Source organism: Lissotriton vulgaris, chromosome 10, assembly GCF_964263255.1.
Source record: "Lissotriton vulgaris chromosome 10, aLisVul1.2, whole genome shotgun sequence".
Classification (NCBI taxonomy): Eukaryota; Metazoa; Chordata; class Amphibia; order Caudata; family Salamandridae; genus Lissotriton; species Lissotriton vulgaris.
Window position 1 is genome coordinate 1,144,727,454 of NC_141698.1, and position 144,179 is coordinate 1,144,871,632.

The 144,179-nt window shown below is 46.2% G+C and overlaps 1 protein-coding gene across 1 annotated transcript; it reads left to right on the plus strand.

Moving 5' to 3' along the window:
- Window positions 1-41,894: 41,894 nt before the first annotated feature.
- Window positions 41,895-96,532, plus strand: LOC147689487 (uncharacterized). The gene is made up of 3 exons (XM_086939930.1): window positions 41,895-42,164; window positions 42,219-42,777; window positions 96,330-96,532. Exons 1-3 carry the CDS (start codon window positions 41,895-41,897, stop codon window positions 96,530-96,532), a joined length of 1,032 nt encoding a protein of 343 aa, XP_086796056.1.
- The last annotated feature ends 47,647 nt before the right edge of the window (window positions 96,533-144,179 follow it).

Below are 144,179 nucleotides of genomic sequence, written 5' to 3' on the forward strand. Positions count from 1 at the left end.
CACGCACTCACAGCCAGTATAGAATAGCCTCTTGTCCGAGAGACCTTTTCCTTCCAGATAATACAGTTCCTTAAACATGAGATATTAGATACGATTTGGGATTAGGTTGATCTGACATCCAGACATCTGTCTCCACTTGAGGGCTAAATGTCAAGTCCCCCTTCACCCCTCAAGTTACACGTACATTACACGTCATACTGCTGCGCGCGCATCTCTGCCATGTATTTTTGCTGACACTGTCGGATTCACTCATGGATCCGCCTACTTGTGACATCATGTTTAATGACGTTCTTGTTCACGCCTTCATGCACGCCTATTGTAACGCCTTTTTGTATTACGTACATGCACTCTTATCTCTCTTCTCAGCTGTTACGCCTCCTGCATATGCCTTTACTGTAATGCATTGACTATATATATGAATGCCTGTCAATAATGTATTGTCGCATACTTGCATACTCGCATATTACCATTGACTCTGTCAGTCTGTCCCTTCCCAAACCTGCGTGGTGACGGAACGGTATGCCACCTTGGCTCGAGCTAATATGCTAATCACCCAATTCCTTTTATAGGAATAAAACCCTTTTTGAGAAACCTCAAATATCACGGATTTTGCCTCTTATTTATTATGAGTTATTCTTATTGACTTTACCGCATAGAAATTCAGTACCAGGTAATTAATTTTACCACATAATTGGCGCCCGAACAGGGACCCCTCCCCCCTCTCACCCGCCGGAGGTGCTTTGCAGGCTTAGTCCCCTGCCACAGCCGGACGGAAACTACGCGTACCCGCAGGATTTCCTGTATCTCCCTCAGGCCAACGGAGGTGACTGAGGCCGCGATCGACACCCAGACGAGGCGGTGAGAAGTGCGGAGGATCCCGACCAGGGCCTAGCTGAGAGAGCAAGATCCGAGGTATACGGAGGCCCACCAGGTTCCGAAGTTCCGAAGTATCTGCGTCACGAGTCGAGTCCGAATCCAGTCCGAATCCAGTCGAGTCCAGTCCAGGGTTTCCGAGGCCTTCTGTTTCCGTGCTTCCCGGTGAGTACCGTTGCTGGGGACGCATCTAGACGTGCGCATTCGTTTGTGCCGGTCAAGACAGGTTTGGGTACACAGACCTGGTCTGCACTGTTTTAGACAGTGTATCTGTACTGTTTAGCAGTATATCCAGTCTGCACTGTTGAGCAGTGTATCTAGTATTATGCAGTTAACTAGTTACATTCTAATTGTTATCATTCATGTCAAAATGTTTTAATGTGTCTCAAAATGTCGTGGTATGAGTGATTGTTCGATCGTCATTTTTGTGATTATTGTGTTCATTGTGTTCATATCCGAGTAAGCACTAAGTAGCCAGATTTTTTTTAAGATGCCGTTGTTCTCCAAATTAAGACAGATAAAGACTAGAAAAGGGGTACTCGAGGAAGCTGTTCCCATCCCACCTAGGGACACTCCAGGGTACTTTATGTACCACAAGCACGGCCTAGATGCCGTTTTATTTCTCGATTTATGGGTGGACTACACTAAAGATCTAGCAGAGAATCAGAGATGGCCCACTGCAGGGACATGGGATTCAGAGTGCATCATAAGAGTAGAAGAAGCATTACGAAAAAAGAAAGCTAGACAGTCACAGAAGGATGCCATCGAATTATGGCGTAAAGAATCGCATAGGCGTACAGAAAAAGCACTTAGAAAAGAAGAGAAAAGGAAAGAGGATCCAGACAAGGCCCAAGAAAATGTATTAGTTGAGGAAGGTATCCGAGTAAAAATAGAACAAGTAGACAGACAACTAAACACCCTTAGGAATGGTATGTACCCTCTCCTGGCCGAAGGTTTACCTAAGGCCACTCCGGAAGTACAAAAAGATCTACCACCTCCCATGCTCCCGACTAAAATGCATCCCAAAACCGCGAAGGACATTTTCCTTTCTTCCTATCTAGATGATGTAGTGCCCGCATATGCTAATACCGCACCGCCGCGTACACCTCCTCCTGGCGGCGCTCGACCCCGAGACAATCAGCTCCTCCACCCGCGACAAGCTACTCCTCCACCTCTTCCTCCCGTTCCGAATGTCCCTCCTGGTCTTCCTCCCGTTCTTCCAGCTCTTCCCGCACCCATTCCTCCCACTTTACACCCGAACAACCCCTTCGGAGGCAGTGCCTCAGGAGGCGCGTCCGGAGGAGCGATAGGTTTCCAGACACTTCCACAAGTACATAGATTGACTTACAGGGATCTAGCACAACAACGTACACCTCGATCAGCCGATTTCGATATAATAAAAGACCGTCTCGGGGATTGTAGATATGATCCAGTACCCGGTAGAAATGATGAAAGATTAATACTAGCATCAGTACGACTAAGACGAGTCACCAACTTTTTGTTGACCCTACCCGGAATGGTGGAACATCTAGACAGAATATATCGTTTTGTTCAAACAGGGCAGGGACCTGAAAGTATTAAGGAAGCCATGGCTCACCAGAAAGTTGACATTCAAGCCAAGATATTACGGTTTTTTATAAACTGCTTAATAAGAGAACAAGATAGGCCGGGGATGGACCCGGAGGAAATGAAAGCACTTCATAGATGGGGTCAGAATATAGCAGACGGGAACCATGATAAACAGAATTGTATAAAAAACATGTATCAAAGAATCAGAAGCGCAGTAATAAAAATACATGAAACAAGACCAATAGAACCAGAGAATGAATCAGACAAGTTTGAGTCCTCAGAAGAGGAGCCATCAGAAGAAGCTACAGGACAAACACAATTACCAGTTAGAGAAACGATAGCTTATGTAGGTAAAGGAAGACCTTTCAATAATTCAATGCGCCCAGTGCGTCCAGAAAGTAAAAGAATTTTTCAAGAAGCCATGTGTAATCCAAGAACTCCTGAACACTTATTTCAAGCTACTGATAACAGACTTCGAGAACGAATGGGGTACCATGTACTAGATTCTATGGATGAATAAGAATTAGCGAGGTCAGCAGTACAATGGGCTGACAGTCCCGAGAAATATAGTGATGATGCGTTAGCACACACATTTTTGAATATGACACCAAGTGAGCAGCGTTTAGCTGGTACATACATGATACAACACCTACTTCTATTGTATAGGAGCCAACATTCCGACCCAGGCCCCCTGCCTGATATATAATCAGAACTACTCATGAATAAATGGAGAGGTCTAGGTACCGATCTAATTAAAGTAATTCTAGAACAGAGGCACAGATATAGTGCCTTCCTATGTCCACAATCTGATTCAGCACACTCCATGGAAAGAAACATGTATTACCTGGATAGACAGAATCCGTTGCGAGAAGTGCACCCAGTTCAGAATGCCGACAATACACTTAGACGTGTGTTTGTGTTCACACCCATAACCAAAATAAAATTATTGGAAATGAAAAAACTAGTACCTAGCTATGATAAAGATCCCGCAGGTTTCCACCGTGAATTAAAAGACATGTTACTCATGGGTGACTATACTTATCCCGACATTATGAAGATATTGAAAGTACTACTGCCTCCTGGTATTTATGAGAAACTTAAAGAAAAAGAATGGGAAGTGGGAAATGCAAAGATTGATTGGACTGCATTAGAAAACGAAGAAAATACTAGAATTCCAGGCCAAGGGCTCGGGGATAAGGTTAAAGCATTACCAGGATTGTTAGTACAAGTGTTGCCACGTTTATTAAGTACGAAAAAGGAAGATTGGGGTGCAATCTCAGCCTGTAAACAGAAAACCGATGAAGACACTAGCGATTTTTATACTCGATTTGAGAAATGTTTTGGTATTAATAGCGGCCTGAAACCAAGTAGCGAGTCCTATCCACACCTTTTTGTAACAAAATTAGTTGAGAATTCACTGCCCCAGGTTAAGAACAGAGTACTGAAAGTCGAAAGCACCTGGCAAGCTAACACCCCTTCACAAATGTTACAAATGTTACAGTATCACCAGAATAGAATTAGAGAAGAACAAGAACATGAACAAAGACGTATGAAAGACACGAAAATGAAAATGTTAGTTGCCCAGTCAGTTCCTGCTGATGGTCACAAAAAGGGTGCGACTCAGTCTAGTAATTCGACGGCTCCTGTTAAAGGAACATGTAACTATTGTAAACAGCCAGGTCATTATGTAAATGATTGTGCAGTTCTGAAACACAATATCTCCACGGGTAAGACCAAGGAGAGACCGCGCGTACCTAGACAAGATCAGGCCCAGCAACAAGTACCACAGAATATACAACATATTCCGCCTATGCCAGCTTCATCACAAACTGTAGCAGTGCCACAGCAACAGCCTATTACTGCAACACAGAACACAACACAACAGATGTACCAGTACGCACAGAATGACTACCCTGATTATCAGCGGTACACATGAAACAGCCTAGAGAGGGAGTTTGGCTTGCCCCTTATTGAAGTTCCTGTAGATCAAGAGGGTCCTTATGTACACAGTCAAGTGTTAGGAAAAGACAGAAAGTTTTTAATTGACACAGGGGCAAGCAGGACCACAATCAGTCACAATGTCTCAACCTAATAATTGCTGCATAACTCAGAGAGACAGCACATGCGCTGCCTCGGCTCAACCTATTAATAGCTGCATGTCTCTGAGATACAGCGCATGCGCTGCCCAGGCTCAACCTAATAATGTATGCATGTCTCTGAGAGACAGCGCATGCGCTGCCCAGGCTCAACCTAATAATTGCTGCATTTCTCTGAGAGACAGCGCATGTACTGCCCAGGCTCAACCTAATAATTACTGCATGTCACGGAGAGACAGCGCATGTGCTGCATCGGCTCAACCTAATAATTGCTGCATGTCTCGGAGAGACAGCGCATGTGCTGCCTAGGCTCAACCTAATAATTGCTGCATGTCTGAGAGACAGCGCATGCGCTGCCCAGGCTCATCCTAATAATTGCTGCATGTCTCAGAGAGACAGCGCATGTGCTGCCTGGGCTCAAACTAATAATTGCTCCATGTCTCGGAGAGACAGAGCATGTACTGCCCAGGCTCATCCTAATAATTGCTGCATGTCTCGGAGAGACAGCGCATGTGCTTCATCGGCTCAACCTAATAATTGCTGCATGTCTCGGAGAGACAGCGCATGTGCTGCCTAGGCTCAACCTAATAATTGCTGCATGTCTGAGAGACAGCACATGCGTGCCTAGGCTCATCTTAATAATTGCTGCATGTTTTGGAGAGACAGCGTATTCGTTCCCCAGGCCCAACCTAATAATTGCTGCATGTCTCTGAGAGACAGCGCATGTGCTGCCTTGGCTCAACCTAATAATTGCTGCGTGTCTCGGAGAGACAGTGCATGCGCTGCCTCGGCTCAACCTAATAATTGCTGCATGTCTCAGAGAGACAGCGCATGCGCTGCCTGGGCTCAAACTAATAATTGCTGCATGTCTCTGAGAGACAGTGCATGTGCTGCCTCGACTCATCCTAATAATTGCTGCATGTCACGGAGAGACAGCGCATGCGCTGCCCAGGCTCATCTTAATAATTGCTGCATGTCTCAGAGAGACAGGGCATGCGCTGCCTGGGCTCAAACTAATATTTGCTGCATGTCTCGGAAAAACTGCGCATGCGCTGCCCAGGCTCATCATAATAATTGCTGCATGTCTCAGAGAGACAGCGAATGCACTGCCTTGGCTCAACCTAATAATTGCTGCATTTCTCGGAGAGACAGCGCATGTGCTGCCCAGGCTCATCCTAATAATTGCTGCATGTCTCTGAGAGACAGCGCATGCGCTGCCTCGGCTCAACCTTATAATTGCTGCATGTCTCGGAGAGACAGCGCATGCACTGCCCAGGCTCACCCTAATAATTGCTGCATGTCTCTGAGAGACAGTGCATGTGCTGCCTCCGCTAGTCCTAATAATTGCTGCATGTCTCTGAGAGACAGCGCATGCTCTGCCTAGGCTCATCCTAATAATTGCTGCATGTCTCAGAGAGACAGCACATGGGCTGCCTCAGCTCAACTTAAAAATTGCTGCATGTTTCGGAGAGACAGCGCATGCGCTGCCAAGGCTCATCCTAATAATTGCTGCATGTCTCGGAGAGACAGCGCATGTGCTGCCCAGGGTCAACCTAATAATTACTGCATGGCATGGAGAGACAGTGCATGCGCTGCCTAGACTCAACCTAATAATTGCTGCATGTCTCTCAGAGACAGCACATGTGCTGCCTCGGCTCAACCTAATAATTGCTGCATGTCTTGGAGAGACAGCGCATGTACTGCCCAGGCTCATCCTAATAATTGCTGCATGTCTCGGAAAGACAGAGCATGCACTGCCCAGGCTCATCCTAATAATTGCTGCATGTCTCTGAGAGAAAGCGCATGTGCTGCCCAAGCTCATCCTAATAATTTCTGCATGTCTCGGAGAGACAGCGCATGCGCTGCCTAGGCTCGACCTAATAATTGCTGCATGTCTCTGAGGGACTGTATATGCGCTGCCCAGACTCAACCTAATAATTGCTGCATTTCTCTGAGAGACAGCGCATGAGCTGCCTTGGCTCATCCTAATAATTGCTGCATGTCTCTGAGAGACAGCGCATGTGCTGCTTAGGCTCAACCTAATAATTGCTGCATTTCTCAGAGAGACAGCGCATGTACTGCCCAGGCTCAACCTAATAATTACTGCATGTCACGGATAGACAGCGCATTTGCTGCCCAGGCTCAACCTTATAATTGCTGGATGTCTCTGAGAGACAGCACATGCACTGCCCAGGCTCAACCTAATAATTGCTGCATTTCTCGGAGAGACAGCGCATGTGCTGCCTTGGCTCATCCTAATAATTGCTGCATGTCATGGAGGGACAGCGCATGTACTGCCTAGGCTCAACCTAATAATTACTGCATGTCTAAGAGACAGCGCATGCGCTGCCTAGGCTCAACCTAATAATTGCTGCATGTCTCGGAGAGACAGCACATGCGCTGCCCAGGCTCAACCTAATAATTACTGCATGTCACGGAGAGACAGCGCATGCGCTGCCTTGACTCAACCTAATAATCGCTGCAGGTCTCTAAGAGACAGCACATGCACTGCCCAGTTTCATCCTAATAATTGCTGCATGTCTCAGAGAGACAACGCAAGCGCTGCCCAGGCTCAACCTAATATTTACTGCATGTCACGGAGAGACAGAGCATGCGCTGCCCAGGCTCAACCTAATAATTGCTGCATGTCTCGGAGAGACAGAGCATGTGCTGCCCAGGCTCAACCTAATAATTGCTGCATGTCTCTGAGAGACAGCGCATGCGCTGCCCAGGCTCAACCTAATAATTGCTGCATGTCTCGGAGAGACAGCGCATGCGCTGCCCAGGCTCAATTTAATGATTGCAGCATGTCTCGGAGAGACAGCGCATGCGCTGCCCAGGCTCATCCTAATAATTGCTGCATGTCACGGAGAGACAGCGCATGCGCTGCCCAGGCTCATCCTAATAATTGCTGCATGTCACGAAGAGACAGCGCATGTGCTGCCCAGGCTCATCCTAATAATTGCTGCATGTCTCGGAGAGACAGCGCATGCGCTGCCCAGGCTCATACTAATAATTGCTGCATGTCTCTGAGAGACAGCACATGCGCTGCCCAGGATCAACCTAATAATTGCTGCATTTCTCGGAGAGACAGCGCATGTGCTGCCTTGGCTCATCCTAATAATTGCTGCATGTATCAGAGAGACAGCGCATGTGCTGCCTAGGCTCAACCTAATAATTGCTGCATGTCTGAGAGACAGTGCAAGCGCTGCCCAGGCTCATCCTAATAATTGCTGCATGTCTCAGAGAGACAGTGCATGCGCTGCCTCTGCTCAACCTAATAATTGCTGCATGTCTCAGAGAGACAGCGCATGCGCTGCCTGGGCTCAAACTAATAATTGCTGCATGTCTCGGAGAGACAGCGCATGCGCTGCCCAGGCTCATCCTAATAATTGCTGCATGTCTCAGAGAGACAGCGCATGCGCTGCCCAGGCTCATCCTAATAATTGCTGCATGTCTCAGAGAGACATCGCATGCGATGCCCAGGCTCATCCTAATAATTGCTGCATGTCTCTGAGAGACAGCACATGCGCTGCCCAGGATCAACCTAATAATTGCTGCATTTCTCGGAGAGACAGCGCATGTGCTGCCTTGGCTCATCCTAATAATTGCTGCATGTATCAGAGAGACAGCGCATGTGCTGCCTAGGCTCAACCTAATAATTGCTGCATGTCTGAGAGACAGTGCATGTGCTGCCCAGGCTCATCCTAATAATTGTTGCATGTCTCTGAGAGACAGCACATGCGCTGCCCAGGATCAACCTAATAATTGCTGCATGTCTCTAAGATACAGCGCATGCGCAGCCCAGGCTCATCCTAATAATTGCTGCATGTCACGGAGAGACAGCGCATGCGCTGCCCAGGCTCATCCTAATAATTGCTGCATGTCTCGGAGAGACAGCGCATGTGCTGCCTGGGCTCAAACTAATAATTGCTCCATGTCTCGGAGAGACAGCGCATGTGCTGCCCAGGCTCAACCTAATATTTACTGCATGTCTTGGAGGGACAGGGCATGCGCTGCCCTGGCTCATCCTAATAATTGCTGCATGTCTCGGAGAGACAGCGCATGCGCTCCCCAGTCTCAACCTAATAATTGCTGCATAACTCAGAGAGACAGCACATGCGCTGCCTCGGCTCAACCTATTAATAGCTGCATGTCTCTGAGATACAGCGCATGCGCTGCCCAGGCTCAACCTAATAATGTATGCATGTCTCTGAGAGACAGCGCATGCGCTGCCCAGGCTCAACCTAATAATTGCTGCATTTCTCTGAGAGACAGCGCATGTAATGCCCAGGCTCAACCTAATAATTACTGCATGTCACGGAGAGACAGCGCATGTGCTGCATCGGCTCAACCTAATAATTGCTGCATGTCTCGGAGAGACAGCGCATGTGCTGCCTAGGCTCAACCTAATAATTGCTGCATGTCTGAGAGACAGCGCATGCGCTGCCCAGGCTCATCCTAATAATTGCTGCATGTCTCAGAGAGACAGCGCATGTGCTGCCTGGGCTCAAACTAATAATTGCTCCATGTCTCGGAGAGACAGAGCATGTACTGCCCAGGCTCATCCTAATAATTGCTGCATGTCTCGGAGAGACAGCGCATGTGCTTCATCGGCTCAACCTAATAATTGCTGCATGTCTCGGAGAGACAGCGCATGTGCTGCCTAGGCTCAACCTAATAATTGCTGCATGTCTGAGAGACAGCGCATGCGTGCCTAGGCTCATCTTATTAATTGCTGCATGTTTTGGAGAGACAGCGTATTCGTTCCCCAGGCCCAACCTAATAATTGCTGCATGTCTCTGAGAGACAGCGCATGTGCTGCCTTGGCTCAACCTAATAATTGCTGCGTGTCTCGGAGAGACAGTGCATGCGCTGCCTCGGCTCAACCTAATAATTGCTGCATGTCTCAGAGAGACAGCGCATGCGCTGCCTGGGCTCAAACTAATAATTGCTGCATGTCTCTGAGAGACAGTGCATGTGCTGCCTCGACTCATCCTAATAATTGCTGCATGTCACGGAGAGACAGCGCATGCGCTGCCCAGGCTCATCTTAATAATTGCTGCATGTCTCAGAGAGACAGGGCATGCGCTGCCTGGGCTCAAACTAATATTTGCTGCATGTCTCGGAAAAACTGTGCATGCGCTGCCCAGGCTCATCATAATAATTGCTGCATGTCTCAGAGAGACAGCGAATGCACTGCCTTGGCTCAACCTAATAATTGCTGCATTTCTCGGAGAGACAGCGCATGTGCTGCCCAGGCTCATCCTAATAATTGCTGCATGTCTCTGAGAGACAGCGCATGCGCTGCCTCGGCTCAACCTTATAATTGCTGCATGTCTCGGAGAGACAGCGCATGCACTGCCCAGGCTCACCCTAATAATTGCTGCATGTCTCTGAGAGACAGTGCATGTGCTGCCTCCGCTAGTCCTAATAATTGCTGCATGTCTCTGAGAGACAGCGCATGCTCTGCCTAGGCTCATCCTAATAATTGCTGCATGTCTCAGAGAGACAGCACATGGGCTGCCTCAGCTCAACTTAAAAATTGCTGCATGTTTCGGAGAGACAGCGCATGCGCTGCCAAGGCTCATCCTAATAATTGCTGCATGTCTCGGAGAGACAGCGCATGTGCTGCCCAGGGTCAACCTAATAATTACTGCATGGCATGGAGAGACAGTGCATGCGCTGCCTAGACTCAACCTAATAATTGCTGCATGTCTCTCAGAGACAGCACATGTGCTGCCTCGGCTCAACCTAATAATTGCTGCATGTCTTGGAGAGACAGCGCATGTACTGCCCAGGCTCATCCTAATAATTGCTGCATGTCTCGGAAAGACAGAGCATGCACTGCCCAGGCTCATCCTGATAATTGCTGCATGTCTCTGAGAGAAAGCGCATGTGCTGCCCAAGCTCATCCTAATAATTTCTGCATGTCTCGGAGAGACAGCGCATTTGCTGCATCGGCTCAACCTAATAATTGCTGCATGTCTCTGAGAGACAGCGCATGCACAGCCCAGGCTCAACCTAATAATTGCTGCATGTCTCGAAGAGACAGCGCATGCGCTGCCCAGGCTCATCCTAATAATTGCTGCATGTCACGGAGAGACAGCGCATGCGCTGCGCAGGCTCATCCTAATAATTGCTGCATGTCTCTGAGAGACAGCGCATGCGCTGCTCAGGCTCAACCTAATAATTTCTGCATTTCTCGGAGAGACAGCGCATGTACTGCCCAGGCTCAACCTAATAATTACTGCATGTCACGGAGAGACAGCGCATGTGCTGCCCAGGCTCAACCTAATAATTGCTGCATGTCTCGGAGAGACAGCGCATGCGCTGCCTAGGCTCGACCTAATAATTGCTGCATGTCTCTGAGGGACTGTATATGCGCTGCCCAGACTCAACCTAATAATTGCTGCATTTCTCTGAGAGACAGCGCATGAGCTGCCTTGGCTCATCCTAATAATTGCTGCATGTCACGGAGGGACAGCGCATGTGCTGCCCAAGCTCATCCTAATAATTGCTGCATGTCTCGGAGAGACAGCGCATGTGCTGCATCGGCTCAACCTAATAATTGCTGCATGTCTCTGAGAGACAGCGCATGCACAGCCCAGGCTCAACCTAATAATTGCTGCATGTCTCAAAGAGACAGCGCATGCGCTGCCCAGGCTCATCCTAATAATTGCTGCATGTCACGGTGAGACAGCGCATGCGCTGCGCATGCTCATCCTAATAATTGCTGCATGTCTCTGAGAGACAGCACATGTGCTGCCTCGGCTCAACCTAATAATTGCTGCATTTCTCGGAGAGACAGCGCATGTACTGCCCAGGCTCAACCTAATAATTACTGCATGTCACGGAGAGACAGCGCATGTGCTGCCGAGGCTCAACCTAATAATTGCTGCATGTCTCGGAGAGACAGCGCATGCGCTGCCTAGGCTCGACCTAATAATTGCTGCATGTCTCTGAGGGACCGTATATGCGCTGCCCAGGCTCAACCTAATAATTGCTGCATTTCTCTGAGAGACAGCGAATGAGCTGCCTTGGCTCATCCTAATAATTGCTGCATGTCACGGAGGGACAGCGCATGTGCTGCCTAGGCTCAACCTAATAATTGCTGCATGTCTGAGAGACCGCGCATGCGCTACCTAGGCTCATCCTAATAATTGCTGCATGTCTCAGAGAGACAGCGCATGCACAGCCCAGGCTCATCATAATAATTGCTGCATAACTCTGAGAGACAGCACATGCGCTGCCTAGGCTCATCCTAATAATTGCTGCATGTCTCAGAGAGACAGCGCATGTGCTGCCCAGGCTCATCATAATAATTGCTGCATAACTCTGAGAGGCCACATGCGCTGCCTCGGCTCAACCTAATAATTTCTGCATGTCTCTGAGAGACAGCTCATGTGCTGCCTAGGCTCATCCTAATAATTGCTGCATGTCTCTGAGAGACAGCGCATGCGCTGCCCAGGTTAAACCTAATATTTGCTGCATGTCTCGGAGAGACAGTGCAAGCGCTGCCCAGGCTCATCCTAATAATTTCTGCATTTCTCTGAGAGACAGCGCATGCGCTGCCTAGGCTCAACCTAATAATTGCTGCATGTCTCTGAGAGACAGCACATGCGCTGCCTCGGCTCAACTTAATAATTGCTGCATTTCTTGGAGAGACAGCGCATGCACTGCCTAGGCTCAACCTAATAATTGCTGCATGTCTCTGAGAGACAGCACATGTGCTGCCCAGGCTCAACCTAATAATTGCTGCATGTCTCGGAGAGACAGCGCATGTGCTGCATCGGCTCAACCTAATAATTGCTGCATGTCTCGGAGAGACAGCGCATGTGCTGCCTAGGCTCAACCTAATAATTGCTGCATGTCTGAGAGACAGCGCATGCGTGCCTAGGCTCATCTTAATAATTGCTGCATGTTTTGGAGAGACAGCGTATGCGTTCCCCAGGCCCAACCTAATAATTGCTGCATGTCTCTGAGAGACAGCGCATGTGCTGCCTTGGCTCAACCTAATAATTGCTGCTTGTCTCGGAGAGACAGTGCATGCGCTGCCTCGGCTCAACCTAATAATTGCTGCATGTCTCAGAGAGACAGCGCATGCGCTGCCTGGGCTCAAACTAATAATTGCTGCATGTCTCTGAGAGACATTGCATGTGCTGCCTCGACTCATCCTAATAATTGCTGCATGTCACGGAGAGACAGCGCATGCGCTGCCCAGGCTCATCTTAATAATTGCTGCATGTCTCAGAGAGACAGGGCATGCGCTGCCTGGGCTCAAACTAATATTCGCTGCATGTCTCGGAAAAACTGCGCATGTGCTGCCCAGGCTCATCATAATAATTGCTGCATGTCTCAGAGAGACAGCGCATGCACTGCCTTGGCTCAACCTAATAATTGCTGCATTTCTCGGAGAGACAGCGCATGTGCTGCCCAGGCTCATCCTAATAATTGCTGCATGTCTCTGAGAGACAGCGCATGTGCTGCCTCGGCTCAACCTTATAATTGCTGCATGTCTCGGAGAGACAGCGCATGCACTGCCCAGGCTCACCCTAATAATTGCTGCATGTCTCTGAGAGACAGTGCATGTGCTACCTCCGCTAGTCCTAATAATTGCTGCATGTCTCTGAGAGACAGCGCATGCTCTGCCTAGGCTCATCCTAATAATTGCTGCATGTCTCAGAGAGACAGCACATGCGCTGCCTCAGCTCAACATAATAATTGCTGCATGTCTCGGAGAGACAGCGCATGCGCTGCCAAGGCTCATCCTAATAATTGCTGCATGTCTCGGAGAGACAGCGCATGTGCTGCCCAGGCTCAACCTAATAATTACTGCATGGCATGGAGAGACAGTGCATGCGCTGCCTAGACTCAACCTAATAATTGCTGCATGTCTCTCAGAGACAGCACATGTGCTGCCTCAGCTCAACCTAATAATTGCTGCATGTCTTGGAGAGACAGCGCATGTACTGCCCAGGCTCATCCTAATAATTGCTGCATGTCTCGGAGAGACAGCGCATGCGCTGCCCAGGCTCATCCTAATAATTGCTGCATGTCTCTGAGAGAAAGCGCATGCGCTGCCCAAGCTCATCCTAATAATTGCTGCATGTCTTGGAGAGACAGCGCATGCGCTGCCCAGGCTCATCCTAATAATTGCTGCATGTCTCGGAGAGACAGTGCATATACTGCCCAGGCTCATCCTAATAATTGCTGCATGTCTCTGAGAGACAGCGCATGCGCTGCCTAGGCTCAATTTAATAATTACTGCATGTCACGGAGAGACAGCGCATGCGCTGCCCAGGCTCAACCTAATAATTGCTGCATGTCTCGCAGAGACATTGCATGTGCTGCCTAGGCTCAACCTAATAGTTGCTGCATGTCTCGGAGAGACAGCGCATGCACTGCCTTAACTCAAACTAATAATTGCTGCATGTCTCGGAGAGACAGCGCATGTGCTGCCCAGGCTCAACCTAAGAATTGCTGCAGGTCACGAAGAGACAGCGCATGTGCTGCCTCAGCTCAACCTAATAATTGCTGCATGTCTCTGAGAGACAGCACATGCGCTGCCCAGGCTCAACCTAATAATTGCTGCAGGTCATGGAGAGAAAGCGCATGTGCTGCCTCAGCTCAACCTAATAATTGCTGCATGTCTCGGAGAGACAGCGCATGCGCTGCCCAGGCTCAACCTAATAATTACTGATTGTCACGGAGAGACAGCGCATGCGCTGCCTAGACTCAACCTAATAATTGCTGCATGTCTCTGAGAGACAGCACATGTGCTGCCTTGGCTCAACCTAATAATTGCTGCATGTCTCGGAGAGACAGCGCATGTACTGCCCAGGCTCATCCTAATAATTGCTGCATGTCTTGGAGAGACAGCGCATGCGCTGCCCAGGCTCATCCTAATAATTGCTGCATGTCTCGGAGAGACAGCGCATGTGCTGCCTCGGCTCAACCTAATAATTGCTGCATGTCTCTGAGAGACAGCGCATGCGCGGTGTTAGGAATTAGAAGCCTAGACATGTGGGATTGAATAAATACTGGTATTTAGCCCACAACCCTAACCATAATTTCATAGCATTTTATAGACGCTCCCTAACGCGAGTAAAGAGGCGCGGCAGAACGTAGCCGTTGCTTGGCTTACTGTTCCGGTACCACGCCCCCCTCTCCACTTTCTGGTTCCTGATCGCATCCTCCGTGGCGTGCTACAGATCTCTCCGGGCGTTCTTGTAGAAAATCCTGCCTGCTTTGAGCTGTCGCCTCTTCCTGCAGTATCCCGCTCTCCTTGTGCGCTGTGAGAAAGTTCGTGCCGGTCTTCGGCATTTCTCTCTCTTCGCTCGAGCAAGCTCTTGCGACTCCCCTACCTTTTCTCAAGCATTTTGCGGTCGTCCTGCTCACCTCATTTCTTTTCCCTCCAGCGTTGCGGCACTAAGCATCCTTTACTTTTTCCCTGTTGCATTTTTACCTTCTGAGAGAGAGCGCTCCGCCCTGGTCTTCCCTAGGGGCCGTGGGTCTCTCCTCCTGAGTGTGTAACTGCTCCGCTGTTTATTCCCCTACACAGCCGGTCGGTACACCTCACTTCTTTTACTGTTTGTTCTTTCAGTGTCTGGTGTGTGAGTCCTTCGTGAGTTCTGTACTTCCTGGCCTGTTTTTGGGTCTCCTGAATTCCCTCTTCACTGAACTCATCGATAAGGCGAGCCCGACCTTCAGTTGGGGTAAGAATACCTGGTACAACCACGCATGTCAATGTTTTCATTAGTTGCTGTACTATCTGATAGAGTGTACATTACATAGTGCAACTTGGTTTTGTTTCCTAGCCTGGACCACCACCTGAGACTCCTCCTGTTGCAAGCTGACCCCCTCGTATGAGGAGAGTGGTGGACACTCCTTGGGTTATTCCCTCATACTTTTAGGGGACAGTAGACAGGAGTGTGTTCTATATCGCATTCTTGCTTCTGTGTCCTGGAGGTGGAGGGATTCTTCTTCGTTCTCGCGGAACTTGGTCATTCTGCTAACACGCTGCCCAGGCTCATCCTAATAATTGCTGCATGTCTCGGAGAGACAGCGCATGTGCTGCCCAGGTTCATCCTAATAATTGCTGCATGTCTCGGAGAGACAGCGCATGTACTGCCCAGGCTCATCCTAATAATTGCTGCATGTCTCTGAGAGACAGCGCATGCGCTGCCTAGGCTCAACCTAATAATTACTGCATGTCATGGAGAGACATCGCATGTGCTGCCTAGGCTCAACCTAATAATTACTGCATGTCACGGAGAGACAGCGCATGCGCTGCCCTGGCTCAACCTAATTAAGCATGGGCGGATTATGCGAATTGGCAATCCACGAACTTGCGTATTTACAGATTCGCAATCCGAAAAATCTGAGAACTCTCGCGAATTTGCGGATTTTTTATTTTTTTTGTGTTCGCAAGGATTTCTGCCAGTTCGCGAGGGTTGTGTACCAGTTCGCAATTGCGAACTTACTTGTCGGCTCGCAACGGCCACGACTATGTTGTTTCTACGTCTGGTTCATCATCACAGGTTCACAGCACCCTCTGTTTCACCACTGCCACCCTATGGTACGCCCATGCCACCCTCTGGTACATCACTGCCACCCTCTGGTTGGTTTATCACTGTAGATTATGGAGGTGAAAAAAAGCAAGCACACCTCCCCTGCTTCAACTGACATGAATTAAGTTGGGGTTGATTAATGTGTCACTGAATTTAAACTTCCAGTCTGGCTGGCACCTGCTTCCTTATCTGTAATTTGCTTTCTGTTGCAGTGCAATTTTTTTTCACAGGACCTTTGTGGCCTACTTGTAGCTATTCTATGAGCCTGCTGTGAGGGTCAGAGCAGGGTCATAGAATAGTTGCAAATAGGCAACTGAACTCTGGAGGGGCCCCTCAGGAAGCACTAGAGTGAATGGTTACTAATGTTAAGATTGAACTTTTGCACCTGCTGAGTGCTTTCAGTTTTGAAAAAATCGTTTTTCTGCAATTTCGCACGATTCGCAGGGCGCGAATTCGTGCGAGATCGATTTTGGAAGCCGCGAATTCGTGCAAATACACAATTAGTTTCTTTTGCGGCATGTTTGTTCGCGTGATTTTTTGCGTGTTCGCAAGCCGCTTGTAGCGCAACGTTTGCGAAGTTACCCTAGCGGTCGTACATGGGCGCAGCCATCTTGTTTGCGTGACGTATTTCCGTTTCTGGGCGCTATGTGTAATCTCGCAAAGTGTGCGGCTCACTAGTACAATTTTGCGTGTGATCGCGAGGAAAATCTTGCGCAAACTTACCCACGCGGTCGTGAACAGGCCATCTTGTTTCTCATTCAGTGCTATGGTTCTGGGCATGCTTTCTGTATCCTCTGTCAATCTCTGCCATCCTTTGCTTATTTGAAGTTTTTTTTTTTCTATTTACCTATTATCTATCCCTCTATTTTTCTAGCTCTATATTTTTGTGTTTTCTGCTACTTTGGGTTAATTTTAAACTACTATTTTTAACTCTTTTCTTTTCTTCTTCCCTATTCTATTTCTTCTTTATTATTTACCTTCCTTTCTGCCCAGACCATGGTAAAGGGAGCCGGAAAGCAGCCCGCGAAGGGGAAGGGTCCCGCACCCCGTGCCCGGCTCCCGTGCGGGCGTTTGAGGGGGGAGCGAGTTATAGCTTGGGCGATTTTTAGTGCGGAGGAGGTGGCTGCACTATTCTTTCATGTCCAGCGCCACCTCCCCAAGACCATCATGGGAGGCGGCAAGATCGCTACCGGCTACGGGATACGGGAGCGCCGGAAGTGGTGGAAGAAGGTATGCCGGGCCATGTTTTAACACTCTGGGGTCCGGCGCACCTACAACCAGGCCACTCACCGCTGGACGGATGTCATCGACCGGGAACGCGACTTGCAGGACGTGCTCGGCGTCGAGATCCTCGGGCTTGGTGAGTAGTAGTAGCTATTTCTATCTATTTCATCACTATGTTTTCTCCCGCTCTGTGTGTTATTATATTGCAAATTTTTGTTTTTTACCAAGAGCAATAATGCTGCCAATTACATTGTTGGTAAATTATATTTCAAAATCTTCTGTGCATTTTAGGTGCACTGCTCTCCTTCTCAGTAGTCTTGCTACTATGCTTATTTGTTTTTTATTGAGTAGTTTAAAGAACTGCGTAATGCTACACACTAAGGGTCAGATTTTCAATTACCATCGCATCCCTGCAAAGTAGCACGGATGCGCCAGTAATTGTGCGCCACGCCACCACCACCCATGGTGCGCCGTATTTACAATGCGGCGCACCATGGGCCCAAAATGTCACAGAAGCCTTACGCATCTGTGCCGTAAAGGTGGTGCATTGCTGGAGTTGTGTGACAACGATGGTGCAGCTCCAGCAATGCTCTTGGGTGCCCTATCTCCCCAATGCTGCGTCAAGCCGTACGTCTGCTTCAAGCAGGCGCAGGGTTTGAGTCATGCATCATTGTCCTAAAAGTGACTGACTGACATCTTGTAGATTTCCCTCAGCCACTTTTAGGATGCGTTCCTGCGCAGGAACACCCTCCCTTGCACCGGAACTCCCCCTGATGACGCAGGGCTTTACAACTTGATGCATCTCCCATATGCGTCACGTTGTAATCTCGAGAGAGTACACAGTCACTGGATGAACTAAGTGTTACTTTGAAGAGCATGTAACACTGCACCTGCACGTCCGTCCCAGTGTAGGAAAGGCAAGGAAAAGAAGTTGTATTTTTGTCCGAATACTACCATGAATAGCAGCAGTAGTTTGTATTGCAAGCACAGCATATATCCGGCTATTACGATGGCCACTCACTACCTCTGTTAATAAGTTTAGTAGAACTCGGTCATTCTTGTGTGGATGTATCACTGTTCACTCAATAAAAAGCAAAGCACCTAAAGTCATCCCATATGTAAGGAAATACATACCATGTGCAGTGATAGATAATCAGATTATTTATCTTCTTCATTTCCCTTTTCAAGTATCTATTCATTGGCACTGTAGGGTGAAAGTTAAATTAATTAAGCAGTAGCCCTTGTAACAGAGTATTCTCAGTGCCACCCGTAATAGAAAAGTAAGAGCATCACCACCTGCATGTAGTGGACTGGTACAGTATCGCAAGTCTGTCTCACTCATCATGGCGGGCGTCTGTTTTTCTTGGGTGCAAGTTGACTGCGCTGGCATTATGCCGGCTTGCAGAAGTTAATGCACCAATTTTGCTAAACAATAGAGAAGAAGAAGAATAAGACTGGTGTACTGTCATAGTCGACTCTAATGGAGTGAGTCCATAGTGCTCGTAGAATTGATTCCTTAAACTCCCACTAATGTTAGAGCAAGGATGAAGAAGTGGGAGGTTAGATAGATACTGGACACAATAGTTATGTACTGCGCTTGCAAGTTGCTACTTCTACTTTTGACACAACTTTCTGCTGAATCATTTTGTGTTAATCTTAAAGAGCATTGGTTACAGACTTTGTTTTTCTTTCTTCATATAGATGCTCCTTCCAAACCAACCCGGAAGGAGCTGGCTTCACAGGCCCGGCAACGGAGGCTGGAGGCCACTGTCGCTGAATATCGGCGGCTGGTGGCCCAGGAGGAGGGGGACACGCAGTCTACTGAGGAAATATACATTTTATGGTCAAGAAATGTTCCCTAACGTGTACCCCACCGTCTCCATGTACGAGTTTAAAGTGCATGTAACTTCCCTCCTGTGCCAGCTATAAAGACGCAAATACAGTTGCGTTCAACGTTAATATGTCCTCTTTCAGACCCGCCATGAACGGGTTCCATATTCAGTTCCTAAGTATGCTATGCCAACGTCTTTTTGTGGTGTACTTTACACGTTTTTCAGCTCTGGCGAAGCAGGCCCCGAATTCTGCCATCGAGCCTTTTTTCTGTCTTCTGACTCCGAACGCCTCAACCTGGGCTGCCTCTGTACCCGTGACCTCTGCCTTACTCCCTGCGCGGCCCACGGCGCTTAGCTCAGCCTGCTGCCTGCCAAGACTGTATTCAACCTTCAAATTATCTGTTCCGCTCCTCGAAAATGCATTCCTGCCTACTAGTTTAAGTAAACATCCCCCCCAGCTGCAGAGCAAAGGGCCCGGCCTCACTGTCTCCGTGCAAGTAATTCATAGCCTCTGTTACCATGGAAGGCCCATGCCCCCCTCGCATCTCATGCAGACACTTAGACGCTTATACACGCACTCACAGTCAGTATAGAATAGCTTCTGCCCCAGAGACCTTTCCGTCCAGATAATATGGTTCCTAAACATCAGATATCAGATATGATAGTGGTACAAGTTGATCTGACATGCCAGACTTCTGTCTCTTTCCGCTGGTGTAAATGTCAAGTCCCCTGCACCCTCCAGTCACACGTCATGCACACGTCATGCAGCTGCGCGCGCATCCAGGCCTCAGATTTCTGCTGACACTGCAAGATTCAGCTTTTGTTGCCACCCACTTATGACACTTACATGTGACGTTTCTAGCACACACCTCTATGTTCACGCCTAGTTCACGCCTTTTTAATTACGTATCACTACCACGTGTGTGTCTTATCTTGTCTCTCTCAGCTGTTACGCCTACTGTATTGGTTCTTATAATACGATTTAAGTATAAAAGCCATGTATTGTCAATAAAATATTGGCTCTATCCCTTCCTGCACCCCTGTGGTGGCAGGAATATGATATCCGGTTCAAGAACCATTCCTTTTTAAGGAATAAAACCCCTAAGAACTCTAACACCACGGACTCTGTCTCTTTCTTTCCGATTGAGTTATTATTGATGAAGTACTTACCTGCATAGAAATTAGGACGGTAAATCAAATATTTACCACACTACAACAACATCTACCGGCACAGCTGCATCCTCCTCCGCGCTCCCTGGGTCACCCAGTCAGCGCAGAAGGTCTCCAGCGGTACGGAGCCGGGGTACCGCTGCCGCAGCCACCCGCCACCGCCGAGCAGCAAAGAAATCAGCTGCCCCCACAGCAGTTGCAAAAAACGTATGCACCTCCTTTCCCTGAGGGTTTCCTACCTTGAGCAGGAGCTGCTCAACACAAAAACCCTGCTTGAGACCCTCCGCAAGGAGCATTCCGACCTGGCCCGGAAAGTCAACAGCAGTAGCCAGCAGTAGGAGGAGAGACTGTCCCTTGCCCCCTTTTTAAAGACTTCTGGGGGTGGGAATTGGGAGTTGGGTTTTTTCACTTTTTTGGACTTTTCAAGGACATTCGTTGGGGTTAGGGAGTGAGGGTGGGTTGGGTCTTGTGGGAGATTATTTTTGTCAGGGATATAAATATATTTTAAACTTTATCTTAGCATACGTTGTTTTTTTTACTGCTTTTGAGGCTGGTGGGTGGGGGTTTAACAGTAACTTTGTTTTCGTGAAACTGAAGTGGCATCTTGATTCAAGTTGTGTAATTAATTGCCCAAATGTTTTCAAAACTAAGTGCCTCTCACAGAGTAAGTGAATTCAATAGTCCTAGGACTTTACTAGTACTAGTGTCAGTCTCTCGTCCCTCCTAATACTCCACTATTCTTCCTCCCCCCAAATGCTTATCTTACCTGTAATTTGTGTTTTGAAATAGGGCTAGGCACAGGGCTGGCTGCTGGGCAAATGGCGATTAAGCTTGGCAATCCTGGGCGGATGAAATGTCATCATTGTGTTGGTACTAGTGGTGTTACACAGTGGCAGTTGCAGTATCTGAAAAAAAAAGAAAATGAAACCTCGTTTGTCCTTACCGTAGCATTAGAACGGTACGATAGAGAATATAGCAGGTGAAAGTACACTAGAACAGTGCCACAATGTAGCCTAACAAATGGTATAGTATTGAGTATTGCGTTGAAGTTATTTGATAATTGGCTACTACTACAAGAAATAGTACCGAAGGTGAAGGACACAGCAGCGTAATAATTTGCCACGTCTAGGAGGAGGATGTTCTAATCTTGATAACCTATCAAGTTGATGGCGCACATGAAAATCTGCTTTCATTTGCCAATAGTGACTGAGTGTCAAGCTGAGTAAGAATAGAATATATATCCTCGGATTCCTTCACCAGCCTGTTACTATGACCTTATCCTCCCCAGCAAGTGTGTGGAATTATTACTGTCATTTAGTCACACATCAATCAAAACCACACAACCCGGGGGAAGAGGGTTAGGGTTTGGAAAATGGATGGGAATGGGTTTTTTGTGGGTAAGTTTTGTTGAGAGAAGAAAAAAAAAGCACAGCATGGACAAACAATATTTGAAGATAAAGAAATCTTTGGGTACAAAGCTAGCCATAAATCTTTTAAGTGACATAAAGGAAGTGCATGCACGACTGCATGCATGGTTACTGAAAAGTAAGTACTATTTTCGACAACCGTGAATGACAGAATGCGACAGTACAGGGCTGCAGCGTTTTCACTTGCCTATCTCTGCACTCAGAGAAGCACTTCTTACATTAAATTAGGTTTAAAAAATAGCAGAAGTAAAACCTATAGAATGGCTGTAGGGATGAATTTAGAAGCAGAGAATGGAGATCCAAGAAATGCAGAGTCACACTCATAGAAGTTCACAGCAATAACATTACTTTAAAGATAATTAGAAAAGAACGGATACTGTACCTGTATGTTGTTGTAGTTGTCCTGTTGAATTTGGTAAGTTGCATGCATCAAACCATTCCTCTTATTAGCAGGACTCCTCCATTCCGTCCATCAATGTTGGTGACCAGAATACACCCTGTCCACTGCCTGCCTGGCGGATGCTGAATTGCGGCTCGCTAATGTGAAGCCTGACTTCATCCTTTTTTTCCCATTGCACAGACTGAAACCCGGCCTGTAATTATTGATGGAAAAACAGGAAGTGATATTAGAACACCACTGACAAATAAATATAAGGTATGTAAGCTGTGTAGTGCAAAAAGTCACACTTTGAGTTTCCTAATAGACAGTACAATATTTTTGAAAGTGCGTACTGTGTCTGAGTCTCCTTTAGAAGGATAAATAAGTATGGGCAAATTAATTTAGCGGATCTTTCCCCTCAAGCTAGGTGTACTGTAAACTGTGTTTTAGAACAAAATTAGACCTTCCCAGCAGTGCTCCCACCCAGATCCTTACTAAAGCCAGTCGCAAAAATGTAGAAGACCCCCAATCAGATCTCAAAAAATGAGGCCTAGTAGAAAACTGGTGACAAAACGTACTTTGAAAGTAAAAGTAGGCCCAAATCCCCCCTTACCCACCGTGGATTGTATTCAAAGCACTTGCAAGCAAGCAAAAGTATCCATACCCCGCATTGCTCCAAGACTCGTAAAACCCCCCACAAACAGCCCCGCACCCAAACACATGCAATACAAATACTGCTAATCCTAACGAGCCCTAAGTTAAGAATAGTGGCAAACGCTTTCTTTAACTATGTCAAATCCCCCCTTTCCCACCATGGATTTTCTTCAAATCACTTTCAACCAAAATTACACATTCCCACGAGTGCTCTAAGAACCCAGAACTCAGTTGCAAAAATCAAGAACACCCTGAAACACATGCAATCCTGCTGCTACGGCAAACCCTAACAAACCCTAAGTTACAAAAAGTGCCAAAAGGCTTTTCCGCATGGATTTTGTCCAAACCAGTTTTATCCGGTATTGGACCTTCCCAGCAATGCTCCAAGACCTGGCAACCCACCCGCAAAAAAGCACAACACCCCCAAACAGCCAAAAAGCCAAAATGGAAAATCTCATATTACTTACAATATTTTTCAGCCTTCTGTCCAAACGCGCTGTGCAGCTAGGTCATAACTCCCGTTTTCCACCATGGATTTCCTGAAAAGCATATGCAATCAAAACTAGACTGTGCCAGCAGTGCTCCCAGACCCAAAAGCCCACCCACAAACACACAGAACACCCCCAAAGAGCACTTCAAAGACAAGCAAGTCAGCAAAAACGCAAAAAAATATTTAGCCTCCGATTTTGTCCAAACCAGTTTTATCCGGTATTAGACCTTCCCAGCAATGGCCCCAGAGCCGTCAACACAGGCAAAAACAAGTAGAAGACCCCCAAACAGCCAAAAATCCAAAGTACAAAAATGGGGACTTTATCACTTTTGGGGAAATTTCCAAAATCACTCAGCGCGCGCTCTGCAGCTAGGCCCTAACTCCCCTCTGCCTCCATGGATTTCCTTCAAACCTCTTGCTATCAAAACTATCCATACCCATCAGTGCTCCCAGACCCGGAAACCCACCCACAAACACCAGGAAGCCCCCCAAACAGGCCCCCGAAAACGCTACATTCAGCAAAATGTCAGAAAATGCAAAAAAAATGTCCTCATGAATTTTGTCCAAACCAGTTTTATCCGGTATTAGACCTTCCCAGCAATGCCCCAAGACCCGCCAACACACCCGCAAAAAAGCACACCACCCCCAAAACAGCCAAAAAGCCAAAATGGAAAATCTCATATTACTTACAATATTTTTCGGCCTTCTGTCCAAACGCGCTGTGCAGCTAGGTCATAACTCCTGTTTTCCACCTTGGATTTCCTGAAAAGCAAATGCAATCAAAACTAGACTGTGCCAGCAGTGCTCCCAGACCCCAAAACCCACCCACAAACACCAGGAAGCCCCCCAAACAGGCCCCTGAAAACATGATAGTATTAGAGAGCAAAAAGTCAAAAACGTTTTCAAGTCTGATTTGGTCAAAACCAGTTTTATCCGGTATTAGACCTTCCCAGCAATGCCCCAAGACCCACCAACTCACCCGCAAAGAAGTAGAACACCCCCACAAGTGCAGAGTCTTTCTTCATTGGGCGTAATCCAGCCCTCTGCTTTGAGGGAAATAAGAGTCTGGAGGAGGAGGATAGAGGAGCATGTTCTTGTGAACTTGTGAACCTGAGGAATGCAGACTGCGGCACCTTCAAATCAATAAGCAAATAAGTGTAGACAGTTCTGCTGATTGGCTTATTTTTGTGATTAGATGATTAAAGTTGTAATTATATTAACTTTGCAAAACAAAGAAAGACAGACACACAGGAATAAAAGTGAATAAGGAAGATAAAAGAAAGTTATTGATTCATTGGCTTATTTTCAGGGCTCGGTGTCAGGGAATAAGAGTTCGTCCTCATATTCTGCAAATTCAGGCACGAGTAGGTCAGTGTCACCTAACTGAGAAGAAATTCCCTCATCTAAGTTGCTGTCCTCCTCGTCTTCTTCCGGCCTGTATTCTCGTACTTTGTAATCTGGTGGTATGAGGTGCTGATTCATCTTGATCATTGTTAACCTCTCCACATTTTTGGGCGAGAGGTGGGTCCGTTTGCAAGTTACAATGCCACCAGCAGCACTGAAAACACGTTCAGAAGACACGCTTGCGAGTGGGCAAGACAAGTTTTTATAGCCAGGTTGGTGATCTCTGGCCACAATTCTTTTTTCCCATTCCAATACGCCAATGGGTCAGCATTAACATAGACGTCTGTTGAGTCATTCAGATAGTCCTGCACCATCGACTGAAGGATCTCCGCGGATCCTCCACTTTGCTTACCTTTTGCTGGGACCTTTTGAGAACCAAACCCAAGCTCAGTTAGCCAATCCTCTTCATCACCCAATGTTTCTGTTGTGTCTGGTGCAGATGATCTGGTTGCCGGTGTCTTTAACGGCTGAGAGGTCTCTTTTGCCACAGCCACAGGTGCAGAAGTGGATTCTTTTGACTGGGGATGGCCTGCTGATGCTGATGTACTGCCTTTTCCTTCAATTTTCTGCCATTCTCTTTCAAACCTCATGGCTGACAAGGCTAGCCAACGTTTGTACTTTGTAACATCTTCATCACCAAAAGGAAATAATGCTCTGCCTGCCAGCGCCTTTTTGTAGCGTGGTTCCAGAATAGTAGCACAAATGTAATGCTGTTCTGAGTGGATCTTTTGAAGACGTTCATCGCCAAGTAGGCCCTCTGATACTTTCTCCGCCAAAACAAAAGCTTCTTGCTTTTCTTCATCTTTTTGAAACTTAGAAGACACCGCCTTCAGTTTGTGCTCCAGCATGCGCAACAATGGGATAGCTTTTCCCAAATTACAGTCCTCCCTGCTGACTGCACGCGTGAAGACCTCAAAATGACGAAGCATGTCTGTCAGGCTTTTAACTAGCTTCCATCCCGCCGCATCTAGCCTCAGGTCCTTCTGAGCTGTACCCAGTGTTAAGAAATACTGATTGAGTACCGTAAACTGCTCATACAGACGCTCAAGCATGTAGAAGGTTGAGTTCTGACGTGTTGGCACCTCCTGGATGAGTGCTTTTACTGGCATTCGAAGTTCATGTAGCAGGCTCCTCAGATGCTTCCGGGCCTTAAAAGAATGGCTGAAATGGTTGTACATTCTTCGGCGGGTGGCCACTAACTCGCACGCTAGACTGTCTTCACTCAAGAATTTTTTAACAACCAGGTTTATACAGTGTGCCAAACAAGGCACTCTGAAATAGTGACCCAGATCCATGGCCTTAACTACATACAGCAGGTAGACGAGGTAGACGCACGGATCATTAAATACTCCGAACATATCTGGTTGGCTGCCATGCAGAAAGAAAAACGTCATACCTCGTTGCGATGGTTTTTAATCGAAATAAGAAAAAACTTTAACACTACTAAGGTTAGGATATTGCACGAACGAAGTATCCACAAGAAGATTACAAAGCACTCCCTCAAATAGGAAAGCTATGTTTCAAAACACATAGGAGCATCATAAATATACGATATCAGAGAGATACCAGATAGAGGAGCAAAATAGGATTCTCACTCCTGTTCTAGAATTGAGTACATATATTGCCCTGAACAGAAAAAGGAAGATCTACCTGTACCATCAACACGGGATAGACTGACCAAGAAAAGGAACTAGGAAGGAAGCTAACATTATTACCCTTCCCTCTAATAAAGGATATGTACTATTGATGAACCCCATGAATATTGCTGTCCTGAAGAAGGTGTTAACATATCAGTGAGACAACACCAAAACGTGTTGACGCACAGACAAATAGAACCCAGCCAGAACCCAATTAGATAACAGATATACCTGGATTTTGGATACTGTGATCTTTTATTTTTATCTTGTGTTTCATATTTGTATGAGGATACTGGGTCATGACAAAATAATAGTAGGGTATACTTCTCACCTACAGTTTCTAGGGGTTGTTCTTGTGAGTTATTATGTTCTTTTGAAACTGTGAAACTTAATTGACTGTAATGTGTATAACCTGTGTGGTCCTTCTTCTTCTTCTTCTTCTTCTTTTTCTATTATGTTTTTATTATTGTATTTTTACTTGTACTACTGTATATTCATATGTATTATTGTATTTGATCTGATAAAATTGTACAAAACCTTTTTTATTGATGTACTGCAGACAGTGATCTGATTTTTAACCCTAGACACAAGATTTTAATACAATTTTAAGACTGTAAACGTCATATTTCTGTGTTTGTCTGATATATAATGACAATTGTGCCATTTTAATGATTGAGGTGAATGAGATATTGTTTGTGGAGAAAAACATATATAGTCCAGGGATTTTCCTTTGACTCAACTTAACTACATTGGCGCCATTATCCGTGGAAACATAACCAATCTGGCGTTTTTTTGGGGACAGCCAGTGAAAGACCTTTGTGTTAAACTCGTTCAAAATGTTTTCTGCTGTATGACGTTTCTCCAAGCCAAACATGGCTAGTGTTGCATGTTTCCGAGCAGCTTTAAAAACTTGGTCCAGGTCAACACCTGCGTTTAGCTTTGCTTTAACCCCTGAAAAAGAGACCCAGTGTGCAGTGATGCACATGTAATCAGTGCCTGCACCACTGGTCCACATGTCTGTTGTCAGATGTATAGTGTGAACAGCACTCTTCTGCAAAGCTGCCCCAATCACCTCCAGCACATCCTCATGTAGTGCTGGAACCGCAACTCTGGCAAAATAGAACCGGATAGGAACCTTCCATTTAGGCAGAGCGCTGCCACTAATTCTAGAAAACCAATCCCTTCTACAAAAGAAAACCGGAGAAGGTCCAGAGCTAGCATTTTAGCCAGCTTAGTGTTATACAGACGCGTCAGTGGGTGGTTGCGTTCATATGGCGCGTCTGAAAACAACATGGTTCTAATGTTGGCCTAGACCATTTTACAGGATGATGATGATGACTTCTTCGACCCAGTTACGCTCGCTGATTAACTTTTTCGCATTGGTGTCTCTCTCTCTCCCACACTCTTAGTGTGGCTCACAGGGGGTGTGCTGACAGGGGTACTGGGTGTAAGTGAAGTGTGTGACGCTTCTTCCTCCTCGTCATCATCAAATGAAACATCAACGTTTTCTTGACTTGCAATTCGGGCTTCCTTGATCTCCTTAAGGTGCGCAAACCATTGGACAGCGTGCTGTCTCTCAAGATGACCTCTCTGGCCTCCGGTACTATAGTTGGTACCAAGCTTACCACGACTAACTGCAAGCTTACAAATGCTACAAATGGCTATGTTTTCCTTTTTTGTGCAAACACTAAAGAAGTCCCAAACTGCGGACTTGAAATGTCTGTGGAGGCCGGTGGAGGCGATACTGGTGGTGGTCATGCTGCTAATGCCAGATGAAGTGGAGGATGTGTATTGCTGAACTTTACTACGTTGTGCACTTTCCCCACCACTAATTGAGGTCGAGGTGGATGGAGGTCCCTTCTGGCGAGGAAGAAATATGGAAGCGGTAGGTGGTGATGTACTAGTTAACTCCAATGATTGTGGTGTTCCCATTGCCTCCTCGTCGACAACATCATCACGCTCAGCAGCTTTTCGGGCTAGGGTCAAAATGTCTGTTTACTGCATGCCTGCTGAGGCTGCAGTGAAGCCTATGATGACTGCGTCGTCGTCGTGAGAGTCTTCAGCAGCAGGAGTATACGCCACTTCTTGTTGAGCGTCATCACACTCCATAACTATGAGAGTTTCGACGACCTTCCTTTTACGCTTAGCTACCTTTGTCAGATCATGGGGTGCCTCAGCCTCACTCTCAGAGGGCAGTGGTGCTGGTTCCCAAGTAAGATCCATATCATCAGAAGGAGGTGGGCTTGAAGAAGATGTAGACACCACCCTTGATCTTTTCCTTGCTCGGGATGTGGAAGACAATGAATGATCATCAGGAGGAGTGGCTTCCTCAAATGATACCTCAGCTTGATTGTCGATTTCCTGATGTGCCCCTACTTCGGGAGGAGCAACTATTGTGGGCACTTGTTGTGCCCCTCCATGCACCTCTGCTTGCGCATCTCCTTGCGCTGCCTCTCCTTCCACATGTACTTGGGCTTGTACTTGCACATGTGGTTGTTGTTGTGGCTGTGGTTGTTCAACACTCGTCTGATGAGTTACAACAACCTGTGTTGATTGAGGGACATTGCTGCTACTTTCTTGCGATGAGCCAACATCACTGGTCGATGGTGATTGAACAAGTAGACTGGCTGCCTCTGCAGCACTCAAGGGCTTGGACTTAAGTTGGCGTGGTGGTGGTGGCACTGAGCCCAATGGAGCGGGGGTGCTGCTCCCAGCTTGGTCCCCAGCAGATCCCGCTGCTGCTGCAGGCGTACTTTTTTTTTTATTCCCAAAAAATGTGGAGGGCGGCACACCAGTCTCCTTGGTAACTTGCTTCTTCTGCTCCTTACTGGCAACTTTCTTGCTAGAGGAGCTACGGGGAACTTTTTTGGGGCCATCTTCTTCAGAGGTCAGAACAGCAGGCCGCAGTTGCACGAGTTGCACAGTTGTCTGTGGCCAGACGTGACGTCGCGTGACGTTATGCTGCACACACACACCGCTGCAGGACTTCTTCCTAGCACTGGTGATTCTCTTGAGTCTTGTGCACCTAAAAGCAATGGAAGACAGAGGAACATCAGTTCAGTTATACACCCCAAAAACTCAAAAACCACATAATAATCAGCACAATCCCATGCCATCCATACCCTCAATGATGTTTAAGTTCAAGACACCCCACAGAAAGACAAGGCCCATGCACCACTCACTACCCCTGGGCATAATGGATGAAAGCAAGGCAAAATGGGTGCAGGCTTCAGACACTGCCTGTCTTCAAAATGGCCCCTTGCACTCCAAGCACATGTGGAGGGCCTGCCTGTACCAGCACTCAAGATGGCCACCACCACCCACATGGCCAGTCCACTTCAACAGTACACCCAAAAAAACGAAAAACACACAAAAATCACCACAATCCAATGCCATCCAGGAAGTTTACATTAAAGAGACCCCACAGGCAGACTCAGTCCATGCACCACTCACTACCCCTGGGCAAAAGGCCCCAACAGCAGCCCAAAAAAATAGAAATAAACACAAAATCCAGCACAATCCTAGGCCATCCATGGCCTCAATGATGTTTAAATTCAAGAAGACACCCCAAAGAAAGACTAGGCCCATGCACCACTCACTTCCCCTGGACATAATGGATGTAAGCTAGGGAAAATGGGTGCAGGCCTCAGACACTGCCTGTCTTCAAAATGGACCCTTGCACCACAAGCACATGTGGAGGGCCTGCCTGTACCAGCACTCAAGATAGCCACCACCACCCACATGGCCAGCCCACATCAACAGTACACCCCCAAAAAAACGTAAAACACACAAAAAGCACCACAATCCAATACCATCCAGGATGTTTACATTAAAGAGACCCCCACAGGCAGACTCAGTCCACGCACCACTCACTACCCCTGGGCAAAAGGCCCCACCAGCAGCCCAAAAAAATCGAAAAAAAACACAAAATTCAGCACAATCCCAGGCCATCCATGGCCTCAATGATGTTTAAATTCAACAAAACTGTTGTATCATGCACCCATAACTAACCCTGGTCCTACTGGATACTGTGGCTGCCCACAATATATTTTATTTAATGTTCCGAAAAAGTTCCAAAATTGTAGTTGCGGCCGCTGTAATGCCCCAAACAAACTTACTTGTGAAAGTTGATTTCTAATCCAAAAGTGATCCAAAGAAAGTCAAAAAGGCCTCAAATCCAAACATCCAGCAGCATCCACAAAAAGTAATCCTTCCAGGTCAAGATCCAAATGAAATTGACCAGCACATGAAGAAAGCACTGGGAGGAGCCTGCTGGACAGGAACAGGAAGTTGGAGACTGTGGGGCACTTCCTCCCCCCCCCCCCCAAAATGGACTCCTTGCAAAAAAAAGTGCAGGCAAATGTCAACCTGAGGTGTTATTCTGATAAAAATCATCATTTCCAGAAGGTTTATGCTGCTTGCTGGTGGATTTCTTGTGCAGAATTGCACATTTTGCAATTTTGCGAGTGCAAGATTGTTGCTGCCCGCCGCATCTACGTGTTCGCAAATGCGAACTCTCGCGATGCGTGCTGTGCAAGGTGGCAAGCCGCGATGACGTAATCGCGGTCGCCAAACTCCCGCGGGATCCCGCAGCAAGATCCTAAATGGCGCAGCACACGCAAAATATGGAGAAAAACAACTCTGCAAACGCTGAATGACGGTAAGTGAACGCCGCGCGCCGCAAAATTGTATCACCAAGCAAAAAAAAATCCGCTATGTGCAAATTTACGAATTTTCTGCAAATTCGCGAGAGTTCGAGGATTGCGAATTTGCCGAAAATCCGCAAATTACGCGAGCGGAACGGATTTTACACCCATGCTTAAACCTAATAATTGCTGCATGTCTCGGAGAGACATCGCATGTGCTGCCTTGACTCAACCTAATAATTGCTGCTTGTCTCGGAGAGACAGCGCATGCGGTGCCCAGGCTCAACCTAATCATTGCTGCAGTTCACGGAGAGACAGCGCATGTGCTGCCTTGGCTCAACCTAATAATTGCTGCATGTCTCTGAGAGACAGCGCATGCGCTGCCCAGGCTCATCCTAATAATTACTGCATGTCTCTGAGAGACAGCACATGCGCTGCCCAGGCTCACCCTAATAATTGCTGCATTTCTCGGAGAGACAGCGCATGCGCTGCCCAGGCTCATCCTAATAATTGCTGCATGTCTCTGAGAGACAGCACATGCACTGCCTTGACTCAACCTAATAATTGCTGCATGTCACGGAGAGACAGCGCATGTGCTGCCCAGGCTCAACCTAATAATTGCTGCATGTCTCAGAGAGACAGCGCATGCGCTGCCTTGACTCAACCTAATAATTGCTGCATGTCTCTGAGAGACAGCGCATGCGCTGCCCAGGCTCATCCTAATAATTGCTGCATGTCTCTGAGAGACAGCGCATGTGCTGCCTAGGCTCAACCGAATAATTGCTGCATGTCTCGGAGAGACAGCGCATGTGCTGCCTAGGCTCATCCTAATAATTGATGCATGTCTCTGAGAGACAGCGCATGCGCTGCCCAGGCTCATCCTAATAATTGCTGCATGTCTCGGAGAGACAGCGCATGTGTTGCCAAGGCTCATCCTAATAATTGCTGCATGTCTCGGAGAGACAGCGCATGTGCTGCCTAGGCTCAACCGAATAATTGCTGCATGTCTCGGAGAGACAGAGCATGTGCTGCCTAGGCTCATCCTAATAATTGCTGCATGTCTCTGAGAGACAGCGCTTGCGCTGCCCAGGCTCATCCTAATAATTTCTGCATGTCACGGAGAGACAGCGCATGTACTGCCCAGGCTCATCCTAATAATTGCTGTATGTCTCAGAGAGACAGCGCATGCGCTGCCCAGGCTCGTCCTAATAATTGCTGCATGTCTCTGAGAGACAGCACATGCGCTGCCTCGGGTCAACCTAATAATTGCTGCATGTCTCGGAGAGACAGCGCATGCGCTGCCCAGGCTCAACCTAATAATTGCTGCATGTCTCGGAGAGACAGCGCATGCGCTGCCCCGGCTCAACCTAATAATTGCTGCATGTCTCGGAGAGACAGCGCATGCGCTGCCCAGGCTCATCCAAATAATTACTGCATGTCTCTGAGAGACAGCGCATGCGCTGCCCAGACCCGTCCTAAAAAGCAAGCATTCCAGCAGCTGTCTTTTCCATGGGAAGAGATCTTATCTTTACAGTGAATGGCTCTAAAACAGTGTGAACAGCTTCAGTAGAAGTATCATAAATGCATCCAGAAGTATCGTAAATCAAAGTTTTTGGGAAGTAATAAGAGCCCCTTTAAAGATACATTACATACAAGAGATTTCACAAGCACAGCCAAAGAGCTGCGCAGGCGCAATCTAAAAACAAAACTTTGTGGTTTCATTTTTTTCTTTATCTTTATTTAAAAGTAATCACAGATGTGGTGTGTTGCTGACATTAGCAGGTCACCCACCCCTGCGATGGCTGTGATTTGTAGTGGATCACAAACTGCAACCTACCCCATTAATATGTATGAGGTAGGTCTATTCGAGAACCGCAAGGGATCCTTAAATGATTCTCAAGGATTCACACATTAAGAATACCAAGAATCCTAATCAGAAAATGGGCTTTCCTAATGTTTGTACATCTGGCCCAAGATTGCCACAAAGGGGGAGCACCTCACAAAGCCTTGGAAGAGACTAACACTACAATTGGACCATCAGCCAAGGGGACAATAGATGAAGCCCCCTGAGTCCCCTACCCTCAAGCATTTTTCCCAGATGTTCGTAACTCACATAACCAATAAAGTGTAGCTCTGAAAGATGAGAAAGAGCCATCACAGCCTCCAAAGATATTACAAAGAATGTGGAAGTGAAGCACTACACCCAAGGGCCTCTGAAACCAGATATACAGCAGATCCCAGTGAACTCTGCAGAATATGTGGAATGCTGCCTCATGAAAGCCTCATATGGACTTTGAAAACCCCCCTCTTTAATTTCTTTGATCTCTAGTCACAGCATTTTTCCTCTGACACATTCTACAATCGAGTTCCCCTCTGACTGGTTCCCTTCTTATGCTCCACCTCTCACCACCACCTACTTACCTAACCTGCTCTAACTTTATTTCTGTACGCAAAGGTCCTTCATTGACCGAATGCAACAAGTAGAACTGATAGATTGACGCATGGATTCCATGACGTCTGACAATGATCACTAGTCATGCTCTAAGGTTGTCTCCTTCTTCCTTTCACTCACACAGTCACATACACACTTCTCCTCCCTCACACTCTCTCTTTCATTCTTAATCTCCCTATCTCTCTCTTTCTCTCATTTTCTCCTTCCTGTGTCCTCTCTTCCTTTTCGACTCTGCCTCCTAGATGCCTTTCTCTTCCCTACCTTGCCATGCTTCCTTCCTGTATTTCCATCTCATTCACTCCCTCTTTATGGTCTATTTCTCTTTCTCCCCCACTGTTCTCTCCCTTGTCTTCTCCCTATCCAATCTCTTTCTCTTCCTCTTTCTTCTCCATCTCTCTCCTTTTGTTTCCACATTTCTCTAACTCGCTTCCTCTCTCTACTCCTCTATCTTTCTCCCTATGAAATCAGTGGCATCCCAGCCTCATAGTCTGCAGAATTTGTAAAACAATATGTATCGGGCCCAAAGTTTTGCTTAAAAGCCGGCTGTCGGCGCCACTAATCTTAGTGTGCCAAATCCCACGACTGCATAACCTTGGTTCCACCTCCTGACTCTTTCATCCACCACCAGACGCTTTCTACTCCTTTATCCACCTCTTGCAGGTTCCTGCTTCCTCCCTCTGTCATGTTTTTTCCATGTTTCTCTTTCTCCTTCTTCCACCGTGTCAGTTTTTCTCTCTTTTACTCAGGGTCAAAGTCTGATGAGGAAAAGTGAGCGCCGGTGCGCTCACCTGCTATCACCAACTACAATTAAGCACAGTTCTCTTGTGACACCAGAATATAGCATGACACAACTGGGAAGGCTTTATCTAACACCCAACAGGGAAGAAGCAATGCAGGCCCAGCATTGCTTCATCTTGGCATACATAACCCTTTCTCAACTTTTGGGGGCTGGATAGGAAGAATGTCTGGATGGAGTACAGTAGGAACTAGACAGTACCTCAGAATTTTTGCATTTTATCATGGAGAAATCAAAATACAAAACACCCATGGTCTTAGCCACCTTCACCTTCTAAGCCCTGCTGCATACAGTGGACTTTGAGAATAATTTCAGATTTTGGTTGAGTCCTAGAGAACCTCAGGCTGAGCCGGAGCCAGAGATCAACCGCCCAATTCATGTACCAAAATTGCGCTCGCAAGGGGCCGGATTCTGAGAATCCGGCCCTTTGCGAGAGCGATTTTTGCATTTGGGATTCAGCATCCCAAATGCAAAAATCGCTAATTGCGATGTCGCAAATGTGCGAGGAATTACATTTAAGGAATCTCTATTAGAGATTCCTTAAATGCAATTCAACATCCAATTTAAAATTGCGAATTCGCAATTTCTTGCCGCAATTTACTGCGAAGTCAGACCTCGCGGTAAATTGCGAAAACTCTGAAAAATGCATTTAAATGCATTTTCCTGAGTTGCATGTTACACACACACATGTCCCTCGGACATGTGTGTGTGCAACACCTGTGTGAAATTTCATTTGAGGGGTGCTACAGGGTGTCCTGTGGACACCCCTGGCACCCTTCAAATCGCAATCTTATTTGCGATTAGCTAATTGCTAATCGCAAATAAGGAATACTCCCCATTCATTCCTATGGGCCTTTTGGCCCATAGGAATGAATGGCGAGTTATTCCTTATTTGCGATTAGCAATTTGCTAATCGCAAATAAGGAATCAGTAGGAATCGCATTTTATTATGCGATTCCTACATGATTACCGTTTTGCGAGTCCTTAATAGCGAATCGCTATGATTCGCTATTAGGGGCTCGCAAAAAGGCCTGTTGATGTATCAGGCTGCAAGACTTTAGTAATTCACCCACTTCTATAACCAAATACCCAGATGTCCTTTGATTTGGAATCGAGGTGTGTTAATTTTGTGGTGCAGACCCAACACAAAAACATTTTTTGCAGTTACTTTGTGTGGCTTTGTTTTAGTAAATGTAAACTGGTGCAACACAATGCATTTGTGTAAGGGAGCCTGCTTTGGTTCAAAGGAGCCTACATTGGTACAAGGGAGCCAGCACCGGTGCAATGGAGCCTGCATTTGTGCGAGGGAGCCTAAATTGGTGCTAGGCATCATGCAAAGCACCAGCACAGCCAAAGAGCAGGAATGTTCCATGTCTTTATAATTATGGAGCATTTCTGCTCTCTCCACTTTAGACAGCATGGAGCAGCAAGTCATGTTGACTTTTCAAATAGTAAATGATCCCCCAAGATTGCAATGATCAGGTAATGAGCAGGTAAACCCTAGCATTGTGGGGGAATGGGGGTGCTGGATGGGCTGAAGGACACTAATAAAGAAACATTTCCCTGGTGGGTTTTAAAAGGCAGAGTTGGTCCAGGGTGATAGTCTAAGCATTGTGAATTCATTCTTGTATATATATATATTCCTCCTATAAATCATCACTGTTCTCTTCACATTCAGTAACATTTTATCAATGGTGCTGTTCATCTGGTGACAAGTCTCCTTCTTAGATGCGACTCCTTCCTTCTTTATGTACATTCGTAGGAACACGTGCTCTGTTGAAGTCCTTGTATGCAGCATTTCATGGCTGGGACATTTGAATTCCTGTCTCCTGTGTACTCATGATGCCCAATGCTGGTTATTTAGGAAAGCTGTCCAGAGCCGGTTGATTTGATGTGTTTTAGGCCAACCTCTTCACTGATTAATAGGAAGCCAAGGTTACCAGCACATCCTTCACTTCTTGCATAATAAAGCGACATCGTATTCTGGAACAAGAGTTGCACAGCATCTTTAAAGCCAGTCCTATATCTGGACCCCACAGCTGTCAATTGAAGCCACCAGTGCTGGTGTTGTGTTTGATGAGAACCTGTGGGGTTTCAGTATCTTGGTGTCTACATGGCTTCATTGTCTGTCTGTCTGTCTGTCTGTCTGTCGGTCTGTGTGTATGGCTCTGTTGCTTTCTAGAGTTCTATTGTCTCACTCTAGCCCTCCTCTCAAGCCTTGTCAGGATTCAACAGGGGCAGATTTCTATTGGCAAATGGATCTGATTTCCTCAGCCTGCTCTGTTACCCATGTGAGGTGCATTCTTTTGCCTTGATTAAACCACACCAAACCAAACAGCAAAGCTGTGGGTTCACTCCACATAAAAATGAGTACAGTAGAGAAAGTGAAGGTTCCATGAAACACATTAGCAAACAGAACAGGCATTTGCAATGCAATAGGTCTCGCATTAGGAAAGTTTGAGCTATTGGTATTGTAAATGACACATTTTTTATTTATGTGTTGGTTTTGAAAATAGCGAAATTAATAGCTTTGTCATTTACAAACCAAATACTTTTAACTTTCGCAAATGTGACACCTCTAGCATTTGCACTGCAATATGTGTTGTATTTACGTGACTTAGATGTATTGATATTACAAATACCAATTGCATTTAAAAAAAATGTTAATTAATACTTAAATAAAAATATTGTAATTTATAATGGCAATAGCTTAACATTTTGTAAATAACTTTTGTGAAGATTATGTTCAGTGTATTTTATTGTGACGAAAATCCAAGAAAAGAAGTGAAATATTAACTTATTTTTGTGACATTTGTAAGAAAGCTTGAAACATTGAGAGAGCATATTTGAAACAGTTGTTGTTGAATGGTTGCACAGATTGATGCTGTGGTGGCGCTGAGTGATGTTGTGGTGGTGACGAGTAATGCTGTGGCGTTCTGTGATGCTGGGGTAGCGCATAGTGATGTTGTGGTGCCCCTGAGTGATGCTGGGGTGGTGCTGAGTGATGCTGTGGTGATGCGATAGATAGATAGAGTGTAATTATGTGGCGTGTAACTATGTGGCACTGAGTGATATTGTTTGGAGTGTATGTTGCATTGTAATTATGTAGCATATAATTATGTGGCACTGAGTGGTATTGTGTGGAGTGTGTGTTGTATTCAGTAGAGTGTAATTATGTGGTGTGTAATTATGTGGCACTGAGTGGTATTTAGAGTGTATGTTGCATTGAGGGCATTGTAATTATGTGGCGTGTAACTATGTGGCACTGAGTGGTATTTGGAGTGTATGTTGCGTTGAGTGCAGTGTAATTATGTGGCGTGTAACTATGTGGCACTGAGTGGTATTTGGAGTGTATGTTGCGTTGAGTGTAGTTTAATTATGTGGCGTGTAACTATGTGGCACTGAGTGGTATTTGGAGTGTATGTTGCATGGAGTGCAGTGTAATTATGTGGCGTGTAATTATGTGGCACTGCGTGGTACACATTCAAATACACATACACTTGTGAAGGCTCGCAGACACACAGAAACAATATGTACATGCTCTCTGACATACACATCAGGTGAAACTTCCCCGAGGCAGTCCTTGACATACCCTTGTGTGTGAGGTTTTGTTTGTGTTTGGTTGCACCTAGTTCCGGGCTGTAGTTGTAGGAGAACGTTGTACAGAATAGGGGTGTTGGGGCAGAATGATGAGGCAGGACAAAATGGACGGGGTGAAAGTGAAGAGAGGGCAAAGAAGGGAGAATGGATTGAGATGCAGATAGAGAACAGAATAAGGAGGGGAAAAAGAAGGAGAGAAGTAATCTGAATAGGTAGCAGGGAAGAATAAGAGAAAGAGATAGGATGGGTGGAGGAGATTCAATAGAAAACCCGGAAGAACAAAGAGTGCAGAGTTAGGGGAGAAGGCAACAATGAAACAGAAGAGGACAGGAAGCGTAACCGAATGGGTGTGTTACTTCTAGCACTATTGAGAGTAAAATTATCGTTTGGTAGTATGAGCTCAAAGGTTACTAAAACTCAAATTATTCCCATTCCAATTTCCAAGATATGTGAGCACCGCCCGTCACAATGTTAAAAATGCAGATGCGTCCGCCACAGTGGTGGGCGCATCCTAATACCCCGCCCCACGGGACCCCCGCCCTTATGGCGGGCGGTCCCATTCTCCGATAGGATGGCGGGCGGACTAAGTCCACCCGTCATCCTAATAGGCCCCTAAATTTCTCGCTAGAGCAGCGCATGTGCACTGACTCTAGCGAGACCTAAAAAGGAAGCATTCGAAAAGCTATTAAGTCTTGGCTGTGAAACCTATAGGTTTTAGCAATCTTTTTCCACCATAGAAGTCTGCTGGAATACGCTCGACCCAGAACAGTCTTATTTGAATGGGGTCTCATAAAGTTTACAAAAAGCATTGAAAGATAGCTGCCACAATAACATAAAGGGCTGATTATGAGTTTGACAGTCTGTAGACTGCTAAAGTTATGGTGGCGCAGTGGTGGAGGTCAAGTCCTCGCTGCACCGGCTGTCTGACCGCAGTATTAAAACGTTGGCATTTGGACCACCATTGGACTGCCACAACTGCCAAGGAACCGTGTTCTCTGGTGGTGACTCAGTAGTCTGAGCCACACTGCCATACATATTACAAGTTTCAGGACCACCAGCGGTGTTATGGAGGTCCTTGCTCCATGATACTGCTGGTGGTCATTGTAGGAAGGTGGATATCTGACTATGGTTACCCCCAAACTTTTTGCCTAGTGTTTAGCTGGTTTTTGACTTAGTTGGCCTGGGATCCTGCTATTCAGGCTAATTGCTCTCTCCTTAAAATGGACTCGATGTACCTTGGGTACATTACCAATTGGAACTGGTTCACCTTATTGGCCCCTGTAACAGTGTACCCTAGGTACCCAGGGCATAGGTGGTTCCAAGGCCTACCAGGGGTTTCATCATGTATTGTGCCACCCCTGGCGTGGCCTCCCTATTTGACACAACTGGCTGATCACTCAGCTGGGGTAAGTCGGTGTAATCACCCCTTACTTAGGTATAGTATGTCTATGGACGGACACATATGTTCCTATCAGCCACTCCTATGGAAGGCCTCATCAATCCTGGAGGCAGAGTGCTTGGAAATATGTGAGATGGTGCTCTAGCATGAGCTGAGCCTGTCTGCAGCTTTCGGAACCACGTCCTTTAGCTGTTCCATGATACTGCCATACCATATACTCAAGTGTATTATGAACCTCGCGGTTAAATGCTATCTTTGGTTTGGCTTTATCAAAACATGTCGAGTAAGGTGTCATACGAATTGGAATACTACCCCCTCGCCAGTTCTGGTGACAGGGGTAGCATTCCACCCTTCTAGAGGGCACGACATGTACATAACCTGAAACCCGTGTAAAGTTAAACATGAGCCTCAGCATCACAAAATGGATGCTGCCACCACCGACACAAGTCTGACCTCCTGCTGCTGGGAGTCCTTCCAGTGAGGGAGGCTTGGACAAAGGGTTTCCTGCCTTGGGAGGTGCTAGCACCACCCCAGACAGGATTTTGTGTATTGGGTAGGACAGGGCTGAATAGAATGAGACATGCCTGCGGCACACAAGGTGTCCCTGTGCATAAGCCAGTCCAAACCGGTGCTGGGGCTTTCCAGCCCCAGTCTTGGCACGGAGATGGACAAAGGAAAGGGGGTGTAGCCACCCCCCTTCCTGGTCCCACCCAGAGGAGGGACCTAGCAGGTAATCCGGCCCCTAGATTTGGAATAAGAGTAGGAGCTGTGTCCCAAGACTTCAGATCATCCTGAACTCGACTTGAAACTAAGAAGAAAACTGGACTTCGACATTCTGCTGCAAAGAAGACTGAAGAGAATCTCCCTTGTGGCCAAGGAGTGACCACCCTGTGAATACAGGCACCAACCAACAACTCAATGTCTACTTTGCCGCTGCCTCCCACCAGAGCCCGAGCCCAGAGCCCAACAAGACTTGGATTCCCAGACATCTCACAGCCCGATCCACAGTCCCTGAAAAGAAGAGACCCCTGGAGGCATCGAGAGATGTGGGACCGGCCATCTTGAAAGACCCCCCAGAAGCTGACTGCGCAGCACCCAAGGCTCCCTCGATGCTGTGCTTTGGGGTTTGAGAAGCGCCACCGAGGAGCAGCATCTGCACCAAAGATCAGCCCCCAGAATCTCCACGATCTGCGTGGGGCCCTTTTGCACTTTGCCACTCGACGCGTCATCCCGGTCACTGGCCACCCAACTAGTGGCCATCTTGGTGACGAAATCTACAATCTAAACCACTGGTCTGGTTGCACCAGACTGGCCCACGCTCCTGTAAAAAGGAGCAGCCCCTCTGACCTTGCTGGTCCAAGAAATAAGCTTTCTTCACTTCCTGCGTGGCTTCCATTAGCCAAGGCCTGTTTGCTCCAATCAAGTTGCCGACACCGCCATCAGCTAGAGCTTTCATAGGACAGCTCGTGAACGACTCCTGGACGTCCTCGACCTCTTCGTGTCCACGTGGCTGTGGAGACAAGCTGCACCTCATCGCCTGTTTGCACCCGACATCGCCTGGTTCCATCCTGGTTCCACGGTAGTCACTGGCTAGTGACTTTGAACATTGTCCCCTCTGCTTTCAGGTCTTCACATCTTCAGATCCATCGTTGGATCTACTGGAACTCTTCTCGACGACCCGCCTGCAGCATCTTCATCTCCAGGCACCATCAACCTACGTGACGAAACCCGACACTACTTGGCACCTGTTCACCCGCTTCCTGTGGGTGGGGTAACTCAGCAACGCCGGTGTTCCTACACTGGTACACACCTCTAGTGCCTAGATCTAAAGTTTTGTCCTTGTAGGTCAGTCGGAAGGTTCCTAAAACAGTAACTTTATAACTTTTACGCACCATTGACATTGCATTGGTGTATGCGTGCACTTTAAGCACTGCACCCGAGTCCCGCGAGCCTTTCCCGACTTCTTCACTGTTAGTCCCAAACAGATCCAGCGATTCCCCAGGCCCTAGGCCTATTTTGTTTCCAATTGGTGGTTCTTATACCACTATTTTAGTATATGGTTTAAGTGGCCCCTAGGGCTCATCCATATTGTGCAACTTTGTATATTTAAACTGTGTTTTGTTTTAATGCATTTGCTTCTGTGCTCATAAAGAGTATAGGGGATATTTGTAGTGAATAAATATATATATGTTTTCAATATATATCTGTGTGGTGTCCTTTCATTTGGTATTCAAAGGGATTGTGTATGGTAAAACAGCTTGCTTCACATGCCTTTACAGAGTTTAGCCTAAGACTGCTTTGTCCACGCTACTAGGATAGCTGGTCTATAAGGTTGACTTACAACCAATCACCATAAGGGTTGCTTGGCATGGTACAAGGTGATCACTAGAACTAGTGAGCATCATATACCAGGCCAACTTCTCAAGTTGGTGAGCAGCGTTTGGGATTTGAGCTTGCTGTTGTTTTACCATTACAATCTTTGAGAGTATCATTTGAAAGATCATACAGGTACCTGTTAGGTACATATACAACAAGACTAGTATACTTAAGTTCTACTGAACTTAGTTGTTGTAGAGGATAGGGAGTAGCACACCCTGACTACAACTACTAGATAGGTTTAGTAGGTAAACACCAGTGTAGGTAGATTGCAACATATCCACCCACACTAGAGCAATGTCTGGAGCAGAGGGGTCCACTGGACCTGTCCCTGTAGAGAGTGACCCTCCAAGGGCACCCTCCAAATTTGCTATGTTAAACTTTAAAGACATGAGGCAGCTGTGTACCTTAAGAGGTCTCAAGACGGGTCCAGCCCCTACCACAGCACACCTCAGAGAGCTTTTAGACCAGTCTGAAGCTCTAAAGACCTCTAAAGCAGACCCCACAGGGAATGTTGAAGGAGGCTCTCCCACTGAAGTTGATCATACTGACACCCCTGTCCCTGTTGTCCAGATAGATGAGGAAAACCAGAACACTGGAGATACTCAGCCTGAGGATGAGAAGGAGGAAGAGGAGGAAGAAGAAAGTGATTCTGATGATGAGAGACTTAGTCAGGTGCCAGTCACGAGACTTAGCCAGGCTAACTTAAGCCAATTTGGGACTGAGTCAGGGTCAAACCCACTCAGACCCCCAAGTGGACTTAACCAGGAGTCTAGGAGGAGAAGGAATCACTCAGGTGAATCTGACACTTCCCATGCTTCTAGAGGTTCTCAAAGTCACTCCAGAAGGGGGATGACTAGCCCTCAGAGAAGGGAACATGAGGCCAACATGAGAGAGGCTGAGCTTAGGATCCAGAAGAGAGAGCTGGAAGTAGCCCTGATCCAAGAGAAGCTTGCTAAAGCAAGACAGCCTCGAGAGAGTGGATTAGGATCCACTGGTGGCAGCACTATCCGTAAGGATAAAGACAGGTCCTATGACAATAGAAACCTGAGTAAGATTGTGCCCCCCTACAAAGCTGGGGATGACATCCACAAATGGATAACTGCACTTGAGAGATCCTGCAGAGTACAGCAGATCCCTCAGGAGCAGTGGGCAGCAATCTTGTGGCTCTCCTTTGAAGGTAGAGGCAGAGACATACTCCTCACAGTTAGTGATGCGGATTCTAGAAACTACCTGGTCCTGAAGAGTGCTCTGATTGATGGGTTAGGCTTAACCACTGAACAGTACAGGTTAATGTTCAGAGAGACCCAAAAGACACAGACTCAGGACTGGTCTGAATTTGTTGAATGTGCCACTAAGGCTCTGGAGGGCTGGTTGCTGGGAAGTAAGGTTACAGACTATACAGGATTGTATAATTTACTTATGAGAGAGCAAATCTTAAGTAATTGTCAAAATCAGCTTCTACATCCGCACCTGGTGGACTCTGATCTGACCTCTCCACAAGAATTGGGTAAGAGGGCAGACAAATGGGTCAGAACCAGGATCAGGCCTAAGAACCAGGGTGATGACCAAAAGAAAAAGACTACCAAGCCTCAAGAAAAAGGTGGGGATAACACCAAAGAAAAAACTTCCCCATGGCCCCAAAACTCCAAGGATGGGGGTGGGTCCCAAGACACTTCCTCTACACAGAAAAAGCCGTACTGCCATGCCTGTAAACAGGTTGGCCATTGGAAAACAGACAGCTGCTGTCCAAAGAATGGTAATAAGGAAAATATACCTCCAGGTAAAGCTCCAACACCTCCTGTCACTGTTAGCACTGGTCCCCCAGGTGGTGGGAGCACCCCCAAGAATTTGGGTGGATTTACTTTTGGAACACAGGTGGATTCTGGCCTAACCAGGTCCCCTACCTCAGATACTCTTGTCTATGAAACTGGCATGGGGTTTGCCAACTTCAGGTGACAAACATTGATGGAATAGAAACCAAACATCCCATGGCAGTAGTCAATCTTTGCTGGGGAGGTGTCACTGGCCCAAAGAGAGTGGCAGTGTCAGCAAACTTGCCTGTAGATTGCCTTCTTGGTAATTATTTGGAAATCTCAGCCTGGGCTGAGGTTGAACAGCAAACCCATTCTAGAATGGTAAATCTCCATGGAAAGGTTAGTGGGGCTGTGATGGCTACAGCCCCAACCCAAGATGTCCTTCCTGAACAGATTGGTAGGGCTGAGCAAACCTCAGCCCCATCTTTAGCTAACTTTCCTCCTGAAAAGATTAGCAGGGCTGTGATGGTAACAGCCCATACCCAAACTGAGTCTCCTCCTAAAAAGGTTGGTGGGGCTGTGATGGTCACAGCCCAAACTCAAACTGATTCATGTGTTGTGAAGCCTGAAACTATGAATCTCCACTCCTTATAGAGGGCATCAATGAAGTGCGAGGTCCAGAATGAGTGGGAGTAGGGACATAAGTGCAGCTGTTTCCACCCAGCTCAGCCTAAGTCTTTCGACCTCTGAAGGAAAAAAGGGTTTCTTGATGGAGGACAACGTAGGTTACAGGGAAGCAAGGAAGGATGGTATCTTTTTGCATTTTGTGTAATTGGTCATCCTGCTTGGAGTGGTAGAAATAATGGTAAAGGGGCGATACATAATGGTGATGGGGGGACGAGAGAAGAATATGGTGATGCTCTGAGGTATTGTTAGAACTGGGATTTCTGGTTGGCTAAGGCTTACGCCAAATCCAGGCAGAAACCACCATTCTAGTCAAGGTAAGGGAGTCACACGCCAAGATAACCCCTGCTCACCCCCTTGGTAGCTTGGCACAAGCAGACAGGCTTATCCTGAAGGCAACTGGGATTTCTGGTTGGCTAAGGCTTACGCCAAAGTCAGGCAGAAACCACCATTCTAGTTAGGGCAAGGGAGTCACACGCCAAGATAACCCCTGCTCACCCCCTTGGTAGCTTGGCACAAGCAGACAGGCTTATCCCGGAGGCAATGTGTAAAGCATTTGCGCACTCACACAACAGCACCAACACACGCCCGGAGCCCCCAGGACACTCACTGGTCGCTTGTTAGAGGGACTGCTCCTCTCTTTGCCTGGTCCCTCTCTCTCAGGACTGGGGCTTCGCCACGGAGCCTGGAGGTTCCAGCACTCCTCTCTTCGGCGCGGGCAGGGCTCTCTCACTCACGAGAGCCTCGCTGGGGGAGAGCATAATCTCCAGCACAGCGCAGGGCTTCCCCTTTCTCCTGGGAGCCCCACGCTAATGCCGCACATGCTTCACCCGGGCCCCCCTCCTAGGGGCCGCGGGGATTCTCCACCGACACCTCCTCACCCGCGCAGCTTCCCCTTCTCGGTGGCTGCGGGCGGGACTACCATCCAGGCCGCTCTATGATTGGCCAACCATTTCCGGGTCATCGCAGGCAGTGCGGCGGCCCGGCGGGGGCTGCGCACACTCCGGGGTTGCGGCAGTGAATTCTCTCCGTGGTACGGGGTGGGCTCCCGTAAATTAAATCAATAATCACAGTAAAAAGGGGCAATAAGCAGCCGGCTCAGCGGGGTGGGCACCCGCGCCGCGAATTACCTCCAGTAGGGGGATCCTCACGCAGCCTCTCTGTGCTGCAGGCCCCCAGCAGCCCCTGAGTAAAGCGCTCCCAAGCGCTGGGGGAGAAATAAAGCGCTCCAAAGTGCTAGAGACAAAAATAAAGCAACAAAGTCCTTCAGGAGTCCAGGACATCAGAAGTCTAGGACATAAGGTGGAGCGCAGCAGCTCCCAGAAAAGGAAGGTCCATCAGGTATCCAGGGGCTGGGCAGGGCCCAGGGAGGCAAGCCTTCCCATGGGCCCAAGCAGCAACACGCCCCTGGCAGGATTCAAGTAGCAAGACAAGAACATTTTGTAAGGGGACACAGCCCCTTTTTATACAGTCCAAACCTTTGTCTAAAGGTGCAGGGTGGGGGCAAAACCAGGCGCAGCTGGTTTGGGAGCACCCTTGTTGAGCTCCGCCACCCCTCCCATTCACTAGTCAGGCTAGGGTCATCAGTCGCACCACAGGGGGCAGTGCCAGCATTGTGTGGGGAAAGCCTAGCCCTATTCAGGTCCCAGGTGCATCCCTCCCCTCACATCAGCATGCTAATCTCAACCCTCACCACTGGGCAGACCCATCCAGACTCCTGGAGCCAGGCTCCAGCCAATCACGTGCCAGCACACTCATTACACACGCACACCCATGTCCAGAAGTGGCACTTCCACACTAGACACATTCATGCCGCATACATCATTACACAGCATTCAATCTCACGAGTTCGCACATACCAAACTCAACCCTGCACCCCCCACACATCAGGAACTACCATGGTCACACATATTCCCCATGCATTCCTATAGGAGGGCAGGTCACTCACCACACATACACAGAGAGCTCATGCACTTTACACTGTACCACAGTGAAAAAGTGCGCAGAGGCCTAAAATCACCAACACCAGGTTCCAGAAACAGGCTAGGAAAAAGCAAAAAGTTTCGGGGTGAACCTGCCAAAAGTGCCAGGTCCAACAGGTATCAAAGCAAATGGGGAGCGGTCAAATGGGCCCCATCTGGATGGGAAATAGAAATACAAAGGAGCTGAAATTAAGTTCAATGCAGGAGGCCAAGGAAGGAAGGGAGCCTGGAGGAGATTGGGGGGAGCATGGCGAGGAGGAGAGAGGAGGGAGGAGGGAAGGGAGCCTGGAGGAGGAGATTGAGGGGAGCAGGAGGAGGAGGAGAGAGGAGGGAGGAGGGAAAGGTATGGCAGCGGCTTTAAAGAAAAGAAGAGAGGGACTGGGGTGGAGGACGGGGGTTGATTTGAAGGAATAAAGTCTTTTAGATTGCAGCTTTATCCAGACACCTTTTTCTGATTGTGAATTTTTACACATTTTCCACTAACACGAGAAGGTGCTGCACACAAATGTATTCTTGGTAGGCATTGCCACCCTATAGTCTACACACTTGATCCAGGGTCAGACAATCAGAATGCAATTCCCTTGTTTTCTCTTTCTGTGCTTGTTAGGAGACAACTTTTTTATGCTGGAAAAACCAAAGTAACTGTTCTTCAGCTCGATGACAGTGCTATAAGGACAGTGTTTTATTAAATTCAAGACATCCATGATACATTTGGTGAGAAGGGCTCTTAATGCTGGGATTATCATGGAACCCCTGTGAACTGGGACTGGGAAAGCAGCTTAGCTGACTCCTTCCTTCAAGCTTGCACATTTAGACTGACTTCCTGACACATAAGGCAAAGGTATGGGGGTTAGACTCCCCCTTTGATCTGTCAGTGTAGCATTAGTATCAGATAAGAGTGAGGTAACATTAGTAACACGCATTTGTAATGAAATCGGTCTCGCATTTGGGACCTTATATCTATTTAGCTATGTAGCATATTAGCCCGGGTGCTGACATCTACTGTTCTTTAACATGGAGGGAAAGTAAGCATCAAACCTCTTGACAAGCCACATATGGGTACACATGGAGAAAAATGTTGCCTTTCCGCAGGAACTTGTATATTCCAAACCTCTGTTTTTAATGGATCACTGAAATAATATCGAGGGACAAAATATCGACAGTCAAAATATCGAGTTTGTATCTACAAACAGGTAAGTACAAAAATATCGAGTACAAAATATCGTTAACAATAATATAGATGTAAAAAATATCGACTTTATTAAAAACAGTGTTAAATTAAATTAATATTAAATTTTTATTACTAAAATATACTTAAAACTACTTAAATTAAATTATAATAATTAAATAATAAATGAAAATAATAAAAAAAATGTTTACAATCTTATTTGTTGACCCTGAACCCTAAAAATACCCCTTTACCCAAAAACCCAAAACTGACCCTGAACCCTAAAAATACCCCTTTACCCAAAAACCCAAAACTGACCCTGAACCCTAAAAATACCCCTTTACCCAAAAACTGAAAACTGACCCTGAAACCTAAAAATGCCCCTTTACCCAAAAACTGAAAACTGACCCTAAACCCTAAAAATACCCCTTTACCCAAGAACTGAAAACTGACCCTGAACCCTAAAAATAGCCCTTTACCCATGAACTGAAAATTGACCCTGAACCCTAAAAATACCCCTTTACCCATGAACTGAAAACTGACCCTGAACCCTAAAAATACCCCTTTACCCTAAAACTGAAAACTGACCCTGTACCCTAAAAATGCCCTTTACCCAAAAACTGAAAACTGACCCTGAACCCCAAAAATACCCCTTTACCCTAAAACTGAAAACTGACCCTGAACCCTAAAAATGCCCCTTTACCCAAAAACTGAAAACTGACCCTGAACCCCAAAAATATCCCTTTACCCTAAAACTGAAAACTGACCCTGAACCCTAAAAATGTTCCTTTACCCAAAATGTATCAATATTATTTAATTACCAATTAATTATTAATTAACAATAACAATAAAGTAAATATATTAGAACATTAGCTGTAATTATTTTAATAATTAATATTATTTTTTCCAAATTAATTACTTAAAAATAACACAAAATTATATATATTACAAATTTACTCTGATTAATGCAATTAACTAATTACAATTAATTAATTAACAGTTAATTACTAATACAAAATATGTTCAAAATTATATAAATTAATTAACTAATTAATAGTAATTAATTATCAATTAATTATTAATTAAAAATATTAACAAACATGTATTAATTAATTAATTATTATTAAATTACTTCCCACCCTATTCCCCTATAAACCCACAACCCGCTACAGAATTACATTACGCAATTATTATAAAAACAAAATTCATTTAATAAAATATTTTATAACATTAATACACCCTATTCACACATATTATTACATAAAAATACACTATAAAATATTATATATTATTAAAAATTCGATATTTTTGCTATCTATATTTTATACAGTCGATATTACTTCACTTACCTGAAAAACGATATTTTTGTAGTCGATATTATGTCCAGTCGATATTTTGTCCAGTCTATATTTAAAACTCGATATTATGTCCAGTCGATATTTTGGAGTCGATATTTTGTCTGTACACCGTTTTTAATATAAGAGCAGGGCCTTTGGTGGTCATATCACTGAAAATACAAGATTTGAAAAATATATTATTGTCTACGGGTGCTCGTAGAAAACCATTTCTATGGACTGAAATCTAGAAAATGCTAAAGTGATTCTGATATTTTACTGACCTCTGCTGGTCATTTTCTATCAATAAAGTTAAATAGAGGCAGTTGGCAGAAAAATTTAAAAAATCAAGTCCCTCAGTAGAAAGCAATGCTGGTATTTTATTGTGTAAAGTACCTCTGAGCACTCAATTACATATTCCAGTAAAGTGTAATCAAATCTATACATAAGTTACAAATATTACAGCAGACCACAAAATTCAACAATTCCATGTAAAGTATGACTGATCAATGTCTCTTGGTCGTCCTCAAAGTTTATTCCAAAGTTCCATGTAATTTCCAAGATCCCAAAATGTCTTCAATACATCATTTCAGTGAGGATAATACTTTTGCCAATATTGTTGCCAACACGTGTTTCGTCGTGTGCAAATTCCACACATTGACTTCCTCAGGGCTGTAACAAGAATATACAGAGCCTGCCATTAAAATCTTTCAAATGATAGAATTGTCGAGAGAGATAATAATAGTCCCCTCCACCTCAGGGAAATATAGTTATGTGCATCATACATGTAGGCATAGTGCAGGAGAAGTATAAGAGTGAAAATTATCACACCCAAAGAACCAAGGGTAATAAACCAATTCTAAAATACATGACTACCTTATAGCCCAATAACAGTGAACAGGAGGAAGATGCCAAAATTCACCTGAAAAATGTTCAATCCTCTCCAAAAATATATAACCTCTTCTTCAATGTAAACTTGGCAAATGTCTAAGTAATAAAAACCAGACATTAGAAGTACGATTCTTCGTCATATGGTCAACAATTCCCTATGTTCACATAGGAAGTCAGTGTTATAGTTTAGTATATAAGAAAAACATATATATATGAGACTACACCCATGAACAAAAATGTTCATCATAACCTATAAAGCAATACATGGCTCAACCAATCTACTACGTGTGCTAATTTCGTTACCCTCACTTGGGTAAAATAATTCAAACTCACCAAATATATCATGAATTATTTCCTCACGTATAATACACTGTTCTCTAAATCAAAAGAGCGTCCTAAGAACAGAAATAACCATGTTTAGATCTACAGCATATGGATTATATATACATGTTATCTACAATAGAAGAGAACCTCCACTCACCAACTCCAAAACTACGTATCTTTGTGTGGGGACACTGTAAGGTAAAACATAATGCTGTTCACTCTTATATCCAATATCTATTATCTACATCCAAATCATTACTTCAACTGTTCTTTCCCACGTATCTTTATCGACATGTCCTGTTCCCCAATCCTTTCCACATATACAGCGTCAATCTTTCAAATTATCCTCCCAATAGTATCATAAGACCTGTGTACCCAAATTAAATATGTATAATCAAAGTGAACGATAGTCTATCTTTTATCCTAAACGTTATGTTATTAAACTATACGCCCCATATTCTAGCCTTACCGTCAGGTATTCGGTTACGGTAAAATCCAATCTCTCAACGTTCCTCCTACTACACAAAGAGATCTGTTGTAAACCACAACAACAGAGTAACAATAGACAAGATCTATATTGCGGTGATAGTCTAACCGCAACCGTAAGAACAGTTGAAGTAATGATTTGGATGTAGATAATAGATATTGGATATAAGAGTGAACAGCATTATGTTTTACCTTACAGTGTCCCCACACAAAGATACGTAGTTTTGGAGTTGGTGAGTGGAGGTTCTCTTCTATTGTAGATAACATGTATATATAATCCATATGCTGTAGATCTAAACATGGTTATTTCTGTTCTTAGGACGCTCTTTTGATTTAGAGAACAGTGTATTATACGTGAGGAAATAATTCATGATATATTTGGTGAGTTTGAATTATTTTACCCAAGTGAGGGTAACGAAATTAGCACACGTAGTAGATTGGTTGAGCCATGTATTGCTTTATAGGTTATGATGAACATTTTTGTTCATGGGTGTAGTCTCATATATATATGTTTTTCTTATATACTAAACTATAACACTGACTTCCTATGTGAACATAGGGAATTGTTGACCATATGACGAAGAATCGTACTTCTAATGTCTGGTTTTTATTACTTAGACATTTGCCAAGTTTACATTGAAGAGGAGGTTATATATTTTTGGAGAGGATTGAACATTTTTCAGGTGAATTTTGGCATCTTCCTCCTGTTCACTGTTATTGGGTTATATGGTAGTCATGTATTTTAGAATTGGTTTATTACCCTTGGTTCTTTGGGTGTGATAATTTTCACTCTTATACTTCTCCTGCACTATGCCTACATGTATGTTGCACATAACTATATTTCCCTGAGGTGGAGGGGACTATTATTATCTCTCTCGACAATTCTATCATTTGAAAGATTTTAATGGCGGGCTCTGTATATTCTTGTTACAGCCCTGAGGAAGTCAATGTGTGGAATTTGCACACGACGAAACACGTGTTGGCATCAATATTGGCAAAAGTATTATCCTCACTGAAATGATGTATTGAAGACATTTTGGGATCTTGGAAATTACATGGAACTTTGGAATAAACTTTGAGGACGACCAAGAGACATTGATCAGTCATACTTTACGTGGAATTGTTGAATTTTGTGGTCTGCTGTAATATTTGTAACTTATGTATAGATTTGATTACACTTTACTGGAATATGTAATTGAGTGCTCAGAGGTACTTTACACTGTTCATTTCTGTGTGTAACAGAAAACATGGGGTGTTGGATACTTGCCCTTCCTCTAGATGCACAGCAATTAGATTGAATACAGAATTTACTTATCCCTGATATAAATTGAGGAGCGCCCTGAGATTGCTAGTATCCCAGCTTTAAACTGGTATTTTATTGAACTCTGCTGGTCGTGTTCTATAACGACAGTCAAATAGAGGAAGATGAACAGAAAAAAGTCCCGAAGCGGAAGAAGACAAATCCTATGGCTGATCTCCAGAGCCCACAAAGTGCATACACATATAAGTATATACTAAAGCAGCTTGTGTGTATGTAACAGCATTGCTGACTGAACGCAGTATTTGAATTGGCTTTGAAACATTTACCTTTCTCATAACTCATTGCAACGATTTATTGGGCATTGCCCTTCCGGTCTGCAGGCAAGTGTAAATAGTTTGAGTACAAACAGTGCAGTAAAATAATTGTATTTCTTTTGAAAGCAAGGGTATTTAAGTCTCTGAAATGTGTTAAAATATAAACACCAAATGTAAGCTCTGCATATACACAAGCATCTTTGGAACAGCTACAGTAAATGTGCTGGTGAATTTAAAAATAAGTGAGTCTATTGTGTGGTGGACTAGTAATGCCATCAGACCACAGCTATTCTATTTTGAATAACACCCACATCAATAATGTTCTATGTTACTGATTGCTTAAATATAAATAGCAATAACCTACTCAACACAGTAAAGTGGATTTCATCCACTCCCATTCATCACAGTAATAGGATAAAGTAGACTTGTAATACTGTTCATACAGTTTGTCTGCATCAATTGTCACCACCGTACTTATCTCTCACAAGAAATATGATCTTAAGCTCAGTGCAGTTTTATGCCTGGAGGTGAAAAAGCAATGTACTGAGTCAGACCTCATTTGGGGGGGTAGGCACGGGGCAAGCAGGGGCTACCAGACCAAAGCCCTGGGGGCTGAGGTTGTTTGTCTCTGTTGTCCCAGTGTCCTGCTATGCCTCTGCAAACTTTGTGAAGTGAAACACCTGTAGCACTTGACTTTGTGTGGTAGCAATGGCGAGCAGTCACAGTTTTTTATATGGAGGTTAGTGTGGGGGTACAATAGGCTCACCACTCAATACACACACAGAGGGCTGGATCTTCCAATGCAGTAAACACATTGATTTTCCTCTTGCATCTAGTGGGAACTTCTATCCAGGGCACCCTCCGTTTTAGAAGTTCTATTCTATGATAAAGACCAGCAACTAGATAATGGCATCTAGCCTGCAGTGGATTGGTGCTTCTTCAATATGCTATCCACAGCAAATTAATTACAGGCTCTAGCTTAGAATATCTGTAGCCATATGGATGTATTGGGGATGAGGCTGGGATTTTCTCTCATGCATACACAAACGCCAAAACCATCAATACAGAAGAATCGATCTGTTACTATGTTCCTGTTATGGGACACTAAGGTCAGTGCCCACAGATTCATACATGAGATGCCAGGTGAGAGGGACAAATTAAGGCCTACAGATGGCAACAGTCATCCAGCCAGTTATCAATTGAGGTATAGTTCTCACTTCTGTCTCTCTTTCTTGTGTCCATATTCTCTTTAATGGCATGCCTTTGGTACAAAACTGTTAACTTCAAACAACCTAGACACCCAGAAAGAGTGTTTTTCACGTATTCTGAGCAGCACTGACCAACAGATGCAAGGATACTCTTTACTTGGGGATGTTCACATTCTATAGATACAAACATCTAGCAGAACTATTGTTCCAATAAAGGCCTGGCACCTGCAACTCCAGACTCATGGAGTTCCTAGTGCCTGTGAAACCCTTCTGCTATTTAAACTATCCCCAAACCTGACCCTTTTCTCCTGTCCATTTAAAGGCCACCCGTATTCGAGGCCATATAAGTGATCACTCTCTTGGGTCTTCAAGCTCTCACTCGAACTTAACTGTGGTATATAAATAAATACATACCACTCAACTTTTTATTTTCTCGTGAAGTACTACCTATAAAGCAAAGTTCAGACATCACTGTGCCACTGGGAATGTAAAGAAAATGTGAATTTGAGATGCTAATTTATCTACAGATAACTTCTCCCCCCAGGGCCATCCCTTACATAAATGACAAAACTCCTTGACAAATTAAAATATGCTGTGCCTTTTTTTTAAATTATTCTAAAGTTCTGCAAACCATTTTTGATTTTTTTTATATATTCGAATATTCACGACACACATTTCAGCAGACGCCAAACATATAAATTTGATCCGAAGTGTGATCTTCGCAAGAGCTCTGCAAATAACTGAAATGTTGCAAGGAGTAAATTGTAACTTAAGAATAAGTTACATTTAATTGAGTGACAGTACTAAAATTGCTCTGACCGAGTGCAGAAGCCACATGCAGTACTTCTTCAAAGCATTAACTATTGACGCTAGCCCGCCGGCCTCACCAATCTAGAATATAATTATTATTAGAACCTCTTGATCGCCGTGGACAGGGAAGACAACATTTATCCCTTTCCCCTTTGTCCCAGTGTTATGTATTGATCATTCATTACTGCCTGCCACATTCCCGGTCTCAGTGCTAATGGTAAGTTGCTGATGAGACTTTGCCACCATTTAAGCGGGGTGTATGGAACGGATGGTCGATGAAGGACAGATTGCATTAGTATTCACAGCGGGGTCTGTCTTCTGCATCAAATGAGCAGAGAAGACCAGTCCTTGTAACACGCCGCACGAACTCGGACTCCGCTAATTTGCATGATGGCGTTTGTGGTCGCCATTTTAGTAGTAGAAATGCCCGATCTTCGTTGTAGGCTAGTATGCTAAACAAGCATTGGTAAACACAGCTAATCAAGCGGGCACCTGCTAAAATATTAAGTATGGCGCCCCTGTTGCTAATGCCGACAGTTTAGCGTGCCGCCCGGGGGCACTGAGATGAAAGCGGTCGAGCTGCCAACCAAAACTAGTGATGTTTGTTTTCAACACATTTGGCAATGACATGGCATCCCTCCAGTTTGACCTTGAAGATAAGCACATCCAAAGCCAAGCAAGCTCCTACGAGCCGGCTCTCACTGCCATTGTCCGAGAGCCGACTCACCCAGACTCTTGCCCCCAACCTAGGCGATCACATACTGCCACTCCCTGGATTACTGCCACCGCCTCAGGAACCGTACGCTGCACCGCTGACGTCAGGGAAGAGCAGCGCTGGGATTGGTGCCCGCACAGGCGTTGCTCTTCCTGGAATTCACCGCAGCTCCTCTCCTGGACGAGCCCCTTGTGTGGGCACCAATACCAGTACGGCTCTTTCCTGATGTCAGCGGTACAGCACACAGGGTTCCAGAGGCTCCATAGCTGGCAATGGTGATCCCAGGGGCAATTGTATTGGAATGTCGCTTTAGGGCAGGGCGGTGATTTTGTGGGCAAGTTTAAGTGGCGTGAACACAAGCCAGCAGTGGTGATAACACATAGTGCCCTCACAGTTCCCACACAGTCATAAGCAGAGGCGATCCCGTGGCGGTGATCTCACAATGGGATGTGGGGGGGAGAGAAGGCTCAGACAGCGGGAGCAAAGTAGTGCTCAGCAAACATGCAGTAAAGGGGCCAATAGCCGTGGAAGGAGACATGGCCGTCATAAGGCAGGACTAGCAGACTCTAAACGAATCAGAAGGCAACATTAAGAAATAACAAAGCCACAAGCCAATGAAAAAGTGGGCAGGGCTTCCCTCACCTATAGTGTACACTGCATGTCGCGCAAAGCGCCCAGCGCATGCGCGGCGCCGCTAGGCGAGACCTAAAATTTAGCAGAGGTGAACTGTTTGTATTGATCACCAGTCTCATCTTTCTAAAAATCGCAGCTCATGCTTTCTTTTGAAGATGGACTTTTGTATCTTTCTTGTGTATACCTTGGACATGCAAAAGCAGCAAACAGCATCCATTACCTTGGTCAGCTTAGGGATTTTAGATGCAGTACCATGAGCTAGCCAAACAAATCATCAATTCACAAAGCAAAACTTAGAGCAAGAGTCTAAGTTCACGACTTTTGATATTCACAAAGGTAAGTTACCAGTAGTGTCACCTGGAGTGGAATCTCCACACTTGGGTGGAGAGTGCAGATGTAAAGATACTACTTGTAACTTACATTTGTGAATATCGAAAAATAATACCAAAAATCCTGACTCAAACTTTGTGAATCAGGCCCGAGCCTGCAATATTGCGACTTTCTTGTTGACATTTACACAGTCCTACTAAATTCATAGGAGCCTCCTAACAAGAATGTGGTGAACACATGAGGAGTGGGTCAGTGGAGGGGGAGGGGGGATGGAGGTGGGGGTAAAGGGGGGGTGGTGGTGATGGGGATGGTGCAGGCGTTGGGAGTTCAAGACATACAGTACAGATTTCTAAAGTATATAAAGGAGAGAGGCAGCAGTTGGACAATTTTATAGTAGCAATTGGAAAGTCGGCAAAACTAAGCATGAATAAATGGCAGTTAGGATAATTACGATCAATATCTGCAGGTTAAATAATGTAGAGAAAAGGCAAAAACTAACTGCGCTGCTTCGATTCTGGAGAATTTATATAGTCTGTCTACAGGAGAGGCATGTGGCTAGCAAAGATAAGTTCATGTTGGATCAAATGGGGTTTGAGGTGCTTGCTTACACAGGACAGGAAGGTAGAAATAAGGGGGTGGCGATATTAGCTAGGAGAGGTGCTGAAAAAATTAAAAAGAAAAAGGAGGATCAAGATGGGAGATGGGTTTTGCTGGATGAGGAAACCATGGCTGGGAGATTTACACTTACCTCATTGTATGGGTCAACTGAAGATGAACCTGAGCTGATTGAATTTCTAGATGGAGAACTAGCACTGTGGCCAGAGCCCGTAGTATGCTGCAGGGATTTTAATAATAACGGTCTGAATGGCCTAATTGACAGGCGTGGGGGTAGATATCGGGGGAGGAAGAGAAAGACATACAAAGCAGTACAAAATTTGGTCCGGCATAACGCGCTGGTGGATATGTGGGCGGAGAAAACCCCAATAGGCACAGGCAGTACTTACTACTCAGCTCCACATAAAACGGTCGCTAGGTTGGACTATTTTTTTATCTCTAGCTCATTGGTGTGCGGGGGAGTAATAGAACGGCTTCCCAGGATAGTGTCGGATCACAACCCATTGGTTTTAAGTATGACTTTTACTAAAAATAGGGACAGGATGACTAATGCATGGACATTTGAACGGGGGTTGCTGAAGGAGAAGGAGTATGTTATAAGGATGCAGGAATGGATAACACAATTTTGGGACATAAACAGGTATTCGGCTTCAGCGGATATGGTATGGGACGCTTTTAAAGCCGGAGTAAGGGGAGAGACACTAAGCTATACTATGCTAAGAAGTAAGAAGGAGAAGGTGAGGATGGAAGAGAGGATTAGAAGGCTGGTGTGCTTAGAGGAGGGGCTAGTGGCAGTGATAAGCAAGCAAGAACCTATTGAACAGATCCTGTTGGACCTGGAGATACAGAGGGCAGAGGCAGGCGTTAGTTTGGCGCAAAAGGCAGCAGGGAACTTTCTAGCAAAAAAAGAAAAATGCTTTGAATTTAATGAGAGGGTGGGCCATTTGTTGACAATTAGGACTAGGCAGACACTAGCAGCAGGGGAAATAAAAGAAATCAAGGATAGTACAGGGACCATAGTCAATAAGGTGGAGGAGGTACAGGAAGTGTTCAGGAGGTTTTATGAAAAATTATATTAGCAGGACTCAAATAACGTAGAGATAGGGATCACAGAATACTTGGCACAGGTACCGCAGGTAGGGCTAAGTATGGAAGAGAGGGAAAAGCTAGGCCTGCAGTTAACGTTACAGGAGGTAAGGGAGGCGACATTCAGTCTCCCCTCTGGCAAGGCAACAGGTCAAGATCAAATTCCGGCAGAATTCTATAGGACCTTTTGGGACGTGCTAGGAACGGACATGTGGGCAATTTGCTGCTTGGCACAGGGGGGTAGGGTAGTCCCACAGTCCTGGGCCGGGGCGGATATAATCGTGATATTAAAAAAGGATAAACCTCCAACAGATCCAGGTTCATATAGGCCAATAACACTGCTGAATGCAGATGCAAAAATATTCTCTAAATCTCTGGCAAAAAGGTTGAGTAAGGTTATCGAGGGGTTGGTGTCCCCGGCACAGCACGGCTTTATCCCAGGTAAAGGGACTACCCAACATACAAGACAGATGATTACCATCCTAGATGCAGCTGAGGTTGCAGGAGACCCTGTCGCGGCTATTTTTCTGGATGCCGAGAAGGCCTTCGACAGGGTCTCTTGGGACTACCTGTGGAAAGCCATGGAATGGGCTGGTATAGGCATTGGATATATAAAAGCAATCCAGGCATTATATAAACACCCGTCGGCCAGGATAAGAATTAATAAATCCTATACGAAGGCAGTACAGATCAGGCGGGGGACTAGGCAGGGATGCCCAGCATCGCCTCTACTGTTTGCCATATATCTGGACCCGTTGTTAAGAAGGCTTAACTACAACTATAGGATTCCCCCAGTCAGGCTGCATGAGCAGGAATATAAATTATTCGCTTATGCGGACGATGTAGCCATTACAACACCAGAACCGGGGGGGGCATTGATTGAAATAGAGCAAGAGGCTAGGAATTTCGGGGTGATTTCAGGGTATCTTATAAATTGAGGAAAAACACAGGTAGTGCAGAATAGATTCACAACATTCCAGGATATGAGGTAGTTTCAGAAGCAATGTATTTGGGGATTAGGGTGTCAGCAGATCTGGACAGACTAATAGAGATCAATATGGAGCCACTTCTAGGGAAGGTCAAAAGAAATTTGGAGAGAATTAATAACTTACACTTGACATTAATGGGGCGTATCAATATGATTAAAATGGTTACTTTTCCGAAATTTTTATATATTTTCAGAGCAATTCCCTTATACTTTGATGGCACATGGTTCAATAGAATAGAAGCAACATTGAATAGGCTAATATGGGCACAGGGGAAGACACGTAGAGCATATCGATTTCTGACACTACCGAGGGAGAAGGGGGGATGGGGGGGCACCTGATTTTAGGTTGTACTACAGGGCAGTGGCTCTCTAATACTCTCAAGGGTTTTAGGAGGCAGTAGTCAGTATGGTGAGAGATTGGGCAGCATGAACATTTATGAAGCGGTTCTGGGCAAGGAGGCAGAGAATGCCTTAGTAAATATAGTGGATTATGCCTACTTTAAACACACTAGGTTCAAGACACTAAGTGCTATATATAAAATCTGGAAGGCCGTCGGGAAAGAGATAGGTATTGGGAGGTATAATAGATATCTGAGGCTTTATACAAACAACGATTTTCCTGCAGAGATCTTCAGGGATGCAGTTATGAAGGATTGGGATGGCAATGGGATTAAGAAATTAGGGGACTTGCTGGATGCAAAAGGGGTGTTCCTACTGTTTCAGGATATTCAAAACAAATTCAAGATACCAGGAAGCAATTTTTTTAAATATCTACAAGTGAGGAGCTATTTTTATAAGAAACAGGGCTGGCCAGCAGGGATGTCTCACTGTAGGATAATGGACTATTTGGAGAGTAGCTTACGTGGCACGATCAGGCAATTGTACGCAGAGCTCTATGCATTAAAAACGATGATAGAGAGAAATATGCCAATAAGTGGGTGGAACAAGTAGGGGCGCACCCCGAGGGATTACAAGCCTCATTAGATCTAGGCCGGTCGGTGTTATGTTCGGCAACGCTACAAACTCAGCACTATAAGACAGTTTATTCTCTGTATCATACACCTGCTAGAATTGCCGAGTGGGGGGTTGCACTGGAATAACTTGTCCGCGGTGTAACTCAAGTAGTGCCAGTATTACACATATGTTTGCACAATGCCCACAACTCTATACATTAAAACTGGCAATCGAAGAATTTCGGGAGGGATCTTTGGGGTTAAAGATTAAATTAATGGATGAGTTGATAATGCTAGGGGTGAATATAGGTGAAATAGCGAATATCCAGAATTTGTGTTTATGGTTACGGCAGTCTTTAGGATTATTATTGCAAGGGCCTGGCTTGATAAGACGGCACCTACATTCCAGTCATGGATAGCAAGGCTTCTTTCCACATACAACTTGGAGAATGCCATCTATGATAGGAAAGGCAGAAGGGCAAGGGTACTGGGGGGTAGGATATGGTTTCCCATTGAGCAATGGAAGAATAGGGGTAAATAGGGGTAAAATTCTGTTTCTTTAGGTTCCTTTTCTTTTTTCCTTTTTCTGTTGAATGCCGAACTTCAGTGTATGTAATATCTGTACTGTAAAAATGCATTGGTTTTCTTGGAAAAATGTGGGGGGGGGGAACTCAATAAAAATATATAAAAAAAAAAAAGAATACATGGGGAGCAAGGATGCATGGTGGGTAAGGGCAGAGGTGCATGTTGACAAATCAATGGATGGAGATATTGGAGGAAGCTGAGCTGCCCCTGACACAGCTTTCCCACTATCAACAAGCGCTGTAAAAAACCTTTCCGGTGGTCAATCAATCAAGCAATCATTTGTAAAGTGCACTACATACCTGCGAGAGTCTCAAGGCGCTGGGGAGGCTGCTACTGATCGAACAGCCAGGTCTTGAGTATCCTCCTGAAGGTCAGCAGGTCTTGGGTCTAACTTAGGCTCAGTGGGAGGGTGTTTCATTTCTTGGCGGCGAGGTGGGAGAAGGATCTCCCACTGGTGGTTATTCTTCGGATACGCGGGATGGTGGCAAGTGAGCGGTCAGCGAAGCGTAGCTGGCGGTTGGGGATGTAGAAGGAGAGCCGTCTGGGCCAGTCTTGTGGTGAGCCTTGTGTGCATGGGTGAGGAGCTTAAAAGATATCCTCTTGTTGACGGGGAGCCAGTGCAGGTTTCTCAAGTGGGGAGTGATGTGGCCGTGACGTAGTACGTCGAGGATCAGTCGTGCCGAGGCGTTTTGGATGCGTGGTAGTCATTTGATGAGCTTGGTCGGGGCTCCCGCATAGAGGGCGTTGCCGTAGTTGAGTCTGCTGCTGACGAGGGCCTGGGTGACTTTCTTTCTTGTATCTTTCGGGATCCATCTGTAGATCTTGCGGAGCATGCAGATGGTGTTGAAGCAGGAGGAGGAGACAGTGTTGACTTGCTTGGTCATTGAGAGCGTTGAGTCGAGGATTATTCCCAGGTTGCGTGTGTGGTCGGTGGGTGTGGGGGGCTGCCACCAGTGCCATCGGCCAACAGGAGTCCTCCCAGGCTGAAGAGTTGGATCCGAGAATGAGTACATTCGTCTTGTCTGAGTTCAGCTTCAGACAGCTGGTCTTCATCCAGTCGGCAACGGCATTCATTCCTTTGTGGAGGTTGGCTTTGGCGGTGATGGGGTCCTTGGTGAGTGAGAGGATCAACTGAGTGTCGTCGGCGTATTTTGAGGTCATGCTGTAGGGCTACGTGTGTGAGTGGGACCTTGTAAATGTTGAACAGCGTCGGGCTGAGGGAGGATCCCTGGGGTACTCCGCAGATGATCTTGCAGTCTTTGGAACAGAATGGGGAAGCAGGATGCTCTGGGTTCTGCCGGAGAGGAATGAGGTGGTCCAATCCAGAGCCTTGTCTCGGATACCTGCCGCGTGGAGGCGTGCGTGTATTGTCCGGTAGCAGACGGTGTCGAAGGCGGCAGAGAGGTCAAGGAGGATGAGTGCTGCTGTCTCGCCGTTGTCCAGCAGGGTCCTGATGTCGTCGGTGGCAGCGATGAGGGCAGTCTCTGTGCTGTGGTTGCTGCGGAACCCTGACTGAGAAGGAGGACAGGATTCTGTTTTCTTTGAGGTATTGGGTTAGCTGTCTGTTGACGGTTTTCTTGATGAACTTGGCCGGGAAGGGGAGTAGAGAGATGGGCCGGAAGTTCTTGAGGTCTCATGAGTCTGCCTTAGGTTTTTTGAGTAGGGTGTTGATCTCGGCGTGTTTCCAGATCTCTGGGAAGGTCGCGGTTTCGAGGGAGAGATTGATGACATTGTGCAGGTGGGGTGGGGTGGGATGGAACTGCTTGCTCTGTTAAAGACGTGATGCGGGAATGGGTCTGGCGGAGAGCCGGAGTGGATTGAGCGCATGGTCTTGATGATGTCATTGATGCTCATGCTGGCCCAGGCTAGCAGGGGGTCATGGTCGATGGTGTACAGAGGGTCTGTTGTGTTGCTGTCTGTTGGGGATATCTGGGTGTTGAAGCTGTCATGGATGTCTGCTGTCTTGCGGTGGAAGAAGGTGGCGAGGGAGTCGCACAGGGCTTGCATTGGCGGCATATCGTTGGTGTTGGAGCTGGGATTGGAGAGTTCCTTCACGATGTTGAAGAGCTCCCTCCTATTGTGTGTGTTATTGTCTTTCAAGGAGGTCCTCTTGGCCGCCCTGATGAGGTGGTGGTGGTTGCGGATGGTGTCCTTGTGTGCTGCGTGGCTGTCCGGAGTTCGTTCACTGTGCTATTTCTTCTCTAGTTTCCGGCAGGCTTTCTTGGAGGCTAGGAGTTCTGGTGTGAACCAGCTGGCCCTCTTGCTGGTGTCTCTGTGGGGGGTTTCTTCAGCAGGGAGAGCGTGTTGGCACAGTCCTCGATCCAGTGTCTGAGGCTGTGGGCAGCGTTGTCAGTGTTGGAGGGTTCGGTGGGTGGGCTGAGAGCAAGGTTTACGTGTAGTTGGTCTTCGGTGATTTTGCTCCAGCAGCGGCGGGGGATCTGTTGGGTGTGGTGGTGTGTGGTGGGTTTCTGGAAGGCGAAGTGGATGCAGCCATGGTTGGTCCAGAGGAGTTCGGTGGTGTGGCTGATGGATGCGTACGGGCTTGAGGAGAAGACGGGGTCAAGCGTGTGGCCGGTTGAGTGGGTGGGTGTTGTGACGAGTTGCTTCAGTCCGAGGTTGGCGAGGTTATCGATCAGGGTTGTGGAGCTGTTGTTGTTGTTGTTCTCAAGGTGAATGTTCAGGTCTCCGAGGAGGATGTAGTCAGTGGAGGTCAGGGTGTGCGTGCTGATCAAGTCGGCGATGGAGTCGCTGAACGGGGGGTCGGCAGACGAAGGTGCCTCTGAGGGTGGAATTAGGGTCTGTGTGGATCTGGATATGCATGTGTTCAGGGGTGCTGAGTGCGTCGTCGGTGCTAGTCAAGACCCTGATTCTGTTCTTGTGGACAATGGTGAATCCTCCTTCGACTCCGTTGGTGCGGTCTCTGCGGGTAATATTGTAGCCGTCTGGGATGGCTATGGCGATGTTGGGTGCGGAGGAGTCATTAAATCAGATCTCTGTCAGGAAGGCGACATCCGGGGATGTTGTGTTGAGCAGGTCCCAGAGCTCGACGGCATGCTTGCGTGCGGAGCGGGTGTTCAGTATTAGGCATTGGAGGTGGTTGGGGTATTTCTTGGCAGGTGGTTTGTCTGCTCTGAGGCTGAGTTAGCTGCAGTTCCAGCTGGTGAAGGGGCCGTGTGAGCGTTTTGGGCTCCCTTGAAGCAGGTTTGGCTCTGTTCGGATTTGAGAGCGTGCAGAGTGCTGGCATCATAGTGGCGGCGGTCGTCGTGGCGGGTGCGGGGGCCACGAGTTCTGGTGCTGGGTGTGGTCCAGGCATGGACGGGCGCAGAAGGGCTTTGTTAGAAATGGGATCCCTGGCTGGCCAGGGCTTTCGCCAAAGTCAGTCAGAGACCACCACTCCTAAGTCAGGGCAAGGGAGTTACACGCCAAGATAACCCCTGCTCACCCTCTAGGTAACGTGGCACGAGCAGCAAGGCTAAACTTGGAGGCGATATGAGTTAAGTATTTGCGCACGCACCCCAGCAACAACACCCAAGGCCCACACAAAGGAAACTCCACACAAGTTTATATGTAAAAATAGCCTTTGTATTACACCAAAACACATTAGATAAAACACACACTTTACAATGTGCCAACAGACACGGGCAGAATTTACAGGGGATATGTACAAGACAGGGCCACATGGACCACTGTCAGGAATAGGCACTTTTAGAACTTAGCACTAGGTAGAATTAGCACTTAGAACAAAGCATATAGAATGTAAAATCACTTTAGCACACAACCAGTAACTACTGGGAACCAGGACCTCGCTAGTACCACCTGCACTAGGAGAAAAACAACCACCTAAGTATCACAATACCTGTAAGGGTGTAAGAACATAACATATGATGCAATGCATAACATTCATTCAGAGGTGTAAGGAAGGAAAAAACATGATGCATCAACAATACATTGGAGGGGAGGGGCGGGCACCGGCAATGTGCCCCGACACCCCCCTCTCCTTTAAATGCACTCACCGGGTTCCTGACATGGCGCTGGGTCTCGGCGACGTCTCTGCTACCGTCGGAGGAGGCGAGGTGGGCTCCCAGCCTCTTCTTCTCCTCCTCTCGATGTCAGGCGGGATTGGGCAGCAGGCGGGGCTCTACCGTGCGCGAGAGCCCCGCGGACCTCACCTGCTCAGTCCCGGCCGCCTTCCTTCTTCTCGTGTTGCTCTGTGAGGGCGGGACTTCCAGGCCTGGCCCCAGAGCTTCTGGGTCGCCATGGGCAGAGCGGCGGCCCGAAGGAAGGTTCTCTTTGTTAGGGTCAATCCGGGATAGGCTCCCGGCGTATTTAAATAACAAAAAGGCACGTAGACGGTGTGGGCAGCCGCGCCCAAATCGGCAAATCCACGGGGCAAATGCCGTGTGGGCACTGGCCACGAACAGAAAGCGCCCCCAGGCGCTAGCCGCAAATAAAGCGCTCCCAGCGCTAGAAGGGTGACCACAGCGCTATGAAAAGCAATTACAGCGCTCCTAGCACTACAGGGGAAATAAAAGCGCTTTCCAAGCGCTGTGGCAGAGTCAAGCGCTCCCCAGCGCTAGTTGACCCAAAAGTCCAGGGAAAGTCCTTCTCAGTGGGTAGGGGGCAAGGCTGGGCCCAGAGCCAGCTCACTGGGCCTCCAGGCAGGGAGACACTCCAAGTGGCGGTCCTCTGGCCCAGCGACAGCAGCAGCCGCCCCTCAGGATCCTGGAAGAGAACAGTTTCTGTGGGGACACAGCCCCATTTTTATACACCTAAATCCTTTGTCTGTAGGTGCAGGGTGGGGGGAAACCAGTCGCAGCTGGTTCTTGAGTACTCTGTTTACCTCAACCACCCTCTCTATTCACTGGCAGGGCTTGGGTCATCAGTCGCACCACAGGGGGCGGAGCCAGCATTGTGTGGGGAAAAGCCCAGCCCATGCAGGACACAGGTACACTTCTCCCCAGCCATCAGCATGCTAATCTCCCACTCACCACCGGGGCAGACCCATCCAGACTCCTGGAGCCAGGCTCACCAGCCTGCTCCAGCCAATCACACACCAGACACATTTTACTCTAATATGCCAACTCCTAGAAGTGACACGTCTACATATGACACACTCATGCAACACACACCATTGCGAAGCATTCACTCTCACGAGTTCGCACATATCAAATTCGAACCTGTACACCCCACGCATCAGGAACTACCAGGGACACATACATTCCCCATGCATTCCTATGGGAGGGCAGGCCTATCTCATTACATGCACTCAGAGTGCGCACGCACTTTCCACTGGGACACAGTGAAAGTGCGCAGAACCCAAAAATCACTACCACCAGGTCACCATTAAAAGCAAAAAGTCTAGGGGTGAACCTGCCATAAGGGCCAAGTCCAACACAACCCCCTTCCAGCCAAAACGCAGGGTAGACCAATCACCACCGTGATGGACTTCCCTGCTTGGGGCGATAGAACACGGACGCGGGCCCGCTACTGCAGGGACACCCTTCTGTTCTACGCTACGGTGAACCCATGGGATTCCTTCTCAACCCACTGTCTGGACCAACTGGGCTACCCCACTGGTACTCCCAAGCTGTCCGCGGCCAGGACCAGGCCCTGGGCCACCCAGGTGCCACCGGTCCTTGCCTATTCGCAGAGCGGGGGGTAGTAACCCCTGGCACATAGTAGCCATTCTCCACTCTCCCTGTCTGCAAGACAGGACTAGACTGCCACTGGTTCTCCAGCCTAGGGCCTACAACCTCAGGCGGACCAGGAGTCTCAGGAAAGGCTCTCCTCCCCCTACCTCTTCTTCTAGGGTTCCTCCTCCTTCTGCGAGGGGTACCCTTACAATGCCACTCCAACCAGGGGTTTAACCCCTCAGGTTGCACCGGGGTCAGAGGTGGGCTCTCCCACCCTCTGCACCCCCTTCCAGAGGTATGCCCTCTCCCAACTGGAGAAGTTCCTCTGGAAGAAGAACCGGTCAGGACACTGGTTACAGTCGTCTTACCCTTCAGGTCAGGCTGAACCTGAACCTGTCCTCCCAACCTCCGGTCTAAAACCTTTGGTGGAATAATTGCCTGGCACTCCAGGACTTCTGGGGATTCACACACCATCCCCCTGAGGCTAACAAATGACACATATGTTGTGTGACTGTCTGCCTGGTGCAGATCTCCCGCCTCCTGTCCACCTGACAGTGCACAAAGATCCCCCAGCACAGAAGTGGTGTCACCATGGTCACTACACGGGATCCTAGCCCAACTTGGTAGTCCCTGACCCACTGGTTCTTCCACTGGGGAACTCCCCCAATCACTCCTCACGCTGTACTCCTGTACCCTCCCTACCGGAGCGGTACTGCCAGACTTTAGAACCACAGGAGCTCTGGTTACAGACGCTCCAGGTCCTCTACTCTCTAGGAGATCTTCCTCAAATGGACTAACAGGACAGCCTAGGTCCCCAACCTGGTGTTCCCTACAGAAACCATCCAAGTCCTGAGGCAGGGCTTCGGGCGTCTGGGGAACCTCGGTCTCCCCCTCACTCCTGCTCCACTGAGCCAGGCAGTGAGCCCCTACACTCTCCTCGCTATCCTGGGACCTAGCTGGGCTACACTGAGCCTCCTCCACCACGCTGGGCTGGAGGATACCTGAACCACTACTTTTGGAGTCACTCCCTAATGACTCTAGAGAACCTCTAGCACTTTCCCAGCGCTCTGCTTCCTTAGCAAGCTCCCAAGGGCAAAAGTATCCAAACTTCGACAGGTGCTGGCGCAACTCTGACAACAAACACTGAGCAACTGCTCCTTGAGAAACATATTCACTACTCCGTGTAGGAAGGTGGATATCTGACTATGGTTACCCCCAAACTTTTTGCCTTGTGTTTAGCTGGTTTTTGACTTAGTTGGCCTGGGATCCTGCTATTCAGGGCCCCAGGCTGATTGCTCTCTCCTTAAAATGGACTCCATGTACCTTAGGTGCATAACACAATTGGGACTGGTTCACCTTATGAGCCCCTGTAGTAGAGTACCATAGGTACCCAGGGCATAGGTGTAGCCAAGGCCTACCAGGGGCTGCAGCATGTATTGTGCCACCCCTGGCCTGGCCTCCATATTTGACACAACTGGCTGATCACTCAGCTGGGGTAAGTTGGTGTAATCACCTCTTACTTAGGTACAGTATGCCTGTGCCTAACCCTAAACTGGACACATATGTTCCTATCAGCCACTCCTATGGAAGGCCTCATCAATCCTGGAGGCAGAGTGCTTGGAAATATGTGAGATGGTGCTCTAGCATGAGCTGAGCCTGTCTGCAGCTGTCGGGAACAACTCCCTAAGCTGTTCCGGGATATTGCCATAACATATACTCTTAAGTGCATTATAATCCTCGCGGTTAAATGCTATCTTTGGTTTGGCTTTATCAAAACATGTCGAGTAAGGTGTCATACGAATTGGAATACTATCCCCTCGCCAATTCTGGCGACGGGGATAGCATTCCACCCTTCTAGAGGGACACGACATGTGTGTAGCCTTAACCCCGGTTAAAGTTAAACAGAGCCTCAGCATCACAAAATGGATGCTGCCACCACCGACACATGTCTGACCCCCTGCTGCTGGGAGTCCTTCCAGCGAGGAGGGCCTGGACAAAGGGTTTCCTGCCTGGGGAGGTGCGAGCACCACCCCAGACAGGGTTTTGTGTATTGGGTAGGACAGGGCTGAATAGATTGAGACATGCCTGGGGCACACAAGGTGTCCCTGCGCATAAGCCAGCCCAAACCGGTCCTGGGACTTTCCAGACCCAGGCCTGGCGCGGAACTGGACAAAGGAAAGGGGGTGTAACCGCCCCCCTTCCTGGTTCCTCCCAGAGGAGGGACCTAGTAGGTGATCCACACCTCAGATTGGGAATAAGAGTGGGAGCAGTGCCGTAGCACAGCAGATCATCCTGAATCAACTTTACACGAAGAAGAAGACTGGACTTCGACATTCTGCTGCACAGAAGACTGAAGAGAATCTCCCTTGTGGCCTAGGAGTGGCCACCCTGTGAACACAGGTACCAACCAGCGACTCGACGTCTGCTTTGCCGCCGCCTCCCGCCGGAGCCCGAGCCCAGAGCCCGACAAGAACCAGACTCCCAGACCTCTCAGAGCCCCATCCACAGTCCCTGCAAAGAAGAGACCCGTGGAGGCACCGAGTGACGTGGGACCGGACCTCTTGGAAGACACTCAAAAAGCTGACTGCGCAGCTTCTGAGGCATCCTCGATGTTGTGCTTTGGGGACTGAGAACCCCCACCACCGAGCAGCCCTTGCACCGAAGATCAGCCCTCCAGCATCTCCACAATCTGCGTGGGGCTCTTTTGCATTGTGCCACTCGACGCGCCATCCCGGCCACTAGCCACGTGGTCAGCGGCCATCTTGGCAACGAACCCGAAGATTTACACAGCAGGTCTGGTTGCTCCAGACCTACCCAAGCTCCTGTGAAAAGGAGCACCCGCTCTGACCTTGCTGGTCCGAGTGTTAAGCATCTTTCAACTTCTGCCTGGCTTGCCTTTGCCAAGGCCTGTTTGCTCCGATCAAGGTGCCGACACCGCCAACAGCGAGAAGCCTGCGTGGGACAGCTCGTGACTGACTCCTGGACGTCCTCGACCCCGGGTATCCACGTGGCTGCAGAAAGAAGCTACCAACAACGCCTGTTTGCACCCGACATCGCCTGGTTCCAATCTGGTTCCACGGTAGTCACTGGCTAGTGACTTTGAACACTGTCCCCTCTGCTTTCAGGTCTTCACATCTTCAGATCCACCCTTGGATCCACCGGAACTCTTCACATCGAGCCGCCTGCAGCATCTTCAGCTCCAAGCACCATCGACCAGCGTGACGAAACCCGACACTACTTCGACCCTGTGCACCCGCTTCCTGTGGGTGAGGTAACTCAGCTCCGCCGGTGCTCCTGCACTGGTACACATCCCAAGGGCCTTTGTTTTAAGTTTCAGCTCCGTAGGTCACTCGGAAGGTTCCTAACTTTCTAACTTTGTACTTTTTACGCACCATAGACTTTGTATTGGAAAGTGCGTGCACTTTGAACACTGCACCCGAGTCCCGTGGGCCTCTCCCGACTTAGTCACTGCTAGTCTCGAATAGCTCCAGCGATTCCCAAGGCCCTAGGCCTCTTCACTTTCCTATTGGTATCTCTTATACCACTTTCTTAGTATATGGTTTAGGTGGCCCCTAGGGCTCATCCATATTGTGCAACTTTTGTGTATTTTAAACTGTCTTGTGATTTAACGCTTGTGCTTCTGTGCTCATAAAGAGTCCAGGGGATTTTATAGTTAATAAATCAATATATATTTTCAATATATATCTGTGTGGTGTCCCTTTCATTTGGTATTCAAGGGGGTTGTGTATGGTATAACAGCTGGCTTCACATGCCTTTCAGAGTTTAGCCTAAGACTGCTTTGTCCGCGTTACCACTAGGATAACTGGTCTACAAGGTTGAATTACAACCATCATCATAGGGGTTGCTTGGCATGGTACAAAGTGATCACTAAGAATTAGTGAGCATTATATACCAGGCCAACTTCTCACATTGGTGAGCAGCGGATTGGGATCTGAGCTTGCTGTTGTTTTACCATTACAATCTTTGAGATTATCATTTGAAAGATCATACAGGTACCTGCTAGGTACATATAAAACAAGACTAGTATACTTAAGTTCTACTGAACTTAGTTGTTGTAGAGCAAAGGGAGTAGCACACCCTAGCTACAACTACTAGATAGGTTTAGTAGGTAAACACCAGTGTAGGTAGATTGCAACACATCCACCCACACTAGAGCAATGTCTGGAGCAGAGGGGTCCAGTGGACTTACTCCTGTTGAGAGTGACCCTCCAAGGGCACCATCCAAATTTGCTATTTTTTCCTTTAAGGAATTAAGACAGCTTTGTGTCTTAAGGGGTCTGAAGACAGGGCCTTCCCCTACTACAGACCACCTAAGAGAGCTCTTAGACCAGTCTGAGACTCTAAAGCCCTCTAAAGCAAACCCCACAGGGATTGCTGAAGGAGGCCATCCTTCAGAGGATGACACTGTAGACACCCCTGCCCCTATCATCCTGGTAGATGAGGAAGCCTCCACCACTGGAGCTCCTCAGGTAGATGAAGAGGAAGAGGAAGAGGAAGAGGAGGAGGTGGAAAGCAGTGAGTCAGATGATGACAGAAATAGTCAGGTGCTGGTCAGTAGACTGAACCAGGCTAACTTAAGCTTACTTGGGAATGAATCAGGTAACAACCCATTCAGACCCCCAGGTGGACTTAACCAGAGGTCTAGGAGGAGAGACTCACTCAGGTGACTCTGACAACTCCCATGCTTCTAGAGGTTCTCATGGTCACTCCAGAAAGAGGATGACTAGCCCTCAGAGAAGGGAACATGAGGCCAAATTGAGAGAATCTCAAATTAGAGAGGCTGAATTGAGAGTCCAGAGACAAGAGTTAGAGATTGCCCTGGCCCAAGAGAAACTTGCTAGAGCAAGACAGCCTAGAGAGAGTGGATTAGGATCCACTGGTGGCAGCAATATCCAGAAGGATAAAGACAGGTCCTTTGATACAAGAAACCTGAGTAAGATTGTGCCCCCCTACAAAGCTGGGGATGATATCCACAAATGGATGACTGCACTTGAGAGGGCCTGCATGGTACAGCAGATCCCTCAGGAGCAGTGGGCAGCAATCTTGTGGCTCTCCTTTGAAGGCAGAGGCAGAGACAGACTCCTCACAGTTAGTGATGAGGATTCTAGAAACTACATGGTCCTGAAGAATGCTCTGATTGATGGGTTGGGCTTAACCACTGAACAGTACAGGTTAATGTTCAGAGATACCCAGAAGACACAGACTCAGGACTGGTATGAATTTGTTGAATGTGCCACTAAGGCTCTGGAGGGCTGGTTGCTGGGAAGTAAGGTTACTGACTATACAGGATTGTATAATTTAATTATGAGAGAGCAAATCTTAAGTAATTGTCAAAATCAGCTTCTACATCAGCACCTGGTTGACTCTGATCTGACCTCCCCACAAGAATTGGGTAGGAGGGCAGACAAATGGGTCAGAACCAGGATCAGGCCTAAGAACCAGGGTGGTGACCAAAAGAAAGAGACTACCAAGCCTCAAGAGAAGGGTGGGGATAAAAGTAAGGAAAATACTTCCCCAGGGCCCCAAAACTCCAAGAATGGGGGTGGGTCCCAAGACACTTCTACAACCCAGAAAAAGCCTTATTGTCATACCTGTAAACAGGTGGGGCATTACAAAACAGATAGCTGTTGTCCCAAGAATGGCAATAAGGAGAATATACCTCCAGGTAAGGCTCCAACACCTCCTGTCACTGTTAGCAGTGGTCCCCCAGGTGGTGGGAACACCCCCAAGAATTTGGGTGGGTTTACTTTTGGAGGACAGGTGGACTCTGGCCTATCCAGGTCCCCTAACACAGATACTCTTGTCTATGAGACTGGCATGGGGTTTGCCAATTTCACTGCTTGCCCAAACACTTTGAGCAAGTATAGACATGAGCCCCTCATCAATGGCTTGAAAGTTGAGGCCTTCAGAGACACAGGGGCTAGCATCACCATGGTGGCTGAATGTCTAGTCCCCTCAAGGCAACTTTTACCTGATGCCAGATATCAGGTGACAAACATTGATGGCATAGAATCCAATCATCCCATGGCAGTAGTCAATCTTAGCTGGGGAGGTGTCACTGGCCCAAAGAGAGTGGCAGTGTCAGCAAACTTGCCTGTAGATTGCCTACTGGGTAATGATTTGGAAATCTCAGCCTGGGCTGAGGTTGAACAGCAAACCCATTCTAGAATGGTAAATCTCCATGGAAAGGTTAGTGGGGCTGTAATGGCTACAGCCCCAATTCAAGATGTCCTTCCTGAAAAGGTTGGGAGGGCTGAGCAAACCTCAGCCCCATCTTTAGATAACTTCCCTCCTGAAGAGAGTAGCAGGGCTGTACTGATAACAGCCCATACCCAAACTGAGTCTCCTCCTGAAAAGGTTGGTGGGGCTGTGATGGCCACAGCCCAAACTCAAACTGATACATGGGTAGTGAAGCCTGAAATGATGGATCACTCCACCCAAACAGAGAGCATTGAGGAGGAAGAGAAATCTCCCTCCCACCAGACTTTAGGAAAGGATCAGCCTCCTCAGGGAACTGATCTTACCCCTGATGAAGGAACTGTCCCAGAGGTTGTTAGGCCTGGCCTGACAGAGCCTCTGATGGCAGTGGACCCTTCTCAGGTGGGACCCAGTCTGGAGCAGGTAACCTGCCCCTCTCTACCTTGCCTTACTCAGCCCAGGGCTGCAGAGGACAAGAAGGACAGTGAACCCCAAAGGGCCCCCTGTCAAATAAAGCACCCCCATCAACAGATTAGGGGCACCGAAACTAGTAGCCCTAGTGAGGCGAAAACTTTAAAAACTCCTGAGGGATCCCCCTTAAAAGTAGTTAGGGACCTCCCCCAGATGGATATTGTTGGGCACAGCCAAACCTGGGACCCTAAGGGCCCAAACCTGACCTGTCCCTCCGGTAAGCCAAACAAAGGGACCCAGCCTCCAGCTGTAGACAGCCAGAGGTTGACCCTGAGAGCACAGTGCAACTCAGTCATGGAAAGAAAGGCACACCTGGTGGAGAGTGATTGGAGGAAGCTGAGGCCTACAGAGGAAACTCACTTCAGTACTCCATCTCAAAACCAGCCTTTAACTTTGCCAAAACACACCACAGGTAGAGATTCCGTATGGTGGAGACCCTCAGATGCCCTTAGGGTGAGGAATTGCTTAGTGGACCATGAGACAGGGGGTTACCAAGCCAGAGCTGGTACTTCCTTATATGGCCACTTAGGCAATATAGGCTTACCTGGTCAAGGATAGCCTTATCTCCTTTCGTTTGGGGGGGGGGTTATGTAGGAAGGTGGATATCTGACTATGGTTACCCCCAAACTTTTTGCCTTGTGTTTAGCTGGTTTTTGACTTAGTTGGCCTGGGATCCTGCTATTCAGGGCCCCAGGCTGATTGCTCTCTCCTTAAAATGGACTCCATGTACCTTAGGTGCATAACACAATTGGGACTGGTTCACCTTATGAGCCCCTGTAGTAGAGTACCATAGGTACCCAGGGCATAGGTGTAGCCAAGGCCTACCAGGGGCTGCAGCATGTATTGTGCCACCCCTGGCCTGGCCTCCATATTTGACACAACTGGCTGATCACTCAGCTGGGGTAAGTTGGTGTAATCACCTCTTACTTAGGTACAGTATGCCTGTGCCTAACCCTAAACTGGACACATATGTTCCTATCAGCCACTCCTATGGAAGGCCTCATCAATCCTGGAGGCAGAGTGCTTGGAAATATGTGAGATGGTGCTCTAGCATGAGCTGAGCCTGTCTGCAGCTGTCGGGAACAACTCCCTAAGCTGTTCCGGGATATTGCCATACCATATACTCTTAAGTGCATTATAATCCTCGCGGTTAAATGCTATCTTTGGTTTGGCTTTATCAAAACATGTCGAGTAAGGTGTCATACGAATTGGAATACTATCCCCTCGCCAATTCTGGCGACGGGGATAGCATTCCACCCTTCTAGAGGGACACGACATGTGTGTAGCCTTAACCCCGGTTAAAGTTAAACAGAGCCTCAGCATCACAAAATGGATGCTGCCACCACAGACACATGTCTGACCTCCTGCTGCTGGGAGTCCTTCCAGCGAGGAGGGCCTGGACAAAGGGTTTCCTGCCTGGGGAGGTGCGAGCACCACCCCAGACAGGGTTTTGTGTATTGGGTAGGACAGGGCTGAATAGATTGAGACATGCCTGGGGCACACAAGGTGTCCCTGTGCATAAGCCAGCCCAATTCGGTCCTGGTACTTTCCAGACTCAGGCCTGGCGCGGAACTTGACAATGGAAAGGGGGTGTAACCGCCCCCCTTCCTGGTTCCTCCCAGAGGAGGGACATAGTAGGTGATCCACCCCTCAGATTGGGAATAAGAGTGGGAGCAGTGCCGTATCACAGCAGATCATCCTGAATCAACTTTACACGAAGAAGAAGACTGGACTTCGACATTCTGCTGCACAGAAGACTGAAGAGAATCTCCCTTGTGGCCTAGGAGTGGCCACCCTGTGAACACAGGTACCAACCAGCGACTCGACGTCTGCTTTGCCGCCGCCTCCCGCCGGAGCCCGAGCCCAGAGCCCGACAAGAACCAGACTCCCAGACCTCTCAGAGCCCGATCCACAGTCCCTGCAAAGAAGGGACCCGTGGAGGCACCGAGTGACGTGGGACCGGACCTCTTGGAAGACACTCGAAAAGCTGACTGCGCAGCTTCTGAGGCATCCTCGACGTTGTGCTTTGGGGACTGAGAACCCCCGCCACCGAGCAGCCCTTGCACCGAAGATCAGCCCTCCAGCATCTCCACGATCTGCGTGGGGCCCTTTTACATTGTGCCACTCGACGCGCCATCCTGGCCACTAGCCACGTGGTCAGCGGCCATCTTGGCGATGAACCCGAAGATTTACACAGCAGGTCTGGTTGCTCCAGACCTACCCAAGCTCCTGTGAAAAGGAGCACCCGCTCTGACCTTGCTGGTCCGAGTGTTAAGCATCTTTCAACTTCTGCCTGGCTTGCCTTTGCCAAGGCCTGTTTGCTCCGATCAAGGTGCCGACACCGCCAACAGCGAGAAGCCTGCGTGGGACAGCTCGTGACCAACTCCTGGATGTCCTCGACCCCGGGTATCTACGTGGCTGCAGAAAGAAGCTACCCGACAACGCCTGTTTGCACCCAACATCGCCTGGTTCCAATCTGGTTCCACGGTAGTCACTGGCTAGTGACTTTGAACACTGTCCCCTCTGCTTTCAGGTCTTCACATCTTCAGATCCACCCTTGGATCCACCGGAACTCTTCACATCGAGCCGTCTGCAGCATCTTCAGCTCCAAGCACCATCGACCAGCGTGACGAAACCCGACACTACTTCGACCCTGTGCACCCGCTTCCTGTGGGTGAGGTAACTCAGCTCCGCCGGTGCTCCTGCACTGGTACACATCCCAAGGGCCTGTGTTTTAAGTTTCAGCTCCGTAGGTCACTCGGAAGGTTCCTAACTTTCTAACTTTGTACTTTTTACGCACCATAGACTTTGTATTGGAAAGTGCGTGCACTTTGAACACTGCACCCGAGTCCCGTGGGCCTCTCCCGACTTAGTCACTGCTAGTCTCGAATAGCTCCAGCGATTCCCAAGGCCCTAGGCCTCTTCACTTTCCTATTGGTATCTCTTATACCACTTTCTTAGTATATGGTTTAGGTGGCCCCTAGGGCTCATCCATATTGTGCAACTTTTGTGTATTTTAAACTGTCTTGTGATTTAACGCTTGTGCTTCTGTGCTCATAAAGAGTCCAGGGGATTTTATAGTTAATAAATCAATATATATTTTCAATATATATCTGTGTGGTGTCCCTTTCATTTGGTATTCAAGGGGGTTGTGTATGGTATAACAGCTGGCTTCACATGCCTTTCAGAGTTTAGCCTAAGACTGCTTTGTCCGCGTTACCACTAGGATAACTGGTCTACAAGGTTGAATTACAACCATCATCATAGGGGTTGCTTGGCATGGTACAAAGTGATCACTAAGAATTAGTGAGCATTATATACCAGGCCAACTTCTCACACTCCGTCCCTCTCATCGTCCGGGTTAGCCACCAGCCAATCCTCCATTGCATCAGAACAGTCATCCACAAAATACCCCCACTTCTGGTGAGGCGGTTTCCTATGGTTCCTGAACTTCAACCTGTTCTCCTCCTCTTGGGAAACAGGTTCCGTACTTGGGGAACTAGGAATGGGACTGCTCGCACTGGGCTCTATATAGCTGCGACCACTGGACTCAACCCTCCCCGGGGAATCCAGAAAATTAAAACTGTGCACAGGGGATAGTCTACCCTCCAGAGCTACTTTGCCTCTGATGGAGGCCCGCTCAGCCTCCTCTATCCTTTCCTGTGCTAAGACCCTCTCAGTCTCTAACTGTTGCTTTCTAACGCCCAGCTGTGCCATAGCCTGGGCATGCTCTATTCTGAGCTTTTCTAAAGCCAGCTGGTGCTCCCTTTCTCTCCTCCTATCTTCCATCGCCTCTGGGGACAGGGAAAGGGATGAGGCACTGCCTCCTACGCTGGACCCAGCAAGGGACTCCCTATCTATTGGGTCCTCACTATCTGCTGGCGTCCCTGTGCTATCATTTTCTTCCTCCTCTTCTGAATCTTCAGGGCTCCCCACAGACCCACCACCCTCCTGGTGTGAGGCCCGGGCCCTTTCCTCACTGCTCTCAAGATCCCATTGTTCCTCTTGCCATTTGACCATGCATCTCCTAAGTGCATCCCAGCCTGACTGATCAGCCCCTATGCCTCACTCTTCGCAGAACCGTCTCAGCTCCCACACACCGTATGTGGCTAGATCATTGAAATCAAAAACAAGCTCCATTCTGGCAGATGTTCTAGAGACAAGATCACACAGGGAACCTAAGGGTCTGAGCTTAAACAGGAGTACACAATTCACAAAGGTTCAGCAAGTTCCCTATCCCAGAAAACTCACACTCACTTGCCTAGTGCCACACACCATTCATTCACACACAACCCCCCCTCGGACTGGTAAGGCAGTTTCTACCACCCCTGATTCCTCAACCTGACCACATGTGACACAGGTACCAAACTCTGGGCGTGGGGCAGGGGAACAAATGTACTCGACACAATTGCACAATGATACCTTCAGGAGAAGAAAATAATGGAACTTCAACAAACAATAATCCCCAAAATGTGGTCATCTAAAATGCAGAGTTTTGTAGTGTGGCCAGTTGCCACTGTGGTACAACGCAAACACAAATCCTTATCCTCACCGCTGCGTCCAATGTTAGAAATGGGATCCCTGGCTGGCCAGGGCTTTCGCCAAAGTCAGTCAGAGACCACCACTCCTAAGTCAGGGCAAGGGAGTTACACGCCAAGATAACCCCTGCTCACCCTCTAGGTAACGTGGCGCGAGCAGCAAGGCTAAACTTGGAGGCGATATGAGTTAAGTATTTGTGCACGCACCCCAGCAACAACACCCAAGGCCCACCACAAAGGAAACTCCACACAAGGTTATATGTAAAAATGGGGGCGTGGCTTGGACGCCGATCGGGATGGCGGCGTGAGCTTGCTGCTCCGCGCAGGGTCCCGCTAATTCTCCTGAAATCGGCACCCGGGTTGACCCCTGGTTGGTGTGACTGGCCTACGAAGAGTTGGGGAGCAACTGGGCAGCGGCGGAAAGCACTTGGGGGCTCGCTGGCCCCGTGGAGACCTAGCAAGACGACGGCCGTGGTGTTGCTTGGAGTGTGAAGAAAATGGCGGCGGCGCGGGCCGATGGCTTCGGACACCGAAACTGAGCGGACTTGGCCTCGACTGGCGGGGTGGCCCGCTGCTGCGAGATCGGTGCTGTGGGAGCTGTAGATTCGGTCCTGAAGGCGGGGAGTTTGGAGCCCAGCATTGATCGGGTATTGGGGGCGACTGCTCGTCTACACTCCTTCTTCCCCTCCCCCTCCCCCCAAACCTGGCGGCAGCGAGGCGGACGGCGCTGGTCCGTGTGATCCTTGGAGTTGCGGGCATTGTGGTGGCACTCTATCGCGGTCATTGATGAGACGCACGTCCCACTACACAGTGGCTGTTGGGACTTGGCGAGACCCTCTGCCCGTGACGGAGCACCCTAGGATGGCGGCTGCAGGGGGAGCGTCCACCATGGAGCGGGGCCAGGAGGATGTGGCTGCACTATCCCAGGTTGGCGAGGCCCCCCCGCCGATGATGGACCAGGAGCAGAGGCTGCATCGGCGCTTGGATGCCATACTGGATGCTATCACCTCGACCAAGGAGGCATTGCAGCAGGACATTGCACAGGTCGCCACGGGGCTGGGGCTCCTGCGAGCGGATCATGCCAAGTTGGCGGATAAGGTAAAGGACCATGAACAGCTCTTATTGGACCTGATACCGGCGGTGGTGACCGCGGAACACACGATAACGGACTTCCTGACCCGGTTGGACATGTTGGAACGACGGGCGGAGGATGCCGAAAGCTGCAACAGAAGGAACAACGTGCGGGTCGTAGGCCTGCCGGAACGAATTGAGGGGGAGGATGTGGTGGCCTACATGGAGGAATGGTTCCGGACTGTGGTGGCACGGGAGGGACTTACTTCTTTCTTTACGCTGGAACGAGCTCACAGGGTGCCGGCTCGCCCGCCAGTGCTTGGCCGCCCCCCCCGACCGATGGTGGTGAGGCTCCTTCATTATAAGGACCGGGACCTCCTAATCCAGAGAGCTCGGGCTTCGGGCCCATATGAGGTGGAAAACAGCAGGGTCACGATCTTTCCGGACTACACTCAGGCGGTCCAGAAGAATAGGGCATCGTTTCTGGCAGTGAAAAAAGAACTGAGGGAGGAGGGCATCCAGTACTCCTTGCTCTTCCCGGCCAAGCTGCTGATAATCCTGGACGGGACCACGCACTTTTTTCAGACCCCGGATGAAGTGTGGCTGTGGTTGGAATCGTACCGAGCTGGCACGGACAGGACTCACAAAAGTCGGCGAGATCGGCCTAAACCGCCTCAGGTCCGGCAGTCACAAAGGATCCACTCCCGCAATAGGCGTCAGCGGGAGAAACGGGAGGCCCAAATGGCTGCAGACAAGAGAGATTCGCTTGCAGCGACGGCGGCCATTACGGGATCGCAGCCGGAGAGTGAACTGGCAGAGACGGACTCTGGCAACGAAGGCGGCAGGACCAGAGAGGAACTCTCGGAGGCGGAGAGCTTGAAGGGGCCGGTGGTCACCCCCCAGACATCCGACGGGATTTTTCATGGCTGATTCGTCATTGCGACTTGGACACGGTTTTTGGTAGGGTGGCATCCTGTTGGAGCTGGGTGGGTCGCCGGGTAGGGTGCCACGTTGGCATGGTGGGATGGAGAGCGCGGGGCGCGGGCTCCGCTTGCCGGGGTCGGCGATAACTCATAACCCCTAAGGCCTTCTGTGGTGGCGACCACAGGTTAGTCTCATGTGTGTTTGGTTTAAGGTTTGGATCGGGGCTGACACCGGGTTTGTGGGCTCTGTCCTGGGGAGAGGGGTTCGGGGCGTTTTCTTCTCTAAAGTTTGTTTTGGGGGGGGGGAAATGCTATGGTGTGGGTATTGACTGGCTGCATTTGAACTGGATCGCTTTATGCTGGTATGGGGATGTTACCTAACTTGAAATGCCTGACGTGGAATGTCTGAGGGCTGCGAACTATGGTCAAGCGCCACAAAGTACATGCGTATTTGGTGAGGAGGGGGGTTCAGGTTGCCATGTTGCAGGAGACTCATTTAACGAAACAGGAATGTACCGCACTACAGAAGAGATGGCGGGGTCAGGTTTTTGGCACCACTTACTCAGCGTTTGCTAGAGGGGTACTGATATGGGTGAGAGCGGGGATACCGTTTCAGGTGCTGAATCAATTGGTGGATCCTGAGGGCAGATATGTGGCGGTGGAGGGGAGGTTATATGGTCGGGATGTGGTTCTCTGCTGTGTGTATGCTCCAAATGTTGATCAGGCCCGCTTTTTCGATGGTTTATCCGGGTCCTTGGCCTCCTTCCTAGCGGGCCCGGTGATACTGGGGGGGGGGACTTTAATTCGATCACGGATGTGATCTTAGACAGATCTCACCCTCCCCTTGTTGACTCCCCGGTACGTAAGCTAGCCATGCATAGGAAGGATTGGCAAGATAGGTGGGGGCTACTGGATGTATGGCGGGAACAACACAGGGATGCTAGGTACTACTCCTTTTTCTCAGCACTCCATGCTCTACATGTTAGAATTGATTTGGTACTGTGTAGCGGGTCCCTGGCCCCACTGGTCTCTCATACGGAGTATCTGGCCAGAACCATCTCGGACCACAATCCTCTGCTGGTGCATGTCCAATGGCAGCGGGAGCGTTCCGCGATTCCAACATGGCGGCTCCGGCCCGACACGCTGGAGGACTCAGTGTTCAGTGAGGCAGTCCAACAGGGCATCGATCAGTATTTCAGTGAGAATGAGGGTACAGCTACATATAGGTCCACTGAATGGGATGCGATGAAAGTGGTAGTGAGAGGTGTGTGCCTGGGTAGGTTTTCGAATGCTCGAATGTCAGTGCTAAATGCGCTTGCCAGTGCGGTGGAGAAACTGAGGGAACTGGAGCGGCGCAGGCCGACCCGACCGGACTAGCAGGCCCGGTTGCTGGAGGCAAAGGAGGTGGTAGCCACCGAAACGGAACGGTTACAGAGCTACGACTACAGACAATACGCCATTAGAGCGCATGCCGAAAGGGATAAGGTGGGTACGCTCCTGGCCAGGCTTGCTAATCCTGAACTTAGAGGCTGCCTGGTCCTTAGCATAAAAAATGCACTGGGGGACACGGTGTATTCCCAATCGGCGGTGCTGGAGTGCTTTCGGGCTTATTATGCGGAGCTGTACGAGAGTCAGTTGGGAGTAGAGGCCCACGAAATCGTGGCGTATCTGGAGTCGAGGCAGCTTCCGGTCCTTGACGATGACGATGCGAAAACCTTAGGTGGGCCGATCAGGCTGGCCGAGATCAGGACGGCCATTAAGCACATGGCGCGGAATAAAACGCCCGGGGTGGATGGTTTACCGATAGAGTTCTACCAGAAGTACGTAGATAGTTTGGCGCCCAGACTGCTGGTGGAATATACGGAGGCTTACAGGTTGGGGGGTCTGCCCGGATCAATGAGGGAAGCACTGATAGTGCCGTTGCTAAAACCCGGCAGGGAAGCGACTGATGTGAGGTCCTATAGACCATTGTCCATGCTGACGGTGGACTACAAGATATTGAGCCGGATCTTGGCCACCAGGTTGGCCCCACACATGACTGGCCTGGTGCACAGGGACCAGGCGGGGTTTATCCCCACGAGGAGCACGGCGTTAAATATTCGTCGCCTGGTTGGGATACTGGACGGTGCAGTGGATGCGGACGGTGCCCAGGCGGTGTTGTCTGTAGACATTGAGAAGGCTTTTGATAGTTTGGAATGGGTCTATCTGGATGAAGTGCTAGTGAGGTTTGGTATTGGTGAAGGGTTCCGCAGGTGGACGAAGGTGCTGTATTCCTCGGCAACGGCGCGAGTACGCATGGGCAGTTTGGTGTCCGCGGCTTATCCGGTCGGTAGGGGAACGCGACAGGGGTGCTCCCTTTCCCCTCTTTTGTTCGCACTGGCGATGGAACCCTTGCCGGTGCGTGCCAGGTTGGGAGACGGATATGCAGGGATTGCAAGCGGTGGGCAGCTGCACCACATCTCGCTGTACGCGGATGATCTGCTGCTGTATATGGAGGACACGGAACGGGCTCTGGAAGGGGAAATGGAAATGCTGTCTGAGTTTGGCCGGTTGTCGGGCCTCAGGGTTAACTGGGCGAAGACCTGTGTCTTTCCGCTTCGAGCGGATGCGCCCTGCCCCGCACGTGACTTGGGGGTGGTCTGGGAGCCATCTTGCTTTACTTATTTGGGAGTCCGTATCTACCACGAGGCCGCGGACCTATTAGAGGGCAATATTGGACGGTGCGTACGGGCGCTGAGAGGTTGTATGTCCTTTTGGGCATCCCTTCCCCTGACGGTGTTGGGTAGGATTGCTCTGTTGAAAATGGTAGCGCTTCCACGACTCCTGTATTATTTCCGGACGCTGCCCATCTGGATTCCTCAGAGGATCTTTAGGGACTTGCGGACGATGGTTATTGATTTCCTTTGGGGGCATGGCCGCCGCAGAGTGGCACTGAACACGTTGCTACGCCCTAAGATTGAGGGGGGGATGGCCGTCCCCGACTTTGAGTTGTACTACTTGGTGGCGCAGCTTCAGGTTCTTACACAGCATGTGGCTAGGGTGTTCAGGGGACCGGAGTGCGACCGAGAGTTGGGGATACAACGCCATGTACTGGCCTACATCGTTATGCAGCAGAAACTGGAGTTGCGAGGCCTCACTATGGAGGAGCGGACGCTCAGGTTATGCTGGCAGAGGAGTCTGAGGAGGGCGAAGGCGACTCGACTGTATGCAACGGAGATACCGATCGGCATGTTGACAGCTCTGCCGCATGGGGGCGACTGGTCCCCACTGTCAGAATGGGAGGAGTCGGGTCTACAAGTGGTAGGGGACCTATATGTTGACGGGACCTTGGTGCCCTTCGGGGTTCTACAGGAACAGTTTGGGCTGCCGGAGGGGGGCTTCCTCTTGCATGCAGCCGTGGTGGCGGCCATTCAGAAGCACTGGAGGAGGGGGCTCATCGAACCGGACACGACCATGGCATGCCAGTACGTAGTGATGGCCGCTGGCACCTTTAAGGCGGTGACCTGCCTCCATAATAGGATGCTGCATGAGGGGCTGGAACCGCTCCTGGGGCTGAAAGCGACATGGGAAGCGAGCATAGGTAGGCCCATTCCGGACACGGTGTGGAGCCATATTCTTAAGCGTAGGTGGAAGGGCACGAGTAACGCGCGCTTCCAGCAGGTGCACTTCTTCGTATTACATAGGGCCTACTTGACTCCGGAGAAGATCAGACGGTACTTCCAGGTGCAGGAAGCACGGTGTCCGAGGTGCTTGGCCCCGGAGGCGGATATGGATCACCTGTTCTGGGGCTGTCCGAAATTGGAGGCTTACTGGGCGGAGGTAGGGGAACTTCTCAATGCAGTGACCGACAGGGAGGTGGAGTTTGATATGGCGGCGTGTCTGTTGCTCTGGTTCCCACACACCAAACACACTAAGGTGACAAGTAAGTTTATTGACCTAGGGCTGATACTGGCGCAGAGAGAGATTACCTGGCACTGGAAGTCCAGGGAAGGACCGTCTGTGAGGAGGTGGACGAATGACTTGCTGAGGTGGTCCGAGTGCAAGAGTGTGCTCCGAATGAGGCAGGCTGTCAAGCTTGATAATGAGAAGACCTTAGAATCAGCGCGTGCATGGGAATTGATAGTGCAGGCCTTGAGTGATTCATTAGTGGAGGATGAGGACTGAATGGATAGGACTCGAGGGCACCGCGAGGCTTATGAGTACAGAGGTATCATTGGATCTGTAGCGGGACCCATGCAAGAGTCAGGAACATGGCACACACCATTAGCGGTTGCTGGGGGGGTGGGACTAGGGGTTGTTTAGGGGCTGTTCAGGGGTGGGCTAGGAGCCGGGAGGCAGATTAGTTACGGCAGCGATTCTGGATTGGGACTGATGACTGGGTCTGTGGAGCGTGGGTGGATAGTGGGAGGCGGCAGGGGCACACGGGACGGACATGATGAGGGCCTCGTAGGGTACGGGGAACGGGACAGCAGCGGCTCTGTAGCACTGGAATGTTAGCATAGGATGGCTGATGTTGGGGACAGGTTATGGTTGGGGGGGTAAAATGCGGATACGTAAAAAGATTTCGACCATTGTCCCTCAGGGACGCTCACCATGATGTCTTGCTACTAATTGGGACGCTGTGCCGCCCGGCCTCCGGGATGCGGGCTGAATGGCTGTGTATGATATACGCTCTTACGATTGATGCGGGGGGACACCATGAGTGGACTGGTTGAGCAATTGTATGCTATGGTTTCTAATTCTGCAATAAAAACACATTTAAAAAAAAAAAAGGTTATATGTAAAAATAGCCTTTGTATTACACCAAAACACATTAGATAAAACACACACTTTACAATGTGCCAACAGGCACGGGCAGAATTTACAAGGGATATGTACAAGACAGGGCCACATGGACCACTGTCAGGAATAGGCACTTTTAGAACTTAGCACTAGGTAGAATTAGCACTTAGAACATAGCATATAGAATGTAAAATCACTTTAGCACACAACCAGTAACTACTGGGAACCAGGACCTCGCTAGTACCACCTGCACTAGATGAAAAACAACCACCTAAGTATCACAATACCTGTAGGGGTGTAAGAACATAACACATGATGCAATGCATAACATTCATTCAGAGGTGTAAGGAAGGAAAACACATGATGCATCAACAATACATTCAGAGGTGCAGAAAACACATTAGCACAGAAGTCCCATTAGTCACCACCTGTGACTGTCCCTTAGTCCCAATGTCAGGGCCTAAACGTGGCAGCTGCCCACAAAGTGCTGGGCAGCTGTGTAACAAAGGGTGGGGGCAATGCTGGAGCCTCGCAGGCTCTGAGACCAGAATGGGGGCTGGGAGCCTCTCCTGGGCTCTGAAAGCAAGATGCGCCCCTTGAGCCTCTCGGGCTCTGAAAACGAAATGCAGCGCCTTTCTATGAGAGTCCCCTCTCTGGGGACTCAAAGTGACAATGCCTGCCAAGAGCCTCGCTGGGCTCTAAATCAACTGATGCCCCCGGGGCACCTCGTGGCTCAAAGGAAATGCTCCCACTCGTTGGAGCCTCTCTTAGGCTAAAAAAACGCCATGCCCCAGCCTCTCGGGGCTCTGACTCTGCTCGTTGGAGTCCCTCCCGGGGGACTCGGAATCAAGGGAGGCCCCCAGGGCCTCTCAGCACCAAGGCCTGCACTGGAGGGGAGGGGCAGGCACCGGCAATGTGCCCCGACGCCCCCCTCTCCTTTGAATTCACTCACCGGGTTCCTGACGTCGCGCTGGGTCTCGGTGATGTCTCTGCTTCCGTCGGAGGAGGCGGGGTGGGCTCCCAGCCTCTTCTTCTCCTCCTCTCGGTGTCAGGCGGGACTGGGCATCAGGCGGGGCTCTACCGTGCGCGAGAGCCACGCGGACCTCACCTGCTCATTCCCGGCCGCCTTCCTTCTTCTGGTGTTGCTCTGTGAGGGCGGGACTTCCGGTCCTGGCCCCAGAGCTTCCGGGTCGCCGTGGGCAGAGCGGCGGCCCGAAGGAAGGTTCTCTTTGTTGGGGTCAATCCGGGGTAGGCTCCCGGCGTATTTAAATAACAAAAAGGCACGTAGGCGGTGTGGGCAGCCGCGCCCAAATCGGCAAATCCACGGGGCAAATGCCGGGTGGGCACCGGCCACGAACAGAAAGCGCCCCCAGGCGCTAGCAGCAAATAAAGCGCTCCCAGCGCTAGAAGGGTGACCACAGCGCTATGAAAAGCATTACAGCACTCCTAGCGCTAGAGGGGAAATAAAAGCGCTTTCCAAGCGCTGTGGCAGAGTCAAGCGCTCCCCAGCGCTAGTTGACCCAAAAGTCCAGGGAAGGTCCTTCTCAGTGGGTAGGGGGCAAGGCTGGGCCCAGAGCCAGCACACTGGGTCTCCAGGCAGGGAGACACTCCAAGTGGCGGTCCTCTTGCCCAGCGACAGCAGCAGCAGCCCCTCAGGATCCTGAAAGAGAACAGTTTCTGTGGGGACACAGCCCCATTTTTATACACCTAAATCCTTTGTCTGTAGGTGCAGGGTGGGGGGAAACCAGTCGCAGCTGGTTCTTGAGTACTCTGTTTACCTCAACCACCCTCTCTATTCACTGGCGGGGCTTGGGTCATCAGTCGCACCACAGGGGGCGGAGCCAGCATTGTGTGGGGAAAAGCCCAGCCCATGCAGGACACAGGTACACTCCTCCCCAGCCATCAGCATGCTAATCTCCCACTCACCACCGGGGCAGACCCATCCAGACTCCTGGAGCCAGGCTCACCAGCCTGCTCCAGCCAATCACACACCAGACACATTTTACTCTAATATGCCAACTCCTAGAAGTGGCACTTCTACATATGACACACTCATGCAATACACACCATTGCGAAGCATTTACTCTCACGAGTTCGCACATATCAAATTCGAACCTGTACACCCCACGCATCAGGAACTACCAGGGACACATACATTCCCCATGCATTCCTATGGGAGGGCAGGCCTATCTCATTACATGCACTCAGAGTGCGCACAGACTTTCCACTGGGACACAGTGAAAGTGCGCAGAACCCAAAAATCACTACCACCAGGTCACCATTAAAAGCAAAAAGTCTAGGGGTGAACCTGCCATAAGGGCCAAGTCCAACACAACCCCCTTCCAGCCAAAACGGAGGGTAGACCAATCACCACCGTGATGGACTTCCCTGCTTGGGGCGATAGAACACGGACGCGGGCCCGCAACTGCAGGGACACCCTCCTGTTCTACGCCACGGTGAACCCATGGGATTCCTTCTCAACCCACTGTCTGGACCAACTGGGCTACCCCACTGGTACTCCCAAGCTGTCCGCGGCCAGGACCAGGCCCTGGGCCACCCAGGTGCCACCGGTCCTTGCCTATTCGCAGAGCGGGGGGTAGTAACCCCATGGCACATAGTAGCCATTCTCCACTCTCCCTGTCTGCAAGACAGGACTAGACTGCCACTGGTTCTCCAGCCTAGGGCCTACAACCTCAGGCGGACCAGGAGTCTCAGGGAAGGCTCTCCTCCCCCTACCTCTTCTTCTAGGGTTCCTCCTCCTCCTGCGAGGGGTACCCTTACAATGCCACTCCAACCCAGGGTTTAACCCCTCAGGTTGCACCGGGGTCAGAGGTGGGCTCTCCCACCCTCTGCACCCCCTTCCAGAGGTATGCCCTCTCCCAACTGGAGAAGTTCCTCTGGAAGAAGAACCGGTCAGGACACTGGTTACAGTCGTCCTACCCTTCAGGTCAGGCTGAACCTGAACCTGGCCTCCCAACCTCCGGTCTAAAACCTTTGTTGGAAAAATTGCCTGGCACTCCAGGACTTCTGGGGATTCACACACCATCTCCCTGAGGCTAACAAATGACACATATGTTGTGTGACTGTCTGTCTGGCGCAGATCTCCCGCCTCCTGTCCGCCTGACAGTGCGCAAAGATCCCCCAGCACAGAAGTGGTGTCACCATGGTCACTACACGGGATCCTAGCCCAACTGGGTAGTCCCTGACCCACTGGTTCTTCCACTGGGGAACTCCCCCAATCACTCCTCACGCTGGACTCCTGTACCCTCCCTACCGGAGCGGTACTGCCAGACTTTAGAACCACAGGAGCTCTGGTTACAGACGCTCCAGGTCCTCTACTCTCTAGGAGATCTTCCTCAAATGGACTAACAGGACAACCTAGGTCCCCAACTTGGTGTTCCCTACAGAAACCATCCAAGACCTGAGGCAGGGCTTCAGGCGTCTGGGGAACCTCGGTCTCCCCCTCACTCCTGCTCCACTGAGCCAGGCAGTGAGCCCCTACACTCTCCTCGCTATCCTGGGACCTAGCTGGGCTACACTGAGCCTCCTCCACCACACTGGGCTGGAGGATACCTGAACCACTACTTTTGGAGTCACTCCCTAATGACTCTAGAGAACCTCTAGCACTTTCCCAGCGCTCTGCTTCCTTAGCAAGCTCCCAAGGGCAAAAGTATCCAAACTTTGACAGGTGCTGGCGCAACTCTGCGACAGCAGCAGCAGCCCCTCAGGATCCTGGAAGAGAACAGTTTCTGTGGGGACACAGACCCATTTTTATACACCTAAATCCTTTGTCTGTAGGTGCAGGGTGGGGGAAACCAGTCGCAGCTGGTTCTTGAGTACTCTGTTTACCTCAACCACCCTCTCTATTCACTGGCAGGGCTTGGGTCATCAGTCGCACCACAGGGGGCGGAGCCAGCGTTGTGTGGGGAAAAGCCCAGCCCATGCAGGACACAGGTAAACTCCTCCCCAGCCATCAGCATGCTAATATCCCACTCACCACCGGGGCAGACCAATCCAGACTCCTGGAGCCAGGCTCACCAGCCTGCTCCGGCCAATCACACACCAGACACATTTTACTCTAATATGCCAACTCCTGGAAGTGGCACTTCTACATATGACACACTCATGCAACACACACCATTGTGAAGCATTCACTCTCACGAGTTCGCACATATCAAATTCGAACCTGTACACCCCACGCATTAGGAACTACCAGGGACACATACATTCCCCATGCATTCCTATGGGAGGGCAGGCCTATCTCATTACATGCACTCACAGTGCGCACGCACTTTCCACTGGGACACAGTGAAAGTGCGCAGAACCCAAAAATCACTACCACCAGGTCACCATTAAAAGCAAAAAGTCGAGGGGTGAACCTGCCATAAGGGCCAAGTCCAACAGGCTTGCCTTAGGCGCGCCTTTGGCGTGCTAGCGGCGCGGCCGTGCAGCGGCTGGCATATATGGGAGGTGTGAGGGACGAGCAGCTGCGAGGCGGGGGCAGCGAATGGGCAGTGGGCAGTCAGGGGGGCGGAGCTGCAGGGAACGCAGCGGCGAGGGCGGTGAGGGACAACGAAGGTAACATAACTAAAAGGGGCACAAAATCGAGGGTAAAACGAGTGGCACAGAAGGCAAAAGGGAACAAAAAAAGAGTGGAACAGAAGTCAACGGCACAGAAATACAAGAAAAATTAATGGCACAGAGGCAAACTACAGAATACAGATATACAGGGGCAGCTAAGAACAGAAGGGAGAATGGGCAGAGAGGCACGGGGGCAGCGAGGGGAACAGAAGGGAAAACTGGGCAGAGACATGGGGGCAGCAAGGGATACAGAAGGAAAGACAGGGCAGAGAGAGCACGTGAACAGTGAGGGGAACAGAGGGAAGAAAAAGGGGCATGGACCACGTACAGGCAGCGGGGGAAAACAGACAACAGCAGTCACAGACACAACAATGAAAATACAGGCAATACAATAAAAAAAATAAAGCGGAGGATGAACAAACCTACCTACGGCCTACCACTGGCCACCAGGGATGAGGCGCAAGTAGTAGCCTGCGGGTGGTGGAGGTCCTCAAACTTCTACAGCAGTGGCAACTGGGGCAGGGAGGCGCAGGCGGTGCTGTGCGGAGGGGGAGCGACCTACCTGGTGGGGTCAAGGGTTGCTCTTCTTTTGTTACAGGGGGGGTGTAGCCGACAAAGCAAAGGTACCAGAGAGGAGAGAGGGCCGTTGACCACAGTGAGGTAGTTACAATCAAGAGATTTATCGGAAGACCACACAGGCACTTCTCAGCAGGGTTAAACTTGGGCCCTACCTCTGTCAAACAGTGGCCGGCAAGCCTGGGGCAGTGGTTAGTATGCAGGCTGTGCATTTTAAAGCTTCCAATAATGCCTAGCAGAGGCCCAAGTACCTTGAGATCTCCAGTCCATGATCCCCTGTGGGCACCCACAGGATGCCCATGGGGAGCGTGGGCCGCTCAGCCGGTTGTCAGCGGGGCATCCACAAATGAATCGGCACAGCCCCAGGGATTGGTTAGGGCAGTGGAGGTAGCAGCAAGGCTCTTCATGTGGGAAGCAATGGTCCTGGCAGGGAACATAGATATTTCAGTTCAGGCTGTTTGTAGCTGTAAAGTGACACAAAGCACAGGTTGGTAGGAAAAAAAGTCAAAGTGGTGGTCTTGTTGCACTGGGATATCCCCAAATCGGTGGTGTAGGGTCATGAAGGCCACAGAGGGAAAAGAGGGGTGTTCTATAGTCCAGGCAGGTATAGAGGGCACAGTGTCTGTGTGCTGCCTCAAGGTCCCTGGCTCAGGAGGATGGAACAGCAGACCTGGCCTAGCAGGACACCTGTGACTGTTGGGCCGGGCATGAACAGTGCAGGCCACTGGAATGAAATATCAATGGTCACAGAGGAGATGGCAACCCCATCTCTAGGTGGCAGCTCCTGGGAAGAGAGTTGGGGTTGACCTCTTGGGCAGGGAGGATGGAATGCCAGCAAGAGGGCCCTAAAGCTCTGCACTGTCCGAGCGTTGTGAGGGCCCTGCATAGAGCCTATTGCATAGAGCCACTGAATGCTGAAAAGGAAGCCCCCAGCCAGGGGCATAGTGCACTCAGCTCGGGCCATGAACGGCAAGGCAGCGTTGTGACTCCAAGGTACAGCAAGGGCGGGCGAGCAGGACCCCCAAACTGGGTCAATGCATGCTCGAAGGGATGAGAATGGGGCTTCCATCCATCTGAAAGGGCAGAGGCATTAGGTAAGGTAATTGAGGCTGTGAGGTATCTCCAGTGGCAGAGTAGCTCAGGGGAGATGGGCTATCCTATGCAGAGGAGACTCTCTACCCCACTTTATGCATCAACTTGAGCAAATGTCCCCTCTCCTCTTTACTACAGGAAGCTTCAGCCACTGACAGCTGTCCACCTGTGTAAAGTCCTTCCGAACTCAGCATCAGTTTACTTTCCCAAGATGTAAGGAAGCAGTTGAAATGGTGATATTCCCAGAGCGAGCCATGGAATGGAACATCTATTTATGGCCACATTTCAGACTTTACATTAGAGTCAGATACCAAAACTCTGTGATGTGACATGTGATGATATACTCAGCAAAAATGTGGCTCGTACATGCTTAAAACCCTTTGCAGAGTCTAGTTAAAAACAGAGTCAGTGCTGTGTGCTGTTAGGCCAGGACTGTGCGTCTGTCACACTGCAGTGTATTACCAAATTGTGAAGAGCCTTTTTCAAAGGTTTTACAAGTCTATCAGGAGCCTTTGGTATTTCTGCATCAAAAGATTTTTTGTTCAAGTAGAATACATTCTAGGTTTGGCCAAAGAGATAACAAGTTGGGGTTCGAGGTTTCTTTAAGACAGGTGCAATAGGGCATTCTGTCAGGTCTACGTGGGTATTTTTGCATCACATCTGATTGGGAACCTTCCTTGGTCCTTCAGTTGGAGACCGGATCATGAATCAGAAGCTGACCATTGCTCAATGCTTCAAGAGCACAAACATATCCTGTCCCCAATGATTCTCAGATCTTTAGTACATCTCAGGAGAGAGATGAACCTTACATTAACAACCACATTTTGGCCCATTGAAGTGCAGTATGGTCACTTGCTAGAGCTTACCGTATATTCACCAAACTCATTTCAACACAATAACTAAAATCCCATAATACTGACTTTGTTTGACGGGTGCGTTTGTGGGGGTGCTGGTGACCGGCGCTGGCAAGTGCCTAACCACAGGTGGTGCACATAGGAACACTTCCACAAAGTGGTCTAATAGAAACACTTGCTCCTTTTCTCAGAAAGAGACCATGCACTCAGCAGGTAGGACATTCAGGCTTCATTTGGCACCATCAAGAGAACCATTTGGGCACTTGCTGCCTTTATCACTATTGCTCAGTTCTTAAAATCGCCATTTTAAATGCACCTTATATTCTCATCCCTTTCGATAAACATAGAAAAAATACTCGTAGTTTTTAGTAACAAACCATGTTCATCGTAATACACGTAATTCATCATTGAATATCCATGGTTCTAATGCAAGCATTTAAATGATTTTTTAAATATTAATTGAGCTGCAAATAACACAGTTAGTTCCCAGTGAAAAAATATATTATACTTGTGTTTTTTATACTGTCCTTTTCAGAACAGGCTTCTCTCAGGGCCATTGCAGAGCACGCTACAAGTGATGCCACTGACCATGTCACGAGTGAAGTAATAAGTGAGATCATAATCAGTGCATTGTGGGGGCGTAAGTTACAGCTATATAACTGCCAAATTTCACTGGTTTTGTACGAGTGAAATCTGACCATAACTATACGTTCCTTTAACCTTTGTTATTTTTTGGAGTGAAATGCTATTGTTTTTAAAATTCTTTATGCTAACTATAATGTCCCTGTAACCCTTGTTTTTCAGTAATTTTCAGTGGTTTTTAACTAATAGTCACATTTGCAGGGTCGAGGAGAAAGGGGGCTGGGCCTCCGACTGGCTTTCAGGAATCCTGCTGTGTAGGACTTACAGGAGATAGCAAGTGGTCTTCTTGGCCCCCAAGGTCCCTCAGGAGTAAGGTTGACTTCATACCCAAACACAGGACATGGCCCACCCGGGGGCGATTTCTAACGAAGCACAAGGCCACACTTCATTTTTTATTTCAAATTTTGGAAGAATTCATGGATCCAGCGTGAATCACACTGAATTTTTTCTAATGCTTGTTTGGCCATGGACGTTTCTGTGGGGCACCCCCTCCTCGCACCAAGAGGCTTAGATGGTCAGGGTGTTTCTACCCTGCCCCCTTTTTTATTGTTTTTTCTTCTGACTCGGTTCTACTAACTCACAAGATGGCTGCCAACACTTCCTGGTTCGAAGTGCTGGCAGCCAATCAGATCTCATCACAGGATCGTGAGTGGTCCCAGATCCACGGTGTCCCTATATATACAATTGGGATTTTTTTTTTCATTTCTCAGTAAGTACTGATTGGATTTACACCAATTCACAAAAAGGTACTTCCGTGAACCAACATCTACTTTCCGGCCAAATTTGCTGTAATTCCGTTCAGCAGTTTGGGTTGTAGCTGTGTCTAAAGGTCCTATGGGAATTAACATGGGCATGTACACTTTTAAGCACCCCCTATTCTCGGCCCCACAAAACGTTTGAAATATCAGCAGAACTGAGCGTTGTATTTCTTTTGAAAAGATTTTGTAAAATTTCATCAAATGGCGCTAAAGTCATTGGCAAAACAATATGCTGTTTTCCTGTGGAAACTAGGTCCCAGCTATACCTATCTACCTCTATGTGCACAAGAAAGTTTGCCCTGAGACGAAGGTGCACTCTCAAACAGATTCCAGTCATTTATTCTGGAATGCAGCAAAGCCAGCAACATACAGAGAATTCTTATTTTCAGAGGCCTAACGTGTTTCAGACTTCCCCAGTCCTTGCTCACAGGCCAACTGCGTGACAGTTCAGGTGATTGATTGCGGGCACCTGCTCACCAAGTTCCACCCTGAAGTGGGCCTCTTGAGTATCACAACAAGTGGAGGACAGTATAAGTAGTCCTGAGTGACTTTATTTATTTTGTCACATTAGGAACAACAGGTGCAGGAGATTTCCAGCAAACCCAGTAATGATACTTTGAATTTGCCCACTGGAGGGTGATGAACTGTGTTTTAATTTCCTGTTTGGCTTCAGCAAACCCACCTGGGATCAAATGAAGTGCGGGACTACTTATACTGACATGCTCTTGTTGCCTCTGCCTCCTTCAAATTACCTGTATACACAAATGATAGATAATCTGCTTTCAGCTCGCATGAGACGTTACACTAATAGGACACACCGTCCCTGTTTGCGCCTTGGTGCACCTGCAAATTGGTGCGCAGGGTGCAAACCGAAACAGTGCACTCTATTACTGATATCTCACTGCTCCCAGGGCAGGTACAATGTACCTCTTGCCTGGGGGCAGGGATTTGTGATCTACCGGGTAATAGGAGCACCCTGTCACCTGTTACAGTGGAAGTGGCACCTGCCTGAACTTCTAAGGGGTACAGAGATGTCCAAAGAAACAATTCCCTTGGGTTCGCTCAATGTCTCAACCGCATTCATTCAACCACATCCAATTATCAATAATCATACCATGCCCAGGAAAAATACAATGGTCATCAATGCAAGCACCCCTACATCATAGAGGAACCTGAAATGTCTATTATCACAACGTATACATTTATTATTAGATCAAATATCCGTTAAAAACATTAACCTCTTCCATGCTGGTGATGGAACCGCTCCGTCACCAGCCTCGGTCGCGCTGGGCTGGTGATGGAGCGGTTCCGTCACGATCAGCTTGGCGCGCCTGCGTGGCACTGATTTCGCGCCTGCGCGGCACATTCTATTGATGCTTTCAAGATATCTTTGCATGTCGAAATAAAGCTTTCAACCAACATTCTATTGAGCGGGCGGGCCGTGACGGACCCGCTCCTTCACAAGCAAAGCGCTCCCGAAGCTCGTGATGGAGCGGTTCCGTCACGAGCATGGGAGCGCTGCGCGGCCCCCCTCCCCCATAGCACTGCGGCAGAATGGCCTCCGCAGCGAAGGTGTTAAAAAACAAATCAATTTACACATTAACACATATGTTTAAAAATTATACATAGTATACAAAATGGGGAAGAGACCTACAGCCCGATTCATCAAAGACCCGTTTTGCGAGTCTTTAATAGCGATTCATAAAGAATCGCTATTACAGACTCGCAAAACAGGATTCATGTAGGAATCGCAAAATAAATTGCGATTCCTACACATTCCTTATTTGCTAATCGCAAATTAGATAGCAATTTCAAGGGTGCCAGGGGTGTCCAAAGGACACCCTGTAGCACCCCTTAAATGCAAATTTACACAGGTGTTGCTTTTTTCTATTTTTTCGCTATTTCCCACGATGTCAGACTTCGTGGTAAATAGTGACCAAATATTGTGAATTCGCAATTTCAAATTGATTAATGAATTGCATTTAATGAATCTCTAATATAGCGATTTTTGCATTTGGGATGATGAATCCCAAATGCAAAAATTGCACTCGCAAAGGGCCAGATTCTGAGAATCTGGCCTTTTGCGAGCGCAATTTAGCTTGATGAATCTACCTGTAAAACCTGTGACGTTGAACCCAACACATCGGACTGTTAATTCATAGGAATCATTACACATAGGTCAGAATCACATAGACCAGTCCTGACAAGTCGTTACTGGAATTTAACTTGAAAAATTGGCGTTGACGCGTTTCGGTGTATTGCTCTATGTGCACCACCTTTGTCAAGACTAGTATTGCTCTATGTCTCTTTCTCAACCAATATTTTGCCTTATATTGATCTAAGCAAAACACAAGAAATAAAAACAATATTACACATTGATTTCTAGACAATATTCAGGCTATTTATCTTCATTATATTACATTACATTACGTCCTATCGTAAATTTAGTATCTTTTTTCTACCTCCAGGTTAAGGAATGACATTTGTTTAACATTTTTAACCTAAGATGACAGAGTTAAAACCAGCTAAATCTGTGTGCATAATGCACTGCATTCTTTGCCCATTATCCTGCTAGCCATTGACCCCATGGATCCACCCTCCAGCATCTAGTTATTAGTGGGCATTCTGGTGGTTGTTTTTATAACCATTGTACACGGACCATGAAACTTGAATAGTGCCGGGGGTTGGTCACTACGCAAAGGATTTCCAAATGCTTTCTTGCAAGACAGCAACCATCAATCAAACAATGATAGGTTTGCATTATATCTAATCCAATCAAATATCTGGGTCCTATTGATTTCCTAGTTCTGTAATCTGATGGTGTATTACCTGTGTAAAACTACCAAAGACTGGCCCACTGCGGGTGCACTTTTACGGTGTCCTTAACATGAACTGGTAACTTCTTGTTAGTGATCCTCCTGTCGGGGTATGCAAGTCTTTAATCTATAAAGGGCTGCTCACAAATATATATAAAGACTTACAATCTCAAACTTCTTGCAACCTCGCTCTATTCTTGCAGGGAAATGACGGACATTCATATACCGGAAATAATGTCACGCTTGTGAATATGTCTGCAGAGGGCATGCATAAAAGCATGTTGACTCCTTAAATAAAGAATGGGGCGATTTATCTCTGAGGTTTTGTTCAGGAAAGAGTGCTGACTGATAAGAGCGGGGTCATGGCTGTGGTGGATCTGAAATCAGGGGTGTGCTCTTCTTTGTTTACCTCATTTCAGATTGGATCAAAAGACTAAATTGCTTTTCCGGTTCTGCATTTGGGGGTGGCGGGCTGGAAGTAGATGGAGAGGAATAGGCTTTTGCTGCTGTCGTTTTTAATGTTATTTTCGCTCCCAAAAGCAAAATAATGGTTCTAATTTTGCCCAGCAGCCATCTTAAACCTGCATACAGAACCTGGGGCCAGATGTACGACCGCAAGATTTAGCGACTTGCAATTTGTGCCAAATTGCGACTCGCAAATTACGAGTCGCTAAATTCAATGTACAAACACAACCATTCCCCAAATAGCGATTCGCAAATGACTCACAACAATAAATTGCGATGATGCTAATTACGACACGCTAAACCCTCGCAGGTAGCGTATGTGGTTGAAAGCATGCATTTTGCAGGCACAAATAGTGCGAATAAAAATTGAAGGAAACGCTTCTTGGTAGAGCAGAAGGACCCCAAACCAGGAAGTGGTGTCCCTGGAGATTCCTGAACAAAATTGAAAGCTCATGGCAAGGTGCAGCAGCTCATTACAACACTGATAGCCAAAGAGAGAACAGTTCAGCAAGATGGCCTGCCAGGCAAGTGAGAAAGAAGGCTAAAAGAGACTGCACATACTAAAGTCGTCTGAAAGAGAACCGGACATTGTTATCTAAGAGTGCTGCAACAACCATGAGCAGATTTTTGGTTAGAGTTTGGTTGGAATTTGCATACTGTGCCAGAATCCGACAGGAGAAAATATGGCATGATATGCAGTTGCATGTGGATGCCCTCGGTGAGGCTGACTGGTCACTTGAAGAGGTGGTATGACCTGCGTTCAAGGGCAAAGGAGAGGTTGGCTGCACGGCTGGGTCATGCACACTGAATAGGAGGTGGCTCATCCAGCTTCCCGGAAGCCTCAGCAGCGGAGCCAATGGTGGACGCCACCCTTGAGACCGAGGTAGAAGTGGAAATTGGAAGCCTAGACACATCCCAACCTCCACCACCCCCAGGTAAGTGAGAGATGAATGCCATATTATGTCACACTCAAGCCAGCATTTCACATGCATGCACCACATACAGGCCCGACTGCATCTACATGCTCCGTCTACATGCTTAAAAAATAAATCACAGTTGGTTCATCATGGGAAATGAAGTATGTGACACAGACATTGCAGTTAGGGACTGACATGAGTTGTGAACATAGGACCACCACAGAAATAGTGACTCAGATCATTTCCATTATTTTCCCTTTTGCAACATAGGAAAACCTTTGGCAGGAGAGCCAAGGGGAGACCACACAGATTCTGAGCAGGAGCAGGGCCAGGTGGATGAAGGGCAGGATGATCCAAGTTGTTCCTTGTCATTGGGGAGTGCTCCAGCGCTTGACACAATTGCTTTACAGCAGCAAGCAACACCCCATCGCACTCTGGGCAAAAGGGTCAGGGTATCCCGTCCAACCCAGTGATCAGGAAGCCGACTACAAGCTTGTAGGCAGGCTCCCACTTACACCAGAGCAGTCAATTAGTCTGCGTTTGCTGGCCTGGAAGATTCTATGTTAAAGGTTCAGCACCTGCAACAGAAACAGATCAGGATGATCAATATGAAGTTAAGATGTGGATTTGCCAACATAACACAACAATTGGCTGATAATCAGGCACGTATTGAGTAACACTGTGCATAGTTTGCGGAGTAGCGCTACTCATAGCTACGCAAAGTGCACTTCGCACTACGCAAGCTACGTGTAGCTAGGCGATCTGAGTAGTGCTGTAGGGAAATTGCTGTTCAATCATTTCAAACGTCATCTTGCACAGTGTAAGCAGTCGTTTTCTGCTGCTCAAGTAGATTTGTACTCGAGCGGCAGCTTTCACAATGCAGACTTGTAGTTTCTCATCGTGAGCGGTTGCGAGAATATGCGACTACTCTCAATGAGAAACCTGACCTCCCCACATTGAGAATCTCGCCGGACAGGAAATTTATTTATCAAAAGATAAAGGATAATCAGTTACAATACATTTCTACAGCAATAGTACATTGCAGTAAGACACACTCCTGTGCCGTACCGGAAGAGAAAGAAAAATAGAAAAGAGTTAAAGGGGTGTTTCAGGCAAAGGAAAAACAGCAGGCAGGGTACTGTTGTGATTCAGGAGTTTAACAGTATCGCCTGGAATAGTACATACAACTTAAAATTCAAATTGTTTTCATGTATGGCTACTCATAGGTGTCGACGTATCAATCCCTCGCTCAATTAATAAAGGGGATCATCTTCAGGACTAAATTAATATTTTTGCCTGTATTATGAACGCCTCTTGATTGAGGTGTCAAGTTGTGAAGCTGCCAGCGTCGCGGGGGCTTTAAGGTAAAATAGGTTTGGAATCCTCGGGCCCGTAGAATGCTTCCAAGTGATACTTCTTCACGGCTTTGTTTGTTGCCATGTGCAGGATTCGAGGGTGGTATAGATATACTCCTTGCGGTAATTAAAGCTCCGAGTTGGCATTCGGCGGGGAGAGCTTGATGGCCGTCGCCGTGGTGCGGTCACTGTTAGGAACGATCCGCGAATAGAGGGATACTGCCGTGGGGTATTCCGGCGAGCCCGATCCGGCTGCTGGCAATTTGCGTAGCGCATACTAGCACAAACTACGCACGCTCCACGAGCGTAGATTAGTCCTATGCCCATGGTTAGTATTGAGGCCAAATTTGATGCCATGACTGGGGCAATTGTGCAGCAGTGCACAGAGCTGAAGGAGGACAGAGTTCAGCACAGGAGGATAGAGCGCAGCAGGGCACATGAAATGCAAATCATGACCAGGGCAATTGGTCGGCTGCCAACGGCCACAACTCACCAAGTAAGCGCACCCTGGCAATGCAGGTCAAAATGTGCCACTACTGTGGCAAAGTACAAGGGGCCTGCAATAAATCACTGCTACAGTTGAGGCTATACAGACCAACATGGTAACTACTGGAGGAGCCACAGACACAACTGACAGCGAAGTTTCCAGCCGCAGCAGTGTTTCTCTTGCAGATGCACTGATGCAGCGGCGAAGCAGCAGTTGGCATTCTATGATCTAAAGTGCCAGATTTTCTGGGACGTTCATTGACTTTTTTTGTGTGGTGAAGTAACCACATTACATTTACAGTTGGAAATGTTTATATTATCTGAGATGGATAGGTTGTCCAATCATCTAAATTGTTATGCCCCTCAAATAAAGGTTAATACAAATACACAGATTGACTGTTTCTTGTGTAGTTTATTGTGCATATACTGTGAATTTTAATTACATACCTTGCAAAGTAAGACCTGGCTATGTGGCCCCTGTGCCTTCTCCCCTCTGCTGCTGAGCTTCCCTCTCTTACAGCAAACAAATGATGCACGGAAGGCTGACAGTGCAAACATTCTCCCCAGTGAAAAGAACTGGGTTCAATCCATCGTTCTTCTGCCCACTTGCTTCCCTCGCTTGGCTGGTGGGCCAGGCTCTTCATCCCGAGTCTGAATCTGACAACTCCATGGGCAAGCACAGCTGCATAGATGTTGTGGAGCATGGCACAGCTTGCCTCAATTTTGCAGACTGTCTCAGCCATAAACAGCAAGGCCTGCGACTCTTAAGAAGACACCTGAATCTGGATTTTAATATGCCAAATGTGAGCTCGATGACTGACCTGGTGTGTCTGTGTCCCTTGTTGTATCGCCTCACAGGTGCATTGGAGGGAGACCGGTGAGGATCCATGTTCGCAGGGCATATGCACTGTCACCTGTGAGGAGATGTAAGAAGTTGAGACAACATGCAGACAGGCATTTATGTGCAAATATATCTCACTGTGGGTGTGGGGATTCAAAACCTAGGAGGTATCCTTCATCAAAATCACCTCTTTCTAATATGTGGTATATACCACTATTTCTGAAGATGTATTAGTCATGGGTGGTTATTTGGCAACAATATCTGTGATCTGTGATTATGTGGTTTGTGTCACAGACAACTTGGATGTTGAGTGAATGAGTGCTTTTCCTATTACAGAATATATATTCTATGAGTAATGGTGGACAATGGGTCCCATCTATGCACCCTATGACCTGTGGTAACCTTGCTATTCTATAAAAAACAAAAAATGTGGTATTTTCAAGTTTCTCATTATTCCTTGGCAGATAGATGTGTTAATGAATGTGGTGGTGCAAGGCATCTAGGGATTTGTGGAAAAAACACAAAAGCACACTCTGTGACACTCCTCCAGCCATTGTAATTACATGTTGATATTTGCCAGTGGCCAATAGGTGTAGGGATCACAACACATGTGTTGGGATTGCATTGCTGCACAGGGTTCAGCTTTCCCATTGTGGCTTCAGGGTGCCTTTGAGGTCTAGGATACCATTGCTACTCTGCCTTTACTCTTCATATATCTCATCCGTCTTCTCAACAATGTCAGCCTGATTCTTAAAATCCTCTCCTGTCGCTGCCTCCTCTGCAGAGCAGCAAGTATCTGCATCCTCCTCGCTATTAGGCCTGGGCGGTAAATTCTGTTCCGCTCACGGAATTTGCGTAATTTGATTAATTTAATTAGATTGGGAAATTGGCAAAAATTCCACGATCCACAGTTTCGCGGAATTCTTTGCTTGTTTGCGCTTTCAAAATGAGTGTTTGGGAGATATTTCCCCCTGAGCAAGCAAACAGCATTCTCGAACAGGAAAAAAACATCACGAACGGGCGGAATAAGCAATTCTGCGTGTTCACAGAGATTTTGCGTGCTTATAGGGATTTTTTACTGTTTTGCGAAGCACAACTATGCAAGTACCGCCCACCCCTATATGCTAGCACATACAGGATAGCCATTTTGGAAAGGTTATTGTGCATCCTGGGGCTGTTTTTGTAGTTGGCAACTGGTTACCGCCTGATTCAGGTTAGTGGTAAATTGCCAGTTTTGTGCATAGTGGCAATTTGCGCATATTATTTTGCGAGTCGCTATTTGTGAGTCAAAATTTGGTATATGCAAAAAGCGTTTGCATTTTCTATGACTCGGTATTCAGTCACAGTGCAAATTTAGGTTTTGCAAATGCATTTCGTACATTGCGTACAGCCATATTTGCATGCACAAATCAAATTACGACTGATTTTGCACGTGCAAAATGGTCCTACATCTGGCCTCTATTTTGCCTTGAGCCAAAATGTGTGCGCTTTCTCAGGCTAGCGTAGTGCATGATGCAATTGGGATGGAGCTGAAGGCTTGGTCTTTAGAATCGATAATATTACCCTCATGTAAAGACTTACGTGCAACCTTCTTTGCTGCTAAATAAATGTAAATTTTAAAGCATTGCTGGTCTTTCTTGAAGAGGTAGGCCGATGATTTTGAAAAGCACATCCATATATGGTTTGCTTATTTTTGTACAATGTTTGATATCTTATAACATTGCACTATGAACAGATGCAGCAAAACGGGACAGGAACCGCAAGTTTACTAAGCAAACTAATTTCTACTAGTGGGCAGTGAGGTCTCTGCTGCGCATGGTCCGATGGTTTAAAAAGCTAAGATCCAATTTCACAGAATTGTCATCAAAGGGAAACTCAAAACAGCCACCACCCCACGCTGTTACATCACAATTGCAAGCAATTGCTAAAAAGTTAAACAAAAGTTGATTTCCTGAGCAATACCACAATGTATAAATCTCTATAATATACGGTCAAGTTTCCAATCATACGTCCATCAAAAAAATTGATAATATCCAGTGTAAATCTGAAGTCTTTATTTGCGTATTCTCTAGTTTCTCAAGTAAACTTGTTAAACACGAATCCTGATTTCAGATGATACAGCCAACACGTGTTTGGTCTTTGGTATAATTTGCAAACGACTTCCTCAGGGCTGTAATAGATAGATATACATACGTATTACCATCTACCACATCTCCAAGTCAAAATTAGACCTAACCTCCTCCGAAAGGGGGAAATGAGAAACAGAAACCGAGATATAGAAAAAGAAAAACACCCAAAATGTGCATATCACAAAACAGCCACCAATTTATGTAGGTTAAATCCTGGCTCTTTTAACAATAGTCACCAAACAAACCAATATCCTTATTTCCGAAACAATGTATGTTTTAAAACAGTTGAACCTATTTCTAATTGTGACCAAATTTATACTGGATATTATCACATGTTTTCATGGACTTTTGATTTGAAACTTGACTGTATAATATAGAGATTTATACATTGTGGTATTGCCCAGGGAATCAACTTTTGTTTTACTAAGCAAACTGTTCTTAATGCTGAATCCAAGGAGATTGGCATCACAGCGGGAGGGCTGCGCCCTGGCAGGATGGCGCTAATTGAGCACGGCCCACCCTGGGGGCATGGGAGGCGAGGAACAGCGTCCTGGTGCCATCAAATGCCAGAGTGAATGCCACTGCACCCCGCGTCCCAGCTCGGCAGAGAAGTGAAAGCGGTCTACCACTGGCATTCCACTCGCCCGCCACCCCTGCTGCAGCATTATCCAGGCAGTTTCAAAAGTGAAATTGGACATGGCGCAAAATGTAAGCAAAGCACGTTGTCCATCTAATGGAGAAACTTAATAAATAAAATAGTACACAACCCATGCAACAACCAAGTAAATGGGCCAGTAGCCATGGGAGCATATAAATGACGACATGACCGTACTAATGAGGGACTAACAAGCCTCATAATGAATCAGAAGACAGCATTGTCAAAGGAAAAACAGACAAGCCAATGAAAAATAAGGATGGGGGAGTGGGCTAAGCTTCTCTCCTTACTGAACTACCACAGCTCTTCACAGAGCAGTACTTGCGCGCAGGCTCTTGCTTGACCGAAAAAAATAATGACAATGAATATATAAAAAGCCTTGCATTTCACATAACTCCTTTAACAACATAAACATTCACATAAAACCATACAAAATGTCAAATACGAAAATTATGCTAATTACAAAACAATTAAGAGAAAACACAATAAAAGACTCTATGTGGCATTCATATTGAAGGAAGTCATTCTGGAAACATACACCACATCTGTTTCCAGAGTGTTATTGGAGCCCATAAAGGAATCTGTATCTGCTGGCAAGAAATCAACAGAGATCTGGTAAGCAAGAACTAAGGAATGAATGTGGTGTTTACCAACCAATTCATCAGAATCCCAAGACAACAGTGCCAGGAATGTAGCCTCTGAAGAGGACGCAGACACCAGGGAATCTGAACTAGAAGGATTACCTGGCATTGGTGATGCTGGCTCATAATTTAGAGTGGGTGAAAAATTCTGCTGTGCCGGCAGAGTTTGCAGAGTTTTGCCTACTTTGCTCTGCATTTGGACTTCTGAAAAACTCAGCGAATTGATGTGAAACTTCGTTTTTTCTCCCAAGCGGCGCACCAACAGTAAGTTGGCGGGCGCTCGTGGGAAAAAAATTACACACTGCACTTCCTCTCCGGTGACATTTCTCATTGTGGGTGGTCGTGCAAGGTCGCACCACTCACGTTGAGAAATATGCTGTTCACATTGAGGAAGCTGCCTCTCAAGTAGAATGTCTACTTGAGCAGCAGAAAGCAGCAGCGTCCTCTGGCGCGAAGCGCAGTGATGTTTGCACCGATTTTGTGATGAATTCCCAACACCAAATGAGCAGCACAACTTAAAAGACTCCGCCACTGGTTGAACTCCGCAGAGTGCTGCATAATTTTCTGGCACTTTGCGAAATTCCATTGAGGCACACTTCGCAAATTCTGCCAAGGTTTACTCATAGTAAGCTTCTTGCAGCAACGGAAGCATCATCACAGAACAACACAAACGATGCAACCACAAAGGACGCACAAGCAGATTTATATCCATAGACTACGGCAATTGCAAAGCAAAGCAATATTTGTAGAATCACTCATAGTATTATCATAGGCAGCAAAATACAGGCTGTACTCTCTGAAACTACATAGGCTGGAAGGACAGAGACAAGTTCTTGTTCAGTTCCAAAAGCAAAGACAAACCAAAATACTGTATCACAGAAGGGTGTGTGGTTGTTCTATCACCATTAGGCCTCGTTGTGGGATATCCATTTGGGAACAAGAAAAAAAAATAAAACCAAAATAGCAACAAGGAACAACAACTCAATCAGAATGCTTCAAAAAGTGCTTGAAAACAAGGATTGACGAAAGGAAGTAAACACTGGAAAATAGAAACTAATCCCGACCCAAGCATCTTAAAAAGGTGTGCGTCCCGAGCCTTATTAGAAGCATTAAAAATACAGTGAACAAACTCACCAAAATGCTGTGTCAATGGAGGGCATAAAAGCAATTGTACCGCATAGATGAATAATGGGCTTCGTTGGGATTAAAAGTTTCTCAGGCTGATAATAGTGCTATATCTTTTTAAAACAATAAGGCTTTCAGTCTGCTTAGTTTCTCAGAGCTTATTGGAGAAGCAGGGACCTTTGTCCACAAAGTAACTTCCCAAGTTGAATGTGTGGGAGGATATAGGATATTCATACAACAAGTCACAACCTTGGGCGTGTGACTACATAGGGGACACCCAATTTCATGCCACATCAACTCTGATCATTTAAAATGAAGTACCTTTCATTAGAAAACAACAAAAATTCAGATTTTATCTATGGTACGGGAACACTCTTCAAATAACACGCAAGGTTAGCCATTACAAACTCCATGGACTGTTATCTCTTTACAGGTGAAGGAGTGACCTAAAGAGGTTCCAAACTCATGAACACAAAAAAATCCCTTTTGTTCTCATGTATACATCTGTATTCAAGTCTTGTGCAAAATAAAAGCACCTACAGCTTCAAATCTGCCTACTTGAAAATGTCTGAGACATGATGTGAAAAGAAACCTGAAATGAGAAGAGAAATTAAATGTATTTGAGCCAGGTGGTAGATGGTGCTCCAGACACAGTAAAAGTACATTTTCCTTAACCCTAAATATTAAGCATAGTGTAGGTTGCTTCTTTTCTAGAAATTATTTTTCGGAGTGGTAAAAATATTTTGCCCGCAGAACTGTTGGAATTTTGGCCTCTGAGCTGTATGCTTGAGTCCTGGAGTTCCAGCCAAAATGTCACCAACCTTTGCATGGCAGAGTTTTTTCTCGCATGAAGCTCACAAACGGTAACTTGAAGAGCAAGAATTGTCATCCCCTATTGCAATTTTGGGTGCTACGAGGTCACCTGGTGAGATATTCTCATCACTATTGGTGGCAGTCATTTGCGACCGTTAGCAGCGAAAAAGATGGCACTGAGTAAAAAATCCACTCAAGCAGCAGCGAATAAACTCAAGCAGCAGCGCTTTCCGGCATGCAAAGTGGTGCCGTTCAGCACTCAAAATCAGCGCAAGCCACACGACTTGCCAATTTCCACCGATTCCTGGCGTCTGTGGAATTTCATGTAGTTTTCATGTAAGTCCACAAAATTCCGTGGAGTGAAACTGCACCTTTTCTGCCCACCTCTAATGATTTTCTGAACACTTGTCAAACTATAAGGCAAAGCAATTCAGCTTCATTCAAATAATTCCATGACACTCAATTCAATTTTATAATGTGCAACATCCAACTCAGTTGTAAAATCAACCTCAACTGACTCTGGACATGTTAAACATAGACATGTCATTTTGTGTGACATTTAACACAGACGAAAAAATATTATTCAATGAATAACCACAAGTTGACAATATAGTCATGCCATTATCCATAACAGCTAAAGCTCTTCCAAATTTTGCTTATTAATTTTTGGTTAGCAGCTTCTTGTTGAGAAACATTCCAAATTTCATTATAGATGGCATATATAAAATGTTTAGAACGAAGAGATCTTGAAAAAAGAAGAGAGATAAGTGGTCTGTTATTGCTGACAAGGAGGGATGCTCTAACCATTGCAGGACATAATTTACCTACGCTATAGGTAGTAGCGTCCTCAAATGTTGTGACTGAAAGTATCAGGGGTCTGGCCTTCTTGCTTTAAACCACTTGGAAGAGTTTAAAAAATGGAAATTACAGCCATTGGTAAGGACTATCAAGAAACTGAAGAATTGTATTTTCCATTCTGCAGAATTTCATTAAGCTATTCTTCCATGAAATGAATGTACTGTTGCCAATTAGCAAACCATGCTGCAGTGGCAATTGTAGGTGTATTTACAACATATCTGCTGTACTGATTTGTTTGAAAAGATCATTTCACAAGGTGTCAGAGAACCTCTAAATAAAGCATTAGTTCCATGGACCTTCCAGTGTTATGTACCCCAAACATATGTAGGTTCAATATTGTCCTTCCAATACTCATAACCCTTCAGGGCTGTGAAATAAATCAGCCAGAATGAATACATTTAATTTGTGTGAGCATATTTCTTTGGTGGGGAAGTTGTTAGCTTATAATGATATGAAACTGGGTCTATAGAAAAACGGTCAGAAACAAGTGATCGTTTTAAAATATATTTTAGAACTACCTACAGATGGTGTCAAATATTGTTCCCACTGTGTAAAATTGAAAACAACATGTGCAGTACTAGCTCTGTGTAAAGAGAAATGTGCATAATGATGGTAGGAAAACATTGCACCATATTTTGCAGAATTCAAATACAAATCCCCATTTTCAAATACTGAGTAGAATTCTAATAATAATAGTATATTGGAAACATTCCCAAGATCCCATTCATCAAATAATGTCATCCATAGATATTTTTCCACATAGGAGATTTGTAATGTCTCCGTAGGACCAACAATGTCATATCGGGACTTTATCCCAAATTATACCATCTTAGGAAGGACATGAAGTAATGTTCATAAGGGACAAGTCTCTTTGCTCCATGTGAAGAAGAATGGAGCAAAAGCACTTCAGCTACTAGTTCTGGTGAAGATCGATCTGAGAGATTATGTCCATTCTATAGCAGGAAGAAAACTGTAATAAATTGAATGTAAATGACAGAGTAACCAGAGCAGTATGAGTAAAAACAGGGATCTCCTCAGGCAAAGGAGAACAGGTAGGCACCTCTAAAGGCAGTAGATGGTGTATATCCTATATAAGCATTGGACGTCCCAAGCCAGGGAGAAGAAAGATCAGGTCTACCTAGTGCATGTAGATGGATTTTGTGCAGGTTAGGAAGAAGAGATAAGGATCTACCCAAATACCCTTTTGGCCTACTGTGAAGAACTGGGCACATGATGCAATGTGATTGAATCAATGAAATGTTGTTGTTTCTGTTTACTACCAGCAAGCGGTGTCAAAATCACAGTTTGAGTATCTTGGACTGCAAGGACAGGCAGCTGAGCATGATAGAATGGGCCACATTTTTGTGTCTCTAATTGTCTCTTGGATTAGTTCACAACTTTAGGAATCCAGTCAGAAACCACTGGTTGCACCTTTACTTTTTTCAGTGGCAGAACGTGTAATAGTTCAATTTTAGTGCTCTTCTCGGAAGTCTTAGAATTTCTGTAGGGCAGCGAAACGGTCATTGATCTCAAAGGGTACATCTGCTGGCACTCTGCCAGAGTTATCAAGATATGTTGAAGACATTTGGATCCCAAATAACAGCTCCAAGGGAGTCCGGCCACCCAGTGACTGTCTAGACAGACTGTCTAATGTTTTGTGGATTCCATATATGTGATGGATCCAACTACGACTTTAATCTGAAACTCTATCTGGTAAGGACTGCTTTAAGTCACGGTTCTTCTGTTTCACTATCAGATTTCCCTCAGGATGATAGTGGGTGGACTAATGCACGTCAACACCCAAGGTTTCTATAGTATGCCGGTAAGCCTTAGAGGTGAAAGCCTGCCCCTGGTCTGATTGGAATGCTGCCACAGCATATATACTAATAACAACTTGAGAATCTTTAATATCAGTTTGAGCATCAGCTGAACTCTGTGGCCACATCCATAGAATTTGAGAACAAGAATCAACAGCCAAATATAAAGTCACCATTCATATGAAGTGGTCTGCAATACCCCAAATAGACACAGTAAAATAGCTAATTTGAAAATAATAGTAGTGTCAGCGGTGTCTGTGCAATGGTGGAACTTTTAGTTTGTTGACAAACACCATAGCAAAGGACACATTTCTTAGTCTCTTTTTAAAGGCTCTGCCATCAGTATTGTTTCTGTAATAAAGAAACTGTAGCTGCCACACCAGTATGGACAGACACCAATCCCTCATGAAAAGCTATTATTAAGTCTAACCTACAGTTTTAGTAGGGTTTGTTCGTACCTCCCTAGTAATGCAGTACAAGGAGAATATTTTGAGCACTCAATAAATAGATGTGATTTGCTGAATAGCCGTTAGGTAGAGGCTTGTCACTAGCCAAAGCAGTGAACGCAGCCATTATGTCAACATCTATCTTTGTATGTGAAAGAGTAAACAAAGGTACTAACACAGTCTGAGCAGCTGTCTTCGCAGCATCATGAGTCAACAAATTCCCTGTTACATGTACACCAACACGCTGATGTCTAAATATGTGAGTCATGTGAGCCTGTGGCAAAGAATATTTTAGTGCTGCCACCTTCCCCTCAGAGAAGCTGATGATAATAGATTTCCTTTGGAATCTCTGAATTCATTCAAGCGTCAATGAGGTAAATTGTTGTTAAATGACTGGACACAGTAATAGGAATCACATACCATAAGTGTCTCAATGATCTAGATTGACAACCAGAGAGTACTATTAAAATCAAAGTCAGTGATGCCCCCAGAATCACTACCACAGGGAAATGAGAGCATTGAGCCACCACTTCACCCTAAGGTGGGACAATATTCTAGTAGCTTAACCGCTAATGGGCCCATAGACCAGCTTGAGGGTACAAGAGTTTTCTTTTCTGAATATAACCAGGGCACTCAGAAAACTCTAAGTTTTACTTCTTAGAATGTGGCTGGACTAGCTGCAAAATTTGCAGATGACAGGTGGATCCAATTTATTACATCCTTAAACATCATTAGCTTTGAGGAAACCTGGGATTATAAACATTTTTTTTATTGAGGACTATAAGACATCGTTCCTCCTGGCAGAGGGCTCTCGAGCAGGTAGAGTGAACAGAGGTTTAATCATCTTTGTAACTCTTGGACTCTGTGAGTCTGTGAAGCCTTTGAAATTAGCTTCTAAAGTACTTCAGGGCCTCAAATTAGTGGTGGGCAGATTGCTTCATTAGACATAAATTAATTTTTATAATGCTAAAAGGAAGAAGCAAGGGTCCTCCATTCTATCAGAGTTAAATGGCCTCCTCGTATCACTACAGGTAGAAGGCCTCCCCCAGAAGAATCCTTCTTTTGTTAGGAGATTTGAATTGCCATCTATGCCCAGTCTCCTCACTGAACCCACAAAATCTGTCCACATACATGATTATGGAGGGATTGTATATGGAACACTACTCAGAAGGTCTGGAATTCAATGATATTTTAAATACATATGGTCTAACATTCACCTTAGACAAGACGTCTTATTCCACTTACTTGTATTTCCCCCAACTTATAAAGGTTGGGGATGTGCAAGATCATTGAATATATATTTGTCTTGGTCTGCTTGGGCTGGCTCATATCTTCTTTTAAAATTCAACACAACCCATTCAGTGACCACAATCCCCTGATTCTGGTGCTCAAAGTGGTGGGTAACCAGACAGCACCCCGTTGTACAAATGTGGGCACATTATCTTTAACCGATCAGGGGAAGCGTTGACAGTGGTCACAGTTAGATACCAAGGTTTTTAATCATTCTCTGTTTAAAACCCAACCAGTAGTGATTTTAAGGTGCTTAGGTTCTTTCGCCCCTGGAGAAGAAACCATACAGTCCCAACAGTTCCTTAAGTCAGTCCTCCCTCTGAATACCCAAAATGGTTTGAGCGAGAGTGTTCCCGGGCTCTACAGCTCCTTAGGCAGGCCCTGAATCAGACCCCATGTGATAGAACTTGGGTGGCAAGTTGTTGTGGTAATTATAATCGGGCCCTTAAGAAATGGAGGTGCTTGCTATAAAAACAAGCATGGGAGGAGTAAATAGAAACAAGTGAACAGAGGGAATGTTCTCTTTTCTGGCATGTTATAAACAGCCCCTGCTTCTCAGAGCCTTGAAGACCAGCCATACGTCACCATATTACCCCAGAACAATGGAATGCCCATTTTGAGGGAGTTTACAACTTCGAACAAAGTGAGGGATCTACTAACGACTTAGAGCCCTGCCCTAGTGATGCCCTATTACCTTTCTTCTGGATGAAGTGAGGCTGGGCATTGAGGGATTGTCCTGGAATAATGCCCCAGGACCCAATGGGATTCCTCCCGACCTTTTCTTGGACAACATTGATGTATGGGCTCCATTTTTGACCAGGGTGCTAAACACTGCAGTAAGGAATGTGATGCCAACCTCATGTTCTACCGCTGCCATTGTCCCAAATTTTAGGAAGGGTGACAGGGACACCCTCACTATTACTGCTCTCTATGCCAGGTGCACACCTCTATTTTGCATGCTCAAATGGGTTTGCGAATTAATGAAAGAAGGGGGTTCCCCGGTGGGCTTTTAAGGATGTAGGCAGGCCGTGAGGGGGAAAATAAACTGAAAATAGAACAAAGAACGTAACCCCGCCTAATGATGTGATGGTCCTAACTATAGGATCCCACTATATATGGGGTGATTAGACTAGGAGTTTAGCAATGCACATACCATTTAGTCAATCCAATTATACTCAAAAACAAGTGTTTAGCAAATATATATATTTTTATTTTTTTGTGTATACTCTTTGATTTGATGTAAAAAAGGATCGTACAAAAATAGAAAACATATTAAATCCACAGCATGTTTATAAGGGCATCAAACAAAATACATTGGTGCAGAAAGGGATAAAAAATAAGAGAAATTCATCCTACTTGGGGGCCTACCCAGTAACAATTCATACTTCAATCAGACTCTCATACTCACAAGTTTCCAAATGAATCTATCTAATATTCTATCATTCAACTTTCATACTCACAAGCATTCCTATCAACCTGGCGTATGCAACACAGAGATGGTAAGTCTGTTGCATAAATCAGAATGTTATTCCAGACAGATGACATTAATGCGGCTCTTAATAGATATAAAACAGTGTGCCGTGTTTCCAGGTTTGCGACCTGTTTGCGCATGCAACATGTGAAAGGGATACGTACAATTCCTAAATAGAGAGTTGCAATTTATTTGTGACTCACTATTTAGGAATTGCGAGTTGCTATTAGGAAGGGGTGTTTCCTTCCTAATAGTGACGGCAACCCCATGTATGAATGTCTTGCAACCGCAATTGCGCTTGCAAAACACTCGCAAATTACCACCCTCATCAAGAGGGTGGGAATGCAGTCGCAAACTTTGTGACTGTCTTTAAAAATATTTTTTAAGGGCAGGTAGTGGTCCCAGGCACCATTACTACCCTTAAAAAATGAAACAAAAATGTTTCATTTTTAGTTTTTTAAATGCATCCTGTTCTCCATTAAGGAAAACGGGCTGCATTTAAAAAAAAATACTGTATTGAGATGCAATCCCAGACATGGAGGTCTGCTGAGCCCAGCAGGCCACCATCCCTGGGAGGGCCAGCCATTTCCAATGGAGTCACAAATTGCAACAGGCTTATTAATAATCATGTTTTTTTTTTTTTTTAGAAAAAACAGTTGTTTAGGGTGGGCTAAAAAGGTCCTAAATAGTGAGGTCTAATTATGTTATTGAATCAATCTAGGGAGCAAGGTTTTTGGTAGGGTAACATATAGAAGAATTTTTTATTTCATATTCTCATGCAGACATACGTTTCAGGTGCTCACATTGGTGACAGGGTGCATAACGTGACTTGGGTGAAAAAAGTAAAAATATATACAGAATGTCATATTTTAATTTCTAAATATACGTTCACCCAACGGGGAGCCCTTTTTTTGGGCTTCCTGGATCTCACATCTGCATTCGACCGGGTAAACAGTAAGAAATTGTGGATTTTACTTGGTGAATTAGGGGTTGTGCCATTGATTATAAATGTATCAATGACTCCTCATGCCCAAACCACTGCTGCAGTCAGACACACTCAAGAAGGGGTTCTCACTGATCATTTTAATTGTACCAGGGGGGCTCGTCAAGGGTGCATATTAGTCCCTTTTTTATTTAAGTTAATAATTAATTTGTTAGAATCCTCCTTGACATCATTACAGACTGCCACCCCTAGGATAGGCAGGAGAGCGGTGCCAGTCCTACTGTACATAGATGACATGGCATCGATGGTTCACAGACCTATGGGCCAACAGACCCCTATAGTTTGGTTTGTTTATTTTATGAATGGATTGGACCTGTCTCCTAAGTTAAAAAAAACGAATGTCATGGAAATAGTAACTCAAGCAATTAGATAAAAAATCTTTGAGGCAGGAACTCACAGTTTAGCCAAGGTACCAGCATTTTCATACCTGGAAATCGTCTTTGATGCAAAACTAAACTGGAAACACGTTCAGGAGGGGGAACTAATGGACATTTAAAAATCAATGGGAGCTATTGCAAATTAAGTCCACAGATTAGTCACTTGGCTTGTCCCTGGGGGTGATTTTAAAATTATATCAGTCTTTCTGCATCTTTAAGGTCTTGTATCGCAGTGAGGTCTGGGAGTACATTGCGGACAACAAACTACAGACTGCACATTACAAATATAAGAGACACATTTTGAAAGTCCCCCAGGGTACCCCCTCATTTTCAATACACAAAGAATTGGGTATTGAGGGGCAGATTTACAAGCCCCTTGCGCCACTTTTGCGTCACTCATTCCATGTTAAAAATGACGCAAAAGTGGCGCAAGTGGATTGTAAATCTGTCCCATAGTATACACCTGACCTGGTGGCAGTTAAGCCTTTTTTGTGTTGAGAGTAGATCTGGTCTAGTGATGAGACAGCTTTCAATCGCTCAGTTATTCTGGTCTGCCTCTCGCTAGACCATGCATTAAAAATTCCATGGTAACAATATGTCAAGGAGACCCTCACGGCCTTATGAAGAGCAGCCCTTTTCTGGAAAGCAATACAGTTAAGCCCTGGGACATGAAAATAGTAAAAGAGTTGTTTTATAAAAATGGCATGGCCTTCCGTGAGGAGAACGTGTTTAGCAAACCTATGGTAATAGGGCATGTTTTAGTTAAATCAGTTCAGAGTATGGATCAATATCTTTCTATTTTAAGTAGTACCTCTGATAGATTTTTAATATCTCGTTTTAGATCAAATTTGCTTCACCATCTATTGGCATCTCCGGCTGGTTTTGTTTTATATGCAGAGGATAGAGGATGATAGGTTTCCGCAGGATACTTTACACTTTTATGCAAATATTTTACTCATCCTAGGAGACTGTTTCTCAAACCTGCTTTTGAAAGAGTTGAGATTTAGGACAGCTTGTGTTGCTTTACTCTTTCTACAGCTTCTGCCTAATGTTTACACACTTTTTATAGTAATGAACTTTCTAAGACCAGCATTAGGCTCCAGAAACTCCAAATGTGACTGATGGTTGCTAGGACTTCTGTGATTTTGCTCAAATATTGACATGCTGCTTTTAAAAAAAAATTTATTCTTTATTATTCAGTTCATAGCAAACAGAAAGCAAGAAAAAAATAGATGAGGTTCAAGACAAATAAATACATGTCATTATAACATACTTTCATAATGAAACCTCCAAATGTTGAAGCATTGGTTGCCATATCTTCAGCCCTAATAGTTTTTTCCTTACAGATTTAATGCAGTATAATTTAAATTCAAGATGAAACACATTATAGAGCTTAGCTTGCCACATTTCATAGGCTGGTGCCTCTGGTTTCAACCACATTGTAGCAATACATAATCTAGCTACCGCCAATGCTATAAAAATAAAACAACGGTGGGGATAATAATTCTGTGTACTTTCACTATCATAGCCAACCCCGAAAAGCACAAATTCACGACTAATAGAGCATTGCACCTTAGTTGTTTCCAACAAAAATTGCTCAATACATAAAAAAACTGAGTAAGTGCATTACAATCAAAAAATATATGAACAATATCTGCTTCCTCTATTTGACATCTAAAACATTTTCCATCATGAATATCACCCCACTTCATCATTTTAGCTGGCGTGTGATATAAATTAAACAAGGTTTTATAGTGTTGGGTGCGTAGATTTTCAGTCAAAACTACTGCACCCGCCATATCAATCGATTCTTGCAAAAACGAGCCAGAGCTACCCAGTCCATTCTGCCATTTCATATCTTGATTTACAATATCATCCTGTTGCTTTGAAAGTAATATTTCATATAAGATCCCAATCTTAGCCCCTTTTAGAAAAGCTTCAATAAATTCAATATTTAGGATCCCCTGTGATCTACAATGTTTATATATGAAATCACGTAACTGTAAATATTTAAAAAAATAATTCTTAGTAATTGCATACATTTCCATTAAATCCATAAATGAAACCAGTGCTCCATCCTTAACACCTTCGCTGCGGTAGCAATTTCGCCACAGCGCTAGGGGGGAGGGGGGCCGCGAGGCGCTCCCATGCTCGTGACGGAACTGCTCCGTCACGAGCCTCAGGCGCGCGTTGCTTCTGACGGAGCGGTTCCATCACGGCCCCGCCCGCTCAATAGAACGCGCCGCGCAGGCGCGAAATTAGCGCTGAGCGGGACAGGACAGAACCACTCCGTCACCAGCACAGCGCGACCGAGGCTGGTGACGGAGCGGTTCCATCACCAGCATGGAAGGGGTTAAAAAATCCCCTAAACGACAAACCCCTTTATCTCTCCATGTTTTCATCTTTGTATCTCAGAATATCAACGGGAGTATATCCATAGAGTAAAGGGGTGTATAGAAATTAATCCATCGAATAGCCAGAATTTTACGAAGCCATTTCCATCCCTTATAAGCTGCAATCATAATTTTAAATCTACTGCGCTTAAAATAACTTTCGAAGAATTTTAACAAGGCTTCGCACGCCTGATTTCCTAATGTCATCTGATAGATATTAGGTGATTCAAACAGCCGTGTCCCCCCCCCTATTACCATATACCTCGCATTTTGAATAAGGCAGACTAAATAATAAAGAATAAAATTTGGAACCCCCCCACCCACCGCATGCCAATGGTAACGTCATATATTTTGAGGCACAACGGGCTTTCTTCCACCCCCAAATAAACCTATCCGTGATTGATTGAAGCTGCATTAATTGTGCCCTTGACAACTCTAAGGGAACCGTCCGAAAATAATATAGCACTTTGGGGAGTGTACACATCTTTAGTACGTTACGACGTCCAACCATAGTCAAATGTAGACATTCTATCTTTTCTAACTGTCTTTTAACAGACCCTAATATATCATTCCAGTTTACATCAATTATCTCCTGAATACACATCCTAATTTTATTCTCCAAGTATTTAGCCTCTGCTGTTATTCGTGGCTCACTCGGACACAACCCCATCGTACAAATAACTTGGGTTTTAGAAATATTTAATTTATACCCAGCGACCTGTCCAAATGCTTGCGTCAGGCGTTCAACCTCCCTTAATGCTGGCGCAGGGTCCGATGTCACAACCGCAATACCGTAAGCATAAGCAAGGACGCGCACTTCGTATTCACCTACTGATATTGATTGTATGGAGTTAGTAGACTCCAATAACTGTAATAATGGCTCTATATAGATAGCAAAAAGCAGGGGAGAGCATGGGCATCCCTGCCGTGTTCCCCTGGTAATATAAACAAAAGATGACTCATGTCCCATGGTACATATTTTAGCCAGAGGGCGCTTGTACATAGTTTGTAAAGGCTGCAAAAACAAGGGCCCAAACCCCATCTTACGCATTGTGGCCCATAAAATAAATCCATGTGACACGGTCAAATGCTTTTTCCGCATCTAAAAAAATAGTACCAATATTCTTCTGAAGTGCGGTTGCATAATCTGTTAGCGATGTAACCCAATGCAGATGGTTTACCGTACTTCTACCTGGGAGAAACCCATGCTTATGTCGAGATACAACCGTGGGAGAACTCACACCAACCGAGTCACCAATATTTTAGAATACACCTTTGCGTCTGCATTAATTAATGATATGGGAATATATGACCAAGGAGATCGAGGGGGTTTGTCTTTTTTTTTAAACTACTATATTTGCATCATCCCAGGTCACTGGCGGGTTTCCACATTGAGCTGTGATAAAAGTAGCACGCATATCCTCCTTTATAATACTAAATAGCAATCGATAGACCTCCAAAGGAAGTTTATCCAGGCCAAATGCTTTCCCCAGCGCTAAGTCTTCTACTGCTAACTGTAATTCTTGCATGGAGGTTGAAGCTTCCAAATTTTCCCTCTCAGAGGACCCAAGTTTAGAGAATTCAAAGTCCTGAAGGTATAGTTCTATTTGGTCTTGAGCAACAGGGTCTTGAGTATATAGTTCTTTATAATATATATGAAAAACCTCTATGATACCGTCCATAGTTTCAATCAAATCCCCTATATCATTCACCAGTATATCGATACATTGAGAGACCTGCCTACCCCGCATTCTTTGGGCCAAGCATCTGCCCGTTGCCTCCCCATATTCATATCTTTCAGCTTTATGAGCCTTGTACTGAGCAGCGATATCCTGACTCTAAACCCATTCATCCTAGCTTTACAGCTAGCAACTTTGGTTTGTGCAGTTTGGGAGTCCGCATTAGTTCGAATTACATAAATAAGTTCATACTCTGCCACTCTGAGTTCCTCAATCAGACCTGCTATCAAAGCCTTCGGTTGCTTTTGTTTAGCCCAACCATAACTACTTGTTTCCCCATAAGACCAGCTTTAAAGCAGTCCCAGACCATTGGTTGAGTGGCTGTACCTCCATTATATTCTAGAAACTGCATAGCCCATAGCTTAATATGAGTTATATACTCCTCATCTCTAACAAGCTTTTTACTAAAGGTAAATGCTCGTACTTCACGTGCTGACTGCAGGCAAGTCACATCTATAGCTACAGGGTTGTGGTCAGAAGTGATTCCAGGCATGACTTGCATCTTTGCGCCAACGGTTAAAAATCGGGGTAGAAAAATATAAACCAACCTCACAAATTGTGTGGAGAAGAAAAAAGGTGTACCCTGGATTTCCAGGGTTTACCTTTGACCACCCATCGACTAATCCATGTTGTGAGATCAACTGGTATAGTGCCCGATATACCTTCGGCTTATGGCCTTGATAGCCCTTAAAATAAGGATCCCATGTATGGGCATCTCCATGTATATTAAAATCCCCAAGTAATATCAACGACGTTGCCCACTGTGCTAGCTCCACTTTCAAAAACTTCAAAATTTCTGCCTCGTCTAGATTGGATCCATACACTGTACATATTGTAACCTTGGTAGCCCCTATAGTACATTCAGTGATCACCTACCGTACAAAATTATCAGCCCGTACCCTACCTGTACCAACTACAGCCCGGCTACCCATTATGGCTACACCTCTATTCATAGTAGATTGTTTGGATACTGCGAGTAAAGAGAATCCGAATTCTAATGGAACCTTATAGTTGGACCAAGGAATGTGGGTTTCCTGCAAACAAAGGATATCAGGATTAATTAAGCGCACCTCGTTAATCACATGTTTCCTTTTCAAAGCATAACTAAGACCACAGACATTGAAGGAGCAAATTCGTAAATTCCTAACCGACATCAAATCTGGTATATTGCTGGTCGAGAACAGATAAACAAGAAATTGAATCTACTCTGAAATACTTAAGACAGATGCTATGAACTGACATTTTATCTTTTTTACCACTACCCCCTAACCGCCCCAAAACCACTATCACCCAGTGGCCCCTAGCCCACCCCTACACCACCACCCCAAACCCTCCCTCACCCCCAAAGTGAACCCCCCTTAACTAAGGCAATAGGGCTGAACGCCCTTGTAATGCTCGGTGAGTGGCTCCCGTGATACTTGGCTCACCAGATCTGCAAATATCCTTTAACGAATCAACCTTTGCCCCCTACCTAGCAAACCAAAAAACGACTACAAAAAGAAACAAGAAAAAGGGGAAAAAGGAAGTCAATATAAAGTCAACAACATCTCGATTAGTATGCCAGCCCATCAAGCAAGAGTATGCAAATCTTCTTTCTCAGCAGCCTCCGAGGTAAAGAAACGACTCTGGCCCTGATTAACAATTTTTAAAGTTGCAGGTTGTAATAAGAATACTTGTAGGCCCTTTGCTTGGAAAGGTACAATCAGCTGCCGTAGCTTCCAGCGCTTTTCGACTGTGGAATGGCAAAAATTCTGGCCATACAAAATACTGTATTACTTTTCCAGTTCTCTTCATTTCAGGTCTAGCCAAATCATACAGTACCTGCCTTGCCAAAAAATTGTTCAGAGTGATCAAAATAACCCGTGGTTGCTGAGGTCTTACTTGCCCATTTCTTATTGGTCGCTGCTTAAAAGGAAATCCATGGGTCCGCTGAATCTCGCGGCTCCAGTCCCATTCTGTTACTTCTGGCAATGCTTCCGCAAATAGCTCGGCCACAAATTTACGTACGTCCTGTCCCTCAAGACCTTCCCGGACCCCAAGGATACGTAAATTATTTCGACGAAGACGATTTTCCAGTTCGGCGATCTTATCGTGTACGTCATCCTTATGCGCCTTTATTTCAGCAACATCAGCCTTTTGAGTCACCATCTGGTCTTCTAGTGATGATATCTGTGCCTCCGCTTCCACCATTCTGTCAGTGAAGTCATTGCATGTTTTACCCAAGCGTCGAACAGTATTTTGTAACTTCCTGCAGGCAGTATGTGTTTTCAAATGCTCGGCTCGGGCCTCTAACCTATGGTCATTAATGGATCCAAAAATCTCCTCCAGCGATACTTGGCTGAATACCTCAGCATCTGCACCCCCACTAGCTTGACCCAATAGATCTAGTCTCTCCAGTAGCTGTACACCAGCCGAAAGATCCCATTCGGTAGTTTCAGTGATAGTCGAACCAGTACTGCCACCCCTATCTTTCTTCCGAATGGTAGAGGCCTGGGCTGAAGTATCACCAGAGAGGTTATTTTTATGTTGACTACTTTCCAGCATACTGGGGGTACTATCACCATCCCCATCTTCTGGAAGCGAAAGTTCTCCTTCCAAGTCTGATCCTTCGGAATGTTATGTTATGTTATGTTATGTTATTGGTTCATTTTTATAGCGCACGGCTACTCAAAAAGAGTGTCCCGGCGCTTTTATTGGAGAAGGCAAGAAAACTGCAACATAATAACATAACACCAAATGAAAGACTAAAAGAGTAGTGAGCCAGAAATACCAAAAAGAACGGCTACTGAATAAAAAGCCACGTCTTAAGGCCTTTCCTAAAAGCCAATAAGCTAGTGGCACCCCGCAGGGCCAGCGGCAGAGAGTTCCATAGCTGAGATGCCAGCAATCCAAAAGAGCGTCCACCAAGGCGCGCTTTCTTTACCCGAGGGACGACAGCAAGGTGCAGGGATTCCGACCTCAGAGACCTGGTCGGATGATAAAAGACCATTCTCTTTTGGAGATACTTAGCTCCCCCCTTGTGAAGAGCTTTCGGGCTCCGACAGTAAATGAAATTCGCCATCCTTACTACTTAGTGGCTCATGGGTTTCTTCTTCACTGACAGCACCCTCTCCATCCTCCATCATACCCACATCTTTACTCCCTCCCCCTATCTGTGCCAGGGATTGAGATGTTACAGAAAGCGGCATAAGAGCACCTGGAAGCATTTGGGATGAATAGCTCTGTTCCGCAGATTCGCCATTTCCAACTACTTCAGCCGCTAAGTTCGAATTACATGAAGAACTATGAATTTTTTTCGCTCCCGCCACCGACTGGAACATTTGTGGTATCTTGGGATTACCTGAAATGGCCTCTTTATTCTGCCCCAAACTCGCAAAGTCTTGGGTACCCTTCGCATCCTCAGTTCTAACAGCAAGCGCTGCCCGTGTAGCAACTGCTCCTGCCCCTTCACCAACAGATCTGGTCTTCCCACCGCGAGCCACCTTGGGCGCCATAGAAGAGCACAACCAGATGTTATATTATTGAATTTTTCTAAATAACGTGGCTTATATAAGCCCGAAAGTCACACAGGTCCAGTTTAAGGAGCTATAGGCAGACCCCCGAGTTTAATCAAAGCGTAGCCAAAATCAAAGCACATTGGTAGCTCTTACACATGTAATAGAAGTACCTGAAGATCTCTTCCTGAAATGTCCTATGGTGCGCTGTACTGCCAGAACCAGAGGGACTTCAGGCATTAATCAACATTTTCGAGTAATTCCTGCACGGGTACTGCCTTCAGCTCTGCACATATAAGCGAGTAAAGGCGGGTATATAGCACTCCAAACTTCCTGCCCAGACTACAATATTAAGCTGTTACGCTCTTTATTTCACTTGAATACATTAGCCAGGTGCAGATAAACCGGGCTGAGAGAACGCCAGATGTGACTGATGGTTGCTAGGACTTCTGTGATTTTGCTCAAATATTGACATGCTGCTTTTGAATGATTTTTTATTTTTATTTTTTATTTCTGTGTTTTATCTTGTAGGGCTGACACTACTGCCAAATAAAGAATATTTAAATCACAATTTATCCTGCTGAGTGATACAGTATCGCAAAGTTTCTGTAAGTAATTTCTGTGACTCAAATATACCATTCTTTCATGACACCTTTTACTGCTTTGCATGCAGCCGATTACTTATACTTAGTACCAACCGCAGTTTGGGCTGAATGACCAATATATACTATATAAGCATAGTGACATAGAGGTAAAATTTCACCAGGCTTGGAGTATTATTGTTCAAACTAAAGGTGTTTTAAATGTTCTCAAAATAGGGTCAGAAACCTAATATACATCAGTAGCTGTTAAGGAAGTGGTCCATTGGATCCATCTTGTCTATAGGCTTTCATGTTAGGACCACTGCCCTTGGTTACAGCCTCTAAGACTACAATTATGTGTTTCCTCTGAGCCAATTGATGTTCCTTCGGAAAAGTTGTTTGAACAGCAGTCTTAAAATCTGCCAGTGTTGTAAAACGCATTTACGCATTGGAATATAAATGCAATTTATATGCAGTCAGCACTGTTTCAACTTCATTGACTGAAACATATGTGTAACTACTGGAATCACAATAATGATGATTATTAAATTATTAGTGTTAATACAAGTTTGCAAGTATTTAGAAGCAAATGTGTCTGTTTGTGATTTGCTGAGAATAGTAGAATGTTCAGTTGTCCAATTTAGAAAAATCAGGATGCATTAAATTGTACAACTGTTTTACCCATTGATGCTTAATCTAGTATGTATCGTCTATAACAATTTGGAAAGGCCAAAAGTGATTGTAGCTTTTTCAAGGTATTTGGTGATAGCAAAAGAGATTGTTCAATGTTCAAAGAAATGTGGTGCTAGGCTTTTGCCTTCATTTGATAATTCATATCTCAAAAAAAGACACTGAAAAGCAATTTTAGATTTAGAAAAATTAGATTTATATCCATGGTCAACAAATTGCAGAGTTATGGGATCTGCTCTGGCCAAATGTGAGTTTAAATCATTGCAGGGTAAATGTCATCAGCATAAGACAATGTAAAATGGACGTCACTTGGGTTGTGAACAGACCTGGACTGTTGTTATATCCTTGTGGAAGCCTTTATAATCTTTTTTGGGTTCCTAGTGTTATGAACACCTTTGAATTGCAACTGTTGGACTCTATATTTTGATGGAAAAAGCCATTGGAATCGTCCAATATAGTATTGTATTTTTTATAAACAATATTATTTATTAAGGCTGTGCAAATGATATGCAACAAAAGTCAGTGTGTGACTGTTTACATGTTTATAGTTTAAGACAATATGATAGGAATATTCAAGTTTAATCACAGGAAATAAAGGATTATTCATAGGTACGACACAAGACTCAATCACACATCAATATTCTAATAGTGACAGAATATCCCTTGCAGGGTATTTAGCTTCATGTTTAATAAGATATTCTGGTTTGACCTGCTGGCTGGACCTTAAAGGTATAACATGATTAGGTGAGTCTTTATCCTAACCTGCCTAATTGTGGTGTAATTATGGGGCCTGCTCAAGAGCCCATTCTGCAGCATATGTTTCTTTAACTTCCTCTGAAACAAGAACAGAAAAGAAAGGTAGTATCACATCTTCCCTTGTGGGACTTTTCAAGCAAGTTCAGGGAGCCAATTTACCTCAGCAAAGAGAATGTCATATTCCTAAGCTAAATTCAGCCAGACTATGACTTTAATTGTATGTGGAACTTCACCCTCAATTTTTATTTCGGATTCATATCAGGAAGGCGTATCCACTGATATGGAGCTTCAACCTGTGCATAGTAATTTGGCGGTGTCTCGGCCCAAAACTCATGAAGAGTCTGGCTTTGTATTGCTACCTTTGCTGTGCTGTTGAGAAGAGTGTACGCCTACGTCTTGTTCAGAAAAAGAGTTCTGAGTATTTGTGGAATATTTCGTGGAAAATAGGCCTGGGCAGACATGCAGAATCCCATGGAGTGACTAAAAAATGCCACAAGAACTCCGCCTTACACAGTGAATGGGCTGAGTTGTGCTTGGCTGCTCATGCGTGCTGATTGGTGCAAGTATCATGCTCTGTTACAAAGTGAGAACAAACAGCATCACACAGTCACATGCATACACAGCCATTTAGTTTTACCTGTTCTATGCATGGTACTGGGCCTAATTTATTATCTACCCTTAATCTCTGTAATTCTCACCCCATCACACTTATCCACCACTGTTTTACCTTTACTATGTTAATGTGTGTATTTGTGTTTGTGTATTTTACATTTTTCCATTTTCTTCCCTTTATTTCCTACTTTCTAGTCCTTCTATTTCCTATTTCTTTTTTACTCCCACCTAGTGCCATGACAGAGTATGGGAAAGAGGAAGCCAGTTCAGGTGCTACCCATGCTACCTTGCAGTTGTCGGTGCTGCCAAGGTGTGCAGTCCTGTGCCATTTTTTCTGAGTTGGAGGGGGCTGCACGAGTTCGTTTTGTGCAGCACCATGCTCCCCTCAATGTTGACAGCAGGCAGCAGGCAGCAGGTCTGAGAGCGAGTACAACCTGCAGGAGCATTGGCTGCTGTGGCGGAGGGTGCACCCATGTGTGTGGAGGTGAACTGGAGTTCGGCACACCCAGCTGCTTTTGGCGTACCACTGGGCCGCCATCCTTGACCGGGAGTAAAATCTGCTGCGCCTGTTGGGCATCCAGGTTGTGGGGCTTCGTGATTAATTATGTATGTGTTTTGTCCTCTAATACTAATTTTCTGTTTTCAAAAAATCATGCTGCTCACACTCAGAGGTAAGTTAAGTCCACGTAACATTACAACATTTATGTGATCCAATTTGAGCGAGCCAGGTGCTTAGGGTGCCTAGTTGTACTCATGGTTCTAGGCAATCGCTTGGAATGATTGTTTAAGAAGCCATGCAGACTTATCTGTCCTGTTAATAAGATAGTGGAACTGTAATAGTAGTAATATCAGTTAGCGTGCTCTGTGTCTTTCGTTTTACATAGCTCGTACAGTCCCAAGCAATATCCGAACTATGTGTAGTATGCATCTGTGCATTGAAAAGGGAAACTGCCTGAGTTGGCCCATCAACGTGGGATGCGGAGCAAAGACCAATTGTTGCAATGCATTACAGCTCCAAATTTGGTGGAGGGCTGGGAGAGGTTTAGGAAATTAGGAATAGGTCAACACAATACAAATAACATAGGTGATCTGATTTTGAAAAGTGCAATGTCAATAAATTACTTTGCCTGTTAAACAATTTTCCAGGAGATTAACTACTAATCTATTTTTGTTATCTTCTTTATTTCTTACATCAGTACCGAAGGACAAGAAGAAGAGGGCATCAGAGGGTCAGACGGAGGCCATCACCAATACCACAGCTGATGGCTCTGCTGGTCCCAGAAATGTCTTAATATTATTCTCTTTGTTCTGTTTAATGTTTGTAATTCTTGTTATCCCTCCTTGCATTATCTTTTTTCCATATTTCCTATTTATGTAGCTGACTTCCTCCTGTTTGTACTCCTAAGTATCTTTCTACTGCTTGGTTGTTAAGCTTTATCCATCCCCTACCTTATATAACCTAGGGATTGGTGCTTTAAGACTGAGACAATATATTAGTTACTCTACTATGAAGATTGCAGAGTTTGCATAACCAAGCAAGCAATTCTATGCTTGTTTGTTGAGACAGCTTTCTTTTCCTTGCTCTTGCTCAAACAATAAAAGTACAAGAGTGGCCATAGTTCTGGTGACAGCCCCAATGTTGTGCTGTTTGTATTATTCAGTATCCCAGCAGTTTCGGTGACAGTGCCGCATGGCTGGAAAGTAGTAATATGATGGCCTCATTGCATATGCCAACCAAAACCCTATGTTCTTCATTGACCAATTTTTCATACCCCTTCATTGCGTTTCAAATGACTCATAGTCGTTATCATATCTCTGCCCCTTCCTTATGCAAAGGTTTTGGATGGCTTGACGACCTGGCTTTTCTAACGTTGTCAACCAACAAAATACCCAGTAATATTTTAGATATAGGAGAAGATACTGAGGACTGTACTGTAGTGATGAATTGTGGTTGTATTTTTTTAATAAAAATAAAAAGGGTAGAAATATCTGCTCTCTAAAATGTGTAATGCTTTTTTTTATAGCTGTATAGACCACCAGTGCTGGGGTCAGCACCATTGCGCCAGATGATTTAGTCGTTAAGGGGGTGTTCCTGTGGCGGCAGGGACAGGCATTGCTAAGTTATATTGCTTGTTTATTGATAATTACTAGTATACCACTCTATTTGTTAAGCAAGGCAAATCCCGCCCCATCATTATTCAAGACCTCCATACCCATAGTATTTTGTGACCCAAGGGCCATGAACTAACAGCTGCATGATTCAATTTGGCACTGCAGTGTTGGCTATGAGATGTCTGCTTCAGTTAATGCAACATTTGCAAAGTTTTATATGGATTGCAAACTGAAACAAAAACAAGGTGCCTTTCGTTTCCCTCGTAGTGCCCACTCAGTCACCTCCTAGTACTTTACTCCTTTATTTGTTCCTAAGTTCCTAAGTTCTGTCCCAGCCTACTAAAAAAAAAATTAAAGTACATTATTGGCATGTGTCACATTTTATGGGCCTAGTGGTTCATTTAATTATTTAATAACTTCAACAATGGATTTACATCTGCTCAACTTTTTCCTTTTTGTCACTTGTTAACTTTCAGTTTCAACTACAGTGACTGACTAAGCCAAAGCTTATGCACAACCTCTACCTACCCGGCCTATTCCCTCTAAATCATCCTGCAGGAGAGTTTGTCAAGTTTCCTTTCCTTTTATCCAAGCAAATGTGTTTGTGAAATAATTTGTGTTTGAGGGTGAGACAATGAATTAAATTGTGATTAAGTGCCTGTGATTTCATGTTTTATGGATGGGGTACTCTGTGATGAACGTGTCCAATAAAATCTACATATCCTGTTCCTTTCCCTGTACTGCAGTGTATTGGTTTTCCCACCGTCTACTCATGGCAGACAGAATATCTGTCATCCGCATGTTATACATGATGTGTGCGACATATATTATTCATGTGCCTCTTTGAAGTCAAAGTAGAATTGAAGGGCATTTGGAGAAGAGCAGGGCCATTAGAGTTACATTACAGCTGCCCCACCTGCAGACTGTAGAGAGTAGCAAATTAATAGCCGATGCGCTGGCTGGCATGCCTCCATCCTTAATTTACCACAACCAGAATAGAATAATTGAACTCCATTGTAGATGATGCCTTACTCATTAATGAGAGTTGTTGTTCTTTTTCCATACAAAGTTTTTTTGTGGTTTTTATCAAATCACTCAGAAAAAAATGTACTTTTTTTTTTATCTGGGGTCACGCTGTCTTAATTCCTTTTAGCTAGTCCGTGATTTTATGTGAGGTATGTGTAGGTAAAATCCTTCCCCTAGGACTCTCCTAATCATATAAAAAATTTGGATGGTCTAAAGGGATAAAAAATGCACTGCAACTGGGCTTCTACATATAATTTGAAAATTTTTCGCACAGAGGATTGATTAAAATATGCCTTTTTCTTTTTTTTTCTTTCCTTGATATAGCTATTCCTGCCGGTTCATCACCGGCCTGGCAGGAGATTGCAGCCAGGCTCTGGGGGCAGAGGTTGGAGGCCATTGGGTGGGGAGTATCAATGGCTAGTGGAGGAGGAGTGTGAGACACATGCCCCTGCCCTGGTCACCAGTTCTGCCAGCCAGTCAGCTGCACCTCCAGCCCCCAGACCACATCAATGCCAGCCCTGCCAGCAGCTGCCCTTACCAACATTGCTACCCACACTTCGGACTGCCTACTACATCGATGCATGCTGTGTGAGCTAGCATACTTGGGTCATTGAAGGGCATGCCTCCCAGGCCAGGCTCGAAGACCTGCAGGCCCTCCTGAGGAATGCCCTCTTTTTAGCCCTTTTTAATTTTTGGTTTGGTGGGAGAAAGTTATGTTGTGGATGGTTAGGGAAGGAAATTTGGCAGGGCAATTTCTTTTGAACTTTGTTTTAGACCTTTATTGACATTTACATTTCAGATATAGGTTGGGGAGATATTGTTTTGGGAGAGGGGTGAACCTCTTTCGGGTGGATAGGGTGGGGTTACTTTGGACATTTTTTAGTAAAGGAAAACATTTTTATTATACTTTATGCCAGAAAAAGTATTCTTGAATAGATGATGGCTGCTACCTCTCTCATTCTTCCAACACCTTACTGAAAGTTTTCCCAAAGTGCCTTTCTAATGGGAGTGGTCATGTGTTAACAGGGAAGAAATCACAGGAGAGGTCCCACTCCCAGATTTGTGAGCTCCAACTGTAATATTAATAAAAGGATTGTCCATCACAGGCAACTAAATGAAAAGAAAAACACAGTTAATAGATGATACATTTAGTTAATACCTTTTGAAGTCTGGAACCAGACTACTACCACCATGACACAGCAAAGATTATCAGGTATTAAAAAAGATAGCAGCAGTAAATTATTCTGAGCAATGGGGAGCATGACATTTACAGAAAACCAAAGTTATGAAATTCTGGAGTTAGGGAAAGTATACTCAAAGTCTGGAGTGGACAAGATTCAGAATTTACACATGATACAGGTCTAAAAGATGATGTTGAAGTTGACAAATTATTTTTGTTATGTATGGTTGGGAAAGTGATGCTGGTGTGAGTTTTTACTCAGGTAAAAAAGATCTCTCAGTAGTTGGTGTCGCATTTAACCACATCCCTCCACCAAGTGAGTGATCCATTTGTGGTAAATTAAATCATGCCTCAATAAATCACACAGGTTGGGAGAGAGAGTTAGGGGGTTCAATGAATGGATGGGAAAGGGGATTTGTGTAAAGGTATGATAAAGACAAACACTACACAACACAGCACTAATATTCATCACGGCAATGAGCAGAACATCATCATAAATCTGTTGTGGAAGGAAATGAATAAATGGGTTTGACACAGTTCAGTTAAATGCATCACAAACTGTCCTTCTCCCTCAGAGACCCAGGTTATTATTAGACATGTTCCTTTATCTAGGTTTGAAAATGTATTACAAATTATCGGGGAGTGAAGTGAACTCGCCAAGTTCTGAAAAATATGATTGTTAAAATAAAAATGATAATGTTTCACAAAATTAAGCGGTGCACCTGCATTCTTCTCAGAATTTACGTCACTCTTGGGTGCCTCACTGGACTGTCCCGTAGGTAAGCAGGAGTGTTAAACTCAACTTTCGCCTTTCATTCATGCAGGAGAGGAAAATTCCTGAGTATCGTAAAACAGAAAATAATTGTAGAGTTGAGGAGAAGGACAAAAGAAGGTGCGCTTTATGAGTAGTGTACCGAAAAGACGTTAAGGCAGAGCAAAAACAAGAGGAGTTTCATGTTTGCCAGCACTTTTTCCAAATTAAAGCACGTTTTTCCACTCCACAGAGCTAAGTACTAGGTGTCATCATGGTTTCCTCTTTGAAGTTGATCAATTCCTTTTTCTAGCTTTTGAGGTAGTTCTGCCCTGAGCCCTTCCAACCTCCTCCTGACTCAAAGTAACTCCATACCAGACACGACCCAAGCGAGATAGACCTGCAATACTCTGCTGTTGAAGAACAAGTAGAGAAGCAGAATTGTGGTATTTTGTATAGATTTGTGTTTGTTAACTAAGCGACTGGGTTGGTTTCTGAAGAACAAGAAAAAAGAAGTGGACCCTGCAGGTACATTTTTGCTAGGTTTAAAAAGGCCTATCACCTTCAGGAAAAATGATCACCCTTCAGGAAAAATGATCACCCTTCAGGCCTGAAACATTGCAAATCATCTAAATCAAGTTTACTAATTAGTTGAACACACTCTCTCATTGTCTGCCACCACATAAATCATCAATATTAACTCACAATCACTCAATAATATATCAACCCTTAATGACAAAATAGTAAGTAGTTCCTTCTTTCAATCCAAGCATGGTAGTAGGCATGAAATTGTATCTCATCTTTGATGTAAGCAACACATTGGAATTTGGCATTTTTGTAAATCGATGATCCTCTGGGGCATCCCTGTTCGATGATGCAAATAATGGATAGGAATGTGAGGGAGGCAGGCGTTGTCTCCAATGGCCTGAAGGGAATGGGGAGGCTTCTTCACTGCACACTGGTCCAACTCTAATCCAGCCATATATGTGACTAAAAAATGTGGACAGGATAAATCCTGGAACAAAGTACTGTGGTGCAATACTCAGTCAAAGAAGTAAAGTTTGTCCTGAGAATCAGGTGGTTCAACCAGAAGTTGGTCAGCTAGCACACTGAGTCTGACCAATCATCTACCTCCTTTTGAGCTGTTTCAAGAGCATTGCAGTTGTGTGGTATAAAAAATATTGGATAATTTTGATCAAGGCCAGTCACTCCGTGTTTTGAGGCGAGAAACTTGTCCTTCTGTTTGTGACAACTGTGTCAGCTGCACTATGTAAGCTTCACTGAAAACATGTTCAACAGATATACTGGCTACCAGACAAGCCAGATACTATATTGCTAGCCTACTGAGCACTGGCCATTGGTGCATCTTCACATTCCAATACACCAATGTGCTTTGATCCACATTCCACATAAACCTTTTTGGGTCATCCAGAAACCCCTGGATCATCCTCTCAGTGGTCATTAGTGCTGTAACTTGCTCAACCTCCTTTGCCACTGCACTGGACGTAAGACCTGCCACGTGTTACTGGTGGTGCCTTCTGTGAGACAAGACTGTTGTCTTTGAAAGTTGAAGACGGCAGCCCTGAAGCCATTCTTCTTCCAAGTCTCAGGGTTGCTCAACAAACATCTTTGTTTTTTGACAGATTCCCTTCAGAAATAGGAATGAAAGTTGCCAGAATATGATTTTGAAGCATGGATCCAGTAGTGTGGCACATATGTACTCTTTAGTCGAGGGATGTCTTTTGCAGTCTTGCATTAACAGCCAAAGAAAGGATTAAGCTGTCAACCAAAGTATGCACCTATGTGTTTTCATTCACACCTGCAAGTGCAAACCTTTCAGACACCTTCTTTACTTGGCCCTGTAGCAGATGCAACATCTGGATAGCTTGGCCCATAATACTGTCCTCCTTGATAACTTCCTGTGTGAAAACCTCAAAAGGGAGTAGTATCTTAGACAGGCATTTGACTAGGCCCCATTTGTCCACATCCATGGTCATACTTTTCCCTATAGAGTCCCCTCCTCTTTGAATGACAGAGTCATTGATCTGTCTGTACTGGTAAAACAGACATTGAAACATGTAATAGGTTGAGTTCTTATGTGGTAGCACCTCATGTTTGAGGGCTTTAACCGGTACTCTATGAATAACGCACAACTGCTTTCAGGTTATAAAGGAGTGGCTGACATTAGGGCAGGTTCTTCTGCAGGTGGTCACTATGTTGCTGACTATGGGCAAGATTTAGATTTTGGTGGAATTGGTCCAACCATTGTTTTTTCATCAGACAATGCATCTGCCGACTAGGCGGTCTACCCACTCTATTCAGATGCTAGTGGGTCAAGTCCAGCCTTCTCCACCAGCACTTTACATATGCGTCAATGGCTCCATAGGAGAAAGTGGCTGCGGCATGAACGCAGCAAGTTTTTCAGCCAGGCCAATAATGATGTGCCTTCCTTCCAAGGCAATTGTATCTGGGTAACCTCCACACCCAAGTTGGCAGATTGGAAGACATATAAGGTTTTCCCTTCTACACTTCCGTTTCCTTTGTTACCTGATCGTACAAGTCCTGCCTTCATTGCTGCAACTTGATCACCAGAATCGAAGGTGAGATTTCCGTATTACTTGTGTACATTGAATTGTCACTTAACATATGATCCTGACCGATGCGTTGACTTAAATGTCCTATTAATTTGGATGGAACCCACGTGTATCATCACCTAAATGTAAATAAAAACAAAAGTATTTTTATTCATTTCCAAAATTAATGCAAGTACAACATTTTCAAAATCCGTCACCATTGGAAGCACTGACAATCTTTGAACTTTACAATGGGACATGACAGAGAAATGTTGTATTTCCAGTTATGTATGTGAGTCAGAATATGCACCATAATATTACATGAATTCCGTTCCATTAACTCACTGGATTATACAGAATGAATCAATGCGAGGCAAACTATGTGGAAGTTAAGCTCAAGAAATCAATCATGTAATATATCTCTCATGTACATTATTTTGGCAATGTAACACATACGTGGCTGTGACTGATGTTTGGAAAATCCAATTTCTCCTGGCTTTTGTTGCTGTTAACTTGTCTCCTGCATATAGTCCAGGGGCACTTCAAGGCGTTTTCTTTGGAGTGGTAGGATTATGTCTGGCTGGGGTCTATTCAAGGTAGTTTAAGAATTGGGAAGGAGGAGAAACGATAGGAGACGTGGGAGTGGATTGCCTGGTTGAGGTGGAAGGAGCTGGAGTAGCTGATGTGGTTGTGTCTGTATGTTTGGCAGTTGCACGTGGGCATGGTATTTGTTGCTAATTTTTGGTTGTGTGTTTTTGTGCTGGTATGTAATATTCAGGTTAGTGTGGTTGTTTGGTTCTGCTTGGTGCTGTCATGTGTGCAGGTGTGCTTTTGAGCCAGTGTGTTGGTTTAGATGATTGTGTTATTGTGGTGGTTGCTGTGGCTGTGGTGTATGTGGATAAATTGTTAATAGGGTGTGTTTGATGTGTGTTTCATTGCGTTACTATGAGTGTTCTCTGCAGGAAAATGTTGTTTTGTGTTGGAATGTCAAAGGATCATGGTGTAAATGGAGTGTGTTGTATGGTGTGGTATGCAGGTGGACAAATGTAGCCACGGGTAGGTGCTGCTAGAATCCATTCCATAGCCACAGGCACATTGTTGAACGCCTCCAGGGACAGATTCCCTCCATTAGGAATCTGTAGCTTGAACAGTGGCGTGAGCAGTTCTCGGTGAGGAACTCGGACCCCCTTCACTGCTACGCCCAAACGCCGGCATTAAATTCTAGGCGCCAATATTTACAAAAAGCAGTCATAGCGACGAACGCGCTAGACGAATTACCTGATGTACTTTAATCTCTTCAATAGTCCAAGTAGGACCCTCGTCTGAACCACAGTGACTGAGCGCTACTTGAACCCTCGTATTGAGAGACCATAATTGTTTTATTCGGATACTCTTTCCAGAAAAGCGACCTTCAATTCAGTTGCAGTGTCCAAACCATCCTTGCCTGATAATGCATTGGCAAGTTTCAGGAGGCTCATCAGTCCTGATGATGATCTAAAGCTATATAGATCGAAACGCCGTCGACCTACCCAAGGATTTCCACTCATTCTGTTGTATATAATTGTTTTTTAACCTTGCTGTTGTTGTGTGACAGTCCGTTCACTTTGTTCACCTATGTCACGTCCTGCACCGTACTATTCACTTGAGCACCTGAAATACGGTATAAATATTTATGTATATCTATAAAAAAGAAAGAGTAAAATAAAATTCCTACCTGTAAATACAGCTCTTGCTCCCCAGCGCTTATGAAATACTCGCTTCTTAACCTTTTTCTCAGGACCTAATTAGGCCTAATCTGAACCATTGTTCCTTAAATATATTAAACAGCGCCAGCACAGCTGTGAAATCTCAACATGCAAGGCGGTAACCTGCAACCTGGAGGTGATGGATTAATGTTAGCCAGCATAGGAATCCACAGCGCAGTCTGCAGTGTTCCTCTTATGCAATGGAAAACACTCTTTCCCTGCGGATGGAGGTTCAGCCGCAATACATCTAAATATGACGGGCGGTAAAACACCAGCTTGACTCAGTACTTGAAACCTCTACCACAGAGGGATGACAGAAGTCACATCAGGCCCTGTCTTCATTTTACAAAAATCCTACACAGCCAGGTTGATGCAATGTGCTAGATACAGGACCCTAAAATAGCCACTATCTGACTTGGCCTTAACTAGATTAGTGCCATTGTCTGCGGCAACAAATCTAGTCCTGAGACTTCTGGGTCTCAGTCTTTCAAACACCTTGCTGATAAAATGATCCAAGATATTTGCAGCTATACAGGATTTCTCCATGGCGAACATGGTTACTGTTGCATGACATTGAATGCTCTTAAAAGATCCAGTGTGCAGTTATAATCATATTATCAGTTGCTTGGCAACTGGTCCTCAAAGCTGTCATCAGGTGGACAGTGTGAACATCAGTTTGCTGCAAAGGTTGTGCATCCAATTGCAGCACATCATGATGAAGTGCTGGAACAGCAACTCTGGTCCCAATTGAAACCTTCCATTGGAGGCAGATGGCTGCCACAAGTTCTTAAAATCCCACGCCTTCCACAAGAAAAGAGAGGAGATACAGCACTGACATTTCTGCAGTTTCCCATTGTAGAAACGCGTGGTTGGGTGGTTGTGGTCGTAGGGACCCTCCTGTCTAAACAATCCAATAATATTAGCCTGGATTTTCTTCTTTTGTGGGCCCACTGATGCAGATGACTTCAGAGAAGTAGGAGCTGGTAGACTCAATGTCCGTCTTGGGGTGGTCAGTGTACGCCATGTTGTCTCTGTCTGAGTCTTGTGCCATTTTGCAGTCACTGAGGCGGATGATGCTGTTGCACTGCTGGGGACAGGGCTGATTTGTGTAAAATTGTCATCCTCTTCTTCTTCATGACATCCCACAAATATCTGAAGGTGCTCCTCTAACTGTATTTTGAGATGTTTATTCATATGGGTAGTTTGCCCTCCAGTACTATATTATGTAGCAGGCTTACATCGACGAACACTCACATAGCAAATGGAGCATGTTGCAATGTACTCCTGCTTGCTAAGTGAACAAAAAGTCACTAACTGGGGAGGAGTACATTCTTAGTTTGCCAGCGTCAATCCCTGAAGAAGAACTGGAGGTAGGTGGGCATGTCCTCAATTGCCTCTCTGCTATGCATGCTGCTACTAAGGTAGGTGTTGGTGCAGGTCTCAGCAGGCGCTAAAGAAATATAGGATCTGTCTGTGGTACCTGTGCCACATTCCTTGGAGCAGGATGAATAGGAGGGGTAGTGACGGATTCCTTTGTGCCAGCTTTCATAACAATGACTGGCTTGTCATCAACCTCCTCCTTCTCCCCTCCATAATTCTAGGGCTTTTAGGAACTATTATTTTCCGTTGCTTCTCCTGGTGTCTCTCGGACTCTGCCATGCCCATGCCCAGATCATCATCATCATCAGAAGGGGTGCTTGGAGAATATGGTGGTGTACTCCTCCTTTTTCTTGCTGGACAACTGACAGCCAATGATTCTAGAAGAAGAGGTTCTTGCTTGGCAGGAAGCTCAATCTCGTGTTCTGCTCCAACTTCAGGAATATCTACTATTGCTGGCTGCGGCTGCTGCCCACTTTGCTCTGTTTCCTGAAATGATTGGGTACTACTTTGCGAAAAGGATAAATCCAATTCAACGTCACTGTTCATTGGCATTTCCATAGATTCCCCGGTGGAAGGTGCAGCAGGCATACATCTCCTAAAAGATGTGTGGTTGCCACATCAGTGGTTGAATGCTGATTCTCCTCACTGGCCACTTTCTTGGCATTACCGTTCTTTTGGGCCAACTTAAAGCTGCCAGCTGGTAGTGGCACTGACTGCACAGGTAGAAGAGAATGGGGGACTGACGTCATGTGTTCTGAGGTCACATGTTTTGGACAGGCCTTCTGTTTGGCAGTACTATGGGTGATATATATAATATATACAACCATTTTAAAGTCAAACAACACAACCATAACATAAAATTTAATTTTCAATCAGGATACCACAGAAGATATAGTTCTTTGCTTTATGTTCATCTATTGTAAAGGAGAAACCTGTGGCAGTCAGGGAGGTACATGGGTAAATGAAAGAATCCTTAAACAATAAAGGGTAGTGTGTGAATAGCAAGCAATGTGGTCTGGGGAAAAAGGAATAATCATTAAAAAATGAATGATGCTTATGTCTGTGTAGTTACACCTACCGTATGGTGGTAGGGGGTAATGGTGGTAACTGGGGAAATAGAATAATACCTAAAAAATATGAATTCTGTTGTGTGGCTGTATGCCTATGGCAGCCAACAGGTGGCTGGATCATGAATGGAACTGTGAAAAAATTACAAAATTGAAATGAAATTTTTAAAAAACATAAAAAACTAAAATAAAAAATAAGTAAAAATTATTATACAAAGAATGAAAAATGAATTAGTATTGTTTGTATTAAGGGAGTAAGAGAAATGTATTGGGAGGCAACAAGGTGCAGGTGAATTTTTTTTAAAACTGCATATAATATAAAGCCCTTCATCATAATCAAATTCATAATATACTTACACTACAATGCTCTCAGGCATACTATTAAACTTATACCACATGCAAGCCTATGTCAAAAAGAAACTGGCTACCTGCACAAAATGGCTGCTGGCCACATGATTAAACAACAATAGTGAGTATGGATGCAAGGAGAACAAAGTACACATGCAAGCTTATTGCAAAAACACAACTGTCTGAGTATACAAAATGGCCTCCGGCCATGTGTTCAGACCAACAACAGCAAGTGAAGAGGCATGGAGACCCAAAAAAACATGGAAGCCTATGGAAAAAGCACACTGGCTGTCTGCACAAAATGGCCCCCAGCCACATGGTCAAACAACAACAGTGAGCAAGGAGGCATTGAGAACAAAGAATATACACTGGCTGGATGCACATTGTCCAACAAAAGCGACCAATGAGGTATGGAGAGCAAAGAACACCTGCAAGCCTATGAAATAAAGCACACTGGATGGATGTACAAAATGGCTGCCGGCCACGTGGTCAAACAAAAATAGTGAGCAAAGAGGCATGGAGAACAAAGAATATGTGTAAGCCTATGACAAAATAACACTGACTGGCTTTAAAAAATGGCCTCAGGCCACATCTTCAAACAAAAACAGTGACCAATGAGTGTCACATAACCCATTGGGACATTGTAGTCTACACTAAGTTAGAATGAGCACATTGCAGCCTGCCTCTGCTTTGCACATGTTACTACATGTCTTTATTTTTTGCAATATTTTTTGTGGTTGCTTTCACATGAGAACTCATCGATGTGTTTGTTCTCTGCACGTTCCTGGGATAATTTTTTTTCTTTATTTGTTATTTTTATGCAAGGAATACATGAATTTCAGCACATACATGAAAAGATAAGTGGGGTCAGAAGCAAATCAGCACAATACACTCACATTTATGGCAGAGAAAGTAAGATTCAAGAGCAAACAAATAACAGGAAAAAAAGTCAGTGTGACTTAAATCCAGTCAGCTACAGGGGCCCACATCCTTGCCCCAAATGCCCTCTTTCTACTCCCCTTAGTCTTATAAATAGCTACTTCAAGATGATACATTGCCAACAGTCTTGCCTGCCAGGAAGAAAATGATGGAGGGTCCGGGGAAATCCAGTCCTTCGTAATACAAGCGTCGCCATACATATAAACACAAATGCAGTTGTTGTTTTAGATATTGGTGGATCAACGTCTGAGTCAACTCCTGTCAACACCAATTCCCCCGTAATACACACTGATGAAACAATTATCAAAGCAAGAAAACGCTCAATAGCAAAAACAAATCAGTCAATTTCGGGCACGTATAGAACATATGCACCGCATCGGCGGCAAAAGCGCTGCACCTAATACATTTAGTTCCGGCTCCTGTGCCCCATTTAGAAATGTTACCAGGGGTGTAGTACATGTCATAAATAGACATATAATGCTGTGTACGCATCCTACCAGTCAACAGATCTTGATTTGTCAAAAATATAGAATTAGTTAGATCAATACCCTCTATATTTAATTTCCTTGCCCACTTCTCTTGGCATTGCTATAGATCTGCTGGTAATAACGTTATCAACTCAGAATAAAATAAGCCAATGGATGTTCGTTTCTCCAAGCCGTCTATTAAAGAGAATTTTCTGAATTGAGAGACTGTGCCCGGACCAAGCTTACTCAAAAAGCTACGGATTTGCAGGTATTTGAAAAAATCATCTCTTGGCAAACCGTATTGTGCTTGTAGCTCTGTAAAAGCTGGAAATATGCCATCAAGGCAAAGATCTTCCAAGCGACAAATTTCCTTCGGACACCACCTATGTACCGTTTGGTCTCAAAAGATCAAAGGAAGAGCACCGACGGCTTCCAAGGGAGTGTAGGCAATTTATTCCATCAGACCCAAATGCCGCTTGACCTGTCCCAACACCATGAAAGCGGCTTTCAGAATTTCGAATTTAGTTTTTTTTTTAAATAGCTTGTTTCCAAAACCTTGACCAGGCAGCTGTTAACCTCTTCGCCCAGCCCAGACTCATATATCTAAGGGATATGACAAGGCAGGAGCCTAGCCCTATCCCCAAAAATCGGCGGAGAGAAAAATTGCAAAACCGCCGCCCAATAATAGAACAAAAAATAAGGAATACCCCAGCCCCCACCAAACCTAGGCAGCACCATCTTTTTATACGCCCTTTTGTGCCTTTTATACCCCCAGACAAATCTAGAGCTGATATGCTCAAGTTTTTTAAAAGAGGGCGCTGGGAATTCAAGCTGAATGGTTCTAAACATGTAAAGAAATGTGGGTAACACAAGCATCTTTAAAACATTCGACCTCCCATGCAGAGATAAATGAAGGTGGTCTATTCGCTCTAAAATTGATTTCACCTTATTTAATACCGGATTCATATTTATCTCTGGAATCTAATTAATTGGCGAGGATAACTTGATTTTTAAATAGGTAGCTTCTGCGACAATAGGTATATCCTCAGGAGGGCTGCCGCCAATACATAAGATCTGTATTTTGGTTAAATTTATCTTGTACCCGGAAAAGAGCCCAAACTTTGATGCCAGATCTTCAAATATTGGCAATGCGGAAGCCAGGTCAGTAGTGACAACGACAATGTCGTCCACATAAGCCAAAAACTCTTTATTCTATATCGCGTACTTTAAATGGTTTAATATCAGTAGAGTAATTTATTTAGACAAAAAAAGTCAATATATAGAGCAAACAATAAGGGGGAGCATGGGCACCCTTGTCGTGTACTACAGCTGATTGTAAAAAGGGACGATTCTCTACCAGTTAAACGAATACAAGCAGTGGGGAGCTGATATAAGGACTTCAATACTTGCAAGATAACCGGTTCAAACCCCTTCAAGTGAAGGCCCTCCCACAAATATGACCAAGAATCCCTGTCAAATGCCTTCTCGGCATCCAACAGGGTGATTCCAATTGTAGTCTTTGTGGCTTCTGCCCAATGCATCAACGCTATCAACCGTCGAACATGATCCGCAGTATCACGACTGGGGATAAACCCGTACTGATATTGTGATACTAAAATTGACATGATCCTAGACAGACGCCCAGCCAAAATTTTGGAATACATTTTACTGTTGGCGTTGATTAACGAGATTGGTCTATAAGAGGATGGTGACAGAGGGGATTTATTTTTTTAGAAATACAATGATGATAAAATTCCGCCAAGATAGTGGGGATGTACCTCTTTCTGCGCTCAAAAAGGTCACCAGCAATTGTTCTTTCAGAGCCAGGAAAAAGGTTCTAAAAAATTCAAGGGGAATCCCATCTGGTCCTACCGCTTTACCAACAGCAAGAGATGTTATTGCTGCCTCAAGTTCTTCATAAGTGATATCAGCATCTAGCTCTTCTTTTTGTTCAGTGGATACTTTAGGGAATTCCCTATCCCCCAAAACTCCTCTACTTTCCCTGCTACAGCCATAGTATCATTGCTGGTATACAGATGGCTATAACATTTGCCAAAAACCTCCAACACTTTTGCAGGATTCTCGTGGAGTTGCCCCTGCTCATCCTGATTAGAATTGATCCTATTGGCTGCCTCTTTCTTCCTCAGCCTTTTAGATAGGAGCCGACCCAAATTCTTCCCCACCTCATAAATGTCCGAACGGTGTACCGCTATTAGGGCGGCTAGCTTAGTTGCAAAGTTTTGGTACACCCTGATTTTCTGGACAGCGAGATCAGTCGAGATTTGTTTACAGTCCCAACCAGCAGTAACAGCCAGCATGAAGTTAGTTTCTAGTATCCAAAGTTTGTTCAACTCATCTGCATATTCTGCCATTAATCTGCATTGTTTATTGATGGAATAACTAAGGGTCTCTCCCCGCACTCCTGCATTGAAGGCGTCTCATACCGAACACACTGAAGCAGAGCCACAGTTAAACTCGAAAAACTCTACTATCCACTTAGACATTTGCTCGCAATAATCAGGATCTGCTAGTAGCTGACGCTCAAATGTCCAAGGTTTTTTTGGAGACTTATACCCTGCTTCTATTTATAATTCTACAGTACTCGGATTATGGTCCGAAATTATTTTCGGGTGGGTATCAAATAAGCATGGGCTGAAAATTTGTTCCACTCACGGAATTTGGGGATTTTCCGCGATTTTGCGGTAAAATCCGCGAATCAGCGTAGACTAATTTTAATCCAAGCACTTACAGTGTTACAGCAGCAGGTACAAAAGTTTAAGCTAATTTTTTGTAACCTTTTACAAAAGGGTTACAAAGAAATTAACTTCAACTTGGGCACCTGCTGCTGTAAGCCTGTAAGTGCTTCCTGGCGCCTCGTTGCCTACTTGCAACTATTCACTGACCCTGCTCTGACCCTTGAGGCAGGGTCAGAGAATAGTTACAAGTAGGCAATGAGGCACCTGTCACGAAAATTAAACCTCAACAGGAAGCACTGACAGATATAAAAACAAGCATTTGCAATGCAATAGGACTCGCATTAGGAAAGCTTGAGCTATTGGTCTTGTAAATGACAATTTATTTTATTTATTTGTTGGTTTTGAAAATAGCTAAATTAATAGCTTTGTCATTTACAATGCCAATAGATATAACTTTCGCAAATGTGACACCTATAGCATTTGTAATGCAACATGTTTTGTATTTATGTGACTTAGCTGTATTGTTATTACAAATGACAATGGCTTTTAATTTTTTTAAATAATTAATACTTAAATAAAAGTGATTTTAATTTATAATGGCATTAGCTTAAACTTTTGTAAATAACTTTTGTGAAGATTATGTTCAGTGTATTTTATTGTGACGAAAATCCAAGAACAGAAGTGAAATATTAACATCTTTTTGTGACATTTGTAATAAAGCTTGAAACATTGAGAGAACATATTTTAACCAGTTGTTGTTGAATGGTTGTGCAGATTGATGCTGGGGTAGCGCTGAGTGGTGCTGTGGTGGTGCTGAGTGGTGCTGGGGTGATGCTGAGTGGTGCTGTGGTGGTGCTGAGTGATACTGGGATGGTGCTGAGTGATGCTGGGGTGGTACTGAGTGGTGCTGTAGTGGTGCTGAGTGATGCTGTGGTGGTGCTGAGTGATGCTGTGGTGGTGCTGAGTGGTGCTGTGGTGGTGCTGAGTAATGCTGAGTGATGCTGTGGTGGTGCTGAGTGATAATGTGTTGGTGCTGAGTGATGCTGTGGTGGTGCTGAGTGATGCTGCGGTGGTGCTGAGTGGTGCTGTGGTGGTGCTGAGTGATAATGTGATGGTGCTGAGTGATGCTGTGGTGGTGCTGAGTGATGCTGTGGTGGCACTGAGTGGTGCTGTGGTGGTGCTGAGTGATAATGTGGTGGTGCTGAGTGATGCTGTAGTGGTGCTGAGTTGTGCTGTGGTGGTGCTGAGTGATACTGTGGTGGTGCTGAGTGATGCTGTGGTGGTGCTGAGTGGTGCTGTGGTGGTGCTGAGTGATAATGTGGTGGCACTGAGTGATGCTGTGGTGGCGCTGAGTGATGCTGTTGTGGCGCTAAGTGGTGCTGTTGTGGTGCTGAGTGATGCTGGGGTGGTGCTGAGTGGTGCTGTGGTGGTGCTGAGTGATGCTGTGGTGGTGCTGAGTGATGCTGTGGTGGTGCTGAGTGGTGCTGTGGTGGTACTGAGTGATAATGTGGTGGTGCTGAGTGATGCTGTAGTGGTGCTGAGTGGTGCTGTGGTGGTGCTGAGTGATAATATGGTGGTGCTGAGTGATAATGTGGTGGTGCTGAGTGATGCTAGCAGTCTAACAAAGGGCAGAAGGGCAGAAAAACACGGGAAAAATGAGTCTAACAGAGGGCAGAAGGGCACAAAAAAACAGTCTAACAGAGGACAGAAGGGCAGAAAAACAAGGGAAAAACGAGTCTAACAGAGGGCAGAAGGGCACAAAAACGAGTCTAACAGGGGGCACAAAGGCACAAAATTGAGTCTAACAGAGGGCAGAAGGGCACAAAAAAACAGTCTAACAGAGGACAGAAGGGCAGAAAAACAAGGGAAAAACGAGTCTAACAGAGGGCAGAAGGGCACAAAAAACGAGTCTAACAGAGGGCAGAAAAACAAGGGAAAAATGAGTCTAACAGAGGGCAGAAGGGCACAAAAAACGAGTCTAACAGGGGGCAGAAGGGCAGAAAAACAAGGGAAAAACGAGTCTAACAGAGGGCAGAAGGGCACAAAAAATGAGTCTAACAGGGGGCACAAAGGCACAAAAACGAGTCTAACAGAGGGCAGAAGGGCACAAAAAACGAGTCTAACAGAGGGAAGAAGGGCACAAAAACGAGTCTAACAGAGGGCAGAAGGGCACAAAAAACCAGTCTAACAGAGGACAGAAGGGCAGAAAAACAAGGGAAAAAAGTGTCTAACAGAGGGCAGAAGGGCACAAAAAACGAGTCTAACAGAGAGCAGAAGGGCAGAAAAACAAGGGAAAAATGAGTCTAACAGAGGGCTGAAGGGCACAAAAAAAGAGTCTATCAGGGGGCAGAAGGGCAGAAAAACAAGGGAAAAACGAGTCTAACAGAGGGCAGAAGGGCAGAAAAACAAGGGAAAAACGAGTCTAACAGAGGGCAGAAGGGCACAAAAAATGAGTCTAACAGGGGTCAGAATGAATCCCGCCCTGCGTGTTATTGTGCACCGCAGCTCCGCCACCCATGGTGCCCCGCATTTACAATGCGGCGCACCATGTAGCAAAAACGGCACAGATGCGTCACGCATCTGTGCTGTAAAAGCAGCGCATTGCTGGAGCTGAGTCGCAAGCGCGACGCAGCTCCAGCAATGCTCTGGGGGGCCATATATCCCCAATGCTGCGTCAAGCCTTGCGCCTGCTTCAAGCAGGTGCATAGTTTTGACGCAGCATTGGCCTAAAAGTGACTGAGTGAAATCTTGTAGATTTCACTCAGCCACTTTTAGGAGGGGTTCCTGCGCAGGAACACCCTCCCCTGCCCCGGAACGCCTCCTGATGGCGCAGGGCTTTACAACGTGACGCATCTCTCAGATGCGTCACGTTGTTAATACCCAGCACCATGGCGCATCTTTTGTGCTGCCGCTGCGTCACAAAATTGACGCAACTGCAGGGCAAAAGAAGCGCAAGCGGATTGTAAATCGGCCCCATAGTTCTTTTACTACACTGTAGCTGCGTAAAGGGCCAGAAGATGTGTCTCCAGTGACCATGTGTGCCTGTGCCTGTGTTATATGCACACATGGTCACTGGAGACACATTTTCTGGCCCTTTACGCAGCTGCAGTGTAGGAAAAGCACTATACATTTACCCAATGAGGGAGCACTTACTGGATTAGCCAGTAGAAAGTACCCCAGGGCAAATCGCAAAAAAATCTGCGATTTCGCAGGGAAATTTCCCCATTTTCGCCCATGCTTAGTATCAAACCTAGCATTAGTTGAAATTTCTGTAGACACAAAAACATAATGCAGTCGCACTTGCTTTTGATGAGGGCAGAGTAAAAAGTATTTCCCAGGGCACCCAGTCCTCCAAGCCACCAGACATCTACTAATCTGAAATCGATCAAGAGACCCCTAGTAGCTTTGAAGACTTTATTCTTTTTGCCCTCGTACCGATAATTGCCCCGCATGTCTACATCACCAGCTGTGTGAAGATTAAAATCCCCACAGGGGATTAATGGGGATGGCCAAGTAGCCAGCTCAATGCTGAGGTCATTCAAGATGTCGGGATCATTGGAGTTGGGACCATACAGTGAACAAATAGTGGCAACAAGACCCTCTATCCTCAGCTCAGTAATCGCCCAACGATCATGTAGGTCCACCTTAACACGCTTACACTACCCCAGCCATATTTTTTCAAGATAGCGACCCCTCTTGTGGTTGATCCTTGCAGTGTACAACAGACGAGTTCCAAGCCCAGATCTTTTAACCATCCCCTAATATTCCACGCAATATGTGTTTCCTGAACACAAAGCAGCTCTACCCTCATTGTTTTTAAAATCCGAGCCATAATCCCTCTTTTTTTCTACTATTTAAGCCACATATATTCCAAGAGCAAATAACGAGCTTACCCATCATTAAATATTTTTTTTATCGTAGCTACAAAGCAAAATCTCAGGAATTTCCATCCCCAGCCATACTTTGATGCATTCCTTAAAACCATAGACTCAGAAAAGCAAAGTGATGCTGCAATGCATTTATTCAACCAAACCTTACTCACATTGAAATGCAACCACCTCGGCTTAGTATTCCTTGCCCCCCCACCCTCCCTGCACCACCCTCCTTCTTCCCACCCCTACTCCTCCCACCGACCCCTAAGCCCACCCAAATGGAGCAGTGGGACTGAATAGTCCCTATTGGCGATGGAGAGAAAGGATTGCGTGCCCCCCCGCCCACTGCTGCACCTCCAATTTAAAGGAAAAAAATGGAATAGAAGAAGCTACTCCCCACTAAAGTGTTGCCGAAAATCCTTTGCAGCTATCTCTGAAGTGAAGAATAGTATTTTTTCTTTGTGAATTATCTTAAGCTTAGCAGTATCAAGTAAAAAGGCTTGCCCCCACTCAGCCTGAATCATCAAGATCAGTTGGCGGAAGTGCCACCTTTGTTGTACAGTTGCCTGGCAGTAGTCTGGGCGAACAAAGAAATCACACCCCTTTGCTCTCCTCTTACGATCTGGTCGAGCTAAATCATATAAATGCTCACAGAGTAAAAATTTGCTCCAACGAATCATTATTGCACTAGGTTTAGCCACTGCCCCTCTTGCTCCATCACGCAACTCAAAAGGAAATCTATGAACCCTATGCAGCTCAAATTCTCACTCCACTCAGTCAATTCAGGAAAGTCTTCAGTACACAGGTCGATAACAAACTGACGAATGTCTTTCCCTTCGATCCCTTCAGGGATGCCCAAAATACGTAAATTGTTCCTTTGTGACCTGTTTTCAATATCAACACATTTTCAGTTTATGTCATCACAAATCGAGTGAAGGAAAGAGACAGCAGCTTTCTGTAGGACCAGTTCATCCTCTATAGACGAGATTCTGCCCTCAGCTTCTCCAATCCTTACTGACAGCTCAGTACAAGACCTGGCAACGTGCTGCACCGTTTTCTGTAGTTTCCTCACTGCACCTTGGACCCGCTGACTTTCTGCCTTTGTCTCCTCCTGGTGCAACATGATAGCCTGATAGATAGTAGTGAGGGTAATGTCATTAGGAGTTCCTCCAAAATTGGGATCTGAGGCCCCTCTACTCTCATTTGATCCTACTGATTGTGGTACAGTAGTGAGATCAAGGATGGGAGATCCATCACTGCTTAATACCCACCGGGGCAATGCGCCCTGTGCCTTTCAAACCGTTCTACTGTCTCCTGAGAGTAATTAACTATTATCCTCTTCCTCAAAGGGAACAGAGCTGGTTAGGCTCCTATCGTCAGCCCATTCCCCTTCCACACTTTCAACTTCTGAGATAATAGATACGTCCGACATAGAATAGTACTTTCCACATGAATCCCCAGAGTCACCCTCAGTGCCTGCTTCGCCAGTATGGATTCCCCCTGTCACCACATCCCCCCGAAACAAGTCAACACTGGGATCGGTGGGAACAGAATCCAATATGTCTCCTACTACTGCTTGGGACGGAGCTACATTCACATAATTTTGTAGCAATTAATTTGATATGCTTGCCTGCTCTCTCCGGCTCGTTTCACCAACACAATTTGGCTTGGTGATCAGAAGAGGAGGTTCCTGTGCAGAAGCAGAAATCTTGAAGCCACTAGGCACCACGTTTGGCAGACCGGGAGCATTGGGAACAGTGGGAGCATTAAAAGGAGCAATGGCACTACTGTTTGGGGAAGTTACAGCCACAACCTGATCTAAGTGTTGCTCCTTAGTTTTTCCCACCGGTCTCTTCTTATATATACCGGGAAAGGTTACCTGGTTATGCTTTGTGGTATCTCTGGAGGCCCCCGTACCGTCGTCACTGGTGTCACTTTCCACCATGTCTGCCGTTACCGCAAGCACATCACTCCGAGCAGGCTGAATAACTGGAGATGATGCTGATGGTACTGCCGCCAAAAGTGCTGCCGCCGAAGGTGCAGTTGCCAAGGGTGCTGCCGCTGTGGGGATCTTCGGGCCCTTGGGAGCAGTCGTGCCAGCAGTATTAGGACCCATTCAACTCGACTTGCTTGAATTCCGGCCCGGTTCTCTGGTAGAGCTCTGTGACTGCAGGCCGGTTGCCGTGTCTCTCTCCTCCCAGCGCCAAACACTGGCCGCAGATCCGCCGAGATATCACCAGCAAGAAGCAGTAAAATGACGGTATATGCAGCGTTGTTTAAGTATATTTGACAGCAACCTCAGCATTACGGAGCCTGTTCAATAAGTCTCACGCTTCCTCAAAACTCCCTCACGGACATCCAGCATGGAGGCGTGGGACGGAGCTGTGAGTAC

What these genes read in the sequence shown, in the direction of transcription:
- LOC147689487 (XM_086939930.1), top strand. Translation starts at nt 41,895, where the DNA reads ATGTCTGGAGCAGAGGGGTCCACTGGACCTGTCCCTGTAGAGAGTGAC. An exon ending in CTGACACCCCTGTCCCTGTT is followed by an intron (nt 42,165 to 42,218) that starts GTCCAGATAGAT and finishes CCTGAGGATGAG; the next exon opens with AAGGAGGAAGAGGAGGAAGA. An exon ending in CTTGTGGCTCTCCTTTGAAG is followed by an intron (nt 42,778 to 96,329) that starts GTAGAGGCAGAG and finishes TTTGCAACATAG; the next exon opens with GAAAACCTTTGGCAGGAGAG.